This window comes from Diadema setosum, chromosome 4 (genome assembly GCF_964275005.1).
Source record: "Diadema setosum chromosome 4, eeDiaSeto1, whole genome shotgun sequence".
NCBI classification, from domain to species: domain Eukaryota; kingdom Metazoa; phylum Echinodermata; class Echinoidea; order Diadematoida; family Diadematidae; genus Diadema; species Diadema setosum.
In genome coordinates, this window is record NC_092688.1 from 17,204,367 (window position 1) to 17,306,996 (window position 102,630).

General features: G+C 38.1%; 3 protein-coding genes across 3 annotated transcripts; 1 reads left to right on the plus strand and 2 right to left on the minus strand.

Annotated features, from left to right (window-relative positions):
• Nucleotides 1-6,904: 6,904 nt before the first annotated feature.
• On the minus strand, nt 6,905-59,121 carry LOC140226961 (protein yippee-like 2). The gene is made up of 5 exons (XM_072307394.1): nt 58,929-59,121; nt 44,058-44,811; nt 28,186-28,229; nt 16,708-16,816; nt 6,905-8,043 (listed from the first exon to the last, which is right to left on the minus strand). Exons 2-5 carry the CDS (start codon nt 44,226-44,228, stop codon nt 7,948-7,950), a joined length of 420 nt encoding a protein of 139 aa, XP_072163495.1. The 5' UTR covers nt 44,229-44,811; nt 58,929-59,121; the 3' UTR covers nt 6,905-7,947.
• Nucleotides 59,122-67,042: 7,921 nt separating this feature from the next.
• LOC140227578 (NADH-ubiquinone oxidoreductase subunit 8-like) lies at nt 67,043-76,404 on the plus strand. The gene is made up of 6 exons (XM_072307993.1): nt 67,043-67,111; nt 69,154-69,216; nt 70,796-70,885; nt 72,158-72,330; nt 73,402-73,530; nt 74,786-76,404. The coding sequence occupies exons 1-6, from the start codon at nt 67,072-67,074 to the stop codon at nt 74,915-74,917; spliced, it is 627 nt and encodes a 208-aa protein (XP_072164094.1). The 5' UTR covers nt 67,043-67,071; the 3' UTR covers nt 74,918-76,404.
• Nucleotides 76,405-80,834: 4,430 nt separating this feature from the next.
• Nucleotides 80,835-96,472, minus strand: LOC140227579 (ran-specific GTPase-activating protein-like). The gene is made up of 6 exons (XM_072307994.1): nt 96,350-96,472; nt 88,251-88,378; nt 87,221-87,384; nt 85,411-85,539; nt 85,016-85,081; nt 80,835-81,936 (listed from the first exon to the last, which is right to left on the minus strand). The coding sequence occupies exons 1-6, from the start codon at nt 96,359-96,361 to the stop codon at nt 81,686-81,688; spliced, it is 750 nt and encodes a 249-aa protein (XP_072164095.1). The 5' UTR covers nt 96,362-96,472; the 3' UTR covers nt 80,835-81,685.
• Between the last annotated feature and the right edge of the window lie 6,158 nt (nt 96,473-102,630).

Consider the following 102,630-nt stretch of genomic DNA (forward strand, 5'->3'; position numbering starts at 1 on the left):
GGTTAAGCTTCAATCAACAACATAAAAAAGATGCTAAAAAAAAGAAGAAATACTTGTTTTTCCCCCAAAGGACCATTACGATGAATACAGGAAATTGCGAAGAGCTTGTTACGCAGGATGTTGTTTATGTTTTAAGTTTGCACTCTCTGTTTTTAACTTTGGTGTTGCTTTCGAGGATGTAGGACAGACACGCCATTGCAAGACGGGATTTGATATAAATTCGCACATCTATACTGCACAACACAAGAGTACCATGTACCTGGTTTATATAGGGTTTGATGTATGGGACACTGACCGTGAAGATGTTGTCGGAATGTCCCGATTGTTTCCTGTCTATTATAATAGACACGTTGGTGATATATCCTTGTAAGTGTTTGTGAACGAGGATTTGCTTTTAATAGTGATAACTGTCTCACAGATAACGATGCGTGCTGTTTTTTTCAACCTCTCGTCCTTCTCTTTCTAATACTAGTAATCATCTTGTCATAACACAGACCGTCTCTCTCCGATTATTGTGCCTCCGTCCGGAAGCGTGCTGCCCGTCCGCCCGTCCGTCCGTCCGACCGTCCGTCCATCCGTCCGTCCGTCTGGTTATCATGATTTTGGTCGATATGTAGGCCTACTTGGCCCAGGAATGCTACATAGAGGTGTAGACGTGAAGACAAGCTATTAATCCATTACATCTCCCGGTCAAAGTTCAAAGTTCAACAAATTTGCACCCCCCCCCAAAAAAAAAAGCAACATTTTTTGTTTAAAATCTATGCACGCCTATATCTGCTCCACAAAATTGTAGAGCTTTCATTGCGATAGGCTAAGTGATGAAAACATTGTGTCACATGAAATGTTGGGATTTGAAATCATCCATCGCTGATGCAGATTACATAAAATAATGATGTCATCACCCCGAAAGTCTGCCAATGACCTATCAACAAACAAAACTCGACTACATTTCTTTTTCACAGGTGATATACCCCCCCCCCCCGGCATTTTGATCTTTGAAATCATATTGTTATTATTATCATTATTATTGTTAATAATAATAATAATAATAATAATAATAATAATAATAATAATAATAATGTTTATTATTATTGTTGTTATTATTATTATTATTATCATCATCATCATCATTATCATTATCATTGTTGTTGTACTGTAATCATACATCAGCAATTACGACTGTTATGGGAAAGAGATGGCACTTGCCAATATAGGGGAAGATTATTCTTATCTCTTCTCTTTAGTGTGCACATTATTACTGGGAGAGATGCGAGGTGATGATGAAATCACATCTTCCTTGCATTCTGTCATGATTCAATGATTCTGACCAATTAATGGCCATAGTTTAGTGGAAACGTGTGGAAGTTATTCACATTCTATAACTTGATTTATGTCTGATTTCGAGAATATTCTGTGATGCCGTTTGTTTGAATTTCCTCTGTGTGACAAAATGGATTTGAAAATTTAGCGTGATGGCGTTTTGAGTTAGGTCCATTGTGAGCTGAGCTGCGGTTGGGAACATCCAATCAGCTTCAGAGAGCAAAAGGCATGGGAAGTGTGGGTGGCGCATCATGTCACGTCTAGTAGGAAGGGGGGGGGGGAGGAGAGAAAACACGGCTCGTCATCATCACTGCACTTGAGACAAGTGACTGTTTGACTCATGTTCATTCATGTCTTTTGGCCGTTTATCCTTCTCTCCTTCTCCCTCTCTCTTTCTCTCTCTCCTCCTCCCGCTCTCTTCATTTACCTACATAATATTATACAGATATACCATATCTATTCTATCCCTTCTGGGCAGCAATAGATCAATTTGATTGGCCTACATTGGAAATCATTCATTGTGTATTTTTGTTATGTGATATATGTGATATATATATATATATATATATATATATATATATATATATATATATATATATATATATATATATATATATATATATATATATATATATATATATATGTATCATATATATGTATGATGTATATGTATATTAATATGTATATATATATAAACATATATATAATATATAGAGAGATATGGATAGATAGTAGGAGTGGTAGATAGATCTAGATATACTGTGGATAGATATAAAGAGCACTGATTTCAGTAATACTTTTGCTTTCTGAGAAAATATTTTGATCTAAATTTTGTGGAGTGTTCTGTACAGCTGCTTGTCAAAAACTGGTCATCTTCAAAGACTCACAAAGTAACATCACATGAACAACTGAAATTATCATCGCCACTACCACTGCAGCACTAACATCAACACCCTCATCATCGTCATCAACATCATCATGATCATCATCATGATCATCATCATCATCACATTCCTCCTCCTCATCACCACCATCATACTCCTCATCGTCGTTGTCTTCATCATGATCATGATCATCATCATCATCCTCCTCCTCCTCCTCGTCATCATAACCAAGTCAATTCTAGCATAAGCATCACATCAATCACCACCCAACTTCAACACCATCCCAACCATGTGCCAACCATCACAATCATCATCCATCAATATTTGTCCCCACTCTTTATCAACCATCCCTACTCATATCTCACAATTCTCCCACATCTGAAATCAGGACCACACAAACCATCTTCAAATAACCACACATGGGCTCATAAACACCTTTTTCTGGCTTTCACGAGACGATTTGCACAAATTTTATTACTTTTTTTTTCATAATTTCTCCTTTTCGTGTCATCACTCAGCAAAATACAAGTGTTGTTGTACTATTTACAGATTTTTTTACACAGGTGTTATTAAATACTATACACACAAATATATAATGTGAAGACATCACACAAGAGTTTCTACCAAACAATAACAGCAACCATATGTTTTGGACCACTGAAGTTGTCTTTTGACAGTAAACTTATAACAAACAATAAACACACACACACAAATGACCTTCTGGTTTATGAAAAGTTGATGAATTTCCACCTTGCAACTCTAAAGCATAGCCAGTCAAGTTAGCACTGTTCCTAATATACCCACGCACATACTGTAAAATTTCTAGACATTTAAACTGAGCAATATCTTTCGCAGTTATTATAAAAACAAAGTAATTAATTCAAAAGTATTATTAGCATAGAGCTACTTGGGTTAAAGGGAAACTCCTTTCTATGTTCTTATTCTCCTTGGTCAAAGTTTTAGTAAAAGCAGTATACTTGATAAAGTTTCCACGAAAATCAGGCTGCAAATAATGTTATGGCATTGTGCAATTCCACATGTTTTCATGAGGCAGTGATATTGGTCATAAAAACACATGCACAGAAGACAGAGCAATGTAAAGGCCTAACGAGCCTCCCATTGGGTTGGATACATGCAAATCATCATACAAATCATGTTGGTCAATAATTTAGCGACTGTAACACTATCTTAAAGACTTCTCATGCTCAGTCATTACAACTCAAAACAGAATTACCTTAAGCCAAGGCAATACATACTTTTGATGTATTCAATTTGAAAGAAAGAAATTTACTGAAGGCTTTTGTGCAAATCAATGAGAGAATTTTGCAACAATAATGCCATTATTTCTTCTACGATTTAATTTGCATTGAGGGCTGTGACCAGTATCCATACTGTTGTGAAAACATGTGAAATCTTCAACTTTCCTGACTTTCTATAACATTTGTGCAATGTTGATATAACTTCTACTGCTGCTTGTTGGCCACTACTTTTTTGTTTTATAAATCGCACTCAACTTGAACAGGGAGGCGGGGTCTCATCCAAAGGACCGTCTCACATAGCAACACGATAATGATACTGTACGGGGATTATTGTCACAGCCTCAACAGCAATCGGCTTGCTCTCCACAAACTCTTTAACTTAGCAAAGTCTCTAAATTTCTCTGCCGTGTAGTCTGAAATATCACATTTGAGTCATGTGACAAACTGTTGTCATGTGACAGATATATTCATGTGACAAAGGTAGTCATGTGTCATGCAAGCAAAGTCATTTGACGAGCATAGTATTGGGCAATGGCCGATTCAACTGAAGAGCCACGATACTGTGTAAGCAGACTGAAGTGGACAGGATAATTCAGCGTACATGATTTATAAGGATTTTGTAGCTTTCTCATCTGAAGAGCTTCTTCTGACGAAAAGTTGTTTTTTGAGCAAAATCACAAAAGTAAAAGAAAAAGGCTTTCGACTACTGGTAATGGCATGGTTTCATATGGCCACCCACTGGTAGATGCCATAGAAATAATGACCATGATGCCTCTTGCATATCAAAATAGGAATGGTCAATTTGTTGACCACTACACTGAGACAAAAATAGATGTTTTCTCGAAGAAAAGTAATTAAGAGATCAACTTCTCCTTTCTTTGGAGGATTTTCAATAACACCATGTCCTCGCTATAAATAAAAAGAAGTAGAGTTAAACAGGCAAAGCTGAAGAAAGTAGCTTTTCTTGGCTTCATCTGAAAAATGAAAGAAAAAAAATTGTCCTTTTGTACACAAAACAAAAAGAAGAGCATGATTTCCATTAAGGGGCAACCATTCTGAGGTACTCTGAATTCAACTGGTCACCATTTTCCCATCATTTGTCCAATTTTTGTTCAAATTTTCGAGAATCTGTTGCTGCTTCCTTTATACAGAAATCATGAAGTATACATCTTCTCAGGGCACACTGGGGCACATTGCCCTTTTAATGCCCCTTTATTTTTACACAGACATACACCCTTTATAGACCTCCTCCTCTTCCTCCTTTGTCTTTTGCCCACAGTAACTTTCTCAGTTGACAAAATTTAGACATGACATTCAGATGGTATAATATACTCTATAACATCTTAATACCTAATCACTTGGGATATTCAAAGACTGTTGAAAATTGCCCAAGATTATAAGTTGTGCAAATATTTGCCTCCAAATGCCACTCTGCGCAAATGCTTCTTCTTGATGTCAATGATCATCATCATTGGTTACAATCACTTTGGAAGTTTGTTTGTTTGTTTGGTTTTTTTTCCATCAAGAAATATTCAGCATCAAATGTGATACACTGAACAACCAAGTCCATTTGATACCAACCACATATGTAGCTCAGATGGTCTGGGCCTCATGTCGCAGGTATACAAGATAACAGACACTTGAACTTACGAGCTTCATCGCATGTTTGATAACTTGCAATAATGATGTTTTGCAATCATCTTAAAAGTGCTTGAGGCCGAGGTGCATGGTATTGACTTATACAAGGTGAAAATAAAAAAAGAATGGCCTGTGGCCAGACACCTAACACCTGGTTGCCACATGACGAACACCAACATGTAAAAGTTCCACGATCTGAATCAAACATAACCGGACATTACAGAAAAGGAAATAAATCAATAAATATTCAACCACATGTTGCCACTAATTGCCAAGTTTTTCAAAGATTCCACTTTTTTTTTTCTTCTTAAAAAAAGGTTTGTTACTTTCACAAGTAAACTTTGCACTTAAAGAGAGATCCGAAGATACTGATATAGTACAATTCTTCTATATGACAAGAAAAGTTACTCAGTCAAATATCTACAATGCACACTCTCTCTCATTCAGGCAATATCATTCTCTTCAAAGCACTCGCTTCCACGAAACACATGTTGCCATCCATACACACACAGCCACCCATACACATCCACGCAGACTCATCACATTCATCCGCACATATCCAAGTGTCTACACAAACTGTACGCATTTCATGAAAACACACGTATACCGTGTGTGCATGCACGTACACTCACACAAGCACTCATCACACACACACACACACACACGCAGACACACCACAAACCTCATAAAGCAAGCATACACTGACATTTGCATCTTCTTTCTTTCCCCATCAGTTTTAACATGCATGCAAGCAAAGTAGTGAAGGCAACTTATATTGTTACAATGCAATAACCGGTACAAGTATACATGTGAGTGTAATATTGTGCCAATGGTTAAAGTCCTCCTTCAAAATGTCCATAGACTACAAACACCCGAGAACCCTTTGCAAAAATCCACCAAGCAGACACATGCTCCACACAGCTCGTACTCATGCCAAAGACTGGTGGCAAGTGCAGACATAGAGAAAAAAAAACAAAGAAACCTGTGTATCAATGCATATTATACAGTACTCATTTTTCCTATACATCATGCAAAATTTTTGCCCTTACGCCTTGAATAAACAACAAGTCTCATGTAAAAGATGTGAAATTTACATCCGCGGCGCATCATTACACAGAAGACATTGATGATACACATTATTCTCTCTTTACGTTTTTTTTTTTTACTCCACTATCCTATAATATGCACATAAACTCATGCACAGACCAAGTAACCGCCATCTAAACTCTTACACCAGTAACACCTGTCACACTGGTTACACCGGTTACACTCAACACCTGCAGTGTAAAACCTTTATTTTACAATAGTAGGCCCCTCCTCCAAAGTAGCTCTGACAGAGTCGTGCACTGACTTCAGTGGTGGGAAAAAGTCTGCTTGTGTTGTGATGGTGGCCGGCACATGTCATGTGCATCAAGGAATCTTTGCTTGTAGAACGCTCCATGGTCCTTTGCCCTGCCGATGCTGCGGGTTGCTAGTCTACGAAATGTAACCACCTCCACTCGCTTCTCTGTCTCCGCTTCGCATACTCAAATCTGCTCCCCAAAAACCCATCAGCGTATAAACCAAAGCGCACCGTCACGTTGCCTCGAATGTCCACGCTGCATCACGCGACAAAAATGCTTGCGGTAGGTAAATCACATCTCATCTCATCTCGAAAACCCTTTGCTCAAAAACGCTCATGTGCCTGGCACCATTCCCGAAACATCCACACAGATGGCGAGAGTGGACGTAGAAAAACTGTGAAAAAGTCGTTTCGTTTGCAAACGCTGTCTCTGCCATTAGCACTTTGTTGCTCATTGCACGGAATCCTGGAAGTCACTTCCACCTTCAATTCAATTTGTCACATTGTTCAGTCACTTGTCACAAGCTTGGACAAACTTGCTTGCCTTTTTTCATTTTCCTTTGCCGCTCTGCTTTCGTTCAAAACAAATTCCATTCTCATAAGTCCATCTGTACTATACATACAGTTTTTGTTGCAACTATCTTTTTTTTAAATTAATTCTTCTTACCCTAAATGTGACTTAAAGATGCCTCTCACACACATTCAACTACTAAAAATGTAAATTAGAGTGAAAAAAAAAAACAACAACAAACAGATTGGACTATACCACAAGAATTGGATTGCCTTGATGGAAAAAGATAGAACTGACCAAAAGGGAAACATATTTACCAATTTGTTAGCCACTGACCAGTGGTCAGTATCCATGGTTTAGATAAAATAAAGCAACCAGCAGGACCTGACTGTGTACTTAGATGCTATAAACCTCACAGCGCACTTGAAACAGACATTAGTACGGGTGCTCTTCCAGGTGCCAGTGGGGGTGAATGGACATCTTTTTCCACTTTTATGACCAAAATAATACATCTGTGATGCCATGTCAGGAAACAACATGAGGCAAACCTCTGTTGTTAGCTGACAAATGTACAGCACAAGCGCCATATGAAAATCAATTTTGAAAACAAAACAAAACAAAATAAAACAAACAAAGAAATGGTGAGGTGAGGCAATAATTGGTCACATCAGTCCGTGCGGGTGAGCAGCATTCACGCTTTTGAAACTGAAGATCGGAAACGGTGCGAAACAGGAACGAAGAAGATAATGCAGCACCGAAGTACGACTAAGTGAGCGTGCGAAGCTGCAGGTGTACACGAGAAAGCGATCGCGCAGGAAATCAATCCATCGGCAAAAAGTCCACCGCTAGTTGATGTCGAAAGGCCCGGTGGTGTCCCATACTCACTCACAGTAGACGTTAATTGTTGCTTTTACACTGGTTGCTTTACATAGTTGCTGTCAGTTTTGCATCTCTTGTTGGCTTGGATGAAGTTTGCTGGTTGCCATGGTTATTTCAGTCACAATCCCATCCATTGTCTTTTATCATGTGGGCCAGCTCAATGATGTATTTGCCCTCCTTATACTTCTGGCTGTTCTCAAATGCATGCTCCTACAAGGGATGAGAAAGAAACAGAGAGAGGCAAACACACAAAGATGAGTTAAGTAAAGCAAGCTAGAAAAGCAAAAAGATGAAGATGAGCTAAGTTTTTATTTTCCAATCAATTATCTCCCTCTAAACAATTAAAAAAAAAAATCAGTTGTGTCCCACTGGTTCCTTTTTCCGACATGTCTGTTAAAGGGTGTGTACAGTTCTGGTTGAGGTGAGGATTTAGCTTTTAACGTTTTGCGAGATATTCAGAAACCACTCTATGAAATGTCAAAGAGCATGCAATTCTAAGGGGCATCAGAAGTTTATTTGATAAAAATCGGTTTTGAAATGGTTGAGATATCCAAAAACAAGGTGAAACAAAGAAATCCTAATAAAAAGCGTGGCCTGTTGTCTTTTATTATTATCACTTTTTTGGATATCTCAGCCATTTGAAAGCCAATTTTCATCAAATAAACGTTGAATCCTTCTTACAATTACATGCTCTTTCATATTTCATACGAGGTTTCTCATTATCTCACTTAGGAATGTTCAAAACATGAATCCCCGCCTCAACCAGTACTGTACAGTCCCTTTAAAATGTAGATCAGCAGTTGAAATCTTACAATTACATTTGTATGGAGGGAGACAACTGACAACTGATCATGTAAAAATCCCAGCACATGATCATATTTGACAAAAACCATATCTCATGAACACTGGAATCAAAGAGGGAGAATATGTATTTCCATGGTCATGTTTTTTCCCAGGATCCTCAAAGGGATTAGAGGAAAACTGAAAAAGAGTGAATGTCAGGGATGATAATCTTCATGTATGAATTAGAGTATAACAAATATATACTATCATATTCAAACTTTATGAATTGATTTACCTTACAGTCAAAGTGCTGTACTCACAATAAAGAGATAATGTATAATTTTTTAAAGAAAAACATTGGGCATGTCATTCCAACTGCAAAAAAAAAAAGGAATGAAAATAAAAACAAACAAATACAGCCACAAAAAATGTCTTGGCAGTGATTTCCTATTATACAATACTAGTATTTCCTTTTACAAGATAATAGAAAAAAAAAATCAGATGTAGACAAAACATCAAACAAAAATGTCAGGAAACTTGTCCACTTATCTCACACACTACCAGGACTTTTTAATATTTACAAAACATATATGCGGGCAATAAATGAGGTCATTTCTAAAAACATAAACAGCACACAATGTCTTCCTAATCACCTCATTGCTTGAGGAAATATGCGGGGAAATACCATCTACAATGTAGTACTGATTAAACAATGTCGCAAGAAAATTGATAATAATGTCTTTCAAAATGTGTAATGCACGGATGCATCACAAAGAAGACAGCTCAGAAGGGGGAATAAAAACCCACAAAATATACCCAGCATTGTTGAAAGGATAATATCTTCCGGTATTCCTGTGCTAAATCTTTCAAGGAATCTCTCTATGTGTTTGAAATATATGCAGCACTGGCAGAATATGGCTATTCCGAGAACTCTTGATGGTATTTTCTCCCCATAAGAAAAACAATTTAGGGCAGAGTGCCACTTTCTAGGAAAGCTGTCCATTTTCTGGTGTATTGCTGCATGCGCCTTTGACATTTCATTTTTTTTTTTTCTACATCTGGACCTATGCATCATGGATTGATTTCATTCCAATAAAGGGCCAAGTCTGGGGAAATTCAGTTTGCTACCATGAACTGTATTTTATTATTATTATTATTATCATTTATTCCTTTTCTCTGAATCATCTATTTTGGAGGAGATGAAGACTTGGGGCTGAGGAAGAAAATGACAATGAAATACAACAGCACTCAATAGTCTCTCCTCAGAAATGAGTTCCTCGCCGTAAAATTGGTTTGCAGAAGAGGAGAGAAGACCTCCTCTCTGAAAAAAAACCCCAAACAAACACACAAACAGAGCTAGAAGACAAACACATATAAAAATTTCCAGTTTTCCAATTCACGGCGTATCTGAATACGAGGATAGATGATTTCCAGGCATGCCTGAAATACATACAATTTCATAACAAACTCAGCTGCTACTATTGTAGATTGCTTGTAAGAAATAATCTGTGATGCTCATGTTTTGATCACAAGTTGCATTCCCCCCCCCCCCCCTGAAAAACAGTATGACCAATATTGAATCTCTATGCATGTAAGTTATATTCAGACAGGGGAGTCTATAACCAAAGCTTTATATCAACACAAGAAATATTTCAATAGTATTCACTGAAACATAAGAAGCCAAAAAGCAAGTAATTTTCACTGCAGCCATGATCTATTGGACATAGACTCACGTGCTAATATTGTTGGGAACTGGATAATTTTGACATTTCGTCTCCTGTAACTGTGGCTTGCGTGTTAACTCAAATTTACATCAAATATTTTGGACTGCAGTCTGTATTGTATACATATTCAACATAACAAAAAGCTTACACTGAATTATCTCTTGACATCATCCTTATCCTGCACGGGTATGTGTGTGTGTGACAGTGTGTGTGTTTTATTCATTTATACGGGGCGAGGCATGCATCTCTATGAATAACAGCAACGTGCAATCATTGCGGCAAATATTTGTCGCCGAACCATCACGCATGTCCCAACGCCAGCTGATCAACCTCTATTGAATTTTCCCGTGGTCGTGTCATAACCGCTCCTTATGGAGCAGGCGTGGGTCGGTGACGTCACCCAGGATGCACATCACAGTCAGGAACAAGCCTTTTGTTGTTTTTCAATTGATTTCAATGGGTAGCGAGTGAATTGGAAGGTGTGATTCTACGGTGTCTGGGCCTTTGCTGCTACAGTTAAAGGACGGAAGACATCAAAGATGTGGAAGCTGAGGTGCCATTTTTCTCACCTCCTATACTATGCCCATTAACAAACGCAGTAGCACAGAAGGGTATTGCTGTTGGCTCCCCCCACCCATGCATAATTGAAAAAAAAAAAAAAAACAACTTTTATTCACATATTAGACACATCATCTGAAGAAAAAAAACAAACACCAAACAAACAAACAAACTAAGATGACTCTCATTTCCTTGGTTCTAATTTTTTCGATCTTTCTGCTTACTTGTCCTACTCAGAGAACAGTAGAGGGAAAAAATCTATACATATTTCTTTTGTTGTTTCTTTTTCTGGATAGCCATAATATATTTCCATGTACAATACACATCTCGGGCATACACTGTCACATGATCTTTGCTTTGCTTCTCAATTGTTTCAGTGCTATATAGTTTTCTCTATTATTGTCCAGTACTTGGAAAAAAGGATTTTCCACAGGGCATAATCATACGCCTGCCTCTGAGGGAAGCTATACGGGGATTTCCCAGAATTTGATTTTTACAGAGGAATATGAGTGAGAGAGAGGCAAGCCTCATAGCCATCTGTTCCGTTTCTCCTGTAGGATGGAGTATCTATCAAATGTACATTCACCTCAATGCCACTGGGGCATGGCGGCAGAGACACAGGGGCAGATATTTCTGGGTACATCATGGCAAAGTCATCCCTGTATCTGAGGAGCGGCTAATCAAAAGGGTACGGGGAAGCTAATGCGGGTATGTGTCATCATTACCCAGTGCTCTCTGATGTGGCTCCATTAGATAATGTCCACATTGTCGTCATGGCAACAATGTTACCTCTTTGGTAAAATAGTCTCTTTCACACCAGCACTGCATGCGCTGCAGCTTTCAGTATCATTGTACTCGCCAAAATGAAAACAGAGAAAAGCTTTTGATTGCTATTCATCTTTCAATAATGAATACCAATCGTTCATTTGTTGTTGTTGTTGTTGTTGTGCTGATACAAATCTGCAAAGTATCCATGGAATACTTGACACAGCACCAGAAGTTCAAAATCTTGGGAGTCTGCATGGCAGACTAGACTCTGCCGAACCCTGACTGTGGATGAACTGCCGGTGCCCCTTCCTCCATCAGCTAATTAACCCATGCCATGACTGCCTACCTTTGTTAACCACTGCACTCACAGACACGCTGGGATATGGGAACATCTGCACGGTGGTGGTGGCGGGCTGGCCCAATCATGCCATTAAGGGGCGAGTGATTTTCAGCATGGCTTCATCTTTCTTCATTAAACAAAGGTGTGGGGAGAAAACTCTAGACCGGTGGCTAAACCACAGGGGGTGTCAGGAGACAATTTTTTTATGGCATAATGAATAACATAAACTCTTGCACTTTGCAAAACTCCTCCAAATACCCAATGGCATAAAATGCCTAAATACAGCATCATAAGAGTGAGTCCTTAGATGCTAGAGACTATAAATATATCATTGCCACTGACAATTTTGACTATGTCCAGGACTATGACACACACTCATAAAAAAAAGAAAAAAACAGCAACAAACAAACATATCATTCACCTTGACCAATATTTGATTTACCAGTGGTACTCCCAGGGTTTGTATCTATTTAGAGCAATATTATCATGTGTTAATATCTCCTTTAGATAACCCTGAACAAGGCCGACTCTAAAATTGGACATATTTGTGGAAGATAAGGTTGATATGGCACTATGAGTAGAATGGCATGATACTGCAGTCACTGAGGTCTATCGGCCCTACTTTTGTGAGCATGGGAGGTGAACTGAAATCTCTATGGTGTATAGCTTCTAGCTCATACATAAGACAATACATTCAATAAGTAACAGTATGTGTCTATTATGTCGACACCAAGAGTACACACTCCCTTCTAAAAAAAAAAAAAAAAAAAAAAAAAAAAAAAAAAAAAAAAAAAAAAAACTCCTACATAGTTTCTCTGAATGGATGAGCAGCGAAACATAGAAAATATCAATGAAAATTTAAGAGAGACAAGAAATATATTATTTGATTGCTGTCAGCATGAAAACAATGTAGTTCTGTACATTTGCCAAAGAATATCTGTCCATGTCATGGGATTTTAATTTCTTTGGATTTGTATGTTGTAAATGACTTGCTTTAAATAAATTGAGGCTATGAATACGATTTGTCTGAATCTTGAAAGAGGGAACTCAATGTGGATTTGTATGTTGTAAATGACTTGCTTTAAATAAATTGAGGCTATGAATATGATTTGTCTGAATCTTGGAAGAGGGAACTCAATGTGCCACGCAGCAGGTGCACAGAGATAAAAGTGCATGTGTTATCTTCAGCAAACTTGTGGGTATGACGGTTCTGTCAAGAAATTGTAAAAGCACTAACTTTTTATGTACAAATCAGATTTGAAAGTAATGTTATGTAAGCGGTACAGTAGCAACATAATCACAGAAAAAAGCTATACAGATAAGACTAAGGATAGACTATCTTCATAATATTGGGTAATTAAGTTTGACTTACTTGATACTAATATTATTGTGATTTGTCATATCCTACATGTCACTCATAAAAAAAAAATAAAATGCCAATTCATCTAATTTGATACACTAATTTGTGAAGAGAAAAGTAACAGTTGATTGGATATACTGGTTTTTTGTTGAAGTATATTTTGGTACAGGATATATCAAATGTGAAAAGTCTCACATATGTTAAAAAAAAAAAAAAAGTTCTAAGTTAGTTGGATTTTGATTACAGTGGTTGTTCTACAAAAGGCCAGTAATACAGTTATACCGAGTGATCATAGTTCTCATCATAGTCACTTTAGATTTACACCTTTAAACTCAAACATTCCGTAAGCATTGCATGCTATCATACTCATAGCTAATGGTACTACAGGACACATTATGAATCGTGATACTGAACGCATCACATAATTAGAATAATCAGCACATACTGGTTATGGTCCTATCCGAGGTAGGAAGGAATGTAGTATCCAGTACTTGGTCAATGATAATGTTATGACTGATTTATATATCATTTACATATCTGGCTTTCCATAACAGCCATGTGGCTCTCTGGCTACTCAGTACAACAGATTTGTGTATGACACACACAGAGTCTTATGATTGTATGACACAAGCAGAATGTACTGTGTATACACACATACAGTGTACTACTTTATATACACTTTGTACACACACAAAAGGAGTAATGAATAAAGTCAAGGAGAACACATGCAGAGAAAGCATGGACCACAGTCAGGTCTGCCAGTCTATTTATTTATCCATGTGTCATCATATATACTACATGCTCAATAATGTTGAACATGCCTGCATCTGTTCATTTTAAATATCAAAATGTCACTGTGCTAATGAAATAGAGAACACCGATTAAAACAGGACATGTCGAAAGGAAAAATATACAGGAGTGACAGGGAAGTATACAGGTATATAGAGAGAGAGAAAAGGAAATATGTGCTTAGTGGGTAAAGGGAAGGAAGTGGGACTAAAAAATATACCAGTATTTGCAATCAAAACCTCTTTCGGGAAGACACTGTCCTTTTAAGTCACAATTAAGGATCAAAGCAAACAGGTGAATATTGTACACTGAGCACTGAATGCAGGCAGAATAAGGTCGATATATTGCCAAATACTTGACTTGCTATATTTTCACTGGCTAGCTTTTAATCTTCAGTTTGCATTCACTGCCAATTTCACTGCCTAAAGTATGCAATAATGACTATTTAATTTGGACTCATTTTGAAAATAAAAACTTTACTCACTATCACTTATTATATATCCCAATATGACAAAAGGATACCTGCTAAGTTTCATGGAAATACATGTCACACATATACAAGGTATATTTGCATTTAAGGTAAGAAAGTTGTTTAGGACAGAAAGGGAAGCTCAAATACTTGTGATATAGACCAAGATGAATGTAATAATGTGTATGTGTAGACTGTACAAAACAGATGCACAGTGAATGAGGAATCTAGTCCCATGCACTTCAATTCATGTTTTCCCTACACATTGTGAGCATTCCAGACAATCAGCTGCTACACCCTCACAAAAAAAGAAGTCATGGTACAGGAATTTCTCAAGGCCAATATGAAGACAATGCGAACATTGGGACAAATAGACTATGAGAGAATTTTCTAACTCATTACACCCTACTACAGTACAATGACTTGTCACGTCAGAAGTCTTTTCAACTGTAACTCTGTAAACTCAAAGAAACTTGCAAAACAGCACAGTGATTTTCTACATCTGCCTGATGAGTAGCATATTTGTATTTGTTATTCAATTCTTGATTGGTACAAATACGTACTTTTATCTTGTGTAATATTTTGTACTTTGTGATCATGATTTATGATTTCATAAACTCCCTGGCTATGGCTTCAAGTATAACTACCGAACTCAACCACCCTTTACCCCCCCCCCCACCTTTCTTTGTCCCACCATCCTCTCTTTCTTCCCCTTTCTGCCTATGAGAAAAATTAAGTGAAAATCACTGCAAGCGACAAACAGTGCTACAAGAGTTAAAGGTACTATTTGCCATTGGGAGCAGTGATTTAAAAAATGTTCGAGTTATCACATTTGATGCATATGTCTAGGTCAGTTTTATCACAAAAACATCCTACCACATATAAAAATTCTGCAATAAAGCCTAAAATATAGGGGGATATAACTATTTTTCTCAATAAACTACAACTGTACATGGTTTACTCTAGAAACAATCTAATCATAACTATTGTTCACATTGTGTATATGTAACAATACTTAACATTGACTATACTGAATAACATTTTTACATTGGTTGTTTCCACCCCTAACTCACATTTTGGAACTATTTAGAAACACTAAGCTGAGTTTTTGTTTCATTGGCAAATGGTAAATGCCTTTAAGGACTTCGCTGTGGGGGTGTCGGACAGATAACTTCCCGTCTCTGTGCAACAGCGTGTAAACCAGAACTATGTACATCTTTCCTGAACTCACTCTCTATGTGACACCAACCTACATTTTGCTGCCCATTAACAGCTCTCTCACTGAATATGGAAACGGTGGTTACGTGGTAACCCGAATCCCCAACAATCCCATCGAAGGGCCAGAATGAACGAGCTGTGCGCCGGCCAAGCGGGTGTCCCCATCCTACGCAGGTCTGAAATGAGCCTTCATAAAGTTCAGGCCTACCTAATCGTAACCTACGCGCTCTTTCAAGGACATTGAGCATGAGGCTTACAAGCACAAGTGCAGTATTATACTGTCTCCTTTCTTTATTACGCAAAATCTGCATCACTCTCCAGTGTGTCTACAGACATCCTTTCAAAACATGATACTACAATGGATACTTAATGGGTCTCAGGAGAATAAATTAAGACATGTTCTTTCAAATTAATGTGAGCAGAAAACCACAGGAAAGAAAGCTCATCCGCTACAAAAGATTACCTCCTGCTCTGGTCATGTTAGGTGTAGGCCCTAACATGTTTTGAAGTGAACAAAGCCAGTCTCTCACATAAAAACAGAGAAGAGTTCACTGTATGATTTATAATGAAATGTATTAACAATATTTACAGCCTCCCCCCTCCCCCCATTGGCTCGTATGTGTTGAGAGATGTACAAACATCGGGGGGGGGGGGGGGGAGGGGGGGCATTTCATGAAGCGTTTTGGTCGGATATTTTTCTGACAAACTGTTATAAGCTCCTGAAATCCTTGCATCTGATTGGCTGAATGTAAATTTGTTGGACTATCACATTTGTTCGACAAAACGCTTCATGAAATGCCCCCCCCCCCCCCCCCCCCGTACTTTATTTCTAGTCCTTACATTGCAGGAATGACCACACACTTACATATTTCCAACCCAATGTCGTTTTGCAGCACTCGCAGTAGATGTCTGAGACGGCGTGTAGACCGGTCAGCAGAACCCGCTCCTCTGCCGGACCACACCCAACATTCACCCTGCACAGAACAAAGGATGAAGAGAACAGAATCAAACATTACATTGAATGGCTAATTATTAGTTTACTTAATTGCATACATATCACATAACTATATAATAAGACATGTGTACAGTGCATTTTCCATGTACAAATGTGTTCAATGTGCTTTACAATGGGATCATTAATGAAACATGCGAGTATTACACACGTTCATATGCCTGTTAAATCATATATGACACAGTCTACTTTGTGTCTAAAACAAAGGTATAGAACATGTTATTTATTTTCTTATAAGTATGAAAACATAACCTGGGTATATTGTAGAATCACAGAGAACAAGGGGCAGTTATCAGCTACATTGTAACTTGTTTATTGTTGAGAGTCCAAATGGACCAATAAGGATTGAGTGTACATCAGGGAGTGTAACCTGAGCTAGTATTCAAAATTTACTTTTACGGGGAGTTTGGTGTGTGCTGGTACCCAGGTATTCAAAATCAGTTATCAATGACATCGCTGGACATTATAACACAACAAAAGTCAGTGACATGACAAATGTGATGTCATGAAAGGACTGAAACAACACAAGTCTTCACCATTTTTTATGATGACACAAAACATTAAATTCCTGGAATGAAAAAGTGTCTAATAACACTGTACATGTCATATTCATTGTATTCCTGTTTTGGGAGGGGAAAAATAGCTCCATTCTGAATTTCACATATGTCATGTGTCATAAACAGCAGTGGGACCTTCCACAGGAAGAACAAACAAACGACTAATGTGAAAATTGAAAAAAAATATATATATATTCTAGTTTGTCAGTCAGTCACCTATTGTGCTTGAAGTTGAGAGGTATTACAGAATCTTAATTATTTGACTATTGTTGTATAGTCAAAGAACGAATTTCACATCATTAGCTGAGTTGCAATTTATGTCATTCTGTTCATAAAATCTTGGGGCATTTGTAGAGCTCGATTCATGCAGCTTATCTTGTCTAGAAACAAGACTAAATTGACCTGGCAAAGAACCCTCAACCCAAACAAAGCCAGTTCAATCTCATAAAAATGTTTTGACTGCTGGCCAAGTTTCTGTTTTGTTTTGTTTTTTCTTCTCCCAAAGTCAAAAACAATGGGCAGTCAATGCTCTTCTGCCAACCCAGAAATAATAAAAAACAATAATCACAATAATACAACAACAAACCCACAGTCACAAAAAAAAAGGCAACTTGGAAGAATACAGCTACAATCAGATTATTATTCCTAGTGAAACATAAGAGTTTTAAGTTCAGGTCAGTCAATAAGAAAGCACATAAACTGAATCTATCTGAGCTGAATTCAACTCCTTTTTATTTTGTACTTTTTCTTTAACATAAACAGGACTTTGTATGGATTCAAAGCATACTATCACAAGGTGCGTTTGTTTGTGTGTTTTATTTCTGTCAAGACGCACCATTTGTAGATTACTATTGCCTATTTCAAGTATACTTCATTCCTTCAGTAGTGAACATCAAGATATTATCTTTGCACAGGAGAATGGAAAAACTGCAAGAATGATAGGGGAAAGTATCTACGAGCAACTTGTTTCATACTTATTCAAGAGCTCTTTGCAACTCGAGAGCAGACAGCTGACTTGAACGCCTATTCTTCTCAGTGTTTCTCAAACCATGGACTGACAACAGATGATTTTTTTTTTTCTCCCCATCAAGCTTTGTTTATTCGTTTGTAAAATGTACAGTTGCAAACTGAAAACTTTGCTGTAAGTGATTTTATATCCAAGATCTGTTTGAGAAAGTGGAGCAATGCATTACCATCACTCATTTTCATGTACGTGCACTCTTTGGACACACATGTAAAAGTATGGTACATGCATGTGCAGTGTAAGTACATAGGGTACTCTCACCACAAACTTGAAGCTTTCTTTTTGACTGGCAGACCGTGAAGGTTGCTACATGGCTGTTATATGGAAATGTCATATGCAGTTCACAATCAGTAGAATTTTCTGTGTCAGGATACTCTGCATATCTATACTCAATTACAAACATTTTCTAGAAAAATATTTAGTTAAATTTTTTTTTCTGTCTGAAAGGAGACTATTTCCTTTCCATGACTTTGTTTGTATCACCATCACCACTGCTAGACAGGGGAAAAAGAGAAGAAGCACATGCTATCTCCCTCTACAAAAACAAACCCCCAATCACGAGTACATTCTAGTGACAAAAGTTCATACTTCATCAGTCATAAATCTTCTGCGAGGACTGCTCTTGTTTCTTGAAAGGACTTTGACTGAATAAATGTCCCATTCGTGGAATCTCTAGCCAAAACTTAAAGCAAGTTGTCCGTCAGAAAGCTCTATAAAACGGCTAAATCTCCCACCAACCATGAACAAGGGATTTGTCCCGGTTCAAAAGGCCGGGCAGGAAGTGTTAAAGGAAGCATCATTTTTTTTTTTTTTTTCAAGGGAAAAGAGATTATCATCTGATCTACTTTTAGGAGAGAAAAAAAAATCATACCAGGTGACTTTCAGGGCAATAGACTTCTAAATAAACTCTGTATTGTGAGAGAAGCCAAAAATGTTCCCGGATTGCTACAGACTTTAAATTCATGCATTGTAGACAAGAACTTTTGCGTGTGTCTTAATTCTGAAAATCTTGGCTCCCAAGAAATTGGCACAAAATTACTATGTATGCGAAAATTTCTGGTTTTACAGTAAATGCAATGCATTTTATGAACACCACTAAGGTGAGAAATCACAAGTTGCTTCTCATAAAGCGGCATATACTTCTTTTTCAGTCAATTGCTGAGGTTCCTGACTGTGAATTTGACTCCTCATGCAACTGGCTCACAAGTTCCAATATTGCCAAATATATCATATCATATATATTTATATCCACATATAATAGTAGTATTGGGACTCAGCCATAACAGGGTCAATGACCTGCATTCAATACAGCTGGATGATGTCAAAATTAGAACAACAGAATGTTGAAGCCTGTATGCGAGAAAGGGAACTAAAAAGAAAGAAATATGAGACAGAGAGACAGAATATACAACTGTATATACTCTAGAGCAGCTGGGGGCAGCTTGGTAGAGGTTGTTTCAAAGGGCACAGTGCCACCTGGTGGTGCCTAGGTCAAGCTTTGTGACTTTGTATTTTCCCCTTTTACCCTACCTTGAAGAAAGAAGTAATCAAAATCTCTCCCACCAAGTTGGCTGGCACCACCTCCTACATAAGTGCTCCTGGCTATTATTATCATCGCAATTACCCTCAGTTTCTTGCAGATTCCATCCTGCGGAATTTCTATGAGCCTCTGAAATGAGAGAATTTCAGAGTAGTCCTAAAAGGAGTCAAAATAATTTCATGAAAACAATCATGAAATTGTGGAAAATGTCATGACTTCGTTTCGAAACTCTTCTTTTGTATTGTATGTAAATTTCTAACTGGGGTGATAAAACAAACTAAGGTAAAAACTGTGGATGTAAGTAGGCCTGGTAGATATGACAATAAACCTCTAACAGCCTGGAACAGAGACTAAGTTGTAAACAAACCCCACAGCACACGAGGAATGGGGGAGAGAAATAATGGCAGCCAGGCATAGGCAAAGGAAAGAAGAGTTCGGGCAGTCTTCATTGCACAATACTGGAGAAGATCCCTCTCACAATACAGACAAAGGGGAGGCACTGGAGGAAAGAGTGGGTGCTTTGGAACAGGACTGTCCCTGATCAATAGCAAGGGGAAAATCAATGGGAGCACTGCCATCATCGCTCGAGATCCTTCACGACCGGGGAATCGAATTGCCCCCGTTGTTTTCACCTTGCAACACGCGGGCTTATTCCTCTTCCTGTCCTTTAATGCTAGATGGCTTTACAGCCACAAAACCCTTCTTGCGCCGGCTGGCGTGATGGCCAATTCTGTCACGTTCCTCCAGACACAGGACAACAAGAAACACACACGCTTCTCTTTGCCACTGGTGTCGGTGATGGCATTCTTTCTTATCATCCAATTTCAGTGGAAAATTTCTGGGACAACTAGGCATGGATCGTAATATGCTGAATGTCAACCTATATCAGACTGAACCTTTTGAAGAACCATATTGGTTCCAGCTACCTACCCCCTCCCCTCCTCCCAAAAAATCTCTAAATAACCGAGTCTACATTTTCAGCAAACAAATAAAAGAAAAGGGTCGGGGGAACTTCTCCTATTCTATCACAGGCATTATTGTGTTATCTTTTTTTCAAAGAGAGGTATGTCATAGATTTCTTTCGATGGAAATAGAAGTGAATGGCAGTCTCAGCCACTTTACACAGGCATTGGGCTTATCACTGCAAGCAGTCAGTGCTGATATCAATGCGTTCACTGTGAAGTGGCTTTGAATTTATATCTATGAGCTCATATATAACCTGCTTCTGACTCTGTGAATGTTCTCAAATGAATTTTTTTTCACCTCTACAAACACAATAGCAATGATTTCTCATGCGACATACCCCCACAGCAAAAATCATTTAATCTGTGAGTTTGTTTTTTATCCCTCTGCCTCATCTACCAGAATCCCAAGAATAGTTTTAAGCAACAAATAAAATAAAACATGGTTAAAAAACAACAAAAACACTTTCTTACTCTAAGATGTTTATACAACATCATGACACATGATTTGACAAGCACACACACACACACACACACACACACACACAAATTGTTAAAGTAAAATAATGACGATAACCAGAGCATTTCTTGCAAAAGGAACAACTGTACTGAAGAAGAATCATGAGTCTCTTTGTTACATTGGCAAACATTCTATTCCTGAACCATACTACCCAGTGTAGGGACAGTATTAAAAAAGACCATGCTATAAATCCCATGAGGAAAAATATATTAATCAGTCTTATCACTTGACAGACGATATTCCCAGTGCCTTGCTACAGATACATGAGCACTTCTGATGTCACATATACATCTTTACAGTGACCTACAAGGCGAATTAATTGTTCCCCCCCCCCCCCCCCCCCCCGGATTTAAAATTGATCATAACATTGTACATTTGTTACACTTGGTGATGAAATGCATTCATTCCTTCTTAGGCCATGTTCATTCTGCTAGCCACAGACCCCACATGTTCATCTTCATAATTGGCTATCTCGAACACAGAAATAAAAACACTAGCTCTAGGTTACTGATACAGGCAGCCACAGCACCAGCACAGGGGGTCTCTTTTGTAAATATCCTTCCTCACAACCTGTGGCAAACAGACCACCAGATTACCGCACTATTGACTAAGGGATCAGCGAGTTTTCAGAGAAAATATTCACGAATTTTAACCCACCAAGTAATCGTGAGTCAGATTGAGTCAGGCACTTGAAAATTTGTGACTAATAAAGAGGAAACCCTTTTGTCGGCCCTTCACAGGGAAATTCATGCCTCTTTATTTTCTGCAAGAAAATAGCTTTTACCTCAGCATTTTCTCATCATTCTCATACAGGTACATGCATCTAGTAAACAGCCATCATTTTGAATGTCATTCTTATAAAAGTCTCCCAGCAAAATGTGGAGAAAACTACTCTCAATATGATCCTTCTCCATTCGAAATTGTGACCAATCAGAGCAGAGTATCTACAGATTGTGACTGATTCCTTTAAATTGGGGAATTGAAAAAAAAAAAAAAGTGAGCAAAGAGAGAGAGAATTCATACATGATTCACCGAAAGCTATTTGTGTGCTACTTCTCAAAGGTAATCTGCGTATGTGCGCAATACTACAGAGGATTCTGTTGTCATGGCAACATGATGAATAATTCTATACATGTATTGTGCATCTGTTGCCAAGATGCTGCATTTGGTACAAGCATCATCAGCAGAAAGGTCTGGTATTCAAATAGTAAAAGAGCATAATATATGATTTTTTTTTTTTAAATTTCCAACAACAAATCTAAGCTACACTAGAATTTGGAACGACCAGCTAGTTTGGGATTGAGGCTTAAAATCTGTCGAATGGAAGAAAATATTAATGAGTTTGTAAAACTGCCTATAGTATTACAGTGCGTCTATGTCGAAACAATCATGCATTCTGGAGTGACGCTCCCAAAAATAGCTTTCCCACAAGTGACTGCACTACAGATTGCAATAACCGCCAATGCTAGCAATCTCTCCAACAAAGACACAACTATCTACTCTAAAGCTCACTCCTTGGCATATCATAGTTGTGCGGCAGGGGTCTGTCTCAATGTCTTGTCAGTTTTCTATTGAGAGGCCACTGTTGCCCATGGCAACACATGAATAGCAGAGGCAAGGGGGGGGGGATGTGATTCAATTTCAATATCCCAACATACAGCTAGCCAACAATGATGATCATGATGATGGAATATCCACTGTTGATAGTGTATATCAAAGAGGGAGCGTATGCATGATAATACTATGGTGTAGCCACATGCCTATTAAATATACAGCTCATTTGCCCAGTGCTATCAGATGTGAACACCAATGAAAATCTGTTTACATGTGCAGGGCCAGATACAGTGTATTCCAAGAGGCTGGGTTAGATATTCAGAGAATCTGTAAAAACATTAATCTAGTTTATCAGAAAGCAGTCTGGGAGAGTCTTTGTATTGATAGTTTATAGCCTGCTCATTTTGGCCAAGGCTATGGTGTTTGTAAGGGGGAAAAATGAAGTGTGTCTGTTTTCTGTTCATCTGATTTAGCCTGTCTCATGGCTTCCCAATAAAACTTGATATGTTGTTTGCCAGATCTCACACATGCCTACTATATATTTGTCATTAATCTCTTTATGTACTGTCATCATATGTATACCCGCAGGATGATTTAGTTCCTTGTTCCTGGGGAAGATAAATTTCAATTAAACTTACGGCCTCATCATATCAGTATCAGTGAATGACTGGACATGTCATTAGCGTGAGAACCTCAAACTGACAATTCCAGTTTAAAGACGATGCTGTGTTGTTCACACAAAAGGATCTGATATCGTTCTGTTAGAATTTTCAAGAAACATTCACCTAACTTTTGTCTAGAAGTATACATCATATTTGTGACAAATCTTTTTAAAAGCAGAGTCAACAAAATATGCCTTCGCAGAAAATGAAATAACACAAACCCTGAGTGTATGAAACATAAAAGAATTACTTCCAAAGTGATCTCATAATCATTAGATAAGACTAGGAATGCCACATAACAAAGATACTTGATGAGCGACATTTACGCACTTTTCCAAGTACAGTCTTTTGTATTGAAATGTTTTAATTTGGTGCAAACTAAGACATAGATATGTATTACCTCAGCCAAGGAGGTTACATTTTGTTGGTGTTGGTTTGTTTGTTTGTCTGTTTGCAAAATAACTCAAAAAGTTGTAAACAGATATTTATGGAACTTACAGGAAAAGTTGATACTGTCACAAGGAACACATGATTTAATTTTGGTAGCGATCCGGGAATTTTAATGAATTTCTGAAGGATTTTTGTTCTTTTGGAAAATAGGGTCAATGAACTTGGGAGTTCAAGCTGCACGTTTTTCAGGTTTACATATGTGTACTATTAAAGTATGTGCTCTGCTCGAGGCGCCGCGCAGCAGAAAGCTGACGACGTAACATAAACAAAAGGCTTCTGTAGCTTAATCATTAGGAACTTGGTTGATTTTCAGTATGCGTGTATAGGCGGCAATGAGCTGCTTGGCAGAGGTCTGCGATCTTCGAGTGCTTTTCTAGTTGTCACACATTTTGAACAATAAAATAAAAAGTCCCTGGTATTCAATCTCTTGCAAATTTTAGATGCAATTCCACATACTATCAATTAAGACTATTTAAGTAGCTTAAGGCACAAGGGACAATCCCTTTTCAATCTCCCCAGTTCAAGTATTTAGAGCCCCTTTACATTGAAACATGTTATGTAATCAATTACAAGCATAACTGTTCTGAGGATTTTTGGATCCTTAATTTTTTTTTTCTTTTTTTTTTCTGCAGGTAGCTTTGCGCCATCTTTGGTCTCCTGCCTGAGCCACAAGTACCTGTACACAAAACACAATCATTTGACCATTTCTAAAAAGTTATGATACACAAATATGCATGCACCCTGACTTTTTATTTTATAATTAAAATGATACTGTCCTTCAAAGATATCACACTTGTTTGGTAAGGTGGCATGCACTTTCTTCAATGTCTTTGAGCTGCCCCTCCACATATTTATGTCCAAATGCTGTGTGGCATCAACGCTGTTATAACTACAAAGGAAGCACTGCACATGGCAAGGCAAGGTGCATATCTGCCAAAATGTTCTGAAAACTGTGCATTTTTTGTAAAATTTCAAGAGTCACAATCGAGTAAAATCCCATCCATAAGTGTTCCATCCTGTGGCACTTGTTGTAATGATCTGAACATAACTCAGTGCACAATTATCTGTTAGGGGTGCGCACTGCCAAAAAGTAAATATTCTCGTCCTAGCCTCACACATACATTTTATCTGCTGATAACTCGTCCTTCATGTGTGAAGATTACAAATGCTGCTACGATGGAGCATAAAATGTGTAAACTGATTAGATGTTCAGCCCCTTTACAACCTTCTCTGCAGTCATGCACTCCTTCAGTGTAATGTTACTCAAAGCCCTTAAGGCTTAAAAAAAATGTCATCAGCAGTTGTCATAGTAAATCAAGACACATACCAACCATGAATCATTTGTACAAATAAACTGCACTTCTTCGCCTCAACAGTGCAAGTAGTCGAGTAGTGCAACACTTTTGAATAGAAAACAAACAAACAAACAAACAAACAAACAAGAATTGGCTTGACTTCTCTTGGGAAAAAACAAAACAAAAACAAAACTACAACCTAAAGGCAAAGTTACTGAGGATACAAATCCACAATGCCATAGTCATTCACGTGTACCGGCAGTTATTCACGTGTATCGTAAGTTAGGTAAAAATGAATTATCGTATACAAAAATCATTACTGGGGTTTGTACAAAGAAGTGTGACCTAAGAACCTGGTGCAGAGTCTACCCAGACTGACGATGAATTTACCTGCTTGTCCATAAAATCCATAACAGATCCTGAGTAAATAAGCTAAGAGGCTGGGTATTCAGTGAACTGATATAAAATACAAACCTGCAAACAAAACACAGCCCTCACGGGCACCATATAGATAAACAAATACTGTTGACACTGCATGATCGAAAACGTGACTGCAAACGCTACTGCACACACACAAAAAAAGAAAGTCTGAAGTATGCAAGACTAGACCTAGCCCATCGCAGTATGTAGTGACACACACAGAAACTATTCTAAACTTGCCCGCCATCAGAACCAACTCTTTCCCATCCCAGCCCCCTATATGCCCTTCCTCTGACAAGAAGAACCCTGGTATCCTATCAGGCAGCCACCCTGGGAGCTAACCTCAACTGATATATCACACTTCCTGCAGGTCAAAACAGTGGAGAAAAGGACAATGCCCTTTGGAGGCCGGTTTCAAAACACAACAAACTGCAGGGTGTGCAGAAACAAACACACCGTACCTGTCACGGAGTGTGTGAAAAGATGACAAACCCCTTTAAGAACACTGTCAGTCCTTACATAAGATTCACCTCAAAGCAGCAAATCAGCTAACACTTGGACAACAGGGGACAAAGTTTGCAAAATGTATTATCACATGCACACCTACTGATCTTGATTTAGCACAAGATCACAACACACTTGAACAAATATCCACACAAATTTGATTTCTCCCTTCAAAGTCCCTCATTCGGGTATTAAATGCAGCTGATACAGAAATGAGCATCATGTAACCATGGTTACAGGGTCAGTGGTCATCAGGTTATATCCTCTAAATATTTCAATGGGGAGGGGGACAAGGGAAAGGAATGACTGAATGCAAATGACTACCAATAGGCCCTATAGCATATACATGTCACCTACTGTTCTATCAAGAAAGCTCTCTGGACAGCATGAATGAGAGGTGAGGGATACTGTTTTTAGCATGGCTTTTTATATCATATGGACCATTGTAGCTCTCATAGTGAGTAGGCAAAGTATAAAAATGGGCACTACAGGAAAAGTAGCATAGCTTGACTGTTGACGTATGCAGGGGTATAATTAGCAAATATGATACTTTTGATAGATAGACTTTGGTTTCAAAAGCAATACATTATAAACAATATATATATGAAATTCAAGGTAGAAAGAGAGGTAATGCATTTTAATATTATACCAAAATGCCACAGCTATGGCAAGAATTAATGGCCACTAGCACTTTTAAAGGAACAACTCATGAATGGACACATTGAAGATAAGTCCATTCATTGGAGTGGTTCTGTGTGGGCGAGGCAAACATACGTACATCAGATGCTACGATAACGGTAAATTTCGAACCGAAATACAATCCCTCAATGTAAATCCAATCCAAATGGATCTCGACTCAGCTCGTTCATTTTCATTGAACGCTGTCAGATTATTGTCATAGCTCCCCTCTACAGAGTCCTTGAGATAGTTTTTAATTTGTTAAAACGCATTACAACAAACGGTTTTGTTACTACATGCCTCCTACACATGCAGCTGTATCTAAAAATTCACTGCTGTCTACTGCAAATCCTTGCGTCCATCTACGTCACATCCTTCGCGATGGACAAAGAGGGGGCATTTGTCCTCAGAGCTTGTATCATTCTGAAATGGCACCACAAATTATTCTAACCTCCCTGACAGCCAGTGTGCCCCCTTTCAGTCTACCGTCCTTATTGCACTAAAAATGGCACACATTAGTTATCTATTGAATGTCAGTCCTGGCCTGTTGTGCATGATTCTTCAACGTAGATCTACACATACTTTGCAAATATCTAAACATACTTTGCAAATATTCATCTTTGCCATTTTTCAATCAGATTCCGAGTTGCCGAGCCCGCATACCAACATATACACTAAATGTCAGAACTGCATTTGACACCTACTCCCTGCTATGACACCTCTCAGCAAATCACCTCTTCTCCCAGCAAAAGCAACTAAAATGGAAATCGCCCATTACATTCCAAAGTCGGCCATACTCCTATATCTAGAAAACCCCATTAAACAGCTCACCCTCTACTCCATTCCAGATATTGCTCCATACTGAATCATGAATATGGTGATGTCAACTTCTTTGCACTGCGCCTGATTAAGTAAAGTGCATTACATTGAGAGAAGGCCAGTCATTTTTCAAATTAAAATGACAACGAGCAAATAGTAACAAATATTGCATCATGGATCAATGCACTGAATGAAAACACTCTGGTCATTGATGACTCCCATACCGTGAAGTGCCTTGAGGAACTACATACAGTGTATACAAGGATAAATAGGATGAAAACAAAAAACAAATAACAAAAAAACGGCAGCAACAACTCAAAAACGAAAATAATAAGGTTGTACTTACACTGAATTGAAGAGATATGCTCGGCCCTGGCTCCCCTGAAATGACTGTAAAGAGGAAATAGGAAGAAAGCAAAGAAAATAGATTATACAAAAGCTTACCAGGAAGTATACACGAGAACCAAGACATTTGCTACTTTGTATGACACACAGGATCAACAAAATTGTTCGATATGGCTACAGACGATTAGTTCCTCAAAGATCTGAATTCATACAAAATCTCTGTTGTTCATCTTTTTCCAAGTTCTCCATGCACAACAATCCAGAGGTTTCTTGTCAATTTCAGAGCCATGTACACAGGCTTACTATCATGTTTATTGAGACAATTAATGAATCCACCACTCACAGGGACATGGTGGATTCCGTTTACAATGAAGACAGTGGGAAAATGAGAATTCCAGAGGCAACGAAGGGCACTTAAATTATGCTCAATTTGCGAAGGCAGAATCAGTGTTTTGAAACCCTGATCCCAAACACTGTTCACAGGGGAATATACTTTTTTTGCTCTTTTTTTTTTTTAATAGCTGGAGAAAGAGTCGATATTGCAAACATGTCCTGCGTATTATTGAAGAACTACAAACCTGTATTGTAGCAAGCTGTTTAGCATACTTGCCTAACCGTAAAGGCACTGAGATTATGTCAGAAGAAACATCCTTATGAGTGATTTTGCATATCCTACCCCATTAAACACGTTTAAAGAGAAGTGCCCATCTTAAATGAGATTTGCATTAATGCTTTCCCGCTAAACATACTTAGAGAGAAATGCCAATCTAAATGCACCTATCTGTGCATTTTGAATCAGCATTATGAAACACTATTGATATCAAAATGAGTCAGGACTCAAACATGTTTTGAATGAAAAGCATCTCAAAAGCCTCATCATGGCTCCAAAAAAAAAGTGAAGTATAAATGCAACCTAACTTGCATCATCTATCACACCAGAGAAAGTCCATCCTCCATGAATGGGAGAAGATTAGACGACTGAGCTTAAAAATGCGAAATCATTTGTGGAAATTATGACAACAAACTTGGGTAGAATAAAATATCTGACAAAAAAATTAGGTTTCTTCATTACTCTGCGATGATGCATAATAAATACAAGAAATATCATGATACAGCACAGAGAATATGGTAATTTTCTCTTATAAGTTAGATACGCACTCCCCGAAGCGACTATTCTTCAAAATATGACAATCTTCAGCAAAGATATTCACAACCTTGAGATTGAAATGCATTACGCGTCTGACAAGATAACCCATGCAGTGAAGCTGGGTAGTTTATTGGGCTGTCTACTTCCAAGATTATGACTAATACGCTGAAATGCAAACATGCAAAATCCCATCCATATCTGGTTGGAGGGATTCTCTTGTACATTCTCTCTATTGCTCTCCATCCCTCCCTCCCTTTTTCTTCCTCTCTCTGTCTGTCTCTCTAGCTTTGTTTCAATCTTTTTTCTATCCCTCTCCTCCCGGCAGAACGAAACCATCAGCTGCTGCGGTTAATGATTGATGTGGACTTGGACAAGTCAGAGCTGCCAGGTACGGTAGGAAGGGACGGCTATAGGCTCCGTGGCCAAGGCTGGCAAAATTAACATTTTCGGTCCAGCTTCCACCGAGTTGGAGGGATGGACGGACGGGCAGTTATGAAATCCTGTAGTATCTGTATGACAACCCTGCCATGCTGATACCAATTAAACAGCATTTCCATTTTGTTTCTGGAGGGATCGTAAACATGCCTATATTCCTAGCCACTAAAACTCGTCATCTTCTACTGCTGACACCGTGTGATTTTCTTGATCATTCTGAGCTCACATGGCTCCTTGCAAAATTCGCCAAATATTTGTGGTTTCTACAGTATGTCATTATCACTCACATGGTCCCCATGTGCATGAAAAAACAGAGCCAATCATAAAACCAGTATCGTACTCGTTTAACATTTGTTGCTTAGTATTTACGTGACTTGAAAAGGAACAGTAACTTAGGGGATCATTTGAGTTGTGTAAAATATTTGACTTTCTGATAATGTTGAATGCCCCTCAAAAAAAAAACATAAGCAACAATTGCAACAAACTATCATACCACAACCAACTTGAATAAATAGTGACAAGCTATGAAGTGCAACTGATGGAGAAGAAGGAACAAAATTGTTTTAAAAAAAGCCATTCGCTAAATTTATCAAGAGTGCATTTGTACACTCCAGAAATCTTGCCTGAATTCTTCAATGGACACTTGTACCTGATGTGCATCAGATCCAAAGCACTCGCAAATCCTTCAGACCTAAAACAAATCGAACTTGTATCGGTGCGACTGCTCGCCTTTTTAAACACTACTCACACAATTTGGAGTATTTGAGGAACACATTTAAGTTTCGGTATCAGAAGAGACTCTTTTCTAGTTCATCGCAATATTCCTTTCCTGGAAAGGGCATAAATAAAACATGAGATATCTGCTTGTTTACGTGGTAGGCCTAATGCCTAGACATTGATGAATTAAGAGCACCCTGCTGACCCAGAAAATTAAGTGCACCGTTCCATTACCAGACTAAAAATCACAAAGAAAAAATATCTTCCAAATATATCTGATGTATTGTAACAGTAATTGAAACTTCATGGCATTAAAAATAACTTTGGTCAGTAAAAGAGTCTATCAAAGAGGAATAGAAAGATATTTAACTCCAGTACCTAGCTCCCTTTCACATTTAACCTAAAAACACATACAGTAAAGATAATATTTGTACCTTTATATCAAAAGATATACACATACACCATATCACACACACACACTTTAAATACACACACTCACATACAACCTACACAGGCATTTTAGTATTGACAACTTAAAACTTTACAAAGCTTAATGGGTGTGTACATTTCTGGTCGAGGTGAGGATTTAGCTTTTAACGTTTTGCGAGATATTCAGAAACCACTCTATGAGATGTCAAAGAGCATGCAGTTCTAAAGGGTATCAAAAGTTTATTCGATGAAAATAGGTTTTGAAATGGCTGAGATATCCAAAAACAAGGTGAAACAATAAGATCCTAATAAAGTTGTGGCATGTCGCCGTTTATTATTAGCACTTTTTTGGATATCTTGGCCATTTGAAAACCAATTTTCATCAAATAAACATTGAATCGTTCTTAGAATTACATGCTCTTTCATATTTCAAAGAGGCTTTTCATAATCTCACTTAGGAATGTTCAAAACATGAATCCCCCCTCAACCAGTACTGTACAGTCCCTTTAACAAAATTAACAATGAGAAATACACAAACACACATAGAAGACACACACAATGAAATGGCATGATCCGCACAGAAGATGCCACTGTTCAGCAGTGGACAGAGAATAATGCAAAATATAACCAGCACCAAGAAATAATGTAATAAAGAGATAAAATACAAACAAGAAATATATGAAGATCTCTTTAAGCCCGCCGCACACTACACGATTTTGTCCCGATTCACCGGTCTTAAGACCGTAAGACTAGAAGTGTGACGTCACAGTCTTGCCATTTTCTAGTCGTACGACTGGGTCTTAGCGCCAGTCGTAGAGATTTGACATGTTGAATTTCTACGACCAGTCGGGAGCTTTCAGCCATTCACAATGCAGTAAAATGCAAGCTCACGCAGTGCGCACTGCGCGCGCTTTACAGTCGGGTCGTATAGTGTGCGGTGTCCGGTCGTACGACTGGTCTTAAGACCCAGCTAGGCTTAAGACTTTAAGACCAGTCTGATCGTGTAGTGTGCGGTGGCCTTTATACATAGCTCAGATCATCAAGAGCAAACATATTGGCTCGGATTCACGAAGGTGGTTTAGATTTAAACCATGATTTATGCAAATTTCTTCTGCGTATTATAGATACGATTGACAGATTGCGCATGCCAACAGACGTCCAGTAACAATGCGTGTAGATACTCTCATGTCAAAGGTACAAATTTGTACTACTTCACGCTTATTTTAGACCTTGGTCTAAATTTGAACCATGGTCTAAAGTTAACCCGTTGAGGATGAGTCCCAAGTATACTCGGGCAGGTGTCTATGAGAAATGCGTGTTGTAGCAAAATCAGTCCATCCTCAATGGGTTAAATCCACATTTGTGAATTTGGGCCATTGTTTTTTGAGAACCCTTTGTCATTTAAATCAGGAAGTGGTATTTGGAAAATGGGACTCACTACAAGGCTCGAAATAAAGACAGCTGGTTCTCACTGAGAAAAGACCTGAACTTCAAAACACAGCACTTCCTTGACGGAATGGGCTTGTTTTGGTTCGCCATCGGTCTACAAACATGACACCTCAGTTCACACTCATCCTGTCTCGTTGTTGCTGTTTCTGTCTGCAGTGTGAACAGGGCTGTTTCGGTTTCAGATCACTGACATGGCAGTCCAGGGCAGAGACAGATTTACAGACAAATAACAAGGGTTGTCAGTAGGTTTCATTTGCTGCTGCAAAACCTCGCTTCCTCCAGAAATGGCAAGTTACCACATCAGGAATCAAGAGCGAAAGAATTGAGTCGATCAAAACAAACCATCATGTGACATAACAAGTTGCCAGAGGATATTTCTAGTTCTAGCATAGGACGTCTGCCAATGCAAGTTTTGATGTTTTCACAAGATGGGGATGATTTTGTAATCTGATGATATAGGTCCTACATGTATAATCTCACTTCTTCCTCATTGCTCTGAATGAAAATGAAAGAAATGTGAATGTGGGAACAACAAATGTCCTACTTGTGGTGTAGTGCACTTATTGAACAAACAAAAAAAGAAAAAGAAAAAAGAAAGAGGTCATTTCAAAATTTTTTAATCTAATTTCATCCAAAGAGAGCGTTAAAGGACAAGGACATCTTCCATGAACAGCAAATTGCCAAACAAGGCTTTTCTTGGTTCTCTCATACTCTATCCAGTTCTCATGTATAAAGCACAAGCATTGGTCAAGGGCTAATGGCTGAAACTCTATAACACCCAAGGTGACCACTGGTAGAAGCGCACTGGAGACTGGTGGAGCCAGTAAATTTGGTTGCCAAGGTAATACAGTTTGCTCGACTCCTCACACTCACACAGCCTACAAAACCTCTATCACACCTCTAGGATGCAGTAATTTGTACCTAATTGATACGGCTGCACAATTATCAACTAATCCAACCAAATTTATTGGATTATGCCAGAGGCTTAATACGAGGTGTCATGAATTTGGCACGTCCCACGGCCTAATTGATACATATTTTCCCGTTCTGATATCAAACTTGTTCCATATGTCATGCACATGTTCACAGGATGTTTGCTTCGCTCTTACACAAATTTGCAGTGAGAGCAAGAGATACCAGGAAGATCTTTTCAGGTACATCCCGATAAGTACGGCTCTCAAAATTGATTACATTAAATCATACTGTATTTCCTCAAATTCTCAAGTGGGAAATTTCCCTTTTAAATTTTTGTCAAAGGCATGGTGAGAACTGCAGCTCATGATGCAAGGTTGCTTGCTATCTTGTTTGATAAAACCTCCCAGGTTCCGTATCTCCTCACTTTCACTTCTGTGGATTCACATATGCCAATGGCATGATAAGTGGAAATGAAGTTGATTACAGTACAAACCTGCTGGTATGACCAAAACATTACATTGTACTTTGAACAACATGTGACTGACCACACATTCAAGCTGATGAAAGTCCACAGTGTCCAATCAGAACAAGTCATGGTTCATTCTTTGTGTGTTTTCCACAATGCCACCCCAATCTCTTAGCTTAAAAAAAAAAACAACAACAATACATGCAGTCCATGCAGAAATGTGAATGCATGGACTATACATTCCACATGATCACAATACCCAGTGGTGTCACACAATTTCTTGACCATAACAAAGCAAACACATGATGCTCTGCAAAACTTTATGCCACAATGGTATCTTATTCAGATGTGAAATGAGAGCTATTGCAACATCACAAGCAAAACATTTGGTTGTGTTCACAGAGCTAGTAAGTATTGATCATCACATTAAAGAATGACATATCTGTATAACAATGTTAAAGGTGATTCATATCACTAATTCTGAACATGCTATCATGATCATTTTCCTCATCTTATGGTTTTTTTTTTCAGTAATAGAGATTTGACTTTGAATCCTGGTCATAATATTACAAAGCATGTAGTCCAAGCAATCCATTAATATCCTGTAAAAAGTGTTTGATACACTTGTACATGGGATGATCTACAATACGTGATTCACTTTTTATGCAATGCTGAGTAAACTCATTTCTGCTCCATCGGAGATAATAGCACCCACCGGCCAATCTACCCTCTTATAAATGCGCGAATGTCAATCTGCTGTGGTATATAGTCCTCCCTGCACACGCACATGTGTGACCTTTTATCCCCAGCTCCGCCACGAATGTCTCTTTATTCACAACATGCCGTACTCGTCTGAGACATACGTGCATCTACGGTGCATCTCCAGCCTAACGCCCACAGGGGCTGAGGCAGGTAAACCTCGGGAGGACCGAGGTATACTAATGAGGCACGCTGATTTCAATAACAAATTATGTGGTGTGGACTGACCATATCTTCAAATTCAAACCAATGCCAGATGGTGTGCAACATGTGATGCATCACGCGTTACCCCGGGGTACCGTAGTACCCCGGGTAACCGCGTTGTGTAGCGCCACCTCACGTCCACTCGAGGACAGCCAGAGAAAAATGCATGCACTGTGTGTGCGTGTACATAGTCATTCCCATGCCACTGCATGTTATACACTGCGTGCATGGAAGCTGCGATACCACTAGCGTGTGCTTTAGTGCAGTGCAGTGCAGTTGCTAGTGCGCGCTAGCTCCAGCACCAAAATAATTTCCTCTTTTTGGCACCCAGGGTACAACCTTTTTAAAAAAAAAAAATAATTCAACAAAATGGCTGATTTTTGTTCGGTACCCCGGGATACCATGTATGTCATCATGTGCCAGCACATACACTAAATCCATTGATTTACTGAAACATGATATTTTTAAACCTGCTTTCACACAGAGTGGAAGCAATTTTTATGTATATTAAAGCTATTTTTATATATTTTTTCTGATTGTAATTCATCAATTTCTTTGCTTTTATTTTTGCTAGATATGCTTAATTTCCCACTACACTTAGTAGTTGAATGCTGGCAGAAGGCCCTATATCAGTCCTTGATAGTGCAGTATTGGTGGAGATGAGAATTGGACTTTTAACTTTTTGCGAGATACCAAGAAAACACTTATGATTTAGTACAAAGCATACCATTTTAAGAGGAATTCAAAGTTTATTTGATGAAAATCGGGTTTGGAATGACTGAAACATCCAAAAACAAAGTAAAACAAAGCGATCGTAATAAAGTGTGGGTCCCACACTTTATCAGAATAGCTCTTTTTTGGATATCTTAGCCATTTCAAAACCAATTTTCATCAAATAAACATTGAATTCCTCACAGAATCACATGATCTTTCATATTTCTCATATTTCATAAGAGGTTTCTCACTATCTCACCAAAAAAATGTTAGAAACCTGAAATTAGGTCTAAACCAAAACTATATGATCCATTTAATACAGTTTAGGGAAACACAGACAAACAACAATGCAAAACTAGGCCTCCTAAATGATTGCATGGACAAATGAATCATACGACACGAGGGAGGGTATGTTTCTCAATGCTCGAAGTCCACATTGCTTAGCAACAGGAGACTGGAGGGATAAGAACAGGTTTATGCTTTGGTAGTGATTTACAAAGCAGTTAAGGGATGCATGCTTTCAAAGAGAATTGACTCTCGATTTCCACAAGTTTTGGAATGTGTGATGATTCAAGGGAGAGTTACTATTGATTGACAGAGAAATGAAAATCAGGAATGTGTGATGCGAAAATGATTTCACATTCTCACCCCCCCCCCCCCAAAAAAAAAAAACCAAAACAACAACAACAAACAACTTGTTACAACTTGGGGAGATGGTGTTCCATGTTCAGCTTTTCACTTTGTTCCTAAATGCTTGGCTAGATCTCACACCTTGAAAGCATCCATTATTGCTACTTCAGGCATGACCAGGGCAAAGAATAGGCAAGGTCATGGGTTGCCACTGATGGCCTTGTAACAAATTCATGTTTAATATCTTAATACAGGGCTTAAACAGCCTATCTAACATAACCGTTAACCTACAGAATCCCAGAAAACCACATTACTGTGGTTAAGTGCTGTTGTATATATGATTATTATTATCTTTTTTTTTCCCCCTAAATCATTCACTGCTGTGGTTCAGTAAAGGTATGAGTACAAAGTTACCTTTTATTTCAGCCTGTTGTTGTTCATTTATGATTAGTTTGTTTCAGTTGCTAAACTCTAGAGATCCTTGTAATTGCTTAATTCAAAATGGATTCTTAAGATTCCCAATACATTTTTAGATTCGAGTTCCTGTTTCTTTCATATTGGCACATTTTATGTGGCAATGATGCTTTTCTCTTTCCACTAAAATTTACAAGTTTTTAGAGCCCCTTTCTCTTCGGACACTGAACTTGATCCTTAATACTGCTTGTAGGCGATTTCAAGCATGGTAATCTACAGGATTATAAAAACCCACCACTACCTGATCCACCATGCTTCTAGCTGCTGGATCTACCACATGCAAGTATAATTCATATTTGTATTCAACGCTCACAGCAAACATTCAACCTGGTTATGTTTACCAGTTTGTGTGTTGAGCAAGCAGAAGGAGAGTCCATCATGCCCTAGTAATACATTGTGTGTATATTGACTGACATGCAGTATACTGTGTATATTTTATAGAGGTGCGACTCTGGCCAGGAGAGCATTATGTATTATGTGCATTGTGAGTGTTCATAGCGACATGGCATTTTGAAATGTTTAAAAGGTGTACATTGTCTCTCTAAGCCCCAACAATCATAATGAGGTAACATTTCCACTGACTAGATGGCCTACAAACAGCAGTACGTTGTGGTAGATGAACACGACTTGGGACACCTCCCACATGAATGCGTTTCTAGAACAATTTTAAGAAGCAGTTCATGTCTTGAGGCATGCCTGGAATACCCCAGAAGTGTGTAATAATGCTTTCAAATGTATCAATGTGTTGCTGCGTTGCAATGTCCAGTGACTACAGTAGGTATCAATATTGCTGTATTTCTATGTGATGCTTAATTTGTACAATGTGCATACATCAACAGCAGGAAGGTTGGGGAGACTAGCAAAATGTATGATTTGTAATACTTGACACAGCAAGAAGGACATACTAATATATTCAAATCCTCATTGGTGATCTGCTTTCTCTGAACAAAGATATGAAATGAGATAACAAGGTCTATCATTCTCCAACCATGGGGGCACACTCACAACATACACACACATGTGTATTATTTTTCCAAAGCTATGTGACATGCAGTGGGACCATCACACGCATTCTCTAGCCAACTCTTATTCACCGCCACACACCATGCACTGCTTAGCGCCGACAAATAAGTGCGTGATAAAGGTCAACTGTACCACCAGGAGCCCATCTAAAAAGATAAATATTAATGATGCATCATCAGCTGAGCCTGGAAGCTTGAGACTATGAACAGCAATCTAGCCCTTCAAAGTCATAATGTGGGAGCTACTACATGTAGTACGCAAGAATTCATTACATTAGATTTGTAGACTGGACACTCCCATTGCACTGTTCCATATCAAATTATCCTGCGTGCCGTGGGGTGTGCAGAGCTCAGTGGCAGCATAAAATTACTCAGTATGCTACATCAAAGGGAAGAACGTCTGTTTACTCATCATATGGTACAGAACACCTGTATCACGTGTTACCGCATGATCAGATCCACATGTCAGTGCAACAATGGCAGCTACAAAGAGAAAAATGTAAATAGTACTTGATGCCCCCTGCTGCCCATAAACCAAAGACCCCTCAAAGAAAAATATATGGAATTAGAAAAAAATAAATTGACAGGGAGAGAGAGGAAAAAAAAAGAAAAGGGAAGAGGGAAAAAAAGTAAGGAGTTCTGCATTTGTGATCGAGCAGTGAATCCTAACAAAATCTGGGTATTGGATAAGATCAGTAAGTTTTATGGGACACACTTCATTAAGTTAGAGTAATTCATGGGGTGATTTTGAATTTTAAGATAATCGCAGCTTAAGACTATCATCACAAGTAGTACTATCAGCAGAAAGGAAACACTTACATCCACACACATTGAATACAAGAGTTGTAGATTAACAGAATGGACAGAGAAGATGACAGTACCAAAGAAAAAACAAAAAGAAAAACAAAATCTCCCTTTACATCATCAACGATAAGCACTTGTCAATTCACATTAAACTCGCGATACTTAAAAGATATTTGTGAGGGCTGAATATACGTATTAAGGAAGTCTTCATTTATCTGCCTGCTCCTATTGGCCTCAATGGTAGGTACTATTTCCAAATTTCTATTTCCAGTGCTCATTAAGATTGTATTGGCATGATGGTATTCGCTGCCACAGAATAACACATCAAATTTTAGCATAATATGCCACACCATCGGTTATAAAGAAAAATATATGGCAATGACATTTGGATCGCAGACTCCGTCCCTGTCTGGATTTCTCTTCGTGTCTGTTTCCGGTGAGTCTCCTAAATATAGGACGTCAATTAGAGTCTTCACTTTGAATAAGTCTCCTTCGCTATAATGATACATGCATATACATCCTTGATAGCGCCATCGAGCAGTCTGTAGAGTGTAGGTAGGAGATGAAGGAAATAATGGAAAGACCATTTTTTTTTTTTTTTTTTTTTTTTTTTTGGGGGGGGGGGGGGAGCTTGTCATTGTGTCATTGGAGAACCTTGAATGCTTTTGAAATTAATCAAACCCAGTCAACTTAATTGTGCGCTTAACATGGGATTGTGTGGGTGTGCAACAGATGGTGAAGGCACGTTGCAACCAAATAAAATCAGCCCCCCCCCCCCCATCACTTCTCTCCATCTTTTCCTCCTGACTTCAGTTCTAGATTGTCCTCTCCGAAAAACACACAGACATGTACATGTACAAACACACACACACACACTAATTTAGAGACATCTCATTCTCTTTAATAGTGCATCCTACTCTTTCTTGGTCATTACGAGACATCTCAATGCCCAGAAGACAAAAGACTATCCAGACACAATAACACAGGGGTAATTTAGTTGGTTCAGGACATTATGTAACCAGCACACATGTCTCCTTTAGCCAGTTAATCATTTATGAACATTGTACACAAGAGGCATATATATATTACTTTGTACGGGGTTCATGCAGCCAACGGATAATGGGACTGATAAATTTTCTGAACAGCTGAGAGATATTTTCGGGACACTGAAATTATGATGGGCACCACATAGGGTTAGAGTTTATTTAACGCATATTTTGAAATACAATATTAAAGGGACCAATTATGCCATGCAATTTTGTACTGTACAGTTACTACATAATACAGAAAATATCAACGCAAACCAGTCTGCCCTTGCCTGTATATAGAATGCAGGGACAAACTGAACCAGCACTAAGCTAAACAGTAGACTTTAGTATGTTCTACCCTGCAGCAAGGTCTCATACTATGTTATATACTGTAAAGTAAGATATTTTCGCAGCAAGAAATTTTTACGAATCGCCACTGGCATTCAATGCATATTTATATAGTGTAGACAAGAACTTTTGCATGCATTTTAATCTAATGTTTGATTTAGAATAATGTTTTACTATCTGTTAATAGTTTCTTCTTTTGCAGCCCTTTTGAAGTGGGGGGGGGGGGGGAGGGGGAGGGGGAGGAAGGGTTGTATCAAAGTTATCCACACTGTAAACCCTGTTGGTTGCAGATACCTATCAGTTAATGAAACCAAATCCAGCCAATCTCTGACTTTTCCATAGATTATACTGGATCACAACATTATATCCCAATCTTAGCATGCAAAAACATACAAACACATGGACACACACACACAAACAAACAGATTATAAGATCTCTTCTATCCGAAAGAGGAAGGAAAAATAAAATGAAATAAATCGGTTCGGCTGAGGAACATAGTGAAATTTGAGAGAGTACATAATGTAACTCCCTTTTGAATGTCATCGGAGCTCAGAGAGTTCAGCATTTGACATTACGTGCCATTTATCAATCCCTGTGTACTCCTATAGATCAAACCACAAGAGAGGTGTTCATGGGGGTGACTGGTACAGCCCTAAACACAGGTACAGCACAAAACATTTTTCATGTGTGAAAATTCATCCATGACCAAGTGGAGCTCACTCACTGTGAGAAATAATGGAAGTTATTGGCATTTACATGCACCATTTGAAAAAGCATAAATGTCAAATTTAGTTTCTATACACACAGTATAAGCAACAAATATATATATATACATATATATATATATATATATATATATATATGAGAATGCATAATACATTTCAAGAGATAATTGTTGTTTAAAATATCTACACTGACATACTATAATTACACATTCTAGAAAAGTAGAAATGACAGAACTAAATTCCCAAACAATGAAACACATGCAAAAGAAAGCAAACGCTATTAAACCCTTTCTACAGTATTGTATATCACCAGAAACAGGCTTGTGCCACAGAAAATCAGTGAAATTTTTGTTGTTGCCATTGTGAAGATAATAAATAGAAGAAAGAAGAAGAGATAGAAACAAAGCTGTTAGCATAAAAACAAGAAAGAAATGAACACAAAGAAACTGAAACATGTACAATGTAGCTACCTCATTGCAGTATGGGATAGGTTATACAGTGTACATGTACACAAATAGGACAAAACAACATTGAGACGGACATCTAAACAGCAGACGCCTAGACAGCAGTGGTACAAACGTAGTTGACATTTCTTCACGCCCACCTTCAATGGAATCCATCTGGGTGGTATCTCTCTCATCTGCAACAGAAACAGTACCAACTGGAGCATGAGATTATTTGCATGATGTGCCATTTTACAGGCTTGTAATGACTTCTTGACATTTCACAAGTCCCTTCGGCCACCTGCACCATGTTTTTTTGTTTGTTTGTTGTTTGCTCTTTTTTTGTCTCGTCGACGCTGGTCTCTGGTGCAACAGTAATACTGTTTCCTTGCGCTCATCATGACTAAGTCCCCAATAAATGTTGAAATTGCATCACTTGCGGTGGCAGAAAACTACTGTAGTCAAAATTGCATTAGCATCGACGAGCATTTTCTTCACATGATGCAATCTACCAAAATGCTACAGAGCTCTCTCGAATCTTCATGTTCTTGAAATTTGGCTTTGTAATGGAATATCATTCCCAGCAATGGCGCATCACGCAAATAGGCACTGTTTCAGTCTCAAGCACACACACACACACACACAATTATGTACACGCACAAAAACTGAGTACATGGAAACACTGATGCACACATCATCATCACTTGGTTTGCTTCTTCTCACGACCCATCCAATTATGCTATTACGCCAGGCCACACGCTCCAGTTTTCTGCTCCTCAAAACACCTCTCGCTCTTGAACGTGGTCGGGGAGCATCAATGTGTGTTTTCGCTTTCAGCTGACAGTTTAATTTGACTGCTGCAAGTTTGTAAGTGCAGTTCGTAATTGCCGGGCCTGCCTGTATCATATCAGGACTGACGCTGGGATGGCATGTTATGATTTTAGCTGCCAATTAGCGGGACTACAAAATCAACATATCTGCGGCAAACTGTTGTATACCAATGCAGTTATGGCATTAGGCAGCACATATATCCATGGCAGGATCTTAAATAATTTGTCACAGGAAACTTGACAATCTGCCTGAACTAGCTGCCAGACCTTTAAAAAAAATAACAATTGTAAACACTTCTGTTCTTCATATTTTTATTTTTCATTTGAATCATTCTAACTAGATTTCTAACAGTGGTTCCTGGCAAACTGATACTGGCAATCTGATATTTCCATCAGCTGTTAGGGGCTTGTTGTGGTATTTCTGGTGTAAAGCCAGCATATTTTTCCCACTCTGGCAACATCTACGAATACAAAAAAAAGAAAAAGAAAAAAGAAGGATATATGAATAAATGTTGACATCACATGAATGAAGTAAAATTTGAGCTTAATAATTACTGTAACATTCTCATGTAGGTTTGTAGGGAATTTTACAAGAAGCTTTCTTTTACATGAACACATAATTATTATGCCAAAAACGATTTTAAAAACTACAGAAATTTTCTTGTGTGTGTGTGTGCGTGTGTGTGGTGTGTTTGTATTTTCTGAATAGGCCCAAATTACAAATTGTACAGTTCATTACTGACTGCAGTAGTATGATCTATGATTTATCAAATGAAACAAACATGGGGAAAGAAAGAAAAAAACAAAACAAAACATGAGGATACACTGGGTGAACACCCCCCACAACAACAACAACAAACACACACACACACACACACACACACACACCAAAAACAACAACAATAACAAAAACAAACAAGCAGTCATTGCTCTTCCATCGTTCATTTGTAGAACTACCTCATGGCACTGGATGCAGATGCATCCGGAAACAGATTTTGGATGCAAAAATTCTGTGAAGCACATTTTGCACAGATAATCAATCCTTTTTCTTTCAACTATGAAAGTAGTGGCCTAGCCCATCAAAACATCTATCAACGATGATTTACAGATCTCCATGGATCCAAACCCATTCTATGTGATCTCGTTCATGTGCGCATTGAAAATCGAACGCGACCTTTCTCGCCTTTGCTTTATCGATGCGTTTCACTTCCTGCAAATTGGCTTTTGATTGCTCTTTCTTGAACAGGCCACCCCGTACGGGGAAGGTTTCATCAGAAAAAGGGATGTAGATGGGTCATATATGGTGTCCTTCTAAAGAGACAATGCATTATCAAATCAATACACAGCTATTAGTAGTGCAGCATACACAGAGGGTAATAGCATGCTCAATTTCTGGTTACTATTGACAACCACTGTATGAAACATCAGCAGTATTGCGCAATGTTGATTTCAAGTGTGTCAACTATGACAGCAAAAAGTGTAAAATTCTTTGTGCCCTATCTCTAATATCATTTATTCATTTATTTTCTAAATCTCAGAACTTTTCGATCCTTTCTGGTGATGTTATGATCTGTAAACACAGTTGTAATATTTTTAAGATAGAGAACTCTTACATGGGCTCATCTTTTCTTACAAAATAGACAGAGGAGTTGCCTTGGAAAATGCTTTCTTCTGTTATCGCAGAATGAAGCCACTATTTCTTAGTGTCACTACTTTTTTCATCAGAGGAGAAAGTATTTCCCTTGATATCATTCAGCGAATGGCAGCAAAACAAAGCCACAAGAGTTGGCAAAACTGTACATACATACAGACATGAAAAAGGTATGACAATCTGCCTGCTTTTTTCAAAAATAAGAGGACAAAGCATTTTAGTTGGCAGGGCAACAGTCATCTTCTTCAGCTGGCTATAACAAAGCATTTTAGTTGGCAGCACAACAGTCATCTTCTTCAGCTGGCTATAACATCTTTAAGCTCTGGCTTCAGAGTCCTTTAATATCTTTGCAGTGAAATCTTTGTTTCACCAGGGAAGTGGGAGAGAGAACCCTACCTTCCTGTTGTTGAACTCCAGTAAGAACCCGAAAAGAGAAGAACAAAGAATAATGCATTGTGTGTCCTCCACCTGCAACTTTGTCTGTGAGTAGTCATGACAATCCATTATCCACATTTAAACTGAACAAAGTTTACTGATTTGTGTATGACGGACAAAGAAAGAGACCGTCAAACAGCATCAGTCATCAAACAAAAGAAGAGATACCCTTTAAGATTCAGACACCAAGCCTTATAGGAAAGGTCACCGAGCACAGTAAACGCATTGGCAGAAAGGGTCCGTTTACCTTTGATATTAAGTCATCATGGTTGGCTAGGTGGGCCCTGCAGTGGATACAGCTATACCTGCGGTGGCAGTTGGGCAGGTACGCTTGGAATGTCTTCACCATCTTGCCAGTCGTCGATGTTCCCTGACCGAGGAGCTTGGAGCAGTCTAGCGCCCTCACTGAGCCGCACATGCAATCTCTCTCAGCTCCCCACCACCAGGACGAGAGTAGGCCGCCGATGATGGGCACGGAGGAGCAGCGATTGGTGCGGACAGGTGGCGATGCCGTGGTGACAGGCGGCGAGGGGACACACGTGCGCCGAGGGACCGTGCGTCGGGAGCTCAGGTGTCGCGGTGAATGAAGAGTCTCACCCGCTGCAGATGAGACCCTACACTACACAACAGTTTGTCTGGGTGGACTGTGGGATTTTGCACCGCCTCCTAGCTCGTTACCTACTAATGGGCAATTTGTGTGGAGGGGCGTCGCCACTGGCTAGCTGCATTGGACAAAGGGTGGAAAGGAAGTGACGGAGGATGCGTTCATTTGGGGTTTAATGTCCAGCGGTGATGCAGGACTTCTCTCCTCTTGACTCCCCTGGCAGGGAAGAGCTGCTCGCTAAGTGACATGGGATGACAGGGCGCTGCAGGGGATCAAGAATCACGGCCAAAGTCTCCCTCAAACGAAGATGAAATGCCTCGATGGTCACTGCTTCAGGAGAGGGTAACGAGTCGAGTTGGGCACGGCAACAGTTCCACCTCCAATGGCTTACCGTGCTCTGAAATGATAAAGAATGGAAATGGGATGTTGTATTTAATTTTTGGCAAGATGTACTGCAAGGCATATGATGAGTAAACATTATCCTGTTCCAACATATTAGCGTTTATCCACGAGAAGAAATAACAGCATCTGACTATTATGATCAGCATGAACTTCGCACATTGCCATAATAAAATACTCACATCACATCACTCATCATCACAAAAACAGTAACAAATCAAGGAATACATAAAATATGGAGGAACACACATTAACAAAGTGTCTCAGGCATTATGAACATAAGAATATGATAATTCAGAATTATATGAACGGCAGTATCAACATTTGAGCATGATAAATCACATGTGAATTAAATGTTTCAGCTGTTTTTGTTTCTGTGTTTTTTCATTAGCTCTAGACACATTTCGCATGAGCTGCATGACGTCCTCAGCACTGAAGGAAACGTGTCATTCTCAATTTGAAAAGCAAGTTCTTCCACCTCTATGACTGTGTGGGAACGTACATATGCAAGCATCCTGTTGTGTCTTAACTCTGCCTTGCTTGGATGAACAGAATCAATGAAATCCCTAATTAAGAGCCTAATGGCAGGTTCCTGTCTACAGTGATCAAGCCAAAAGATAGAGTTAATCTCAATTGCGACAGCTTTCATATGATACACACTGACAGCAGCTTCACAACACAAACAGCGACAGGAATGTTTGATGGTGTACAGACTAACCTGTGCTGAATCAAAACGATATAGTGCCTCTTTAATCATTACAATTCATGATTCAAGCTTTAAAGAGCTTTTTGTCATGCACGGACGTACATGATTGAAACCATGTTTCCTATATAAATGTCACACACAGCTCATCAAGGAAACACTGCCAGATGTACCATGCAACAGTGATCAATTATCATCACACGTCTCCATGAACCCGTTTCTGTTGAGGGTGCATGCTGAATTCATTGCCACATCTCAATGCATCGGGCCAAAGCAAGAATTATGGCGTAGCCTGGTTACTGCCTAATCAAAACTGGCAGACTGTGGTTGAATCAATGCATACCCTGGATTCATCCTTATAGTACACCACTGATGCATGGACCAAGATTTTCATGCAGCTATAAGGTCTTTGTTTGCTGCAGACCAGACATGACACCCTGTGCCCACCACAAAATATCCGGGTGTCTGTCCTTGGTAGATTTACCCTTTATTCTACAAGTGGTGGATTGTTTCCTTTTTTTCTGATTTGCTGGTATGACCCTATAAAGGTACACTGTATAACAACTCCTTAAACAACAACATATCCCAAGTGCAAAATGCTTGGTTTGTTTGTTTTTCTTAATGTTAAGCCTTCTTCCAATGTCTGGGGACAACTGCACGACTGCAGTCTCCTCATTATTGCTCCTAAATCATACACAGCATACATTACAAACTATCTGTTGTCGAACACAATGGTCCTACATGATACCATGCCATCATTGGTACTCCGTTGGCCTGCTGCATTATTGACCATCCTCCATTGTTCAAGCCTACACTGTACATTGCATGAAGGTGATGACTCAGAAATTTGATTCTCATGCCAATGTAACAACTGAAGTTGATGGTTTTCACTGTTAAAACATTTCTTCACAACATGTATGGCATAACATTCCTTCCACTGAAAAGTGTGATCTGATTGTTTCTCCCTTTACAAGAATTCTATTTCTTTTTCATTTTATTGCTATCATTCTGTCAATTTTTTCCCAACATCTAGTTCCTTTTAATCACCTAGGTATGTGAAACCCCCCCTTTTTTTTGTAGATTATAATGTGGAACAGAGCATAATCGATAAATACTATCACTGAATGACTGAACTGAAGGAAACGTGTCGCATGTAGAACCTACACACTTGCCTGTTACGAGTATGAGGTCCTTGCCCAAATGCAAATGCAGGCAAGGGAGGAGAGAACTATCTCTTTAATGTGATGTACACGTCATGCTCATGTCCTCCTTTTATGTTGCCTTTTGTCGCTCTAGAACAATTCTCTCTTCTGCTTTGTCTGTCCTGATCACCTGTCTTCATTGGAGACTGGAATCAAGCATCACTGATCCCGCATTGTACCATGGCATAAACACGTACCCAAGGAAGTGATCAATATCTGTACGTCTACAGCTGCGGCAGAAACACACAGGCACCATTCACAAGTGGTAGCTTGTGATCTGAATGGTTAGTATTTTACCTCTTTATGTCTAATCATCCACAATATCAAAGTTGCAGTGCAACTTTAAACATGTACACATTTGTACATGCATCTCATTTGCTGATAACAAGATTACTATTTCATGGCAGGAGGATCCAGGATGGGGGTTGCCAGATTACTTGCACCCCACCACCCCCTCCCTCCCTCCACGGGTGCTTTTCGTATCCTCTGTCCCATCAGGGAGGTGACCCCTCCCTGGTCCCATCCACAAAATTGAGTTATGTCTTCAGTCCCGTCTGCTCATCTAATGCATGTCTTACGTTTTCTGAATTCTACACCCCCTAGGACCCAGACTGCATTATCAGCCATTAGTCAGAGCATGTTAAAGGTACAGTACATACTAGTTGCCTCCTTTTTCACACCTTCCCCTGCAGTCCTACATGTCTCATCTCGACTTTGGCATTCACCTGAAATAGGGCAAAAGTTGAAATCTACCTGCACACATGATCAACAACATTGTCTCACCTTTTTTTTTCTTCATATTTCATACGCACAGTTGATGTAAACATGGGTATTTCAATCATGAATCATACATGCATGTTGTATCGGTTTCATTAACACATGCTATCTTTCCATGTCATTGGTAAGTCTACATGTTCTGGCAGAAGTTCCAAAATGTCAAACAGTTAAAAGATATTGACTTGCAACAGCCGATTCTCGGAACTGAACATGGAGACAAAGGAATGGACCAAAGAAACAACTGAAACATAAACAAGACATGCCCATTTGTATTTGAACAGTCAGTGGTGAGACTGAGGTGAGCCTGTGCAATCCCATATGTGAATGCTGGCAGGTATAGGCAGGGGAGTGCTTCAGACGTGCATAACAACACAGCACAACACAAAATGGAGAGAGCTGGGAGCGACATGACGACACCATCCAAGAGTGTTTACTACCTAGTCTCACATCTAGACTGCAATTCACCAATACCAATCATCTCATATTGAAGATGATGTTACTTAAATCTGAATATTCTGATGCTTTTGTTGGTTATCATTCATAGCAAGCATTTCTACATTTCCATTTTTTTTTTGAGTTCAATTTAATATACATTGTATCTCCAAAGGCACAGAAAGGTACACCAAAGCAATTAGACACGCCACCCCCACCAACATGTTTGTCACATCATTCTATCAAATGCCTTTTGAATGATATCCAGCATATAAAGTACTGGTCTGAGTCCACTGAAAACTCTACAACTGCTAAAAATATACCCCATATCTATGTATGCTGTTCTTCTATATTTGATCACTATTAAAATATCCATAATTACATGGAGGCCAGGGATGCCAACCTTACAAACAGCGCTGCAGTATTCTGAGGGCTGGAAAAGGCATGCTTGTTTGTCTGTCTGTTTTTGAGGTGTCCCATGAAAGACAAGTGTAGTATTAAACATGATTTTTGAAAAAAAAAACAGTATTCTACATGATACCTGCTGCATTTTGGGCAAGAAGGAGTAAAAAAAATACGGCAATTTATGGTAACAGTTGGCATTTCTGGGAGACCGAATATCAAGCACAAGATAGCAGTCTGTAATGAACAAACTCTTTCCATGTCTGGGTCAGGGATAATTTCATTTGTGTATATTTGGCTCGTAAGTGCAGTGGATCAGTAATTACTGAAGTGCGTGAATAGGGAGGGCTGCTACAGGGTTATTTTGTGTAATGGAAGCAATTGCAGATATTGGCTCTCATGCATTTGGTTATCCTATATCTAGTCACATGCAATATACATTACACGTAACTACTACCATAGTTGGGGGTGGGGGCTGGGGGGACAAACCTTAATCTACAGTATACCATTGGTATATTGTACCTGTAGATAAAAAAAAATATATATATATATATTTCTATCTGAATTAAAGAAGGCAATAACATGTGTGCGCATTAAGAAAAATGCTTTTATCACACGCTTAAAAAAAATTGTGTTGATCAGATGTGTCCTTCACATGATCTGTCTTGTTTTATTGATGTTTGCTGTGCTTCAAATATTTTTCTTGTTTAATGCTGGAGTCATTCTATATAACAGATAATGGTTGCCCACAATAGAAAAGCAGACAGGTCGCTTCACAATCTGATAAAAGAAGAGCAACCCTGTGCATCATTTGTATCAGTCAACAAAGCTCTGTTGATAACTGCTTAGATTAGGCAAATCAAGGACATTTCCTTTATTTCTGTCTTCTTCTCATGATTTAACAGACCTGTCAATCGAATTGATGGCCTTGTAATGTTTATCACATGATTCATAACAACAATAACATTCATTATCTGATATTTCTTGATTCAATTAGAATTGAACAAAATGTATATTTGTGTTTTATGATGAAACAGTACATTACAATTTAATAGGCCTATAGGCCCTATATCTTCCAAAAAAGCTGTACTGTTGAACACTGAACTGAACACTTTTGTAAACAATGGATGAGTCCTGGTTAATCACTGCTTTTTTCCTTTGTGAGACAAACCACTTGAAACATCTGATTTTGTTTCTGTATTTTTTTTTCTTCTAGAGCCATGTGACTGCCAGAAGTACATTCAGAAGCCAGACACACATTAGTCGGATCAACTAAGCATCATACGATTAAATACATGTATAATATGATATCATAAGTCAAACATAGCTGTTATCATTAGGCTTTTACTAATGAATACATATTGTACTCGTATAAACTAGTATTTTGCAAGACAGCCTTAGACACAGACTAGTCACCACAAGGGAAGGCACATTATAAATCCACGGAAATTCCCTTTGTTGCCACAGCATACAACGTCCTGGGCACTAGCATACAACGTCCTGGGCACTCTATGCAACAGTTCGCTGTGCTGAGGTGAGCTTGGCATACTCTCCGTGTATGTAGACACAATCCATAAAAGAGTATGTAGCTTTACCTGGCTGTTCCCCACCAGTGTTTAAGATCTCATAAAAAAATTGTAGGTAACCATTTTAAACACCTCATCCACATTCACCTGAATCACCTGGCTACGAATAATTCAATATACAGTGATCAATTGAAATAGCATGTATACTAACAATGTCAACTCATATGTTGCCAAAATTATGTTTCTACAGCAAAAACAAAACAACAACGAAGAGATTCAGAAAGCAAAGTCTTTTTACATCTCTTTACCATTTCATATGGTTCACTTGCATAATACGAGGTAAATGATGAACATAATGTATTGTAAGTATGACGTCATTGAAATTGCAGAGTATGGAGAGGAGACATTGCTCATTCATGAAAAAGCCTTGATTTGTTTTTCTTTTAATGAGCTAATTATAATGCTGCCTTCAGAAGGCCTGTTGGTTGAAAGCCATAAATGTTACTTTCACTCTCTTCCTTGTTGTTGTTTGAAACAAAAAAGAAAAGAAAAGAAAAGATAAAAAATGGGACCCTATTAAAAGATAATTTGCTTCCATCTCTTCCCGTCTACAAGGAACAATATCTACCAATCATAATGCAGGATAAAACAAAGATTCTATAACTGAGGAGTAAAAAAAAAACCCGATGTGAATCAGAAAATACCCTCAGTCTGTGAGATTGCTGAAAAAGTGCAAACGAATGAGATCTAGGGGAAATGGTATAGCACACATCACAACATCAGCAAAACACAATCAGCGTCATTGGGTCACGCATTCCGAAAAGTTTGCATTCCATTCCAAGAATTTGCATTCCGGAATAAACGATTGCTACCATTAATACACATTTAGGAGGAAGCGGGGGGGGGGGGTGGGGTGATGGGGGGGGGGGGGGAGGGGATGGGGGGATAGGTATTATAGAGGTCATCATCAAAGGAACATTCTGCAACTAGTAATAACTTGGCATTACAGCACGCAAGCAGATGGCAAACTATACACTGTACATACATGGATGAGGAATGCTCACAACCGACTGACTGTTGTCTGTTTCCTAGACGGGTCTTCCACTTCCGGGGGGGGAAACAGCTGCCAACAAACTCCACCCTTGAGCCAACAAGTACTATCCATGCATCACATACTTAATACTACGCTATCACAAACATCTCATCTATACCTCTCCTGTCTCCTCCAGAGAGGCGAGAGTGGTAGGTGACACGTAATGTACAAAGTTGACAGGATAGGTATTCTGATGATCCCAACAGGACATGACTGGATCTGGGGAAACCCTCAAGACTATTTGGAAGGTATCCATCTCACAGGAAAATTCCATCAGGAGGTCCCAATGGGACTGACCCTATCACGTCCACACCACAGTGAATAATTACAACATATGATCACACCAGGGAGATAACCATCTCCCTTATCACACACATACAGTTCACTCATGTCACTCTATCTGGTACATCTTCGATAAACCAATGCATATCAACAGAGAGAAAAAAAACTACATCTACAATTGTATATAAACAAAATATTTTAAGTCATTGTGATCACCTCACCCCACAGCTCTTCAACCTCATGATTTCATTTTTATCTTTCACGCTATTTACATATGTCATGAAAACCAAAGAAACCGGGGGAAAAAATAGTCAAATGTACCACCGATCTTCCATTGTCCAATGGTTCATCACATCCCAAGGGTGGATAACTCTGGGACCTACAGTAAATCAAAATCACAATCTGAATTTGCATCAGTGTTGGTCTTGAATATGTTGCTACATGAGGAAAGCTAATCATATGAATCATTTATGATATCAATCAGCCATCATCTTGGAAACAGCACATTACTGAGTCAATGCCATTAATTGCAGTGCAAAGAATGGTACGCTGTATACATGTACCAGGAAGATGCACATATATCCTAAAATGGAATGTCTGAGAAAGACAAGTTGCAATCCCCACTGATGGGATTTCCAGCCATGGCAATGTACACTTGTACCCAAGTTCACATGCAAACAGAGTAAAGGTAAAGCAAAGAGAGGTGAAGGCACATGTACAAACACATTACTTCTAATATCTCCTGATTCTGATCCCCAGATGAGCATCAGCTACACAGCTGGATATAACAGGCTTGTTATTGACTGCAATAGTCAACATTTTCCCTATTGGCAAATGTGGGCTAAATCCAGCATGCTAGTTAATGAATAATTTACAAGAAAAAGAAAAACCCATTAGGCCACCTTTACCCATCACAGGACCCTCTGCAGCCGATGAGCTATTTGTTGTAGGTCCATGGTGTGACAATGTTCAAGGGGAGAGACCCTTGCTATCTACAGTGTGTACACCATCCCTCCCGACTAATCCTGTGCATAATATCCTGTGCAGCGTCCCAAAATTGCAAGATAGTATGTAGCACTTCAACCAGCTAGTGAATCATTAATCACAGGATGGAGAAAGTACATAATATGTCAGGAATAAATGCCTGCCTAGTATAGACTAAAAAAAAAAAAAAGAAGAAAGTATGAACAATGCACACCAAGTGAGACGGTGACTAATGTATCCATGCATTTTGGAATCATTAAGGACTAAATGGGAAAGAGGTAATGCATGAGGAGTAAGCATGAAATACATGTAACCATCAAGTAAATGGTTTTTGCTGCAAGGGAACTTCATTTATTTATTATTATTATTATTATTATTATTATTATTTTTAACACTGCTCTTACTGTAATATCTGGAATTATCCTTGAAAGATTTTGTACCTCATGGTCTTGTTCATTTGCAATTAACTGCAAAGAAACCATTTAAAACACCTGATCAGTCAAAAGTTTATTGAGCAGAAGAGGGCAGATTTTGAGAAAACAGTGACATTTTGCCAATACCCTGGCATTTTGATAGCCAGCTCAGTCACATGACCAACATGCCGCTTGAGTAACATTTTTAGAACTGTATGTTCTGGCCTGACATCATCATCATCCACGCCACATATCTATGAAATTATAAGCATTTCTTTATGACCCTGCTACGGATAAAGTTACAGATGATGAACTGTGCGTATGGTGTATGTAGCTTTCCTTGTGTGTAAAGAAGAAGAATTTGTTCAAACAAACATTGTTGTACAGCTGTATCCATGGGAAAAGTCCTTTGCACATAATAAAAAGAAAAATTGTATACAAGAAAAGAGCAACTGTCATGTGACCATGTTGCTAAGTAAGACATTACACTGGATCCTCTCCCTGATGACTAAACATCCTAACTGCCTTGAGTTACAGATAACACATTGAGACAGAATTTTCTCCTTTTTTTTTATAATCTATTTGAGGCAAAACTATGATTACTCATTTCATGAGAACACAATGGATGAATAGCTTGGCTGTCAGTAAAATTGTATCATTACATGGTTCCTTCTTCTCTATCTTACAAAGTGTCCAATCATGATGATTAGCTCAACTAATGTGACAATGGTGAGCATGCCAACTTTGATAGCCTTTGTTCTACAGCTACACTTGTAGTAGTCTAATAATTCAGACACATTTCTAAATAAACAGCAAGTTCAGATCAATGCAGAGCTGATTTGTCCTCACATACTGTCTCATACTTTTCATCTATCACTCTGAGCCTTTTCTGGCTACTTTCACTTCAGAAGTCATCGTTATCTTATCTCCTCATTCTTTTCTAATGAGCAATATTAAATGTAAAAATTCAAAATACAGTACCTGCTTTACTGCTAGTGGAAAACAACAACGACAACAAACAACAACAACAACAACAACAAACAATTGCAACTTCTCCTACCACCTCGGTCAACACTACAAAGGCAGACTGTCATAGTGTTAAGCAACTCTTCTAACTACGTGGGTCGTGTGAACAAACAAAATGTATGATTTATCATCATAATCACGGTAGCTACATGTAGGCAGATGTGCCATTTGCTGCAGTCGAAATGAAATCCTATCACACTTGTAAGCAGTCAATCACGCGTTGCCAAGCAAGTTTCCAACAATGTTTCAATATCCTTATGCCGAAAATATGCATCTGTAGACTTTAATCATGACATGAACTTGGTCTTATCACAAGATGCAGTGTCGGCAGAGATGGCTATCAAAGAAGCACTTGTACATTGGTACTTAGAATAGTACATAGCTTTCTCATGATTTTGCGCATGCAGTCGCAAATTTCTTCTGCGGATGTCTCCAGTCACCTTGCAGAACAGGTGACAGCGAACAGTCAGCTCTTGGCTTAGATCAACACAAATGATAGGGGGCTGCAAGGAGGGCAGGGGTTTGCGTGCTTCATATTCCTTATTTGTTTACCCAAAAACAAGCAGTCAACAATGAGGACAAAGTGCACGTGATAGACATGTTCAATAGGGCTTTGTGACTGAGAGCCCATTGCACGTGTGTGTTTTGGTGACGAAGATACTAAACCAAAGCAGTACAGAGCACAGTTATGGCTTCCCCAGTATTACTATTACCAAAGGCTGGATATCCTCAGTCAACTGCAACTGTATGTGCCTCGTCTTTCATTCATAGGCTGAGGTTCTGTCTCTGGTAGCTGTGTACAGTGCACAGTAAAAATTTCTATTATGTTTTAGGGTTGAATCTGCAGGGATATACTTGTAAAAGAGCAACAAATGGAACTGCAGAATATCACAATTTATGTTCTATAAATGGACAAAATGATTACTTTGTTCAAATGCCAAAATGCATGCCAGCAGCTCTTGACACATACGCTAGAAATACATGTACAGTAAAATCATGTGATCTACATTGTTCATTACTGCTCATCAAAGTGGGGGGGGGGGGGGGGCATGGGTATGGCATGGTGCAAGCATTGCTTCAGACATTCATTGACCATACATGTTCACTGACTGGGCAGTCTCCCCCACGCTGGACATGGATACACCAAACAGAATGCAGCCTCGGACAGGAGAATCGCAACCCTGCTTCACGCCATGAAAAACAGAAATATGGAGAGTAAGCTGGCCTCTATGTGAGCTCAAGCGATGTTCCAAAGAGGGAATAAATTGAATTGACTCCCAATATTCACTCTTCTGTGGTTGGCACAGCCAGAAAAACAATCTGGAGCCTTGCCTAGTAATAATGGCTAGTCATCCAAGGCAGGCACAAGGACCTCACAGCTGCATGCTGGCATTCCACGGCACCAGTCAAAAACTCTGCAAAAGGTTCGCACAGAGAATGAGGACAGTATCAAACATTCTTACCATTTTTGTAGACATTCTTTACATTTTAGTTTATAATTCATGTTCAGACCAAAGAAACCTCAATCACTAGTGTGAACAAAACTTGCTCAGGGTTATTTCTTTCCATTCATCCAGGTCCATTTGATCAAAGTGCTATGTGTAGGCCTACATCATGGTCTATAATAGTAATACAAAATTATCCTCATGGGAGGGGAGAGGGGAAAGAACATTCTACAGGAAGCCTTGAAAAATGCCAGTCAGATTGGATTGTATGTATATCAGGAAAATAATAGTAATGATAAAACAGACATAATTTCCCCATCATAAGGAAAACAATGTATTACAGACTGTATGTCCAAACACAAATGATGCAAGGTGCAAACCTACCAGTACTAGCCTGCTTGCCAGCTTGCCCTACACCAGTAGGCAACTACACCTGTACAGCTCAGTGAAGGAGGAGTAATTTAGAATGGTCTTTTCGTTATATTTGGGAATGCCCTATGAATTACTTTTGTGCGTGTTTGTTTTATTTTTGTTTTTTTGGCCAATCTATAAAAAGCCTATGTCTAGAAAGACATCACACTTGAATAGTGCTGCTCTTATCCAATACTTCTTAGTATTTGAAACAAAAGAGGATAACAACATGACCAATTGTTTCCTTTTGCTGCATAGGGTCTACATCGTATCTACAGCATACTTTGATCACTACACGTTGGAACAGTTTCAAAGGAGTAAACACTTTGATTTGTATCCTTAAACTGAACAATTTAATATGTGATGAATTATATTTGAAATGGAATCATGTATTGCAAACGCAGTGCTTGTCACAAAATATGGTCTAGCAAAAGTATGAAAAAGGTATCTGTCTCTTTGAAGTTACAGGAAAAAGGTTACAGGGATACAATGTATCTCTGGCATGTTGCACAAATTCTACCCAGGTAAAGGAAAACACATCATACTGGTATCCGGGATATCAACAAGGAAGTGGGTATGGAACAGCTGTTACAGTCTGTCAATTGGCTTCATCAGCTGCTAACTCTCACACAATTTCATTACAACACAATATAATCAATGTACAAGTATGTGAATGTGTGTGTTCAGGTACACGTGTATCCTCTTGTACATGCTTTGTGTACATTAATAGATCACAATATTGTAGGGAGTCAGTTTCAGGGATGTACATGTATTTTACGTACATATATTTGTACATGTATGTGTAACATCCACTGTCACCAGAAAAAAAAAAAAAAAAAACTCATTTAGAGCAATTTACAATCCTCTTGAACTCTATAAAACCTTGATGACTATTAAACTGTTATCATTTCAAAGTATCAAAGTCAGTCCTCAGCTTAAAGTTTCATCAAATAAATGCATACTAATGCATTTGTATACATGTAAAGGAAATTAAATTTCATTGTGCATGCATTCCAATCACATGATGTTCTGATCATACACCTCATCATACATTGTAATTTCAGAAGACATCACATTTACCTGGAAGAAACTTCACTTGATGTAACCAGACAGTTGCCACACAATGCACACGCATGACAAATCGCGCAGATCATACAGTACATGGATCAATGTACCAATCAAGCCCAGGGCATCTAAAGTTGTGATACGACAGGCACTGCCAGAACTTTGACTCAGGCAAGTACTCAAGAGCAATTTTTCAACCCTGCTTACGTGAATGCCAAGCTTGTTTGGCTCATGTCAGCTGATAGAGAAAGCCAGCTGACAGCACTATTTATATTCTACAATAAACAATAAGATCCTTGTAGCTCTCTTCCCTCATTGCCCCAAGCATATACATGTATGTATAAATGCCAGACTGTTCAACTCATTCAAATTAATTTGAGTGCAAGTTAAAAATTGTCAGCCTAGTATATTTTTTCCAATGATTACAACATAGGGCCTACGTATACAAGATGTAGTACCCTCTCCCCTTCAGAATTTTCCTTCTCCATCTTCAAATTCTTGCCTTCTAGTCTACCGCAAAGTGAAAGCATTGATTCCCGAACTGTCTAGCGGCACTGACGGGTAATCCCATAAGCAGGTGAAATGTGCGGAAGGGCTACTTGATTTACGAAGGCCAGTACATAATCTGAGGATTAAAGTGCCTTAACCCATTCTTTCAAGGAAAGGGGTCCTGTGATCATTTAATTAAACAGAGGAATATTGATACTGTTCTTAGGGATTGTGAATGCATCAGTCATCAGGAAATGGGCAGACACTGAGCATACATGTAGCTACAGCTGCAGTGCCAAATTGAATATGAAATATGAAAGTTGGAAAGTGAATTAGTGGCTCACATTTCTCAATGAAAACCCTCTGCACATTTGTGTTACTATTTGTAATACAAACAATGAATAATTTTATTTGCTCACAAAATAAAACAAAGTTTATTTCTTTCAATTTCATGCTCAATGTGCCTTATACCTCCATGTATTTTGAAATTGACATTTTGTGACAGCTAACGCAACATTTTCACATCAGTAACATCTACCACATACTGTACCAATACAAGAAGTACAGCTGAACAGCAATGGACAATTTATAACTCTGGTAGCACAGCTTTAATATGAAGTCATGCTCTTTATATTTTAGTGGCAAATTGTGGAGTTTACTAGGTGAAAAAGAAAACAAATAAGCATCTCAAAATAGTCACGTATCACATCAATTATCATGCTATTCTATTCATGAGGCTTTGTACATCCTTTGACATTCATAATCAACATGTCATTTCCCCACATAAACTTGAGATTCATTGTCTAACAAAAGTACAAGCAAAAGCCAGTCCCGTGAGTGTAGTTACATGACAACCAATGCACTTGGCCACTAGAGTTTGATCCATGCGACTCACTGCAGGGAGGACCTCGCAGGGGGCCTTGCGAAGTCCTCCCAGCGGTATTTTAAAAGACCAGGGAGCTGAGTTGAGACAATGTCTAACCTCCCTGATATTAAAGACTACACACAAGGATAGGTTTAATTACCCACATTTTGATCCCCAAAGTATGTAAATCATGACTTTCTTTACAATGTAGCTTTGCCGATGACAGATACAATCTAGAAAAAAAAACAACTTCGCTTTGATTGCATTATTTTTCTTCAAAATGACTTTCCCACTTCGAAATTTAATAGATAATATATATGTTCATGTACACATGTAGAAGCCTAACTATACACAGCCCCGTCGCTGTACACAAGTGTCGCAACAGTGCATGGGGACGACATGCAAAGCACAGCGTCTGGTGGGGCTAGTCCAGTACATGTAGAAATGTTCTAGTAAAAGTCACATTTGAAATGAGCCTACCCAAAGGCCATAGTTCAACCCACGATCAAAAACAAAAACAAAAACAGCCATATGAAACTTAAAAGAAAAATAAAGGAAAGAAGAAAGTTTTGATCAGCAATCAGTTAGCGTTAAAATGGCAGGAACTTCCGAGATGTCTTCTCTTAGAGTCTTACAATTAGGCTAGCTTTAATAGGGCCTACACTCCCTACTCAGATCTGTCAAAAAAGGGTCAATCAACAAGTGCAGGCGAAGCAATGCCCAATAATGGGAAGTACATGCTTAAAATTTAACACCTGTTCCAGTCATAAGTTACAGCATGCAGCAAGGAGTTACCGTATTGTATAAAACTCCTTGGTACACTGGTCTGACTCGGAGTCAAGTCACACTGCACTCAACAGTAAAACAGCATGCAACACTGAGAAACAGCTTGTGAGAATATGAGTATGACGGTAAGGTATACGATTATTGCACAAGACAACACACCACACACAGGCTCACAGCTGGTAAGAAGAGATCCCTGCACGACCAATCGACTTACCTTGTTGTACTATCCTCTAAAAGCAGGCTTTATGCTCGAAGTGATCCAAGAGAAGAAGAAGGGCAACCAGCACCTGTAGATTCACACCTTCGATGAGCTCAGAAATTCTTGAAGTATGGGAGAAAACTCTGAATTACGTGGATGCTTTCTTCCTTGTCGCGGGAAAGATGAACAAAGCACGTCGATCAATGTTTTGATTATTGTCCGTGCGTGCGACATCGACTTCCATACATGGCTGCTGGCTGGAGTGCTAGGAAAATCCCATAGAGAGTGTACGAAACGTACGATCGGTGAGAAGATTACATTTTGGAATGGGGTTAGTAATATTATCATAATTTAGTCCCTCGCCATGTGGAAGTGAGCTGTCGACGAACAAAGGATTTATAATATCATTCTGTTTCCCATGCAAGAAAGAATAAAATGTCTTTGTTCTGAAAACTTTTTTTTTCAGGTAAATTTCAATCCTTATTTTTTTTTTCCACAGATGTATTGTCTTCACGTTATGAGCTACTTATGATGATTTGTTTATCTAGTTGTATATACAGTACCTATCTATCTATTTATCCATTTATTTATTTATTTATTTATTTATTTTTTCATTTATTTATTTATTTATTTATTTATTTATTTATTTATTTATTTATTTATATATCTATCTATTTATCTACAAATGTGTATTTCTTAGTCTTGTTTTCACTGGGTGGCTTCATCAGTGCATAATGATATGTTTCTTCTTATTAAAAATAATTATAATTATTGAAATGACGCATGAATCATAATAATGCTTAGACAAGGATTACGGAACTTGCGTGGGGGAATATATTCATCTTGGTATGGCATACTGCTTTCGGTAGATAAAGGCTATTTAAAGGGACAGAATCAGAGACATTTACTGTGGCTCAATTGATAAGATGTAATAGTGAAACTAGCATCAATGGTGTCGCAAGCAACATTAGGCCTAAACAGATTTAGAAATCAGAGTCTCGAGTTCCCAGACTATAACGCCAGGAACCCGTGCGTGCCCTTGTTGCCGCCTTGTCATATTTTTATGTCTCATTTTTGATCCGGCATAGTATTCTTCAAACCTCATCATTATTACTGTTTTTATCACAGACAGCCAGAACTAATTTCACTTTCTCACGAACCGTGCTAAATTGATACCGCCAACCGCGATTGTGGTTGCGCTCTTTATTAAACAGGAAAAAGTCACAGTAGGTGATGGTTCCAGCAGAGGGGGGAAAAGAGAAGAAAACACATACAAACAAAAAGGAAACGAACGTTTAGCGCGTTGCTTTTGTCTCATATACTTCCGGTAAAGGCCAGAGACCTCCGCCGTTTCTGTATACACGAAAGGATGTTCTTTGTGTGTGCATATCTAGTATGTGTGCGTGTTTTGTTGTCAACTTTATTTCTGAATATTTAGACATTATATATATATATATATATATATATATATATATATATATATATATATATATATATATATATATATATATATATATATATATATATATATATTATATGATACATGATAAATATCAGGCTAATAAATAAGCATTATCGAAGTTTTTCGCCCTTTCTCTAAGAATCTACGCAATCTTTGAGCCTAGAAGATGATAAGTCAACTAGAGGGGGGGGGGTGAGAGGGAAAAGGAGAGGAGACACACAGACAGACGGACATACAGATTACTACTACGTGTACTAGTACATGTACATCTTTCTACTATCCCCCCTCCCTACCAAATGAAGTCATCCTGGCTTATCCTTCCGATAGTACCGTGTGAGGTTCTGTGCACACCTTCATGTTTACAATCGATCTTTCCCGACCGCCGTCGTATGGTACGTATAGTACACACACGGATAACCACCCCCGCGCGCCGTTGGGTTGGTGACAGGGGACAAAAATAGAATATTGCGAAGTTTGTTATGATCTCTATGCAAATGAGAAAGTGGCGGAAAAGCTCGTTGTAGACTTTGACCCATAGGAATATAAGCGCAAGATACACACGTACAGTTCCAAATGCCTTCCATCTGTGTAAAACGTTGTTAGTTCTCTTTTGCACTGCCGTTTTGGAGGGAATATCGTGACTGTACACGTGGACTTCATTTTTTCCCACTCAGCAAGCTTGAATAGTCGGCGTTATACAAAGGACAAAATTTTGCGAGCAAATATAAAGAGGGAGAGAGAGAGAGAGAGAAAAAAAAAACACACACACACACATAACAGGACAACTGAGCTATGAAATACTTAACAAACATGGCAGTCTGTATCGAGAATGTGCCTTGTTGTTTTCTTCTTTCTTTTTTTTTTTTTTTCCTGTTGCGTGATTAGCATCAGGATTTGACGTGATATCAGCATGGAACAATGGACCTTTTCGTCTTCGCCAAAACTGCTTAACTTGAATTAGTATGAGCTGTTTGATACTGGCACATATCATTTAAACTGTCCGCATTGTTGAATCTCGAAAATGTTGTTGTTGATGATGATGATGATGATAATAATAATAATAATAATAATAATAATAATAATAATAATAATAATAATAAAACATAATAACAGTATATATAATAGGTCCTATATGTTTATTCATTCACTTATCTATATATGATTTCATAATATTGTGTGTGCGTGTGTGTGTGTATGTGTCGATTCATCCACGTATTGGTATTTAGAGATTGATAATCAAGAGAAAAACGCCCGGCTAAATGCATTTGAGGCAACAATTATATATAATGTATATATATATGTATATATATATATATATATATATATATATATATATATATATATATATGTATATATATATATATATATATATATATATATATATATATATGTATATATATATATATATATATATATATATATATGTATATATATATATATGTATATATATAGTGAGTGTGTGTGTGTGTGTGCGCGCGCTCATTTCGTTTTACATCAGTCACGATTCAAGATTGCAAGCAAATATCACAGAAAGAAAAAAAAGGAGAAAGAGAAGGGATGGCAAGAGTAGTGGAGAAGCTTATACCTTGGTATAAATCCTTTGATCCTGCAATGTCGCAAATTGTGTTGTACGCCACGCGACGAACGACATCATAATTATCGCACGATTTTCACGTGTAATGCATCGCGTTAAAAAAAAAAAAAAAAAAAAAAAAAAAAAAAAAAAAGCTGCCTACTGCCGTTTATAGATCACTAGTTACAACTTTTCTTTATAGAGATAATTTTAGTAACTTAACTTCAAGAATGTTTGTTGAAAGAAAGCAGTTATTAAGCAGAGGGATGAAGGTTGAGGTGTGAGTTGTTTTTTTTTTTCAATTCTGCCTCCCTCTACAAATGAAATTTGTAAGATCACAGCTGTTGATCTTCTTAGTATACTTACAAATTTCATTTGTATATAGAGGGAGACAAAATCGAAGAAAACTCACACATCAGTGTATTTGTTTTGCCTCCTTTAAAAAAAATCTCGCAAGCAAGTTTTCATTTAGACATTTCAAGAAAGTTCACTTCATATTTTATTAATTTCTTGTCTTTTGTAAAAGAAGGAAATCGGGTGTGAGTAAAAGTTATAATACTCGTTTATTTGAAGATACGTATCAGTGCCAATTGTGCATCCCGTGTCTGTTCTACGTCTAGATTACCTGACCCGTAGCTTTCATGAGATATTATAAACCATGGATATAGCCTCGATATATTTTATTTCACGGAGTCTTCAAAACATGCCTGCTTCGTTGATCCTCAGTACGAGGATGTAATTTCATTAGCTAGTACAATAATATTGTTGTTGTTGTTGTTGTTGTTGTTGTTGTTGTTGTTGTTGTAAATAGTAAATCGATTTTGGTTTTCACCAAAGGATTTCTGTCTGTATTCTTGATGATCCTTGAAATGCCACTTTTAATATCACAACTTTTTAAAATCTGAATTCTTAGGACTGCCCGTTTGCCCTGAATTACAAAACATCACGACAGTATAACACTGGCAGACGCGACGGTCTTATAATATATACAAGCATCATTGGTATAACAAGCATTCAATTACAACGGCATTCTGATGAAATGTAGATCACTTTGAATGACAACATCTTTTTACTATAGTATTATTATCATTACGAGGTTTCTGTACCAATCCGCATTCAAAAAAAAAAAAAAAAAAAAAAAAAAAAAAAAACTTAGGGTTTACACTGAATGGTGTACACAGACCGGTCTCAGTGGTAATGGCAGAGCAGAACAATATACTGCGTATATACTGTGGATATATACCAGCAACATCGGGGGCATCGGAATTTGAAACCCCTGTTGTTGACTACAAATTTTCACCTATATACCCGCAAAAAAGGAGAAAAAAAGCAGGGGGCATGTTTTGCATGCCCATACATAATTATTATGTTATACGGTCAAGGTATAGAGTTTCCACTACAATGCAACAGTTGAGGCAACGATATTAGTTTATGCTCATTATTATATGGGTATATATCCTTAAACTCGTGAGTATAATTATGTAGACATACGGGCAAAGATAAGGACCTCGCACCATTGATATAAAAAAAAAAGCAGCAAACGAGGACATCACTTGTAAACTTCCTCTTTTATGAAAGTGCAATGTTCTCGTATCATTTTATCACCCCGTTATGTTTTACATCCGTTCAGAGCAGAATATCCATGACCCGATTGATATAATTTGACTGCACACTTTCATTAATGTGTGGTCTGACTCTCTATACCTCGATCACTGTGCAACTGATTTCAACGGACATTCGACTTTATTTCGAAGTTCACCTCTTTCATAATCTCGCCTCGTTTCATCAATGATTTTATTGTTTTATATCTATACTTTGGTATATAATTTTATCATATTCAAACGTGTATAATTGTATTGAATGGTTATAAAACATGGAATTGAATAACCTCTTCACAGTTTTTTAAGCCTAGTAGTGCATGTACCATATGTTTTTGAATACGACATTCATATTGCACAATACATGTCAAAAAAAATGGACATCCCCATACGTACAAACACTATAACACACACGCACACATATACACACACAGACACACACATCCCTCTAAACTAACAAGCTTATATATCATAACCCACAAATCAACAACTTCGAAGAAATTGAGACGTATTATTTTTTATTGACATTGTGTGATCACTCAAACCATTATTGACTCAATGTTTTCTAGACAAGCAAAGTTCTCGAGAAAGAATAAAGGGATGGTATAGAATTGGTTAAGATGAGGATTCAGTCTACTCTTTGCGAGATACTAAGAAACCACTTTATGAAAAGTTAAAGAGCATACAATTCTAAGGAGAATTCAATGTTTATTTGATGAAAATTGGTTTGAATATTGCAGAGATATCCAAAAAAACAAAGTAAAACAAAGAGATCTTAATAAAAGGTGGGTCCCACCTTTTATTAGGAAAACTTTGTTTTGGATATCTCGGCCATTTCAAAACCAATTTTCATCACATGATCTTTAAATTTCTCTTAGAATCATATGCTCTTCCATATTTCATCTCATTTCATATCTCACCATCTCAAAAATCTTCATTAAAAACTGTTGGAAACCTGAAGCCACACCTAAGCCGAAACTGTACCATTCCTTTAAAATTCCAATAAGCGCTGTCTTTTGTCGCATGGAATCATATTATATATATATATATATATGTATGTATATGCATATTTTCTTAACAAGGCTTCAAGATCAAAATACACTTTGACACACTAATAAATGGCAACGAGTGAATATTGATAGAAAAAAAGTGCAAATCTCAAATGAAAAAAAAAAGATAAATTGTAGGGGGCGCTATTGCAAAAAGCGCAGAGAATAGTTATCATTTTCTTTGTCATCCAGATGTTGAGCTTGGTTGAGTTTGGTGGGCAAAGACAAATTAAAACAAACAAACAAACAAACAAATAACTAAAAGCAAACTGGAAAAGCAACTGGAAAGCAAATAAAAAACAACAGCAACAAATTGTGACATTGTGACATTCACACCTAAACTTTATCTGTATTCTTTTACAATCACAGGCATGTAACCTGACAGCATCTGTTGTTGTTGTTGTTTTAAAGAAAGAAAGAAGAGAGAGAGAGAGAAAAAAAATGGGGCTCTATACAAATGACAGCATCTAAATGTTTTCTGACAGTTGATCACAGATTATGTACATGCAGCATGCTTCACTTACTTTCCTTGTCTCCTTTCGAATATCACAACACTAATCTCGAACATCCTAAAACAAAATGACAGTTCAATTATAATAGAGACTGTTCTATCTGCAAATCCTTTCTGGTCCGTCTCATCCCGTTTGAATCACCGTATACTGGATTCAATCCGGTTTAGCTTCGAGCCTAAATTCCGCGTACGTTTTCAAAACATGGGGTGATAACAATATTTTCTTATACCCTCACCTGTGGTGCTGAACTTTACATCAATATTGCACGCATGGTGCATGCTTGAATCACGGAGGTGAACCTCTCTTCCACCTCCCTGCCTGAATTTAGAGATGTACTGAAATAATCCTGGCATTGAGATTTCATATCCAATGGGAGTTTATTGACTTGACGTCAGATTCTATTACAACAGTGCTCATCAAGCCGAATATAACCTATATATATTATTAATTTTCTGCAAAGTAAATACTCTGTAACATTTCTTCTGATAACTGATGGAATAATCGTCATTCGGTATGATTTTGATGTATTTACTGGTCATCTACATATCAAAGTGAAAGAGATTTGACTTTATTTGAATAACAATATCAACATTAAGATTTCCGGATTTTTTGGCTGTCCTCAATATTATTAATTGATTGTTGTTGTTGGAATGTATATAATTATTCTCGCTGTGGAAACATGGTGAAATCAATATATTGAATGCTGTTATGACAAACAATGATATGGCTTGCAATCAATATTGATGACTAATTATGTTGGAACAAAGTCTGTAAAGCTTTTAAAAGGAATTATTTTACAATTCTTTTGTTATGCAAATGAGATGAATCTTGAAATGTAATGATTTCAAATAATAACCCACAAGGCATCAAACAGATGCGCGAGTGTCACTTTTAATCTATCATTTCATCGAAACTGGCATAAATGAAAAAAAAAAGAATCATGGGTATGAATAATTTTGCAGACAAGTGAACATATATTCATACATTATTATGCCAGCCGATATGTTTATGAAGTACAGAGTATACATACCACAGGCCCCATGGTTGTGGGGCGAATCCAGGAACTCCGTAAAGGGGGGCTTTACAAAATTGAAGGGGCGCATGCCCCCCCCCCATTTTTTCTTTTTATTTCTTTTGTTAAAAAAAAATAATAAAGGGGAGGGGCGCCCAGTGCGCCCCGCCTGGATCCGCCACTATAGCATATTCAGAACAACAATGGATGGAAAGAGGGAGAAGGAGGGGAAGAGAAGGTAAAAACAAATCCTATCATACCAATGGGCGTGGGAGTTTTTAAGAGGGAGGAGATTTCAAACATAATAATCACGTTCGGTGAAGATTTATAATATAATGTATAATTAATATCAGAATCTGGAAGAGTTATGGAAGAGTTGCTCTTCTATAACGTCAACTCTCTTCTATCATGAGTCTTATTCTGAATTAAACCAAGAAACAAATAATTAAAAACAAAAATTAAACTTGTCAAATTTGTCCAAGTGTCTCTCGATAATACTTCAGAAAAAAATAATAGACTACAATGACAACATGATATCTTACAGAGATGGATATACTTTTGGTCGAGATGGGGATTAAGGTTTTAACTTTTTTTTGCGAGATAATCAGAAACCAAACACTTACGGTAGATTAAATATCAAAGGACATTTTGATGAAAATCGGCTTTGAAATTAGTCAGATATCCAGAAATAAAGCAAAACAAAGTAGTCCTAATAAAAGGTGGGGAAACACCATCAGACATAAGTATGCAAAAACATCAGGTTGGAGAAGGAATAAATCTCTGTCAGGACCATCATCCTAAGATCTTATTGATATCAAAATAATAAAAACTTGTTTCACACAGGAGGCAAAGACTAAAATTGAATAACGAGTGCCTCGCCGTTGATGGCGCACATGCTGTGTGACCATCGAAAAGATTGGGATTTGGTAACCGAAGACTTTACAGATCCATCATGGCGGCTCTACGGCATCTGTCGCTTGCCTCAAAATCGGGTAAGTACTCGTAGTTGTAATCATACTTGTATGATGGTATTAGCTGCAGTCGTTCCAAAAAGTTGTGATTGACTTGATATTAGATTCTGAGTTATTATAGAAGTCATATTTGTGCAAAATATAAGCAAAACATATTTAGGGTGGACAGAATAGTCCCATGTGTTCAAAATGCTGTAGTGTAAAGTATAAGTGTAAATACAATGTAGGTACCCTAGGTCCTACTGCAATGTTTTAGAAGTAGAATCTATAAAGCTTCAGTTAACTGTCATTAGTGGCAACATAATACTATATTTTTATTGAATTGCAATTTGGAAGCAAAGTGGGTTTTGTTTTTGTTATCATGATATTGCTATAGTGTCTATACTCCAGGGATATTTATAACTGTGAAAAGTCTGTAAATAACGTTAAAGTTTAAGTTACGACATGCAGTCAACAGCTGCAACTATAGGATCTATCTAGTCTAGTGTAAATAAATGTATAGTTTCACCGCTGATAACAACCTCCCCAGGGGAGTACAGCCCAGCGTGGGGAGGAGCTAGTAGAGAGAGTAATATATTGCATAGGCACAGTGCACGCACGACAGCGACCGCACTGACCTCGGCTCCTATGATTCTTGTGTACATGTGCATAGGCCCGCGCTCGTGTGTGTTTGTGAGCTTTATGTGTGTGTGTGTGCGTGTGTGCAGCTTGTATGGGGAGCACTGTGTGCCGTTGGGTTATGTACTTCCACAGCGGATAGTGCGGATGCAGAGCGAGTGGAGCTGTAGCTGTAAGTGATGATCACCCCTACGGTGGCGCTCTTCAATATGCTTCAAAATGTGTGGATTGACCGTTAGAAAACTCCTGAATTCAGTAAATAGTATGTCTACATTTTACATATTTTAAATTTCTAAACGTTACTCATACTGATTAAGATTTTCATATTGGTGATTTTGATCCTTTGCTCACACTTTGGAACCATTTTGAGCCCTGAAACCAAATTATACCAGAGGAAAATTTGTACTTTAAAACTGTTGCCATGAATGATTTGACTCATTTTGAGTTTAGCTGAGTCTGGGACCAATGCGATGGGAGTAAACATAGATGTAGTAAGTTGACTGATGAAGGAAAGCAGGTATATCATCATTATGCATATACATTGTATGTCTAGTATACTCATGACTAGACTCTAGGAGAGACTTTTAGTTTGACCCACTTGTACCAGCATTATTTGTCATGGGAAATACATGCTGGGTTCTATGGGAAATGAACAGCTAATGACATTCCCCTGCATGTTCACTTACAAAAATGCGAACATCGCGCGCACAGTGCAGATTACAAATTACAGTATTTTTACTCTTAGGATGTCAGCTCAGGCGTCTGCAAAATAGATCCCACTGATGTCATCATGTTATCTCACACACAGCACACACACACACACACACACAACACTCGACAAAGAAAAGCAGTTCCTGGATTGACTATTAGTATACAGAGACGCCGTGCGAAGGGCGTCTGTGTACATTAGTGTACATTGCATTGTGAGCTAGCTCATGATCACAAAGCAACACGGAAGCAAGCCGAGTGCGAGGTTTGTGTTATCGGTCCTTTATAATCGATTATGTGAGAATTCCTTCTGCTATCGATCAGACGATGAATCTCGCACAATCACGCATGCTGCTGTGTTCACTCGCATGTGTCGGTGGTACCCCGCGGGAGACCAAAATCGGGTTTCTTTCTAGCAATATTGTAGTACTTATAGTGTTATTTAAAACCTTGTGTCTGCAAATGCCAAATTTCTATCATTTTTGTGAGAGAATATGAAATTCTGTTTCACATTGTGATATTGATGATGATGACTAACGATGATGATGACTATTAATTTTGAATTATCATCATCAATTTACCCAGGCCCAGGGAAACCTTTTATCATCAATATCTAACATACAATGTGACTCATTTCTGAAGTATGTCATATCCAAACAAGAATCATTGTCACTGCATTACTAGAAACAAACAAGAGTGTAAAGTACAATGTAATTCTGTTATTTCATTTTGCACAGGGACTGCTCTGCTGTACAATGCACTGAAGCCAGTGACATATGCATCGGCAAGAACATGTTATAGTAAGTGCCATTACTCATGTTTTGGGGATAATGTTTTTGTGATTTTGCTTGAGTCAGTGTTACATAGATGCTTGTTTGTGTGTGTGTGTGTGTGTGTGTGTTTTTTTTGTAGATTACAGAACATGAAGTATCTTAAAGGACAAGTTCACCTTCATTAACATAAGGATTAAGAGAATGTAGCAATATTAGTAGAACACATCATTGAAAGTTTGAGGAAAATCGGACAATCCATTCAAAAGTTATGAATTTTTGAAGTTTTGTGCAGTCACCGCTGGATGAGAAGACTAATGCAGTGTATGATGTCACATGGGTACAACAATATAAGGAAAAGATAAAGAGGATTTCACAAAATTTCATCTTTTGAAAAAAGTACACATTCCCTTGACTCGTTACTGACATATGTTATGGGTAATATTATTCCCATTGCCTTTAGAAAGAGGCAAGTCAAGTGCTCTTTTATTATGCAAAAAAAGTGAAAATATGCTGAATTTTCTTTACATTTTCTTTATACTGTTGTACTCATATGACATCATGAGCCTTAGTAGTCTCCTCATCCAGCGGTTCCAACACAAAAGTTTTAAAAATTCATAACTTTTACATCGATTGTCTAATTTTCCTCAAACTTTCACTGATGCTTTCTACTAATATTGCTGCATTCTCTCAATCCTTATGTTGATGAAGGTGAACTTGTCCTTTAAGTTGACATTTCCCAGAGAAGTACCTATGATACATTTTAATTGCATTCAAAACTGTTCTTTTTTTAAATCAATATCTAACTTATGCTTGTTTATTAAGGACTGTTGGGATATTTTTCACATCGTATTTGCACGTATGCATCCTTTTGCAACAGGATCAATTTCTAGTCCAATTATTTGTTGATATGAAAACTTTGTTGATTTGAATTGGAAACACCATACCTACATTTCCTCTCCGAATAAGTTTTAATGGACAGTATGTAAACTCAACATGTAACTTCTGTTCTCAGGTAGGAATTCTTTAGTCATGACCTTGGTGTATAAATGGGTACCTGGTAATGCTAGGGTGATAGTAATGGCAGGGCCCTCTTGGAGAACAGTGTCAACATTGAAGAGGCTACCCTGGATAAAGACAGGGTTCCCAGCCCATCAGGGAAATCAGGGGATTTTTTTTTTCCAGTCAGGGAAAAGTCAGGGAATTTTGATTGGCCCAGGAATCGAAAGTATATTGTAGTCAGTAAGACTCTGTTATATTTTGTTGCGTTCAAAGTAACATCCATTGGATGAAACTGGATGAAAATTGGATGTTGAACTGGAAATGAGTTGAAATAGTTATCATGGAAATTTGATACTTCGTCACGGAAAAATGAGGGAATTATCAGGGAATTTTGTTTTCTTGAAATGCTGGGAACCCTGAAAGAAGACCATGTTGTTGTTGTTGTTGTTGTTGTTATCATTATCATTATCATTATTATTATTATCAGACAAAGGGGCATACATGTATGTTTATTGAGGAGAGTGCATTCTAAACCAGCTCAGAAACTTGTGCTTTATGGTTGTACTGCTTGAGAGTGCTCATCATATATGTATGTATCATCTTGCAGAGTATGTGAATGCCACAGAGCCCGGAGACACCATGAGGGACATCACAGACCGGGCTGCCTCCACACTTTTCTTCACCGAGCTGATAAGAGGTAACACAGCTCTCGCCATGTTCAGTGGCTGCCAGCTTAGAACTAGTTCTCATAATAATGATTGTAATAACCATTTTTATATCTAGTTTTTAAGGGAAAATAAATCAATGTCACTGAGCATATTGATGGAAGGAAAATATATGCAAAAACGAAATTAGACAAGACAGTGAGAGAAGAGGAAACTAGGTAAGATGAAAAGTGACAAAACTTTAACATAGAGCACAATGTAGTCACTTTGTAACACCTAATGTTTAAAAAAAAAAAAAAAGCGGGGGGGACAAAAAGAGGAAGATATACCTGTATGTTGCATGGTTTCAGAGAAAGTGTAGATGACATTAACTGCACCATGGTGATTACCAGGTATAACTTGTTAAGTGTTTCTGTTGCATGGATCAAACCACGACTTTCATTTTATCTTGTTCCCTCTAAAATGTGACAATGTTTTTCTTCTGATAGATAAGCATTTGCAAATGAGAACATGAGGGGAGCTACAGAAACAATCATTTTCCATGGTGTGGCTGCATGTTGGCAGTAGAAGCAATATTATACTGCCTTTGCCAGGGACATTGTATGGTACATTGTATTTGGTTACATAAAAGAAAAAAAAAAACCAAACAAACAACAAACTGCTTCTTATGAGAATAGTCATTGTCAAATTGTGCATGTTCCGCATGAAGTGAGATTGGGAGGCCACTGATCACTGCAAGTAGTGGGATTGGTATTGTCAAATGTTGAATTTCAGTTATGATATTATTATGATTATGAAATCTCAGGGAATAATTTTTCCTGGTATCGCATCGCAATTTTGCTATGCATTTTTACACCAGTACTTCAAAAACTAACGTTTGTGTAGCAGTTTTCTTTCATAGAAGATTACGGGATACCATTTCAAATATTGTTCATCAGCTGAAATTGCTAATCAAATTTCTGTCGGAAAATCATTCCCTGAATCTACTCACTCATGTAATCTGATAATGTCATTTATATATTTTACTGAATCGTGTTAAAAAAGCAAGATGCATCATGAATAGCATAAAATTTTTATTATTCATAATTTTCTGTAACAATCAAAGTAAAAGACTTTTGATTGTTATATGTTCTTTGTAGTATGTAATGTTTTCTCTTCCTTGAATAATATGTTATTTGTATTTCATTTATGTATTGCTGTAAAGTGTATTTCCACAATTTTATTGGTGGACAATGCAATATTTAATTCAGCTCAATTGTCATGTTTATCCTTAAACATGTATTCTTCTTACACTCCACTGAAAGGTCTGGGCATGACACTGAGCTACCTCTTCCGGGAGCCAGCCACCATCAACTATCCGTTCGAGAAGGGACCCCTCAGCCCCAGGTTCCGGGGAGAGCATGCCCTCCGTAGGTATCCCTCTGGTGAGGAGCGCTGCATTGCCTGCAAGCTCTGTGAGGCTGTCTGCCCAGCACAGGTTAGTATTGGAGCTGTTTTTTCATCCCTTTGTCTGGCCTTGCTGAGGGTTTGTTTGATTCTGGGATGGATTTTGTTTAGTTTAGTTTAGTTTTGTTTTGCTTATTTGTTTGTTTTATCTATTTGATTATTATCATTTTTTTTTTTTTGGGGGGGGGGGCTATCTTGAATGAGAGTTCTAATACTTAACATAATGTGTGTACGAGTCTTACTTTCTTGAGACCACATTTAGTCCTGTCTTTTTCTTGCTGTCAATTTATCAGCCTTACAGAGAGTCATGAACTTATTCACTTTTGGAATTATTACTTTGGTTACTTCGTACTTGTTTCTTTGTTTGATTTCGATTATTTATGTTTTATTTGCATATTTGTACACTCATTGCACTATATTTTGTTTTTGTTTTGTTTTATTATTTTGTTTTAAAGATGTTGGTAGAAGAGCATTACTGGAAGCCCAAAGGCTATCCTATCTGTTTTGAATTTTGCAGTCTAGATTACCCAAAATAGCTTATTGACAACACCATAGACATAGGTATGATGGTGTAAGCACAGCGCAAGTCAACATGACATTGTATGAAAATGGATATAAAGAAAATTCAACATATTTTCACTTTTCTGGCATGATAAAGAACTCTTGACATACTGTCTTCAGAAATCAGAGGAAATAATAGTACCCTTAACATATGTCAGTATCAAGTCAAAGTGCACTTTTCAAGAACATTAAAATTTTAAAGAATTTTCTATCTATTTTCTTGCATCGTTTTCCACACATGACTTCAAAAAGTGTTGTAGTCTTCTCATCAAGTGATGGCAACACCAAACTTTAAAGATTCATAACTTTTCAATGGATTACATGATTTTCTGTAAATTTCATCGATGTGTTTTACTAATATTGCTTTATTCACTCATTCACATATACATACATCAACATTTATATTTGGGTTTCATTCCCCTTTAAGACTTGTGACTGTGAGCAGACTGAGTGAAGGATTGAAATCTGTCTGTGGTATTGTATGAAGAGTGAGTCATAACAATTAAGAGTTTGACATTGGTGGTCTTTTGCTTCGTGACAGGCAATCACCATCGAGGCAGAGCCCAGGGCCGACGGAAGCAGGCGGACGACTCGCTACGACATCGACATGACAAAGTGCATCTACTGCGGGTTCTGCCAGGAGGCGTGTCCCGTGGATGCCATTGTTGAGGTGAGAGGGCGACGTGTACAGATAATGAGTATGCAGTTATCTTTTACCGTGCACTCCCACTAGAGTTTTAACAAAATTCCTGAAGTAGAAATTCAGGTCCCAAAAGTATCATCTATATCATATCATTATATACTTTACTGTTTGGCTACAATGAAAGAATCTTTCAATTGGGGTCAGCTAGTGATATGATGTCACTGACATTTTCTTGCTTGAACAATGCATGCTCCTTCATTGTGAAGGAATGACAATGAAGGAGCTTCTCTCTAATTCTCTCTAATTTATGGTTTATATGGAGACTAAACTTGGTCTGATTTCCAGAATACTGGCTCTAGTTTCAAGGTACAGTGCAGACCTGTAATTACATGCAGGTGATCGTGGTGACTGTTGCAGAATTTGGGTCACATGATCTATGTATTTTTGATTATCAGCTTTTAGATAGCATCCTTTAACCCCCACCCACACATAGTGTCTATGGGGATATATAGGAGTCACTCTTAGGTCGGTTGGCCGGGCGCTTTGGCAGTCGGTCCGTTGCAAAATCTTGTGGATCGAACTAGTCTCTCATTTTATGAGCAATTGACCGTAAATTTGGCATGTGTGACTGCTATCAAAGGTAAATGTGCAAGACACCTTTTTCGTTAGTATTGCAAAATGTATTGCAGTGGCAATGGCAAATTGTTTTTAAACTGAATGAGAAGGCTCAACTATTACAGCATTTTAAACTTGCAACTGGCCTTCCAGCCGTAGAGCACCCTGAAATAATTGATATGTACCGTATGTCTCCCAAAGAATTACAACGGTACCCTCCGCAACGATAACTTCAAAAATAGTGAATCAATCCAAATACAGTTTTAAGGTATATAACTACAACTTATTGCTCACATCTTACAGAAAACCCCATTTGATTTGCTTCAGTGGTCAAAGAGAAATGAGGAAATCTTTCCTCCAAGTTCTGTCTATTGTGTTTACACATGAACATGCAGTTCCAAGAGCATCCAAGTGCCAAACTTGGAAGAATCAGACTCATGACATGCTTTACAACAGTCTACATTTCTCTGTGACCGCATTACCAAATGGAATGGGGTTTTCTGCAAAATAGAACTAAGATGTTATATTTTAAGACCCTGAAGTAGCATTTAGACGGTTTAATCATATTGGGTGTTATCAATGCGAAAATCTGATTGTAATTTTTTTTTGGGACATGCTGTAATATTGTGTTTCCCTTTCCACCCCCCGTCACCTCTCAAACATACAGGGCCCCAACTTTGAGTTCTCTACAGAGACCCACGAGGAGCTACTGTACAACAAAGAGAAGCTCCTAAACAATGGGGACAAGTGGGAGGCGGAGATTGCTGCCAACATCCAGGCCGATCATCTCTACAGATAGGAGGATGGCCGAAGGACGACTTTTGCCCTTTTTGTTTCTGGAGAAAAATCCTGTCAAATAATAAGAGCTTTTATCTATAGTTTATGAAACATTGACACTTTAAGATCACCAATACATACTCACTTAACATCTTCTGAAGAGACAGAAAGCTTGACAGAGGTGTAGTTCTCTCATATGATTGCAGTCAGTTGTATGAAAGTGAATGAGGACATTATAGGAAATTTTTGGACTTCCTTCACTCATTTCAAGTGTTTTGCCGCCAGAAAGGGCAGTATGGCACAGGTTTGAAAAGCAAAATTCATATTCGTGTACAATGTATCACTTGTTGTAGTGTGACCCATATTCTACACTCGTACATCATTAAATCTGTGCATTTTAAAAAAGCAGACTACATTTGTCACATAGAGTTTGGTTTCCTTTGGTTTAATTTGTCAACATTTGATATGCAAGAAACAAAATGGATATTGATTGCATCCACAGTGGAAAAATGAATATTGTTAGTTGTGTGTCAAGATGTCGATAGATTAAATGCGTTTCATTTGCAACTAAATTATACAAAATCCCTTATGAAATGCTAACCTTTGCTCTCCGTACATAGCTTTAATCCAGATGTTCACGAAAAATGTCTGTCGCACAAATTTAGCACTTAAACAGGGCATTTAGTTGCTTCTCTTCGCGGTAATTTGTGGAAGCTGTGTAAGGTTAGCAGTTATACATCAGCATTACTTGCAGGAAATCTCTGTCCAGCTTTCAACTGTTACACAAAAGCAAGAACAAGGAAAGCTAGAGTTTGATGAACCCTCTCAGGACATTTACCCCAAAGGGCCTTCTGTGAGCCAACAGATTGCCAGTTGTACAGTGGAACCTCATTATACAGAGGTCAGATTTGACAAAACCCTCTTATAACAAGGCGATTTTGCAGATCCCAACTCATTATAAATGTATTTCCTCATTATACATGTATTTCCTCTTTATACATGTATTTCTTTGTTTTTGTATCCTAATATAGCAAGGTAAATGTCATGGTTTTTAGGTCCTAATTATGAGGAGATTCCCCCATACCTACAGAATTAAAGTCTGGAAGCTCATCAAATCTTATCTGCATAAATTTGACATGTTACATTGCTTGTATCAGTCCCTGCAATATAAGAGTTGAACACTCCACTCATAAGCTTGGCGTGAAAGATTACCAGAGACTACTGTGTGTGTACATTGTATTTTCATTCTGATGCTTGCGTCATCAGAGATGCCCTGACTTTCAGACTAACATGGTCAGATTGTTTCATTTTGCTTTACATGAAGTATGAGGAAAGCTTTGAGAGTCACAAGAAATTATTTGATAGGGCGGTATTGTGTTGCTGCACTCGTATGTGGGAGAAACTCGCGAGGGTATTTTTTAAGGTGTAATGATGCACCTGGAAACAAAAGAATGAAAAAATGTGAGAGCTTGGTGACGGTTGGTCGGAGAATAAATATTAACTATTACATATTTGTTCAAGTCCAGTCAATTGCTTTATCCATGTGTTCTGTCTGTGTGCTGTGAATCATTGGCTTTCAATGAAATAATTCCAGTCCATGTGTAAGTGGATTGTCTTATATGGTAGAGTATGGAATGATGAAGCAGATCATAATTAAATAATTAGTTGAGAATGTACAAGCGACAAAGCATTCATTTTGCCTGACACATAATTTTGCTGACTGATCATAGTATAGTACAGTGACAGGTCATTACCACTTTCACTTCACGTTGGTGACCGAGCAAGATTTTGTCTTTTTATTTACTTGCGAAAATGGCTGCTGCGAAATTTAAAGCGTGCTTCATTTTATAAAACAAATAATACACATCATTTTATTTGGGCATTTGCGTAATTAATTATGAAGTAAACTTTGTGGTGACATTGCATTTTACTCCTATTTGGTCACAATTCTGATATCACAAATTATTCTCATCTAGGAAAGATGTCAAATGGAGTAGACCAAATCTAAATTACTTCTGAACAAATTGTCTGATTTTCCTCAAACTTTACCAGGTTTTTAACTCATCTGTCTGCTTTAAATGAACCCACATTGTAATTGTGAGTGTGTGTGTGTGTGGGGGGGGGGGGGGATTCCTTTTTCATGTCTGATGCACATTCATGATCTATTCACGATCTGTAGGTTTTTTTTGTTGGTTTTTTTTTGTATGGAAATTTATTTGATCAGTTATGTTGTAACATCGTGTATTTCATAACGTAATTCACAGGCAAACCCATGGCTACCAGTCAATTGTTTTGAACATTTAAAAAAAAAAAAATGTCTTTGGGGTCATATTCTTTGAAGGAGAACTATGGGGCAGAGTGCTCAGGTCCTAGTCTTATAAAATGTATAAAATTGTTTTTGTTTATGTCTCAGCCATTCCAAAATCCATTTTCATCAAATAAACTGGAATTCCTCTTAAAATGGTATGCTCTGTATTATTTCCTAAGTGGTTTCTTGGTATCTCACAAGAAGCCTGGTCCTCATCTCCACCAATACTATACCATCCCTTTAAGTTATTAGATTAGTGCTGGTTCTAACACGATATCCTCACACAAGGCTTTGGGCAGTGGGTTAAAAGCAGTGCGAGCACTGTCGGCAACCTTTGTGTTCATAGATATTTGGGGTACATGAGGATGTTTATAACAAGTTTCCATGGAGATGAATGCCTGTGACATCACAGTTTGGTGCTTAAAGGTTCCATACTGTACATATCATTTGATGAAAATCCACCGGTCTCTTTCACATTCTCTGCAAGTATTCCACATATATCCCACCAACTCTCAAACTCTGGGCATACAAGTTCAGCCATGAACACCTTACTGGAATATTGTCATTTTAATGATAAGAATGTCTTGCACTTTAAATCAAAACTTGACAAAATAACAAAGAAGAAAAATCAAGCTGAATGAGGACAGTTAGCATGTCTTGCATGTAATTGCATTAATATTACTCATTCAAGATTCAAAATGGCTTGTTAATGGTATCCACTGGAAATTGTTGAAACACAGGAGATGCTTATGGTGCTTAACAATTTTGTGCATTACAATTAAACAGACTAAAAAAAAAAAAGAAATACTTTCATGGAAGTAACTCGATGTATTCCATCAGATGGACCAAGTGTGGCTCCCTAATTTACTATGAAACCTGCATTTGATACCGAGACGTTCTTCTTTACCTGTTTAAAACGCAATGGATGGAATGGTCACAACAGTATAAGATCATGGATAGAAAACATCAACTGAAATCAAAACACAAGTTCACGGAATCCCTTACAAGCCTGGGAGTGCATGGTCACTGAAGAAGAGGGACAATGAAACTTGCACAGGGAAATTTCAATCTCGCTCCACCTATACTACTCGTAAACCCGACAATTATGCTTCCTATTCCTTTGCATCGACACAAATAACACTTGCAACAATAGTAACATTTGTATACAAATTAAAATAGCTGCTCAAATTTGACGATCAGAGCCCTCATCTCAAAAGATAAAAAATACCTTTTATCTTGAGTCAAATAATTATAGTACTATGCTGGTACCCACTTGGTGACATTGTCAAAAGAAAATACAGCGTATGTTGTCAATTTTCCTAGCATTCTAACAGCCCCTGAGATTCAAATTTGCAGTGGGTATGCACAGGGGGCACAAGCAGGAGCAGAAGCGAAAACAGCGCTTGCTTCTTCATAGGCACTAGTTTACTGTCCCTTCCCTTCAGACTAAAACATTTGCCACAGACGTCTACCAGGTACACTTGTACACTACTTTCAAGATTCCACTAAAATATTACGATGATTGGCTGTTCCATTAAACAACTGCACAGATCTGGTTATGTGTGAGAGAAAATCACTCCTTGTTTACAGTTGACAGGCAACACCACCACATGTAAAACTTTGTGACCTTGTATCAACTTTGCACCATAGTGAAACCTGGGAGTCTAAACCCTTTGAAACTGTAAACGTCATTTAATATCTGAAACGTATTACTTGTTGCATCTAGGTTGCATAGAAAAAATAGAGCATAGCTTCAAAGCAGAAGGGGGAAAAAAGTTTGTGAGCATTGTTCCCAAAAGTGAGTTTACTGCAGCAAATCATAAATATGTTAGCCTTTCTTGCTATTTGGTTTTGTAGATGGCAGCCTTCACTAGTAAGCATTCACAAAACTACATGTAATTCCATTTCATGTTAATAACAGTACAACAGTAACTTTAAAATGCCATGCAACTTTTCTGCTTACACTATACCAGAACAGCATCAAGTAAAAAAGATAATAAATAAAACAAAGTGAAATAACATAATAGAAGCAGGCAGTTTCTTTAACCCTTCAAACTTAGAATGTGCAATGCAGTTTTCTGTTATACAAGCATAGGTTGTATCATCTCAAATACATATCACATCTAGTCAAAATCTAGCAAGATCGTCATTTCATCCGTATGTCTGCTGTATCAACAACCCCAACAGCAGCAAATGAACACTGGACGTAACAATCAATCTTGCAAACATTACCCAATTCCTGCACAGGGCTGAGAAACAACACAAATTTGACAATCCTCCCCCCCCCCCTTTTTTTTATATTTCTTTCTTCCATTTTCAGATACAGGCAATGTAATAAAAAGATAATCTTGAAGAATAAGAAACAAAAAATTGTGAACATTGATTCAAGCATGAATTGATTTCTGTTGGGGGTGGTTTGTCTGCAGTTTAAAAAGTGAATAGGGACTTCTACCGTTCACCGACTGATTTTTACACCCCAGCAGGATCGTCTCCAGTTTCTTGCCAACAAATTCTGGGTGCACTGACTGCATGCCTTGTCCACTTCTCGGAAGGGTGCGTCTGGCTCCCTGAAATTTGTTGGATGGGTTATGCAGTGAAGGATTAGTGGTTAAGAGCTCCTCCTTGTACAGATTTAATTTCATTCCATTCATACACACTCAAATTTTCCCTTGAAACCTAAATACCGCTGAATGGGGTGAAAGACACAACAGCCTGGAATGACTTTACAAGCAGTCCGGTCCTAAAAAAAACAACAACCAAAAAACAGACATGCACAACCCCTACATGCAAACGAGTCAATCTGTATTCAATCCTGCAAAGGTCCACACTACTGAATGGTTCTATGATCTTCAAATGATATGGAGGAGAAATATTACTGTCAATGCCTAGAGAAAACAATAATTAACATAATTCAACATAATTCATCACTATTGCCTATTCAAGGCAATACCATCAGAAGGTGATGTCAATTTGATAAATTCTAATGAGGCAGAATCAAGAAAGTTCAGTAAGAAAAAGGTCATAAATCCTGACACACACCAAAGACATGAATCGATATTACTGACCAACTCCTAGCTTTTCTTCATGCAGCATTTATCTTATTTCTATCAAGGGTTGCACTTTCCATTTTTCTGTTAGCAAAGTAGCTTGGTATCTTTTTCACCTTAATTGGTTTTATCCTTATAACTATATACCTGTCATCCTACAATGCGTGTTTATACTCATCATCTGTCATGGGTAAAAAAGAGGTGCTCTGCATTTACTACAGTCACAATGTCATTTGTGGCAAATTGTCCAATGACTTTTACACAATTTATACCCTGAGGAATACAACAAGATCATCGTTTTTCCCAAAAAACATTCTTCACAAATAATGCAGAACAATCTACCAATGAGCAAGGTACAGATGAAGCTCAGCTGCTTCAGCAAATGCAAAATTGCCTGTGACATCATTTGCAAGAGGCGACAGTGGACTCGCAGAAACAGATTAAGTGTGCTCATTCATCATACCGTGGTATAGTGTAATGTGCAACATCTTGTTACAGTTAAAGAGCCACGTGAAATGCCTTTACGAGAAGCAAGGAAGAAAAACAAGATAAATACTTTTTTTTACAGATATCATGACAAAAACAGCATACAGCAAAGTTCTATGCTCACAGCGATAGGTGAATAACTGTGGTATTCCCTTTAATCTAGACCCAGACAGAGGCAGGTATATCCTATCCCCCAAAGACCAAATTGCATCTCACCATGAATTAAATTGTCCTCACTTTTGTCTCACCGTACAACATAGAAAAGAATTAACTTTGCTCATTCTTAGTTCAACGCAACTTTTATATAATTTTGAAGTTTACAACACATATTCTCAGACAATTTCTCTTTCAATCTTATTAGTATTAAACCTCACATTAATCCTGATGTATCAGTATCTGTGGCAATGAGACTTTGGATCGGATTGTGTCAAAAATTTCAAGTTTGTTTCCAGTTTCTCCGTCGGACGACAGATACAAATACTACATTTTGTTTTCTGCAAACAAGCCTAGGTCCATTTAGAGGATGACATGTTGATGTTAGTGGAGGCATTATATACTATCACAACGACAAGGCTTTAGATAGTTCATTTGACTGCAAGGGTACTCTCACTGCAAACAGTCTGGGGGTCAGCAAGGGACATACGTCAGACACTTCCATGACGTTCTCTCCCCCTCCTCGGCCACCCACCGACTACGCTCCGGGATGAGAGCCAGCCACAAAGAAGAAATAAATAGGAATCAACCTTGCATAATTAATTTTTTTTTTCGCGTTGTCCCTGCCACACAGCCGCCCAGTGACCGGTGAAGACATCTCCTCTCCTTCCAGAACGCTGTCCACCACAGAGTCTCCGTGTCGGTTTTTTTGTTTCCCCTAATAAACTGCTCTGATGATAAAAATTTTTTGAAGGACGTCCCTACAATCACCCCAGTGATAACTAGAAAGCCATCCTCAAGATTCCTCCTTGGCGTCCCCTTTTCCTTCCGAGCCAGCCTTGGATGGATCCGCCGTGCTCTCCTCCTTCTTCTCCTTTTCCTTCTCCGCGCCCTCCTTCGCCTCGTCTTTCTTCTCGGACCCGTCCTTCTTGTCTGCGTCGTTGACCGTCATGCCGCCCAGCTTCTCGGCGACGTCGTCTGCTTCCTGTTTGGACTTGTCCGTCTCCTTGGATGCATTCTCCGGCATGTCATCCTCCTTTTCATCATCTGGTGGGTCAAAAAGATTTCCTAGTCTTGTGAGTGTGTACGTAGTACAATATATAGATACATAAATCACTACTTGGCAAATGGATTCATTTTGAGAAAAGCAAACTGTGCAAAAAAATTATTAGCACAGCGCACTGCTGTTCTGCAATCTTCAAATTTTTCATAAGTAAATGGCCGTTGAAAAGGCATTGTCATTTTCTTTGAAATGGAAGATGAAAATCATGACAATATTGTTTGTCTTCTCGATATGGACAGTGGCCAGCACATCTGGTTACATTTGAATATGTGTGGACATGTCACGTAAATCAGTGCTCCTCCTAGCAAGATACATCAAAAAGATTAATCTGAACGTCAGGCCTGTACTTCTCAGAATACAAAACACTGGCAATATCTCTGGCAATATCAGCATAGCTTCCGACATGGTCATCAATAAAATAACTTTTAGTTTCAGCAGAGCACATAAAGGTAAACCTTGTTACAAAATACTTGCGACCAGACTAAGTTTCTCATTCAAACAGATGCCCATCTGGTGCTACATAAATACCCACACATAGAACCAAAAACGATCCGTGATAATATCAAGCCCCAGTTGCATTTGAGAGAGATATCCTGCTAGCATACACTTCTCTCCAAGACATCATATTTTGAAGAGTGAATTTGCAAAAATGTTTATTTATATAATCATGGTGAAAAACGTGCACCTCCCATTTTTGGATGTGTATCAAATGCGTACAAGGTATGTGCCTGGTTGTGAGTTCTCAAAGCATGTTTGGAAGTCTAGTACAGTGAAATCCCGTTATAACGAGGTCCATGGGACCGGCGATATTACCTCGTTATAACCGGTACCTCGTTATAACCGGTACCTCGTTATAACCGTACGCATCAAAAACAAAGAAAAACATAAGCACGAAATCATACCCGTCAATCAAATTTATAAGAACATCCTTTGCGTTGTTGTTACACAATTATGGATCGTTATTATTGAGACAATAAAGGGAAATTATTTGTGAATTGATACATAAAAAAGACGGAAAAGTGGGGGTTGAAATGCGTTAATTCTTTATTTTTCTTCCAAAAATCTCTTCTCATAATAGTTCACATAAAGTTTTTGAGAAGTAGGCCTACTCGGCAAGATCATATTATTCGTGATTCTTTCTACACCTATCTCTTCCTCTTGTATCGAACCATTCTGAAAGAATTTTTTTTTTTTTTTCGTTTGTGAAATACAGTGAACATCGTAAAATGACAATGAACAAAATCATATTGTATAGAATACGTTTGTTAAGTTTTTCTAAACACCAGCGCAAAATGAGTAACATACATGCATTGTTTATCATAACTTACGAGGTATGTTATGCTGTTGGTGCCCAGCGGGAATGCGATGATTTCTGAATCATTTCCGCTGTAATCCTATACAATGTATGATCGTTGCGTCCGAAGGGATTAAAAAAAAAATCGTTCTTTATTTTCTTCCAAAAATCTTTTCGCGTTTTGTACACCCGTTCTTGAAAAATACGCGACAAGGTTGAATTTGGAATGTTGTGATCATTTTGCGCAAATCTGTACCTCATAGACCATTCTGAAAGAAAGAAATTCTTCATTGTGAAATGCAGTTTTAAATGATAATGAACAAACGCGAACTATTCAAACTGTTAAATGCGTTTGTTTCTTTTTCTGAACACCAACTCAATTAAGTAGATTAACATGCGATATTCAACTATTTTTACGCTACTGTCGCCCAGCGGGATCGCTATGATTTCATTAATTATTTCGGCTTTAATCATTATACATTCATAATAGTTACTTGCCAGCAAAACAACTGGAAGTCGGAACTAAAAATGGAAAGGGTATAATGATGAGTTGCACACGCATTTCAATATTATTGTCCATTTTGGCCACGAGTGTCGCTACATGAAAAGTTTTTGAATGCGTTATATTTTTTTTCTCTCTCGTTGCGCTGTGGTCTGACCTATCATGCACGCGTATCTCGCGAAAAACAAAATTGAATGATTTTATTCAATAACTTAGTAGGAACATCGGAAGGTATTTCTGTGTCTTATCACGTGGTTAAGAAGAAAACGAACTACTCTGCAAAACGGGAAAGAGACATGGACAGCGTGAATTTGGTTTTCAATGTTCCGTTTGTCGCGTGTTTGAAAGCGGCAAGTCAGGAAATGGAACCTCGCAAAAAAGAAAATGGAATGATTATGATATGTTATGTGGTTTAACATGGAAAGAACCGTGTAGGCCCTACTCGGTTATTCGTCACTGATAATGGATGGTAAAGAAGGATAACGGTGGGACTGAAACATGTTTGTTTCCGAGTCTTCACGCTTCAGATAGTACATGTAGATATCGAGACGGGACGGGCACTTGTGCAGTGCGTTACTGCGTTCTACACATACGTAAAACGGAGATCGTAAAAGTGAAATCGCTTTTCAATGTATCGTTCGTGGCGTGATTGAAAGCGGCAGGTCAAGAAATGGAACCTCGTTATATCCGATCAAATTGCTTATGTTTTTCTTTATCATGATGCACCGAAAATGTCCTTGTTATAACCGGAATCTCGTTATAACCGAACTCGTTATAACCGGTTCGTTCTGCCATAGGTTTACACGCGAAGGAAAACGGGACCGACGCGATCACCTCGTTATAAGCGGTTCCTCGTTATAACCGAACTCGTTATAACGGGGTTTCACTGTATTCCCCCATACTTTCAATCTTGTTGTGACGAAGCATGATTAAAGGAAGTGATGACAGTTATAATGATGAAATCCTCTCAAACTGAACAAAATCTTAAAAAATGTGTTTACATCATCAGCTCAGCATAGCAAGCAAATTGTATCACAGACATGCATGCTGAAAAATCTGTACCAGGAAAATCTTTTTGCAATAATGAAATATTGTATCCATGTTTGTTGTAACGGGGTTTGCATGTATATGCAGTGTGTCATACCCACAAAACAATCAGGAATATACAACAGAAATCACTTCAATACTAGATTACCATTAAAACTGAAATCAACTCTCATAATGTCACGCATGTCACTTATCCATGAATCATGCGGATCATCCTTACCTGATTCGTTGTACTTGCGCAGTTCTTCCTGGCATTCGTCTACCTTCTCTTTGAACTTCTTTGCATCTGATCAAAAGAGACAAACACATCAATCAGAGACATCTTATTGGCTATTTCACTAATATATTCAAATCCTACAAAACATCTTTCCCTTTGTTTGTTTTTCTTTTTGTTAGGGAAGAGAACTTATGCAAAGCTAACACAAACTATCTAACAAATTTAAAAAGCTCTATGTAATAGTTTGCTATTAGTCGTAACCATTTTGACAGAATAAATGAATAATCAAACACTTGTGCTAAAACACCCAGTCTAGTTTCCATATATGTTCACTCTCAAATCTATAATTTCCAGCTCTCCTACATGCTGTTAGAGAATCTGAGTTTCAGTTCACTCACTTTCTGCATTTGCAAACTTGATGGCTAGTGTCTCTGGCTTGGGCTTCTCATCTGCAAAGTCTGCCTGTGTGTGCCAGACAAAGGCCTTGTCGCTACCACAGTTAGGCTTCAAGTCCATCGTCAGGGAAACTGAGGGGGGGGGGGGGGTGCGTGAGGGAAAAAGAGAGACATTTTACTCAGTGTAACTGATACTTTGATCAAAGTGTAAGATTAACATAGGAACTAAAGGTACCCAGGATCTTCATAAATCAAATATGAGCACTAATATTGCTTAAAAATAACACATATTCACCATCCCCAGATTATCTCTGCAGGTGTCATTGAAATTACCATTTAATATTTCCATTGCATACACAAGCAATTGTTACTAACCTGCAGGAAATTATAATCTACTTTGATGTTTGGGACTCCTCATCTGAAAATTCTTGTAAAAGTCTTGCATTGAATATCACCTGAAAAAGTAGGGGTACCTGACTAAAATCTAATCATGGCAGGGTGTATTCCCAAGGACATCTACAACTCAACTGTTAGGCAAGTGATATGAATGGATGTTTCCCTATTGAAAGTATGGTGCTGTTATCCAAAAGCCCCATTAGAGCAACTGGAAGAACTCTCATTTTGTAACACCCAGCATGGTGGGGATTCCCAGATAAGAACAATTTGCTTATGGTGCCTTTAATTTGTGACTCATAGAGCAAAGACAAACACAAGACAATGAGCCATTCATAGATAATTAGTCATGATGGATCATCAATGTGAGAAAGTCAAAACTTCACCACCCAGGAAGAGGCTTGCATTGGCACACCCTACTCCACTTGCACTCAATTTTTTTCCCCCGAAGGAGTCGTCTCATTGAAAGACTCACTTTCCATTTTAGCCCAAACTATTTATGATCTTTGCAACGAGAGAGATATCAATCACTTTTGATATTTTCATTTCACTTGTTGGAGTGCTTTAATAGGGAGTTTCCAGTTACCTCTTTCTGAACAGATCGACCTCATCAATATACTACCATGTGAATTTTACATGTTTACCATCAATGCACTGATGCAACATGGTTACCACACAGTGAACTTTTATATTTCTTGTTGCTGTCTCATAAAGGACCCAAAAATTGCTTGTCAAATCAACAGCTAATAATCCTCAAGATGACAGAAAGACTTTCATACACACACACACACACACACACACACACACACACACACACACATACATACATACATATATATATATATATGCAAATGGAAAAAAAAAAATCAAAATTTGACAAACAATGTATGTGGCCATTCTTGATGCTAAACAAGGAAGGAGTTACAGGTCTATGACTACCAAGCTATTCCACACAGGCATAGACATTCACACGTCTTCCTTCCAAAGCAAATAAAGACAGGCATATCATGGTTTAGATCCCTGAACTAAAACATGGTTTAGCCCCTGAACTAAAACGACCCAAAGAAGGCATACCTTCAACATGCATGTGCCCGAATGTGTTCAGTATTGCACATCTGGTGTTCTACATAATACGTTACGTACCATTTTTCGCATACAGATATTTTCACGAATGGGGGAACAGACATTTTCGCGATTGACATGGAGGCCATCATAAGCCGATAAAGCGCACTATTACCTTAGCGCATGATGACATTTTCACATGTTGTTAAATCCACGGTCCAACTGTGATTTGCGAAATTCCCGAAAATTTAAACTCTCGCGAAAATAACAGCTTATACAGTACACAATCAAAATCTTCATACTCCGAGCAATCAGAGTTCAACTATCGCCCTCACAGGCGAGCATCGTCAAGACTTACTGTAATGGTTGGCACAGATCTTGAACGTCTTGTCTCGCCTCATGAGTATCCTCACTTTGCCTTCCGTGTCATCCTTCCTCTTCAGTAGTTTGATCTCCCCGGTCCCTCTCTCCTTCCACTCTGCTGGGCTCTCCTCGTTGGCATAACGGTACAATTTGGCTCTCCTGCAGCGAAAAGAGAGGAAGAAAAATGACAATCATTCTTTTTTAAACGAAGTAGCCTTGGCATGCTACATCTCAATAGAGTTTGATACTGAATTTGTGTTTAAGCTACAATTTGTCCCAATACGATATGCACATGAGTTTTCACACAGGCCAAAATTAACAAGTGATTTAATATTACATTCAGATAAGCATCCATTAAAGGTACTGACCCCCCACCTCACAAAACAAAACAAATCCAACAATCAACAAACAATTTTTCCACTTGCCAAGCCCAACAAACGCTCTCTGTCAAGCAAATAAAATATATAGCTGGCTTTCCTACTTGCAAGGTCTGCACACATCTAGGTATAGCATTTCTTGTGCTGTAGTTACAAGTATAGTTACATTAAAAATGTCACATACGGTAGCAAAAGATATTGAAACTTTTGCAATCGCACATTCCTATTCGAGATATTCCTGCCAAGTGCTGGTCTCAATATCCAGTTAATTGGATAAGTGAGTCTATTCTTTTCTCCTCCAGGACTAATTCATCCCCTTTCTCCCCTCTTTGCCTTGAAATTCCAGAGATTGCTGTTACCCCCTTGCAAAATTTATTGCTCCAATGTGAGTCACCAACAGTTGGCATGTGTCCCCCCCCCCCCCCTCCCCCACTGATCTGATTTTGTTTTTGTAGTCTGTATTTCTGATCCATCATATGCTGTAATATCTGGAAAACATGAGTGATAACTTGAAATAGTGCCCCTAACAAAACTGAGATTCCTTATGTCCATGTGACCATGTTCAGTGATTGTGATTTGTACACAGTCTGATACACAATGAAGCCACCCCCTAAGAAAGAGAGACTTTTATAACTACTAGATGCTCACATTTTAAACAGCTCCTCCTCATCTTCTTCCAGTGTTTTCACTTCCACTGGCTTCAGCTTCACAATGGGCTCAAAGTAAATCTCGGGACTTGGTGTCTCCTCCACTTGTTGTTGTTGCTGTTGTGGTTGCTGAAAGAAAATGGAGGGATAGCAAAACATTAACTATTTATGGCGCAGTTGATGGAGTATAGTCTACACTGGATGTTCACTCTCTGCATCATCATAATTTTGAGTCGGCAGTCTCATTTACCTTACGTGGACAGCTGTATAGGTTTCTTCACAAGATGCCTAGTAAGGCCCAACGTGTTAGTTCTAATACTGTATACGCTATAATTTTTGCGTACATAAATTTTCGCGAATTGCCGGTGTCACACATTTTCGCGAGTGGTTAAATTCGCGATTGGGGGACCAGAGAAAATATGAAGTGGCAAAGAAAGTGTGAATTTTCAACTTACTAGCAAATGAGAATGATACTAGTTAGGCCAAGTAAAAAAAGAAAGTAGTTTCTCGTCCGGGTTTTTTGAGCAAGGCGATGAGGGAGGTCCTTACTATTTGATATCTTACTATTTTTTCGAGGATTGTCAAAATGAAAGTAATATGTGTTTCTCGTCCGGTAATTCTGAGAAAAGTAACGAGAGAGGGCTTTACTATTTTCTATATCCAATTTATGAAATGAAATATCACTCTGTTAAGTGGTAGCTGTGTTATGAGAGACCAGGTCCCAAGTGTATGTCTTGCCTGCACTCTCAAACATTTTCAAACAAATAGATATATGTACCATACTTGAAATGAAACTTCATGCATGCAGAAATATATTTGCTTTTTCTTTCCATTACAGATGTCAAGGGAAAATGACCATCTTAATACTGGTATTTACATTTCTGATACCAGTGTACTTGCAATGTATTGTGCTATTAATAACTGAAACAGGTATAAAACATGTCTTTCAACAAATGTACGACTGAAATAAATTCCATGATATTCAAAACACTGCTTTATTTATTATTGTGTTTGTGACATTTTGTGTCCACACAGCTGGTACAGTGTATGTACAGTCAACCTCGCGTAAGTCGACATAATCGGGACTGAGCAAAACACGTCGACTTACGCGAATGTCGACTTACGCGTAAGTCAACATTTTGTCGACTTATAAATGAAAATTAATTTCCCCTGTACAGAGTAAGATTTGGATCACGATGCAGATCGCTACCCATATCTTACTCCTTTTGCCGCCAAAACATGCCTACTGACATGAGCAACAATACTGTTTTAGTTCATGCATAAATCTTGCGCGGGTTAGTAACGACAACGCACAATTCCCAAATCCCTAGAGAGATTTTGAGAGAGCGGGATCGGAAACCTAGGCCCGTTTCTAGACACTTAACGTTTTAAACTTGATTTGAAATATCAAAGGCAAATTCCTCAAAATTGCATTAAACTTTGCGATTTAAATTCAAGTGCGTTGCTGGGAAGATATGCGTGTGATTTCGCATGATTCTGTCGAGATTATTTGTCAGTGCCGACTGAGCTGAAATATGTGTGATTTTCCTTCCCTAAGTCGCCATATTTGTTCTGCTTAAATTTGTATTGCCATACTCTGAAAATGAATTCTCGCGCTCCGATTCGCAACATTACCGCTCTGTACGGCACGGGCCCGTCTGAAATAAAAAGAAGAAGATAAGTTTGTTCATCCGAAAACGACATCTTTCGGACTACTATAACCTTCGTAAAAACAAACCTCTTACCATTGTCGGACTGATTTAACTTTGGACTGAGATTTAAAACTTCGGCATAGCGAACTTTAACAATTAATAATTCGTTATCATTTTTTTTCATTTACATTTTGTGAAACAGCATGCGTTTCGGTAGTTTGAAACGTGTAAATGTTGCGATGTCTTTCCCCTGCAAGTGCAGACTAAGTTCGGTCACGGCGAAAGTTCCGTTACGAAATAAAAGATAATGCGAGCCTTTTCAACAATAACGCACTTCCGTACATTTTTATGCGTTTAAACGCGGTTTCTAGTTTCGGACAAGAACCACGAGTCTTTTCTGCAACGCTCTCGCGTTCTATAATACAGCGTTGCTTGTGATTTGACGGACTTGCATTTGATTTTTAGAGTTGCGTTTAAACGCAATTGAGTTTAAATTTCATACAATTTTCTAGTTTTGTGTGATTATCAAACGCAAGTCTTTTCAGCGTTCCGTGTGATTTTCAGAATTGCGTTTAATTTTTAATTTTGCTGACGATAAGTCTTTTAAACAATAACACACTTCCATAGATGTTTAGAGATGCGTTTAAACGCAATTTCTTATAGTTTCGTACAAAAAACGCAAGTCTTCTCTGCAACGCTCTTACGTTTAAATACAGCGTTACGTGATTTGATGGACTTGCATTTGATTTTTAGAGTTGCGTTTAAACGCAATTGAGTTAAAAAAAAAAAAGTTCCCTACAATTTTCTAGTATCGTATGATTATCAAACGTAAGTCTTTCAGCGTTCCGTGTGATTTGATGGATTTCCATTTCATTTTTAGAGTTGCGTTAAAACGCAATTGAGTTTAAGTTTCCTACAATTTTCTTGACAAGTTTCATATGATTATCAAACGCAAGTCTTTTCAGCGTTCCGTGTGATTTAATGGACTTGCATTTGAATTGCAGAGTTGCATTTAATTTGTAATTTTGTTTACGAAATAAAAAATAATGCAAGTCTTTTAAACAATAACACACTTCCGTAGATGTTTAGCAATGCGTTTAAACACAGTTTCTTATAGTTTCGTACAAAAACCGCAAGTCTTCTCTGCAACGCACTTGCGTTTAAATACACCGTTACGTGTGATATGATGGACTTGCATTTGATTTTTAGAGTTGCGTTTAAACGCAATTGAGTTAAAAAAAGTTCCCTACAATTTTCAAGTTTCGTATGATTATCAAACGCAAATCTTTCAGCGTTCTGCGATTTGATGGGACTTGCATTTGATTTTTAGAGTTGCGTTTAAACGCAATTGAGTTAAAAAAAGTTCCCTACAATTTTCTAGTTTCGTGTGATTATCAAACGCAAGTCTTTTCAGCGTTCCGTGTGATTTGATGGACTTGCATTTGATTTTCAGAGTTGCGTTTAATTTCTAATTTTGCTAGCGAAATGAAAAAAGTTAATGCAAGTCTTTTCAACAATAACGCACTTCCGTAGATGTATACGCAGTTTCTAGTTTCGTACAAAAACCGCAAGTCTTCTCTGCAACGCTCTTGCGTTTTAATACATCATTGCATGTGATTTGATGGACTTGCATTTGATTTTTAGAGTTGCGTTTGAACGCAATTGAGTTTCAGGTTCGTACAATTATTTTCTAGTTTCATATGATTACCAAACACAAGTCTTTTCAGCAACGCAATTGCGTTTAAATGCAAAAGTTGCGTGTGATTTGATACACCTGCATTTGATTTTTTGAGTTGCATTATTAGTTGCATTGTAATAAATCTTTTTAGAAAGGGCCCTGGTTTTAATACCGCTTCGGAATAATCAACGTTAGAATATTCGGATTTACAAAAAAAGACCTATTTCATCTTTGGATAATGAATACCTACTGGGACATATAAGTGTACCAAATTTGTGCGTCTTGAGAAAAACTAGAGGGAGAAAAGGGGTAAAGTGAACTGTCTTGGGTACTACATGTAATGCTCCAGTGTAAATGAGTGTATGTCCTTTCTATATTCTGGCATACAAGACAATGGACGCATGGCGCGAACGCTACCGCGCCGTACACTAGCAAATTATCGAGTAGAAACGCAGCGAATCGGAGCGGGAAAACGATTCTTTTTCAGAGAATGGCGATAAGATTTTGAGCGAAAAATTATGTCGACTTAGACGAGGGAATTAACACGTATTTCAGCTCAGTTGGCACTGAAAAATCAGGTCGACTTACGCGAGTTGTCGACTTATAAATGTCGACTAAGACGAGGAAATTTTCAAGGAATAACAAAGGCAAAAATCGGGACTTTTTTATTGTGTCGACTTAAGCGAGTTGTCGACTTATGCGATGTCGACTTAGGCGAGGTCTACTGTATATGCATTTCTTCAAAGTACAATTGTAGCACATTCAACTGGAAACTGGCTTGTACAATTGCAGGTGGATGTCAAAATGAGGCGATTTATGGCATTATAGCATTAAACAAAGATGTTTCTTCATGTTCTAAAAAGACATTTGATAATCACTCATCATTTGGATGATGATTGTACAAGTGGAAACTCAATATAACGAGATGGTCGGGACCGAGTCGTGTTCCTCGTTATAGCCGATATCTCGTTATATCAGTAGGCATAAAAGAAGGCATAACATAAAGACATTAATTTGCACACGTGGGACTACCCATCATCTCTCAGTCAATACTGATAACTTGCTAATGTGTGTGAGGTAATTACTCACCTTTATGGGTAAGAAGATGTTTTTTCGCCAATGAAATCCGATATCAAGAATGTTTTTCTTATCAATTGTAGAATAGATGTTTGAATTTGTAAATCTACATAGCTTGCGATTGTGTGAAGATCGTCTGTGGATTGTTATGTGGTTATGGTATGGGTGTTGTGTGTGGAAAGCTTGAATATGGTCTGCACAATGCTGTGTGTGTGTGTGAAACATTCTGTATGTACATTATGACTGCATGTGTGTGTGTAGATTGGGAATTCCCTACGTAGAAAGCCAATCACAGCATCAGATTGCCTCACACTTGCTAAACGTCATGATGATGTCATGTATACGGCCGTCCCACATTTTCTGCATGTATCAGTGCGCGCACACACACCACCGAACTACACACACACACACACACATACACGTACAACATGCGGTGCTAGCTGTAGAGTGAACTGTCATGAAGAAAATGTGTGTGTACAAGACAGTTTTTGGCGCATCGAGCTTTACAATCTCGGACCGTGATAGTACTTTACCCGAAGACATTTTGCTTTACCTCGCTATATATAATCAGGTTTGATTGGCTACGTTTTTCTTTGTTTGGAAATCACAAAATTTATCTCGTTATAGCAGTTATTTCGTTATAGCCGATCTCGCTATAAGAGTAGCATTTTACATGGACTTGTGTGGAAGGAAATTTGGGACCGGGAAAATTTCCTCGTAATAACCGATATCTCGTTATAGCAGTGTTCGTTTTATATACCGAGCTTCCCCTGCCCTGTATACCACACTACTGATGTTACGATTCACGGCCATGTCCGTGAATTTACGTCGTAAAGAAAGGTATCCCGCAGAAATACGATACAAACCAGAATCCGTGGAAAAGTTATTTATTTTGTAGATACACCCATTTTATAATTCCACATTTGCTGGAAAAGCGCACTCCTTTTCTCTTCAAAATACATCGCCGTCAGATGCAACGTTACAGAGCAGAGTGTATGGGCCTCTACACATTCGAATGTGTTCATGCGTGCGATGGCCTGGGGACCCGATTTGGACAGCTAGCAAGTTACAGACACGGCCGAAAAAATAGTAAATATCAAAAAAGTCGATACGGCAACTGAAAATCGATGCGGGCGGGGAGCGGGCTGGGACGAGAATTATGAATTTCTTGGTATTTTCAGCGCCATTTTGAAAATATTAAATAGTAAAAAAATCGATGCGGCGGCCAAAATTGATGCGCGCGAGGACGAGAAACTGGTTTCTTTTTTTACTTGGCCTTATACACTGCATGAAAAAAAAAAAACTTACCAAACTCTCCGAACTAGTAAGTTAGAATTCAACCCATCGCGCTAGATTTGTGACGAGTGGTCCCCTTGCGATAATGGATTGGCTCTCTACAGTATTCGTAAGTAGACGTGGACATGCTATATGTACGTAAACAAGCTTAGCCAGTATGGTCTGTTCGGAAAGCTGTGACATGGTATACCAGTACTGAAATGTTCGTATCATCAAGGCAAGGGATTCATTTTGGAAGGTAATATTTTCGTGTGTTGTTAATTTCGCGAATAGCTCCCGACTCGCGAAAATAAAATCCCCGCGAAATATATAGCGTATACAGTACTTGGATTTATATATTGCAGGGCTGCCAACACTGGAAACTAGTTGAGAGTGAGACTCCCATAGGCCAATGCTATAATTTAGGAGTCAAAATGAATGAGATCATTAGAAATGCATGCAAATGAAATAAAGTTTTAGTGTGAGAAAGGACCAAAATGCGTTAGTCTCACGCTCAATATGTGAGAGTTGGCAGCCCTGATAACTGATATTGTATTTTAGATACAGTGGTAAACACAGAGTTTGCCCATGTCAACTTGCTGGTTATTTGCTGGTTATATGTGGAGGTGTCGTGGCTGAGTAGTAAGAGCGCACGTTTCTGAATCACGTGAGCTTGATTTAGGTTCGTTGGTTCGAGCCCCACAAAGTCAGACATGTTTGTCCTTCGCAAAGCAAGGCAATTTATCCACATTGTTGCTATCCACCCAGGAGTATGTATAAATAGGTACTCAGTAGGATGAGAATGTTTATGTTGGTTGATCAGCATGTGCGCGCCTGTAGAATGGCGACTGGCAAAAATACTCCCCAGGGAGTGGAGAGTGAGCACTGTCAGTGCTGGCAGGAAATAATGTATCCAGACACCGGGGTTATAATAATATGTAGCGCTTTGAGCACTCTAAGGAGTGGATTCAGTGCAATATAAATTCATATTATGATTATCATTTTGATAACTACATCTTGTAAGTATGTACCTACCTTCTGTAAGTTGAGTACTGTGACTTGCAAAAGAGAGGGTACCTACACTACAGTGTAACAGTTACGGGTCTTCCATTCATCTAGGTTATAGCAGGTTTGGAGGGTCTTTTGTTTGTACACGAGTGATGTGCACGACATAATATTCATCTGTTTTTCTATTACTGTAAGAGTGGATATTTTTGCGCAACTAATTTTTTTTTGCACTCGGCGGGGTTAGTAAGAGTTTTACATGTTTTTGCTTCTGCGGAATCAAGACATCAACTACTGGAATATATGGCAAGCAAAAATATTTGCGTGCTTTTATTTTTGCACTAGTTTCTGGTTGCATGAGATGCACGAAAATTTCAACACCGTGAAAGTTTCAACTTTTACACCCACTTACAAAGGGTATTGGCATTATTAGTCTGTAGCGTCCTGTCTTCATCACTCCCATCTGACTATCTCACAATAAAGTATACAATTGTCGACTAACAACAGAGTTTTCATTTTGAGAGAAAGATGGTAAATTTAACCTTAAATGATTAAGATGATAATTTGCTTTTGTGCAATGTGTTCTGTTTATCTCTTTATCCTTTTCTAATTTGTCCAGGGCATTCTCATCTCCTTGCTGAAGACATAAGTGCATTACTCATGTTACTAGAGCCCTCTAACGTTAGATCTATAAGAGCTAGAATCTAGTTCTATCACACTCACAGATATTTCATTCATTCTTTCATTTCAGTCATTTACTTTAGGGTGTCCATATCATGGATGGATATTTGTTTTTGTTCATATGCTTTAAAAAAAAAAAGAAATATACAATACAATTACATAAACAACATTCATTTCGTATAGAATATAAACAACACACTACTCGTAATTTCAAGGCTGGGAAGCCAAACTTAAACAACAATTTATATGGCCATCTACAGTTTGTATAGCCACGACATGCGACACAGCCTGCCATTCTATGCACAGACGCAATAAGATTTCACGACATGCAAGAAAGAAGTGCAACTTCATGAACTTGCAACAGAAGTCAAAGATTGAAAGTTGTGTTATATTGTCAGTTGTTGGCACGAGTCTATCGACGTCTTCAGGCGTGTCTTAAGTGTCTACCTGGTGTACCAACATCATTTAGTCACACACTTATTATTACAGATCTATCATTCATTCATTTACGTTGTTCCCGCAACTACATACTTCGCGGGGAATCGGCTACGAAGCGCGGAGTTTCCCCACACACCACGCAGCTTTGGCAATGGCCGATCGGGTATCGCTTAAAATCTGACAAGCTCCTATAATTTTTTCTAATATAGGTCTGATAAAGGCACTAAATGGAAAATCTCGAAATATTATCAACACTCACATACATGTGCATACTATGCATTGATTTCAACTTACGTCAGCCATCATGTTGGACAGATAACTTCGGATTTTGAGATGTATTTCTTGTGGTCGCGAATGAATGAAATGACGTAGTAATCTTCAGTGAGATCATACGTAAAGAGAACGTAGAGAGTAGACCGTAATTCGTGGCTCTCACGCTGGCGCTATGGCAAAGGCGACCAATCAACACAGGGGTTCAGCTCGGGCGCCAAACGCGAACCGAACGAAGGGGAAGCGAAGTGCACAAACCTTCATGCGACCAGTTACGTAATTGCTGTCTACTTTATATCAACCATTTATTATATCGTGCAGAGCTATTATGCTGCTAGGGAGCTAGCTAGCTAGCTAAAGCTAAAGCTAGAGCAAGTATGTGTACCTTTTGTAAATATTGTAAATATGTTGTTTACCTGTTGGTTTACATCCAATAAAAAGTTTTTTTAAAAAAAGAGTCTGCAGTAGGAATACAAGAGCATACAGGGTGCTCGTACTAGTAATTGTTTTATTTCTCTTCAACCTGCGGTCGTGTTGCTACCTTCCAATATGACAAGCTAAAAGCTGTGAAAAATACAGCCAGTCTTTCCCCTTAGATAAACAAGTAAAAGTGCATTTGCATTTCATTCAGTTTAATTCCACTGTTTATTTTTTTTTTTCTTTCTTTCTTTCTTTCTTTCTTTCTTTCCTTTTCTTCCCCGTCCCTCCCCCCTTCGGTTCTCACTTTATTTCCTCTATTTCTCTCATTCTCTCCCTCTCTTTCTCATTCATGTTTACTACCTTTAAGATGTAAATATGTACAAGTTATGTAAATATGTTTCAGGAGACTGTATATATGTTATATTCTCAATTACTCTGTACATAATTATGAATATTACTTATCATGGTGACCTAAAACTTTTACAAGCTATGCTTTTAGTTGGGTCACCCCTTTTCCGTTTGTATAAGTACAGTAAACCTCGCATGAGTCGAAGCTCTCGGGACTGGCAAAAATGCGTCGACTTAAGTGAAATTCGACTCTCACGAGAGTCGAATTTTTTTCGACTCACAGTTATGTACATGTATTATAGTACATTTGCATGCATGTGTGTGTGTGTGTGTGTGCGTGTGCGTGCGTGCGTGTGTGCGTATGTGAGTTTGCATTCAAATTTGTCTGTTCTTGAAGATAATGTTCTTATTTTGTTCTAAATTGAACATGGAATTTGTATCAATACTAGTAGTTAAACGTAGTTCTGAGAATGTCTGCGCTATGTGGCAATGTGCATGTGCTATGTCTATGGTGCAACATAAGTAGCCATCTCTGTCAACCTACCCTGAGACAAACACTCTCCCAGGCCCATCCCACCTCCACTGAACAAAACTATACAGCCAGCCGGGCACGCACAAACAAGCTCCGCCCACTTGGCTTGTCACTAAAATATTAAAGCAGCGATTGGTTGACCAAGGAGTTCTGGCTTGACATGGATAAAGTATGGATGTGCTGTGTGTATGGATGAAGTATATGGATCGATGTGCTGTGTGTATACATGTATACATGTGTACGTATTCGACATGCGTGCAAAGCGGTACGGTGAGTGTGCATGCTTACCTGCAGCTAGTCTGGGCTCCGTCCCCTTTTCCTTGGTGCGACCAGGAGAGGGCGCAAATTTTCTGATTGCGATAATCGAGAGACTGCGCGCCCAACGAAAAAGGGTCCGGGAAGAAAGTTTCAGTTCCGATCGGATTTTGACCGAACGCGATAAATCATTCGCTCTGACAGGTCCCGCCCACCGAGTATGGTAGTAGTCTGTTCAGCCAGTCTCAGTAAATGGAATTCGCATCTATCTGATTTCGTATGTGATCTATATTAATGACATGTAGATCCATATAGGTCACAAATTGGTTTCAGAGTATTCAATTCTTCTGAAGAAAAGATACAGTACCTTTTTCTTCATAGTAGGCCTAATACGAACACATAATGCTGAATTTACTGCTGAAATTGGATTAGACTAGTCATCGACTGTTCTAGGTATTACACAGTTCAGTACCTTTCTCCCACCACCCTGCAGATCTGTCCTTGGTCTCACCATGGGCGGATGGAGTACTGCATGCATGCATTGCATAATTATGTACCTTACCCAGTAAAAGTGTTTAGTTTGGCCATGGAGCTAAAAACGAATGGCGATCTACGATCGTTTATCTCTAGTGATTTCTCTCTAATGTTTTTTTTTTTTCCAACTTTGTACAAAAAATAGGGCCCAAGTAGCCATGACTGCTCGTATCATAATTATAGAAATGTTCTTGATTTTTTGATCTTGTTTGTGCAACAGGATTTTGTAAGAGAGAGGTATTTCAGTCGGCTGCACTGTGTCCGAGTGAATCCATAAACACTTTGAAAATCGAGGCACTGATTCTAAATATCAAATTGATATTATATGCAAATTGACTGGGTATACTACGACTGCAGTCGACTGTATGTTGTTGGATACTTGTGGGCCAATCCAAGCCTTGAACTTCTGGAATCCCCCTTTTTTTTTTAGCCAAGTATAAACGTAAAGTAGGTTTACAATTGGATTTCTATATATGTCTGGAGAACAATAATTCACAACACAACCACAATACTATCAGCATAGGGCCTAAATACCACGCAATTTCAAATAAAAACATCCACAAATCTTTCTGAGTGTGGCTCCGACGATGAAATTACTAGTGATAAGTGATTTCATCGATGAATAGCCATCAAAGCTTTATGTGTTATGAAATATAACAGGTTAGAATACAAAACACGCTTTGATTACGCGAGCATACAATGGTTTACCGCGTTGAGCTTCACAAGGAATAGTATTTTATCAGTTTTGATTAAAAAAAAAAGAAGCTGGTATTTTCTTCAGACCTAATTTACCAAAGGAAGATAAAGATATCACATGTTTGATGGAGAATTTACGTGGCAAACCTTATACACGCTATGTATCCAAAAATTGAATAGGCATTCTAGTTTTCCCGAAGGTTCGTTAATCTGAAAATAAGAGAAACTTTATTATTTTGAAGGTTTGATAGCTCCCCCCCCCAAAAAAAAAAAAACAACAACAAACAAACAAACAAAACAAAACAAGCAAACATCAAACAAACAAACAAACAAATGAAACAAGGTTCGTAAATCCACAAATGGAAAAATTGCATACTTTTAACAAACATTCGGAATTACTAACCAATATCGTTTTAAATTAACGAACCTTCGGTATTGCAAACTTTTTTTTTCTTTATTTTTCTTTTAGGGGCTATACAAACGAACATTCGGAAGACCAATCCTTTAGTATTTTAAACGAACCTTATTTCGTTTTGGATTACCGAACCATCGTAATAATAAACCCTGAAAATGAACCTTCAGAAAAACAAACTGTAACCAGAAATAAGAAATTTCTGACTCCAGAATCAGCATTTACCAATCCCGGAGGGCAGCGGATATCATACAATTCTGATATTCACCTTGCATTATAATGATGATGCCATGTAACAATCAGGAGGTAAACTATAATCATCGAGAAGGCGACAGAGCCTCCTTGATATAACAGGTAAACTCCACAACACCATGCTGAAGGGCATATAAATCAGACACTTGCTTATGAATATATCGTAGTGCAAAATAAATTCATTACTTATTCATTTAAACTTTATGATACCACAGTCTCCGGGGTTCACTCCTCAGAACAATACATATTACATGATAACAACATGGTATGGACTCCTATAAAGTTTATCTAGCTGCCCTAGATTTTTAATCCTTCATTGTTGGACGATAATTAAAGATGTTCATTAACAGCATGATTAAAGGAGAAATATCTGGTATTTCCAATGAAACAAAATAGTACGTTTCCGTTAAGACAAATTGCAATATGTCGTGCCCCACACTGCGCATCATCAATTTTTATACAGATGTTCAATGCATATAAATGCAATTTTACTAATAGCTGGGTTCGAAAGTTATATCATCTGTGATGTGTAAATATTTGCTAAACTATTTACTTCCGGGTAAGTTGTTTTCCAATAGGTGATCTTCAACCATACAGACAAGAGAAAGTCCACTCCCATTAAAAAAGAGAAGTAAAATGCATGTCTTTTCAACAGTATGGTTTTGCGGGAGGTAATTTGCTAGTCGTATCTTATTCAATTTTGCCCCCCCCCTTTTTTTTGTGTGTGTGTATCAATGAGAATGACCTGTATTCCGTCCTGCATTCACATTGGTGAGCACCCATTAAAAAGAAGTGTTCGCTTTCAAAGTCATAAGACAATTTGAGTCACTGTGTACCTGCGTCTGTGAAGCATTCTCCTTCTCATCATTACAATGTCATGTTGTATTATCATCCTTCGATCATTACAAGTTTGTTTCCTTTTGCTTTGTTTTGCTTTACTGCTATAGGTTAGCACTAACACCTTTTCAGGGAAAATAGATGTGTGTAACCCTCCTGTTACTTCAAAATCCATTCAGTTAATAAAATTAAAAGAATTGACATATTGTTATCGCCACGTATCAGCACATGCCGTGTGAACATAACAGCGGGTATTGTTGTGATGGTTAAGTGTGTTATTTACAAGTACATAACTACAAACCCTTCTTTTAAGTTTCGGCTAATGAACGTTATTTCATTATCAGAAAAAAAAAATAGTGAGCAATAGTTTATTTTCGAATAAACGAACCTTCGGAATAACAGACGTAGCTTTTAACCAGCACCATATTCCTCACGAATATAGCACTATCAGCATAATCTGTTTTAAAGGCAAGCCACAAGTGTTTTGGTAAAAGGACGCAAGGAATAATGTTGCTTTTACGTTTAGATGAAGTAGTTTGACTATGAAAGTTGTTACTATGAATAAATTCCCTCAGAGCGTTTGTATAAGTTTATAATTGGATGAATCCTGCGAGTTATGTTGGCCAGGGAGTGAGTTTTCGTAACGTAAACGTTTCCCACCTGCGCTTTTCCATGGAAATGAGATAATAAAGTTACTTTAATGTGTTCTATAGTGAGATATGGGAGTAGTTCCTTGCAGTTGAGCTATATAAGGCTCTCATAATCCTTGAGGAGAAATCTCATAGCAGGGTATCACGTATGTTTCGTTGAATCTTAAAATACCTTATGGAATTCGTCAGTGAAATCCGTCTGTATTTGACTCGATCTATATAAAAACTAGAAATGTCGCTTTGGCGACTGGTATGCCTCCGCCATAATGCATGATTTTCCCAATAGGTCTAGATAGTACATGTGGACACTGTGTGATTACATTTTCACAAAATTGGCACAATATTGGAATGACAAGTTTGTCACAAATGTGTTGAATGTTCACCTTCCTTGACGTAGGTTTAATTGGATGAATAGGAGAGCATGTATCCAGGGATTTAAGGACTTTAACTTGACTTTGACCCATTCATACATTTAGGCATTGAGTAATTTTCAAGGTACAAGTGTGGAGAAAAAGTGCAATTTCTGAATTGAATAGTAAATTGTTACCATTTTCATCTGGCCCTTGACCCTAAAATTCATAAGATAATTACTTTCAGGTAGAACATGCATAATATGTACTAAGTTTCAAGGTAACTTGAGCCACTTCCGAGATATGGAGGAAAAAGTTAGTTCAGCACTTTCACTTGATCTTTGACCTTTTGACCTTTGAGGCAAAAAGAGAAAAAAAAAAACTTTCCAGAGAATTTCTATAAGGTTACACATGCATACACCAAGTGTAAAAAAATAACCTTGCTGGCATTGCATAAATATGAGGGTAATAGTAAAATTTTGAAGTCTTGCACTTGACCTTTGACCCCTGACCTTTGACCCCATGAACCCTACATTCTCTAGATAATCACTTCCAGTCAGTACATGTATATACTATGTTCCATGAAGATACCTTGAACAATTTTCCAAGGCACGGAGAAAAAAAAGAAGTTTTGATATTTTTACTTGACCTTTTGACCTTTGACCTTTGACCTCATGACCCAAACTTTCACCAGAGAATCTTAATCGGGTAATACATGTATACACTAAGTTTCAAGAAAATATCTTCAGGCATTCAATAGATATGGTGGAAATAGTGAAATTTTATGTATTTGACCCTGAACTTTTGACCTTTGACCTTTGACCTCATGACCCAAACTTTCACCAGAGAATCTTAATTGGGTAATACATGTATACGCTAAGTTTCAAGAAAATATCTTCAGGCATTCAATAGATATGGTGGAAATAGTGAAATTTTATGTATTTGACCTTGACCTTTTGACCTTTGACCTTGAGCATGTGCACCCAAAAGTTGATAGGCACAACTTCACCCCCTAAGAC

Excerpts from the sequence above, each read along its gene's own strand:
- LOC140226961 (XM_072307394.1), bottom strand. The coding sequence starts at position 44,228 with ATGTGCGGCTCAGTGAGGGCGCTAGACTGCTCCAAGCTCCTCGGTCAG. Across the intron at positions 28,230-44,057 it reads ATGATGACTTAATATCAAAG|TCATTTCAGGGGAGCCAGGG; the intron begins GTAAACGGACCC and ends TCCTCTTTACAG. Across the intron at positions 16,817-28,185 it reads GCATATCTCTTCAATTCAGT|GGTGAATGTTGGGTGTGGTC; the intron begins GTAAGTACAACC and ends TGTTCTGTGCAG.
- LOC140227578 (XM_072307993.1), top strand. The coding sequence starts at position 67,072 with ATGGCGGCTCTACGGCATCTGTCGCTTGCCTCAAAATCGG. Across the intron at positions 67,112-69,153 it reads GTCGCTTGCCTCAAAATCGG|GGACTGCTCTGCTGTACAAT; the intron begins GTAAGTACTCGT and ends CATTTTGCACAG. Across the intron at positions 72,331-73,401 it reads AGGCTGTCTGCCCAGCACAG|GCAATCACCATCGAGGCAGA; the intron begins GTTAGTATTGGA and ends GCTTCGTGACAG.
- LOC140227579 (XM_072307994.1), bottom strand. Across the intron at positions 87,385-88,250 it reads GAGGAGGAGCTGTTTAAAAT|GAGAGCCAAATTGTACCGTT; the intron begins GTGAGCATCTAG and ends TTTTCGCTGCAG. Across the intron at positions 81,937-85,015 it reads GCGCAAGTACAACGAATCAG|ATGATGAAAAGGAGGATGAC; the intron begins GTAAGGATGATC and ends TTGACCCACCAG.